Source organism: Caloenas nicobarica, chromosome 16, assembly GCF_036013445.1.
Source record: "Caloenas nicobarica isolate bCalNic1 chromosome 16, bCalNic1.hap1, whole genome shotgun sequence".
NCBI lineage: Eukaryota > Metazoa > Chordata > Aves > Columbiformes > Columbidae > Caloenas > Caloenas nicobarica.
Genome location: NC_088260.1, coordinates 9,618,386 through 9,759,902, shown reverse-complemented (window position 1 = coordinate 9,759,902; position 141,517 = coordinate 9,618,386). Strand labels below are relative to the sequence as shown.

General features: G+C 44.2%; 6 protein-coding genes across 8 annotated transcripts in view; 4 read left to right on the top strand and 2 right to left on the bottom strand.

Annotated features, from left to right (window-relative positions):
• Positions 1-16,362, top strand: part of SPECC1L (sperm antigen with calponin homology and coiled-coil domains 1 like) — a 67,732-nt gene extending 51,370 nt beyond the window's left edge. The window contains exons 14-16 of the mRNA XM_065646188.1: positions 6,677-6,793; positions 7,099-7,158; positions 9,357-16,362. Of these exons, the coding sequence (XP_065502260.1) occupies positions 6,677-6,793; positions 7,099-7,158; positions 9,357-9,446 (267 nt within the window). The 3' untranslated portion in view covers positions 9,447-16,362. The remainder of the gene's footprint in view (positions 1-6,676; positions 6,794-7,098; positions 7,159-9,356) is intronic.
• A 7,405-nt stretch (positions 16,363-23,767) lies between these two features.
• Positions 23,768-48,841, top strand: ADORA2A (adenosine A2a receptor). The gene is made up of 3 exons (XM_065646664.1): positions 23,768-23,871; positions 39,690-40,582; positions 47,824-48,841. Exons 2-3 carry the CDS (start codon positions 40,233-40,235, stop codon positions 48,782-48,784), a joined length of 1,311 nt encoding a protein of 436 aa, XP_065502736.1. The 5' UTR covers positions 23,768-23,871; positions 39,690-40,232; the 3' UTR covers positions 48,785-48,841.
• Positions 48,842-75,281: 26,440 nt separating this feature from the next.
• On the top strand, positions 75,282-91,760 carry UPB1 (beta-ureidopropionase 1). The gene is made up of 10 exons (XM_065646585.1): positions 75,282-75,382; positions 76,109-76,280; positions 77,829-77,916; positions 78,613-78,707; positions 79,124-79,285; positions 83,282-83,451; positions 86,761-86,842; positions 87,692-87,734; positions 88,764-88,918; positions 91,638-91,760. Exons 1-10 carry the CDS (start codon positions 75,282-75,284, stop codon positions 91,719-91,721), a joined length of 1,152 nt encoding a protein of 383 aa, XP_065502657.1. The 3' UTR covers positions 91,722-91,760.
• Positions 91,761-92,625: 865 nt separating this feature from the next.
• On the bottom strand, positions 92,626-100,844 carry GUCD1 (guanylyl cyclase domain containing 1). Its single transcript, XM_065646493.1, has 6 exons — positions 100,660-100,844; positions 99,439-99,523; positions 97,799-97,964; positions 96,966-97,057; positions 95,793-96,034; positions 92,626-95,319 (listed from the first exon to the last, which is right to left on the bottom strand). Exons 1-6 carry the CDS (start codon positions 100,694-100,696, stop codon positions 95,228-95,230), a joined length of 714 nt encoding a protein of 237 aa, XP_065502565.1. The 5' UTR covers positions 100,697-100,844; the 3' UTR covers positions 92,626-95,227.
• Positions 100,791-105,058, top strand: SNRPD3 (small nuclear ribonucleoprotein D3 polypeptide). 3 transcript variants are annotated; one of them, XM_065646491.1, is made up of 4 exons: positions 100,791-100,861; positions 101,956-102,105; positions 102,847-103,039; positions 103,892-105,058. In XM_065646491.1, the coding sequence occupies exons 2-4, from the start codon at positions 101,980-101,982 to the stop codon at positions 103,951-103,953; spliced, it is 381 nt and encodes a 126-aa protein (XP_065502563.1). In that variant the 5' UTR covers positions 100,791-100,861; positions 101,956-101,979; the 3' UTR covers positions 103,954-105,058. The 3 variants fall into 3 exon arrangements, with proteins under 3 accessions (XP_065502563.1, XP_065502562.1, XP_065502564.1); XM_065646490.1 differs by lacking the exon at positions 100,791-100,861 and adding an exon at positions 100,947-101,218; XM_065646492.1 differs by lacking the exon at positions 100,791-100,861 and adding an exon at positions 101,242-101,559.
• Positions 105,059-118,920: 13,862 nt separating this feature from the next.
• On the bottom strand, positions 118,921-138,657 carry LRRC75B (leucine rich repeat containing 75B). The gene is made up of 4 exons (XM_065646353.1): positions 138,400-138,657; positions 133,547-133,675; positions 130,261-130,373; positions 118,921-119,443 (listed from the first exon to the last, which is right to left on the bottom strand). The coding sequence occupies exons 1-4, from the start codon at positions 138,655-138,657 to the stop codon at positions 118,921-118,923; spliced, it is 1,023 nt and encodes a 340-aa protein (XP_065502425.1).
• Positions 138,658-141,517: the final 2,860 nt, after the last annotated feature.

The following is a 141,517-nucleotide window of genomic DNA, read 5'->3' as shown; positions in this document are numbered from 1 at the left end:
CTGTCTGTATCTCTGTAAGTGCTTCAAATGTTAATGTCTGAAGCTATTATTGTTCTTTTTCTGAGAATGACTACTCCTTTTATGGGGGTTTTTTGTGCCAAAACTGAAAAATAACATGTCTTTCATAGGGAAATAAACATTAACAGTCAATATTTAAGGGGTTTGATAGTTTATATTTGCTATTTACTGCCTTTGTGGAAGCTGGGATTAAAGAGGCAGTAGTTGGGACTGCTGCTCAGTCTATTCTGGAACTACTTTTTCATTCTCGTCTACTGCCAGAAGGTCTGATAGCATCAGCTTTAATCCATGATTTGAGAATCTGTGAGTCCTGATTCAATGGAGCGTGGATAGCAGTTATTTTGTAGTTTACCTTTCTGATTTTTTTAAATGGATACTCTTGTGTGTGTGTTGTGTCTTTAAAAGCTTTTTAATAGTAGATTTCTGCCATGGGAAGGAGCCTGCCAAGGTCTGTACACTTAACCCTCAAATCTTGTTGCAATGGTTCAATATATTATAGTACAGAATCATATTAATGCATTTCCTTTCCCAGCCCACTTAGGTCATTAACTAATACATCAGAGACACAGATGCATGTTTTTATTTTCTCCATGTTCTGTCTCATTTGTGAGCCAAACTGTGTTAGGATGTGGGAACCTTTCCTCCTTGCGCAGAGCAAGGGATGGAGAAATAGCTGCTGTGCAGAATGCTCCTCTGCTGCAACTGCGATATACATAGCTCAGGGAGATTGAAGACAGCTGTGGATATGTCCACTGAAGAGAGAGTTAAAATAACTTTCTTCATAGTTTGTAACTATAAATTAGAAACCATTGTTTTCTGTAGTGTTTTGGTGTGTGTGTTCGTGGGATTTTTTAGCTGTGGAGTTTTCGGGGTGGAGGGGGAAGATAGTTGAATTACTGGGTTATAATAGTTGATATCTGTTTCTTGCTTTTTAAAAGAAGATATTTTCACTGACTACAGAACACCCTCAGTTAATTTAGGATTATTGCAAAAAGTAGTAGGAGACAATTTCAAAATTAGCACTACACTGGTTAAGAACACTTTAAAATTGTGAATTCTAGAAAAGTTTGGGAGAGACCTTTGACTGATGTTTGCAGAGCCCTGTTAAGCAGCCCAGAATGTTTCTAGTGAGGGAGATCCCTCCGCTTCTCTGGGCAACCTATTCCAGTGCTGAATTGTTTCATGGTTAAGACTTTTCTTCTTATGTCCAGACAGAATTTCCCTGGAAGGAAATTATTGCTGTTGCATCTTGTCCTGTCACCGTGTGTCCTTGTGAGGAAATTACCTCCATCTTCTCTGTAACTGCCTTTTAGGCATTGGAAGAATCTGATTACATCTCTCCAGGAGCTGCTGTAGGCTGAAGTAAACTAAATGCATTCAAACTTTCTTCGTCTGTCAAGTTCTCTAACCATCTTGGGAACTCTGCTGGACCCTTTTTTATTCTTCAATGACTATTTTGAACTGAGGGGACCAAAGCTCTATACAGTATTCCACATATAGACTGGCAAGGGCCCAGCAGGGTGTACGAATCCCCCAGTTTGCTGGCTGCACCCTCAGGGATCACAGAATCACAGAATGTTAGGGATTGGAAGGGACCTCGAAAGATCATCTAGTCCAATCTCCCTGCCAGAGCAGGAACCCCTAGGTGAGGTTACACAGGAAGGCGTCCAGGCGGGTTTTGAATGTCTCCAGAGAAGGAGAATCCACAACCTCCCTGGGCAGCCTGTTCCAGTGTTCTGTCACCCTCACTGAGAAGAAGTTTCTTCTCACATTTAAGTGGAACCTCTTGTGTTCCAGCTTGAACCCATTACCCCTTGTCTTACTGTTGGTTGTCACCGAGAAGAGCCTGGCTCCATCCTCGTGACACCCACCCTTTATATATTTATAAACATTAATGAGGTCACCCCTCAGTCTCCTCTTCTCCAAGCTAAAGAGACCCAGCTCCCTCAGCCTTTCCTCATAAGGGAGATGCTCCACTCCCTTCATCATCTTTGTGGCCCTGCGCTGGACTCTCTCCAGCAGTTCCCTGTCCTTCTTGAACTGAGGGGCCCAGAACTGGACACAATATTCCAGATGAGGTCTCACCAGGGCAGAGTAGAGGGGAAGGAGAACCTCTCTGGACCTACTAACCACCCCCCTTCTAATACACCCCAGGATGCCATTGGCCTTCTTGGCCACAAGGGCACAGTGCTGGCTCATGGTCATCCTGCTGTCCACCAGGACCCCCAGGTCCCTTTCCCCTACATGGGATGCAGCTCCAGATACAGTTTGCCTTCTTTACTGCAAGGATACCCTTCTGATTCATGTTCAAATCCAGTGCATTTACTGGTTAACCGCTATTGTATTTCAGCCTAAGCTGATGGATCATTATGTTCCTATTACATTTCAACCTCGTTTCAGGAAGAATCTTCTTACTCTTTTTGTTCGTTTGGATTGGGTTTTTTTCCTATGTGAGCGGCAAGGGAATACTTGTTTTGTGGTAACTGCTCCTGCTCTGCACTTTGCAGCTTAATAGGAGCTTGAGTCATGCTTGAAATGCTTTTGGGTTGTGGATCCACCAGGGTGTTCCCCTGCCATTTTTTTTTTCCCCTCTTTGTCATGGCTGTAGAATGGACTATAGAATTTGGTCTGATTCTGTAAAATGTTACATTCTTATGCTCTGTCTCTAGAAAAGTCTTACAAATTTTTAACTTTTTTTTTTTTTAATTATTCCTGGGTTGTTGGGGTTTTTTGTTTTGGTTTTGGTTTTTTTAATGACAGCAGCCTGTTGATTAACTCCTTTTGTTAGAATTACCTTTTTTAAAAAAAACTCTCCCAAATACTTGAGGTGACTTCGCTCCCATCCAAAGTATGGAACATCAGTAGACAAGGACTGATAAATCTCCTCCTAGTTCACCTATCTCTAGAAAGGCCTATTCTTCATTTGACAATTTATCTGAAAGTATGTCCTTCATTTGCTTTGATACTTTGTGGTCTGAAATGGCTTGAAGAAAAATTTTGCATTAGATTCCAGCAGAATTCTCTTAATAGAGCCAATTACTTAATAAAAGCAGTAACAAAGAAGGAATAATGTCAGAGATTTTAGGCTTGTGTTCTGTTTACCGTCAATTCTTTGAGAAATAAGAGCTTAATGCAAGACTGATTTCATTATACTGACCAAGCTTTTTCAAAAAACCACAAGTAGTTAAAAGCATTTGGGAAATAAAACTGTGCTGTATTTAAATGTGCCAGTTATGTGCTCAAAGCCCTACATAAAAAATTAAATTTCCAATTTAAATGACAATCTGTCCAGTTTCTAGATTTGTTTTTTATTGTCTGACCAATATTATACTTTTGCAGTCTGAGAGGTAATAATACTTCATAATGATCAGAGCAATTGGAAACAGAAACCAGTCCCTTTTAATTGTTTCCTTCCGTTGTATTTAATTCAGCTTCTCTGAATACATTAAGATTCTTGGATGATGGGTTTGTTTTCTGTTTGTCGTCTTAATAATAAAAGCTGGACCCTGCAGGAAGATTTAGAATAATGGGATATTCCAAGTTCTTTTTCAGAACCTACCAAATTTGTAGATGAACTCTTTTAAGTGGCCTTTTTTCCCAATATTTGCATTCAAAATTCAACATTCTGTGGATGCTACTAATATGTAAAGTGAAATTTTTAGTTTATACTAATAATGTTTAAGGGAAGATTACTTTCTTTTGGCTTAGCTTAATTTACCCTTTTCAGCACAACTGTTTTTCTTGCTTACATGTTGGGGCGAGGGAATACACTTAAAAAACTATGAAAAATGTCTCTAGATTTTGGAGGCGAACACTTCTCCTGGCTTTTACCTCATGTAAAGAGTTCTGTCTTCAGCCCCAGTTGTTCTGTTGGTCTGTTTTCTAGTGCCTCCAGACTGTTTTGATACCTTGCAATTTCTTTCTTCATATATTCTGGGAACAAGTCTTCCTTCATCCACACGATCAAGCCTCAGATGTGGGTTCTGAGGATCTTATACATATCACTGCAGCATCCTATTTTCCAATTTTGATGGGTGCATTCTTGCCTGCTGTCCATCCTGACTGTTTTAAAGATCATTATTCCAGCTCATTGCTTTATAAGTATTCCATTGTTTGCTTCTCATTTCTCTGTGCTCCCTCGTTTCTAATATACACTACTGTTCTCACTCTGAAGGCTGCTTCAGCACTGAGCTCTCATCTGTGCTTCAGCGATGCTGGTGTTTAGGCTCAAACTCTTAAATTTTCAAGTAAATATTGCTGTGCTTGCTATGAAATTCGTAGGGCAATGTGGGAGAGAAAAAAGACATTTTAAGCTCTGTGAGGCAAGGTACTATCAAACTTTATTTGTACAGTGACTGGCTTTAGTGGACTCCTGGTCTATGGTAAATAGAGTATATTTTGCAATAATACAAATTCAATAGGTACTTATTGAAATTATATCCAGCATTAAGTCACTAGGTTGGACACTGATGTGTTAGAAACCATTAATCAGGTTCAGCAATGCGTCAGCATTCATCCTTACTTTAATAAAGGATGCCATATCTATCCTTAAAAATTTGCTGATGCTCTTTAGTAGCTTTAACTAATAGGATTTTTTTTTTAATAGTTTGTCTCCATGCATGCGTGTATGTCTGAGCAGACCCTTGTTTAACTGAACTGCGACAATGCCAATGTACATCTCTTCTCCTCCCTTTTCCACATCACTCAGCCATCCTGGGGAAAGGGAGAGAATATTTCAGCCAAGGTGTGAAAACCAGGACAGAGTTTTCCTCCCTCTGTAGATTGCATAACAAAGCAAAAATGATCATTCACATTCATTTTTTTAAAACTAGCTTGCTACAGATGACTGTGACAAGAAAAAGCACCTTTCTCGGTCTTTATCCATCTTCTTGATCCAGATGTGATCCGAGACATTACTGGTTACAGGGTAGAGGGAAAGAGCTTTTCAAAAAGTAACTTTGTAAACAGACACAAGTAGGAATTTATTTGCTTTAACAATCTGATACTTTTTTTCTTTAAAGCCTTGTACTGTGTGTTGCATTTGTTTGCCTAACTTAAGTAACATTGGAAAAGTTTTAACCAAGCATTAATTTAAATCCAATTTCCTGTCTCTTGAGGAGAAAGGAGGGAGAGCTTCTTTCTCTTTTTTTTTTCTTTTAAATTTTCCCACCCCTGTGGCTTGAGGAAGCTGTGCAAGGAACATGTTCCCACAGACTGGGGTCTCCAACAATGCCGTTTCCGTCTGGGAGGCTCAGACCACTGCCTGGGCACCGTGAGCCCCAGCACGTACGCTTACGTCACCCGAGCTTGAACCTGCTTTTGGTGGACTTTGTGTAAAAAGTGCTAAAGCTGAGCAGGAAACGGAGATTTCCCTCACATTCTTCTAGAAATTGCCTTTAGTGTTGTTTGGGTTTTTGTTTGTTTGTTGTGTTTTTTTTCTCCTCTGTTGGAGGGGATTGCAGTTGTTTTCTATTTGTAATCCAAATAATTCATTTGACAAGAAATATAACTGCCTTCTCAGACCGTTGGGCACAGTAACACTGATTCCTGGTGGACTTTTCTGCATTAGGAAAGACGAATTTCAGTGTCTTGTCAAAGACAGGTGACGACTATTACATTGCTGTCAGGTGAAAGTTTGACTTGTGTGATTGTGTTTCTGCAGCTCTGTGTCTGGAGGTTACAGTTCCTGCTACATTAAAATTTGAAAAACTGAGTAGGGAACTTCTATTTAAGCCCAGTTAAGTGAGTTAGATATTAAAGCATATTTGTATTTCTCTATAAAGGTCTAGAAGATAAACTGCAAGTTGTTGTTACTGGTTGTTTATTAATTAAAGTTTAAACTGACTGCTATCCACTTAGCTGCTTTACTATTGTTTGACTGCCAACAGCCAAGGATACAGTCATTTAAAAGGTCACTGAGGCATCTTGTTCATCACCCTTTTGGACTGGGCTGACTCTTTTTACAATAATCCATACAGTCTCAGGAGATGCGTTTCCCAGTGCCACTGTGTTTCCCACTGGAACTAAAAGATCAAGAGCACAAGACTGCATTTTTTTATTTCAGTTCCAATCCCAAAGACGATGATTCCCTGCCACTGTCAGTGTTAAATCTGTTGGAACCTCTTTATTTCCAACTGAAACTTATTTTTTTGTTTGTGATCTTGTTCGCATACGTTTCTGCATAGAAATGGTTTGTTTAGAAGAGTAAATATTTGTCCTCATCTGTTAGAAATTTTATCTGGATATTAATGCAGCAGAAACAGAAAAGTAAAATCTTAAATTAACAGAGATACTACCAGACAGTCTGTTTAAAGGATTTGAGGCATACGTCTCTAGCTTGTTTGCTTTTCTATCTTGGTGTGTACTGTTGTAACAGTTTTATACCTTTTAACACACATATTTTGCACTTGAGGGCAGGGGAGGAGCTTGATATTACCTGGAATTAATATACAAGATAACTTTCTTATCACTAATTTTTTTGGTTGTTCTCTGCAATAGTGGGTTTTGGTTCCTTACCACAGGACTTTAATATTAGGCTGTTTGCATTCTCTGCTGGTTTCTTCAAAGGTATTAACAAAAACATGAGTATTAGTGGATTGGTAGAACCAGTACTTATTAGATTGTTTTTAATGTTGTTTATAATTTTTTTCCCTTCAAGAATATCGACATAACAAACTTCAGCAGTAGCTGGAATGATGGCTTGGCTTTCTGCGCAGTCCTCCATACTTACCTCCCAGCACATATTCCCTATCAAGAACTAAACAGCCAGGACAAGGTACGACATTAAAAATCCCATTACTGGGACTGTGAGACTATATAGCTAATATGGGTTAATAAAGAATGATGAACAAATTGGAGTTCTAAAAAACCCAGTATTACTAGGAATCATAATTGAAACACTTCAAACTGCTTTAGATGATAACAGGACATGTTCATTCCTCTTTTAAAATTACTATGGTTAAATTACAGACTCCATCTGAAGCAAAAGTAGCAGCATTACTGTGAACTTTATTAACACCATTTTATTATGTTTGAAATAGTATTTCCTTGGATTCTAACATGTTTTTATATCTTATACAGAGAAGAAACTTCACTTTGGCTTTTCAGGCAGCCGAAAGTGTTGGCATCAAATCTACTCTGGTAAGTTTTAAATGCATCCTGAATGAATTATGTCCCATTTATAAAAATCAAATTATTCTTTTTTGTACTTTTGAAAGGTTTTAATGCTTTATACTCCAAAATAGCAGTAGATGAGCTCAGCTAGAGGTTATTGCCCCTGAATCATACTTGACTGAAAAGCAGAAACGATCCTCCTTACCTCATTGCTTTGTTTAATAAACCCACTGTTGTCAACTTAAGCTTACGTATTTTTTGCATTAAATAGTGACTGAGACACAGACCTGTACTCCAGCTGCTGCAGCAAAGGCAACAGCATGATAGCCTAGAGCAGGTAAACTCTGCAGCCGTAAAAGGAAGATTCACCAAAACTGCCTCTCAATACCATAAGAAATAATAGTAAAGGCAATGGATTTGAGAATAACTTGAGTAGTTATGTGCTAAAATCTTCAAGAATTTATTCATTCTTTCCCGTCTCTGACCTACTTACAAATTATTTGGTTTTTTGTTGGTGGTGGTTGGTTGTTGGTATTTTTTTAATTCTAGGAATACAAATCAGGATATGTAATTTCTTCTTTTGCTCAGTGTAGTATGAGTCAAGATTTTAACTCTTAAGTTTAGACTTTTAATTTGTCATCATTGTAAATAATTGAAAGTTTTTTTCCAATTGTTGTTTATAGTAAGCTTTCTTGTACAAATTTTAGCTTAAAAGAATTCATTTTCAATAGTGTAGTATTTACTAGAAAAGAAAGATTTCTGAAGGTATAGAATTGGGAGTATCCCAAGCCCTTGTGATAATAATCACAAAAATTCAGCTAAACTTGTCAGGATCAGAAATTATACTGAAGTAATACTTTTGTAACCTAAATTCTAACAAAGCTGCTATAGTTAGCAACTAATAATACAACAAAGTCAGATATTTTTTTAAAATAATGCTTTCCTTGATCCTGATAGAGCCTTTACCCCCACCAGCATTGTATTTGCTGACAATGGCAGTTGGGCTTTAGTACTTTGACTTTGTCAGTGATTTGAAACATGGAAGTTTCTTACCAAGTGCTCATGTAAGAACTAGATTGTGGAAAATAACTACAGTGATTCTTACATAATTCAGCTTTAATCTAAATGGTTGCTGCCGGTCCTTTCTTTTTGTAGTGTACTTTATTACGGATACTCTAAAAAGACAAATTGAATGGAATTAAACCTTCTAAATGCAATTTGTATCCTTGTAAGGATTTAGTATCTATTTACACACCTGCATACACAATGTGTATTATGTGTATGTTTGTGGATTTTTTTTCCTTGTCCATATTGCATAGGTAGAGGATGAAAAAGGGTGTGAAATCCAGTGTATGTAAATAGTAGTGGTAAGGTAAGGGGAAGTTATTTGTTCCCTGAATAAGAAAGTGTTTGGCTACTTTCCCATGGAGAGTTTAAAAAATTACTTTCTCTTTTTTTGAGTTCTGGAGGTTCCTGGACCCAAAGCTTACAAAATAGACCCTTGCAGTAAACAAAAGCTATTAGAAACTACATCACTATGTTTTCCTTTGTACATGTGCTGAAAAGGGTAGATTAGGCTTTGTTTACCCTGCTTATTCACAGCCAATCTGGTATAGTGTTACTATGAAATACATGAGAGCCAGTCTTTCCGTTAGACACAAACTGATTGCTTTGTCTCCTGGATGTACTCAAACTGGTAGTAAACTTGCCTCTTCCTTGCCTCTTTACACAAAAACATGTAGAAAGTAATCTGAAGTTCAGTAGTCTGCTGAAATCTAAAATGAGATTCAATTATTTATTGATGCTGACTCTTACCCTGATAGGAATTTTTAACTTGAGCTTCAGTTACTGTCTGAGCCTTGATGCTGTGACTCACAGTACTGGGGTAAATGGTGTTGACTTGCGAGGCTGGTGTAGGGGAACGTGAACACTCAAGTCTTGACTACTATACTAGTTGTACTGAGTGGGGGACAACTCAAGTATGCACAGCATTACGCTTTGCGATCTTAAGTCAACAAAATACCTACCTACAGATATGCTTTTCATAGCTGTTTACATTTGTTAAGTAATATAAAGATGTATGGAAGAAAACAGAGCATTCTTCATCAGTACTTTAAATTGTGGAAGCTTTACAGATTTACTATTCCCAGGAATTTGTAAAAACTCTACTGCATTACTCACAAGGTTATCATTCCTGATTTTGACCAATCTGTGTTCTGTGACAGGACATCAATGAAATGGTGCGAACTGAGCGTCCAGACTGGCAGAATGTCATGCTGTATGTTACAGCCATTTACAAATACTTTGAAACCTGAAACCCTAATAATTCAACAGATCCATGGGCTACCAGATGGAAATCTTGCTGAAATGCTAATCCCCATTTCACTGAAAACTGGCAACATTTGAGTCTCCTCAAACTTCAGTGACACTATCCTGGATTGCCTCAGATTGCTTCAGCTACTAAGCCTGGAAACAACAGTTTAAAAGCAAGAACTTGTTACCACAGTGCTTGGAATAACCCAAGTTATTAAGCTATTCACGTTAATTATGTAACCTAAAGAGCCTGGACTACTTACGTGCTGCCTTTCCGGCCAGACTTCCTGAAGCTTTCTTTCCTAGGAGAGTGAGATGAATGGATCCTCTAGCATGTAAGAGACTGAATGTACAGCTCAAGCTTTGAGAAGGAAAAGGATAACATGGCATCGTATTACTGAACTTTCTCTAGCGTTCTGATACCACAGAGTCTGAATATTCTACCCACAGCATATGACCCCGATACAGTAGAGTTCTTAATGGTAGTTTAGTTACTTCCTTTACAGCTATTTTCCCTTCTTTTAAATATGCACAATATTCTAGGAAAACAAGCTTTTGTTCCATAATGACAAATTGAGTGCAAAAGTGCTCTTGATACCTCGAAAACTTTGGCACAGAAGAACTCGTCATTCTAAAGCTTCGTTATAAGCCTACCTCTGTCACAGTGATGTGGCTTCCAACTTTATCTTATGGATTGTAAAGACTAGCACATACAGCTCCTGGTTTTCAGGGTATGCTATACTTCAAGGAATCTGTCCAAACTCCTTGTGCTTCCATTATAACGGAAATGAATTGATAATCAACCCTTGTACAGCTTGTTCTTCCTCCTCTTCCTCCTTTGCCTGTATAGCATGCACAGCTACCCCAGGCTTTACTCTACAGCAATACGAGCAAACGTCATGGATTTCTGTGGTAGAATTTTGGAACTGGGATAGCATTTCCTCTGCAGAGAAGATATTTTCAATAAGATGTAATAATGAAGTGGTTTGTCTGAAAATCCAGCTTTGCCATGTTTTCTGTGTGTTTTTCGTTGATCTTGCACATCCTCATCTGACTGACAGAAGGTGAGGCATTCTCTAACAAGAACTATGGAGGAACTGATGTCATGTGTATACACCCAGTAGTCTTGAACATTGCGTGGAAATTACTCACTGTCACAAGGAATTGAGAAACTTTAGTCTGCTCAACTTCTATTTTCCTAAAATGTACCTGAATTCATGTAACGGTTCTCTGGCAAAACAGTTCAAGTAAGTGCCTTAGTGATCATTGAATTGATACATCCTGGCACTTCAGGGCCTCGTGCAGAATGTTAATGGCTCAGAATAATTTCATATCCATTTGTCATAAGATGTTGTAATCTTGTTTGTCAAATCAAGGGAAGACTTCATTCTATCATTGCTTCTGCCTCTTAGTTTTCCGAATACTTAGCAGCAGTTAAGCCACAGTTGAACGTCTCTCATTAATATTAAGCAGAAGCCTACTTTAGAAGTGATTCTGTAACAACTGCTATTTATAAGCACATGCTCTTTCAACACAGTAACCCTGTTATAAAGAAAATTAATCTGCCATTCCTATAATGCTCTTATGACTGTTAAGGACAGTTTGAATGTCATAGATGTTAACCCAGTGAGTGCAACTGTGCTTGGCATCTGTGAAACTTCATCATGGTATAAAAGCACAGATTTAACTCAAAATGATTGCCAAATGCAAAAACCTGTCATCTGAAGAACATAGCCCATGTGAAGAGTAATAATTCAGTATGTCTCTAGCAGCTAACATTATCTAAAAATATACGCTTCCATTGATATGTGCCTGTGAGAATTACAAAAGTTTGCAAAATTACTACTTAATCCATGTTGAGGGCCTTTGGAGAAGTTTTCAGAGCAGTGGTGTCTTGTACATTCTTACAGTTATTTAGAACCCTAAAAGTAGCTAGATACTCTCTATTAATTGGTGCATTTAAAGAGCCAACGTAATCTAAAGACAATTGTCACAAGAGAGGCTTCAAGTGAAAAATCTTCATTAACAGATTTTAATAAAAGCCTGAAATACAATTTCCTCTCCTGCATATTTCTTAAAAAAAAAATCTTTACTTCATTTCTTCAAATAAGTTTCAGTAAGGATAGTCTTATTAGCAATAAAGGAATATCAGGCTCCGTGAAGAAGTTTTTTTTGTTATAATGATGTATCTGAGCCTTTACATGTAAGATGCTGCACAGCTGTCCCAGTGGCAGAAATGAAGCAATGGAAGATCTAAACCAAACATAATGCCCTGGTGCACTCTACAACATGTTTTTTTCTGAAGTTTCAAATAGCATTACATTTTTCAAGAGGAAGAATAGCCGTAGCCCTTCCAGACGTGGATGATACTGTTCTGTTTGGTTCCTACTCATAGTTAATCCTGAAACAGCCTGGTTTTTGTACATATGAAGTGCAAGCTTATGCTGATTTACTTTCCTTTTTAATCTAGACAATATTTCTGAATGTACTACAAAAAGGACAAATATTTTATCATCAGTTTATATTATTGCATTTTAATATGTGCCTTGCAAATGCCTGTGCTGTAGGGGTGGGATGGGTGACCAAATGGACTTGTTGAACATAGTGCTGCAGATACAGCTGTATCATCTGCTGGGTCCTCTTTCCTGGAACATTTCCATAGATCAGAGAGGTCCCTTTAGAACCAGATGTGTGTTTGGTTCGTCTAGTTGTCATCCTGTCATCAGCAATGAGCTGAATGAACAATTCTGGGGTTTTCTTTACCAAAAAAAGAAGGGATGGGAGGAAATATGCCATTTTAGTTATTCAGGAAAATTCTGTCAGAGAAGTTTTGATACAGAGTATCTAACAATAACAGAACGGAGGTGACTTCAGAATGGATTACTCTTGATTTGGTTTACAGCTGGTTTAGTTTGATCCAGTTTGATTTGGTTGTCTTGTATATTTAAATAGAAACACTAATTTAGGATCTCTGGTGTGAATGTCAGTGGCCCTCACAAAGATCTCTCATTCTCATGCCTCTGAAAAATTGTGAGTGAAATTTTCCCTTTTGAATTTGTGTTTATGGATAGATTATCCAGAATATAGTATTTAGTTACAGCATATTCTGATTTTAAAGTATTTTTTCTCTTTCGCATGAAATATATTCCTCAAATTAAATGTAGCATTTATCTTTTTTTTTTTTTTTGTCTGCAATATTGTAAAATATTTCCACTGATGATGTGTTTCTGTAAGGTCTATAATCATGCTTTAGGGTCCCTTTAATTTGCCAGAACTAAATGAACTTGGCTTTGATGTACTGGTGTTAACTCATATTAATACCACTGGCAGCAGTTGTACTCTGGTTTTCCATGCATAAGCAGAGGTTATTCTGCCCCTTGCTCTAATGATGCTCACAGTACAGTGCTTTAAACTGCTGAGGATCTGCCTTAAGAATTTTGTAGCTGTGATTAAAAATTCTCATTAGCATCTCATTTCTGTTAATGATCTCAATGTTTAATTTTTATCATTTTTTTCACTTCCCAGATTCAACACTTCAGACATTTGGATTCTGCATCTTTTGCATTGACAAAAATTACTTTTACTCAATTCTCTCTATTTCTGTACAGTTTTGGTCCAAGGTACAAATGTTGTTATAGCCTAGTTTTAAACAAGATTATTTAGGAAGCTAGAGATATGGACAGCTTGGGAGGTGTTTTTCTTACTTTGTGTTCTGCTTGGGACCGGTTTGGGAACGCTATCTGTTTTTCAGTTGAAATGTGACAATATCTTCCAAAGCTGCCCCCTTGGAGGGCTGCCATGAAGCTATGCATAGGCTGAAGTTAAGCCTTTAAAACTCTGTTCATGTGACTCATGTGGTGACTTCTTATTTGCCTCTTGCAACTAATACAATCCCAGCTTAACTGCATCGAGAGTGAGCTATTAAGGGGCAGAATTCTTCTGGGAAGGAATCCAGTTGTACACCTTGGTACTATTTTTTGCCTGTTGTAATACTCTTGCTGAGGTGGCCTAAGAAATAGGATTTTTAAATAGTGGTGTTCATGTACAGACTGATTTAACTGTATAGTTTGTCTGTGGTCCTTCCCTTGACTTGTTAAATATTTCTGTTTTATTTTCACGTTCTGCCAAGCTCTGTTTCTGCAACTCCTTTCTTTAAGCTAGCATTAGTGTATGAGTACTCAGGAACAGTAACCAGTTTGAGAAATGATTTGGTGAAAAGTGGTATTAAAGCGTGGCTGTTATCCACAAGTGCTGGACCTGGCTCCGGGCTTTCCCGAGGTCGTGTGTGCTGGTTGGTACATGCATTAGAGCTGCTCCGCTCTCCCATACGGCTCATGGTGTCCATCAGGTGTGCTTGCCCTCAAATTATCAACTCCTTAAATGAGTTAAGGGCTTGTAGACATCTCTTAATATATTTAATTGCCCCTATTTAGAAAGGTATCTCCAGTAGTATTTCTGCTTTCAAAGGACAGTGGTTGGATGGGTTCTAAATTACTGTCTGGCTTGCTGAGCATTCCCAGTCCTCCATTCCTCTGAGTTTTTTCTCTTGTATTCCCTATGGTTTCAGTATCAGCGTTGTAGTACACTTCATGATTGTCAAAGCCAAGATGTTAAGCATCTGGAATACGTAGCAAGTATGCTTTTGGTAATTAATGCTAAATAACTTAAAAAATCAAGGTTTGTACAGTTCTGATTTCTGTTAAAGTGTATTTTTTTCCGTATGTATTTGTGCTTACCACTTTTTGGGATGCAACACCCCTTGAACTGAGTTTGACAAGGCCACTATCCTAGCCCCCATAAATTAATTCATTCTGCACTAATAGGATTATTTCCTCACACTGAAACTTCAGTAAAACCTGTGAATACCAGATGACTTTCTTCCAACTGACATTTATCTTTTACTTGCAATATTCCTTACCCTTAGGCCCCTGCCTGCCACAGAGTTGCACATAAAGTGCCCATTAGTTCCAGCAGGACTTGTGGATGCAAAATGATAGGGTCGGCTTTTGGCAGAAGTTGGCAGCCCGATGTGATTTAGGTGGTTTCATTTTAATCCCCTATTGTCAGGGGGTTTCAGTTTAGCCAAAATCACTTACTCAAAGCTGAAATGTGGTGCGTTTGTTCTCCCCTGGGAAGTATGCTTCTGTTTAATAATATTTTTTATGAGATTGTATTTATGGAAACGGAAAGAAAAATGTCATGAAGCTAGTTTTGTTGCACTTTTCTAAGGCTTTTGTATTTTGCATAGAGTTCTAGAATATGAACAAGTTGTTTGGGGAAGTCAAGGCTTAAAACTTACTGTGCCCCAGCATAACAACATATTGCGTGCATTTTCATTCTAGTGATGTATGTCTTATTTTAATGGCATGTAACTAGTGTATTTATATGGTAGTTCGGAAACCCAGTGGGCATTTCCTGCTGCAGAGGAGCCGTTGGCAGTTCTGGTTCCACAGTTCATGAACTGACCAGTTTTGACAGCACACTGCATTTGCAATAATGGAGCAGTCAATTTTTGGTTCTGAACTTGATTTCAACAAATGGGGAGAAAGAGGCTTTTCTTTTGTTCCATTGTTGAAATTTCTCTGGATGCTTTTACTGGTTTCCAATTATTGCTTGTGTTCAATTAGGGTGATTACTTGGGAATCAGTTCACTAAAGAGGATACAAGTACATGTAATGTGCTCAAGTAATTCATCCCTGTGACTTACAACATTTCAGTTTGTTAGAAACTTTTGGTTTTACTTATATTATAAGGTCGATTTTACTATTTTTAAGTAGCACTTTTATGCATATCTGAAGGCTTTTTGGGGGGCAGAAATGTTATTTCTGTATGCTATCTAGTGCAAAGAAAGTATAACACTACTAAACAAAGCATAGGCTAGTTAGCCTCCAGACCGTAAGTTCACTTTAGGTCAGTAATGATCAGGAGTTGTTGGATGTGTATGAAATAAATCAGTGATCCCTTTTAATATTGGACAACTCTCCAGATCAAAGTCAGAAGGGCATTAATTGGTACCCTCCAACCCTTGGGTGAGGGTACTTTCAGTTCAGGTGTGAGGCAGAATTGACAGAACAGAATGGTGAATTTTGGACTCCATGAAAGAACAGAATTTTGTCGATGTCTCAGCAGCATATTGGATAAGGACTAACCTCGTTTGAGATGACACTGCAGCCAGTACTAATATCTCCTAAATAGCTAATTTAAAGCTCATTTTCCATGGTCTTTAAAGATGATGTAAAAAGCAGTGATTTTTACAAGCTCTTCTCATCTCTCTGGCTTTTCTGCTTTGTATTGGTTCTATACTCCCTTGGAACAGCTGTTAGACTGACTTAATATGTGTATGGGTTTAGTAATTCTTCTAGACAACAAGTATTTTTTTTTTTTTCAGAACTCTTTGAAAAGGTTTACACACACACTGACATATATAAACATCTTACATATATAGAGACATTTTACATAAATGTATATATGTACACACGCATATGTACATGTGTGTATATATATATGTACCTATGCAGGTTCTTAATGAAACTGAACATGTTTCAAGGAGTGCTTGCATCTTGAATGCTTAGTGCTGTATTAGCCTATACGTTTAAAAGGCATGGAGGAAAACCAACATTTTGTTTGCTTCTGGTTAGAGCTGAGAAATACAGGTTTGAGGAAAACTTGGAAGTATGTTCAAATTGTATTTCACCTTGTTTCTGTTTTGAAAGGCACAAGCTGTTAATCATTGGAACTTAGACGGTCAGCAAGCATATTTTAAGCTAAACCTTTTGGAGGACCAATATGCTTTTAGTTTGCAAGGACCACTAAAGATCTGGGCATTTACTTTCTCCATAATGTATTCTGTATGAGTATTTAGTATGTATGCCTTCCATTTGCCAATGTTGCCATGTTTTCTTCTTAATTATTCATGAAATAAAGCTTGCAAATAGCAAAATGTGTGTTTGTTTTCTTGAGTGAAGCTGCTACAAAAGGGAATATTGGAATGCTATTTCTGGCACTGTGGTTTTTCAGGAGTAAACGTTACAGGAAGTAGTTTGTGGAGGTTTACACGCTGTGGATGAGAAGTGCATGAGAATGATTTGCATACACATAACCTCATGATTTTTTGGAAGTCATGTCTCTTCTGGTGTACCAGCGGATACTTTATGGCATGTACCCCTAAAGAGTTTTAAATTATAAGATTGTGAATACCCTAGATAAGAGGTACATATTTAAGGCATCTGCTTAGCCTGCATTGCCCTAGTCTTGAATATGAGTAGCAGAGAAAGGAACTGCAGTGAATATGTTCCGTTTAAGCAACTTCTGTAATACATTGCAGGGTTAGAATTATGTAAATGTTACTTAACCCAACCCAAGTAAGGCAATGCGTGAATGTGTACTCACTTGCTCCCTCTCCTTCTCTAAAGGAATTGGGCTGGGGAGGGATTGGGAACAGTTCAGAGTATTTTTAAGTAAGATGCCTAAAAGTAAGATTTCCAGGTGAAAACAAAGACTAGAACACCTTAAATCTGATTTGGTCTCAATCATCCTGGATGGTAACTGTTTTCAAATGCTGTTTTAGAGCTTCAGTTTCAAGTGCTCTGGAATAAATTGGATCCAGAGGTTTGGACTGAGCTCCTATTCATTTCAAATGTTGTTCTTAACTGCACTGACTATTATAGGCATTTCAATTCTGACTATTTCTTACATAACTTTTTTTTTTAGATTTTTGTGTGTTATTTTCTGACCGTTCAGCAATCGAGAAAAGTCTGTCTCAGTAATACTATTCTGCAAGAAAATGTCTCACTTCTCCTTTCTTAAGGTGAAATATTCTCCCTGAATGTGAGTGGTTTAACAAAACTCTTCTTAGTTCTCAAAATGGTTTTATATCCTGGTTTTAAGCATTGATCTTCAGTTTTAATACTTATTTTTAAAATAAATGTTTTTAAAGTTTAGTGTAGTAAACTCATGTCAGAAAATAGATGTTTTTCTTTTCTGTAGCAAGTGCATGACAGCATTGTAGAAGTGGCTTGTACACCTGCAATTGGCAACCTGGAGGTCGAGACAGGAACAGCGAGTGGGACACAGGTCAGACCTAAGGTATGATAAACCAGTGGTACCTGCACGGTCTGTACGGCTGCAGCTTTGCTTTCCCATATCCACTGAAATCATATTCCCCAACCAAAGTTTTTTTCATGGGTCGTCTTCCAAGCTGTCACTAGAGAATTTTGTTTAAAACATGAAACTAGTTCCATAAGTGTGATTTTGGTTGAATATAATAAAATAAGTTAAATATTTGTAAAGGTCTTACTGTAATGAAAAGCAGCAGCTATATGGAATAGTAAAATAAAAAACTCAGAAGCAACAGCAATATAATGATTTGTGATTTAATACAGTGGAGTGTTATGTTGGAGTTCTGATTGTTCCGCAGTTAAATTCTGTGTAGGAACTAGGTTAGCATTACAGAACATTCAGGTAAAATTCTTATCATAAAGGTTTCACAATTGCTTTGATCAATGGAAGAGAGTTGGCTTATGTCATGTATGTTGCCAACAGCTGTGTGTAATTCCACAAAGTGCACAGACAAGAGGGACTTGTGAAGATGTAAGTTTTTCCCCACACAAAATACTTTTGAAGCAGAGACGCTAACTTATCATAAAAAGTTAACTCCCTTCTCCAGATGGGAAGTTATTAATAGCCAGTAGCCACTCTTAAGACCTTAAAAACAAAACAAAACCGAAGCTCTGAATTCTGTGTCTTTTGCATTGTTCACCCTCTCTCAGCTCCCTCACTTAGTGATTTGTCTAGTTGTTTGGTTTGGGTTTTTTTTGTTGTGTGTGTGTTTGGTTGGTTTTTTCCCAGCATTATCTTTCCTTGGGTTCAGCATTTGTGTTCTCCTGGCTTCTTAAACTGGTATGTTTTCTTTTTTGTCCTCAATATTAAAGATCGAGTGAAGTACAGATTGCTTTGAATTCCTCAAAAAGTAGTGATGGTGTTATGGAAAGCTCCAATACCTTCCATATAATTACTGCTTGATGCTGCAACCCAACACGTTGAATGGCGAAGTGAACTAATTAGTGTCACTCTTCCTGGCAGCTCAAGATTAGAAGATCCTTTATGTTTAATTATTAGATTAACTTATGTTAGAAAAGTTGCTTTGAAACTTCTCCCATGGTCGTTGTTTAGAAAAAATTTAGTCTATGAATTTAAAAAAAAATAAAAGTAGATAAGGGACTGATGCCATCAATCCTAATCCAAGTTAAGGCTTTTACTAGTCTTTGTCTGCCATTGCCCTCTGGATCACCATGGTTTAACTCAACACGTTTTGTGGACCTCAAATTCTGTATATGAAATGCTCTGTTTGAAAAATATTATGTTGATTTTTCTTACATGTTCTTTGCCCCTCAGGATTTTCAGTTCTTTGGAACCTCCTTAATCTCATCATGAGAACAGGGTTGAACACAGTAGTGCATTATCACCGTATTTTTACTTCTAGACATGTACATTGATTCTATAGTGCGAGGAAATATTTGTGCTGCTCTCCAGTGCTGTGCATGGCTCACTCCCTTGTTTATGCTTCCTTTTCTTAAACCATTTTAGGTTCTTTCCTCATGCCAGAAGCCCAAAAGTTAAGCTCTTAAAAATGAAAGAAACTTGAGAAGGAGACATAACAGTCTGGAGACAACTTCACTGAGCTGTTGACAAGATCATATTTTTCAAAAATAAATATCCCACAGAGCACCAAAATGCTAGTGTGTTGAGTTAATGCTGTGTGTCTCTGAGTCCATCAACTGCAACGAAGTCAAGTCTGCAGTACACGTAGCCAGTGCTGTCTCTTGAAAAAGAAAACCACAGAACTGGAGGGTATGATCCTGAGGGGTGCTGAGCATCAGCAGTTTAGCAGTTCAGGAGCTGTTCGGTGTTCAGTCCATCCAAAAAATCTTTCCTGAAAATGGCCGGTCTAACAATAATATAGCCAGACTATCATCCTAACAGAGAACAAACGTAAAGGGAAGACATGCTGCAGTTTTCCTCTTGCCTGGAGGTACAAATGTTATACAGGCATTGGAACAGAGTGCTAAAACGCTGACTTCATTTTATAAACCTATGAAGTTCCATCATTTTGCACCAACATTTCCAGCACACGTTATTCCTTAGCAGGGGGTGGTGGGGAGCAAGGTGGGTACCTACTTTTTGTCTCCAGTTTGTGTTGGGACAGAGCTTGGTTATACACAATGTGGATTTTGTCAAGTTAAATAAGGGTTGCCCTCTCATTGCTCCTTAGAATAAAATGAGAATAGTGTAAGTGAAGAAGAATCATCTGACTGCTGCTGGGCCTTGCAGCTCAACTCCAACAGTTCATTTATTGTATGAAGGTAACTTCTATATATTACTGTTATAGAAAATAAATAGCTGTTGCTCAGCAGCTCCCACATGATGATTCATGCTACCAGTTTTTCTGCTATTAATAGTACACAAAGAATGCTTAAATTTAGATTGAACTCCATCTCATAGCCTGTCATGCTGAATAGGATTTAGAACTGAAGCCACAGTCTGTTTGGGCAGTGCTTTTTACAGAGACTAGTCCGAATCTCGCCTTAAATTACTGAAAATCCTTTTGTTCCTCAGTCAGTGCAAACGGCAGGATTTAAACAGCGGTGTGGATATGGGTTTGCATTTCCTTGTGAGCACAGATCTTACCTTGACTTCAGCTTGTTTTCCTCCAGCGTGGGTAAAAGTTGAATTTCTATGCTGGAATTGAACAGTTAGTGAGAAGGCTTCGGTGCTTGACATAGAGAAATGTTCTTCGTTGTTAGTGATGGGCATTTCTAGAAACAATTTTGCATGTGTAAGCTTTTTTTTTTCAGTGTTGATTTTAAAATCGCTAAAATTGCTTTAGCTCAGTTGGTAAGTCTGAGAGGTGCAAATAATCTCTTATCACTGCTTTTCACCTGCCCAAAATTCAGGAGTTTGGCTTCTTCAGTTGGGAGATCATGTCCAAAATGTTATTGCGACTCTGCTCTTCAGGAATGAAAAAGCCCTTCTTGGCTGTACACAGGAGAACTGGAAAACTAAGTTTCTTTCCTTGCAGTACTGGACTTCTGTCAGCTCCCAGCCTGAGCCCGCAACCAGCTCCGGGCGTGTGGCAGAACCATCCCCACGGCTGCCGAGGCTGCTGGAAGCTGCTCTGGTTCATGTAGTCCCTTCTCAAAGCTTATCTGGCCACAGCAGTCGTAGCGATGCTGGTTTTTCCTTCATGAGTGACTAAGAAAGGAAAGGAAGTTAGCTCTCTCTTGTACTGCCTCCCCACCTATATATAATAAAAACAAAAAATATAAATGTTGATTGTACTGTCACTTCACTGTCATTGTTGGCCCCAGTAAGAGAGGGCATAAGTAGAAATATTTACAGGTAAGGACAATACACATTGAATATGTACAAGAAGAAATATGAGTTGAAGAACAGTGCAGTTCTGGTACTTGAAAATAATAGAAAACCAATTAATCTCTTAATTCAAAAGAAAGGCAACAGAGCTATTCAGATCTTACTGTAGTAATGAAAGCTATCCTATCTAACTGCTAAATAGGACATAAAACAGCAGCTGCTCATTATAAACACATTTACTTGTGCAGAAGTGAGAAATGAGCATGCAAAAGTAATAGAGGAAATGGCTCCATTGCTCTGGGAGGTATTAATACTAATTTTTAACATCTTGAAACACCGCAGAACTCTCAGCTGCAGAGAGCAAATCAGTAGGTGACAATGGGGACCTGGTACACTATCCAAAGTGGAATGGCCCATAAGGGGTTTGGTAGTGGTATCAGGATGCTTTTATGGACAAAAAGTAATTTCTAAGAAACATTAGAAGCTTGTCGGGCTGCCATTTTCAGCCAGCCCTGTGAAAGCACTCAGACATTTGCTTTGGATCTTCTGTGACTTGCTGATTTAAAAGAAAATCAACATAGTCTACATCAAATAATCTTAAAACTGATCAGCTGCAAAAATCAAAGAAGAGTTGGAACTGGGAAAAGAAACATCCAATGAAGCATTTCTGATCGACATCTCTGTCTCAGGAAACTTGTAAGATGATATGTTGAGAATGGGGCTGTTGGAAGAAACCAGCCTGACAGCTTAGTAAAGGGAGCTGACTGCAACAGCTTTGTTTTTAATGCACTCAGGAACAAAATCATATTTAGAAACTACATCCGTGCTCCTTGAAAGTATTTTGATTCCCAGCTTTCATTGATTTCAGTGGGAGAGAGTCATTTGGATGTCTTTGAGGAGCTGGGCCAAAGATGAGAGGCAACCTCTGCAATACAGGAACCACTACACTGGAAAGGAGCAATGCAGCAGATCCGGGCAGGCAGCTGATTTCCACAGCATGACACTTGCCCCTCTAGTTCACGTACACTTGCACAGCATAAGGTTTTGTGGAGTATCAACCAGGAGTGGGAAAATACTACCTCTTGTACAGGGCAAAAGTGAGACCGTTATACGAATAGTGCCCAATTCTAGTATCAGCATTTTTCTAAAAGCTCTGACAAACTTCATGTGGGCAGCCGGCATTTCTAAATTTATCAATATTGCAGCATGTTTTGATGAGGCTTCCAAATTTATCATAGTCTCCTGTTTTTGTTTTTCCTCTTGACATGGCTAGTCAATATATGTGGTCCTTAAAATCATTATGCATTATTGTGTGGTAGATGCATTATTGTGTGGTAGATTACTCCAGCCTTTTCTGTTACTCCCTGGGAAAAATGACTTGTTCTTTTCTCCCACAGGACTCTCATCGTGTTTGGAGCAGCACTCTGGTCTCCACTCCGCTCTGTAATTAACAGCTCATGGCCGAGGCAGCTGGTGTACCAGCCTGGCTTCCCATCCAGGGTAAGAGTGAAGGTGAGGACAGCACAGGTGCCAGGTGCTGCTGCCAGTGCTAATTTTTAATGCTTAGATGCTCATAGGTTTTGAGGTTGGTGCTGAAGTGGCTGGTGCCAGTTCTGCTACTTTTCCATAAAAAACTTAAAGCATCCTTCATGGTCTTGCTGCCGGCGAAGGCTGGGTAAGCCTGTTGCCTGTGAATCAAAGTAACGTGCACACACTCCTGGCACATGTGATGTGAGCAAAGCATCTCCGGGTTTGGGAAGCCTGAAAAAAACCACTTCTGTGGCATGGGACAAGTGTCCAAGCTGTGGCAGCCTCCTGCACAGAGGGACCTGGGCTGGCTGTCATAATGAATGGGTTTGGCATAGGCCAGGGTCTGCCATAGAGTCGGTGAGAAGTGTGGAGTCACACTCGTGGTTTTTCCTGTTTGTAATGTCCAGCCAATAGGAATATGTAGATAAATTACTTGCTTAGACGTAAAGTTGAAAAATAGAAATTAAAAAAAAAACCTTAGAAGATATCCACAAAGAGCAGTGGGTTCAAATTCTTGCAAGGTTCTCTCCCTGCTTCAAAATTGCTGCGAGATGAGTCACGGCTGTTCCCCAAGTCTGTTCCTGCGGAGGGACAGGCGATGGCTGGGGACAGGCACAGCCCCAAGGGGCACGGCACCGCGGGCCTGGCTCGGGGCCGGAAACGTGTGTGAGCACTGGTGCAATCCACAAAGACCTACTTGCTGGGAAATGTGAAACTTTTGTAAAATATGTAATATCTTTACTGAAAGCTCTTGGACACTTCCAGAGTACTAATGCACAGGGTTCCCTTGTGTTGGTAGTAACGACCGTTAAGCACAGAAGAAAGTGTAAGCTGCCCTCTGCCTGGGCGGCCTTTCAGTGCCCCGCACGGCACTGTGCCACTTGGTATAGCTGTAGGATTAAACTCGCCGGGTGGGTTTTCCAGCCTGGAAAGTAGATGTTTAAACCAATGCACGGAGAAAGCCCTGCTTTCCTCCCCTTTCCTTCCCCGCTGTCGTTGTATGCAGATCAGGCACAGTAAAGCCCGTTTCTGTCACTTGCAGGTCCCTCAATACCAGAGCTGGACCTGTAGATATAAGTGGCGATCCCTCCTTCGGCCGCTTTGCGAGATGCCGGTCCGGGTTGTCCTTGTTGGCGCGGAGCCCCCGCTGCCCGCTTACCGCCGGCCGGCAGGTGAAGCCGCGGGGCTGCGCGGCTGCGGGCACCGGCTCCACCGCCGCTCGCTCGGCCTTGGCGAGCTGCTCCCGCGGGGGCCCCGCCGCCTCCTTCCCGCCGGGGCCGGGGGTCTCCGCGCCGCCCCCGCCGGGCCGCCCCCGCCGCCGCTCCCGCCCCGCGCCGCCCGCGCCGCCCTGCAGGGGGAGCCGCTGCCGCCGGGCTGGCCGCGTGCTGCGGCGGAGGGCGCCGCGGGGCGGGAGCGGGAGCGCGAGCGGGGCGCGCCGGGCGGGCCGGCACCGGCACCGCCACACGCCTCCCGGGCGCGGCGGCGGAGGCGCGGCCGGAGCGGAGCGGAGCGGCGCCCCCAGGGCAGGTGGGTGATGCCGGCGTCGCCGCGGCTGGGCTCCGCGGTGAGGGGCGGCGGGTGGCCGGGGTGCAGCTCTCGGGGCGGAGCGGAGCGGGACCTCCCGGCCGGGGCGGGCTGCGGGTCTCGCCCCGCTGCCTCCTCCCGCCTGGGCGGTGCGGGCGGCCGCAGCGCCCCGCTGGTGCATCCCGAGCCCGGCGGTCGCCGGTCCGGGGAGCCGCTGTGGGCGGCTCAACTTGCCTCGCGTCCTTCGCGGTGTCCGCGGCAGCCCCGGTCCCTCTGCCGTGGCTCCCGCGAGTTTTAAAAGTGCTCGCCGGCTGCCCTTTCGGTACCGCCTAATCCCCTGCCCCAAGACGGGGGCGATTTTTCTTTGCCACCGCTTTCCCCTGTCCCGGTTTGGATGGGTTTTGTCACCCTGCGGCCGGTGCTCTTCACACCGTGCTGGTTCCCAGCTGTCAGCTCCCCAACACACCCCCACACGCTGAGATGTTTGCTCCACGGATCTTCCTTCAAACATCAAGCGCTGGACTTTGTCCCCCTGCACTCAGCCAGCCGTCTAGCCCTTCAGCCGATATTTGTGCTTCTGCTTTATCGTAAAATAGTGATTCCATAGAACACCGTACATCCTGTAAACTTCTCTGTAGTGTTTAACAAAGGAGACGGACTTCCCTACAGAGATTTCCATGCACTTTGCAATCACGCTAAGGGAAAAAGGGCAGGAACTGAATAGATAGCATTGAACCCGTGCGCAATCTTATCCCACTCCTGGCCCCCAAAAGCCCCGACCCCACCTCATCTGTGCCAAGCGACTGAAACCGATTTTTGGTGATGTCTCTTCCGCTGTGCTTGGGAGCATTCTGAGCCATGGTACCCAGCGAGTATGTTAGTGGAGCTGCTGGTCACAGAGCGACCTAGTGCCTCTGTGCTGGGGGCAGAGGGCAGATGAAGGAAAGGGGAACAGGCTGAAAGGTGCCAGTTGTCTCCAGAGCTGTTGGGAGGATGCGTGAAAGGCCTTTCAGCCCTGGCAGATGGGGCTCCAGCTCGGCCGGGGTGACCTGCCCTCCGGGAGGTGCAGACAGCCCATCCTGGACAGTGCATTAGGCTGCAGGTGTGTTGCTGCTGTGGATGTGCTGCTGGGTGGTGCCCTCACAGGGGATGCTCCCGGGTGGAATATTTTCTGCGTGATCATTTGCGTGGTCTAAGAGTCACCACAGTTGTTCTAATGCTCTTTTATGTTCTGGCGCGGTATGAGCTTGGGCTAAGTTTTGAGCGCAGAGACATTCCAGGCTTTGCTGTAGCTTCAAAGTAGTAAAAGTGGTCGAGCACCCTCTTCAAAACTGCCTCTTGCAGAGGGCCCACAGACGAGGCGGGAAGGGTTAACTTAAAGAGAACATGACTCACTTGGTAAATAGCAGTTAATAGAATTGCCATAACTACTTAAAATTATTTTCCTAAGCAGATGGTCAGCTACTAGATAACTCAGTCTTTGGATGTATTTGTTTCCAGGTTTCTTATCAGGCTCGTAAGTCTCAGACCCGTGTAACTCAAGAAGTGTAGTAATTGATAAATTCAGACTTCTATAGGAGAGAAACTAACAGAGAGAAAGTAAGTGTGGCCAGCTCCTGCTGTTAGAGAGACACCCCCCAGAGCAGATTGCCCAAGTGAAGTACGAAAAGATTAGATAAAATGAGCAATGGGGGTGTGAGAAATATTTCAATTGAATTAGATCTGTGGAAGAAATACCTTCTTTCGAATCTCAATAAAAAAGTCAATATAAATGTGATCACATATCACAAAAATACTATGAAAATGAAATCTTGTCTAATGTGGTAAATGGATTAAATTCTGAATTAACCAGGAAAGCTATGAGCCTCTGAGTTTGTAGAGAAAACACGTGGATACAAACGGCAAACATGTACGTGTGTATATAAAATAAAAGTGACCTGTTCCAGGGTGCGAAAAAAAAAAAAAAAAAGGCAAGCAGGTCTCCTTTTTAATGCTGTTCATCTGGTACATTTGTAATTTACATACGTACACAATCTGTCTCCCTTTCCATAAGTATTTTTATACATAAAAAATAGAATCAGCATCATCCTGTGCCAGGTCAGGAGATGTCAGGCCTGTAATGATGTTTTTAGCCTCTGTCCTTCTGTCAGTTGGTGCAAAAGGCACTGGAGATGTGAGCTGAAAAGCCTTCTGCCAGGTCTCCTATGTTTGCATTTCTATTTTTGCTGATATTTTAATAGGATGTTTCCATAAGGGCTGCTGGCACTATTGCATTTGCATGTAATCAACTTTTGAAAGCCATTCATATTTTTTGTTTAATCTTCAATAACGGATTTTGTGTAGAGCCATGACGTTAAGCCCTCTTAAGGACTACTGGGAATAGCTCAGTCCAGCAGGAGACTGGGAGGGACTGTTCTGAAGCTTCACTCTTCCTTTCAGTTGTGTTTCTCTGAAGGGTCTGGGCTGGCTGGCGGAGGACGTCCCCTTCGGGCTGGACCCTGGCGGCTTTTCCATCTGGTGTGGAGGGAAAACCTCCCCCTGTACCACTTCCTTTCAGCCGGGGTGACTGATGGCTGTGTGATTTCTCGTCTATACAGGATGTTTAAGGCTTCACAGATTTTCCACCAAAACACTTATTTTCACTATGCTTCAGCTCTTCGCTTTGGTTTGACATTTCCACCCACGTTTTCACATGTGAAATGGGGCAAGGCACAGTGTGGTTGAGCTCTCGCCGAGTTCTGCTCAGCTGTGAGTGAGGTGTTTTCCATCCAAAGGCTGGTATCAGCACCTCTCTTGGTGTCCTTCAAAGTTCGTCCTTGTCTTCAGCTGGAACAGATTTCAGTTCTTCTTGTTCATTCTCTCCATCTGATCTGGATGGTGAAATGTCTCTATGTCCTTCATTGTTTGCTTTCCATCTGAAAACAGAGATGGACTATTAAAGCTTTCCTTTTTGTTGGACTCTAAATTAAGAACCAAGAGATCTTGAGGTGTGTGTTAAGGAGTCAGGGAGGATTCTTACAAGTCGATGGAGAGTTACTCCCTTTCACTGCAGTCTGATATTTCGGACCAGAAAACTCGGTTGCCTCATGGATCACCTTCAGGTTTTGCCTCAGTGCAAAACATCACAAGCCTTAGCAAAGCAATTTGCACACAACAGCACCAGTTCTTTGCCTCTCTGCTCATTTTAAAAAGGCAGAGAAGGTTGTGTACTTAATGAGATGCTCATGTAGCTGGGTATTGAGGTTTAGTCTGTTAGGGGTAAAGAACCGACAGCATCCTGCCTTGGGAGGGCAAGAGGATCTGGACAGGTACATGGAAGGTGGTTTAACCTCTGAAGGCTTCAGTTTCCTCTATAGAACTGGAAGATTCTCCCCTCACAAAATTTGCATCTGTGTCAGGAATAGTTATTTGTTGTATCGCACTTCTTTTTTTTCTGAAGTAACTCTCTGTTGGACAGTAACTCTCAGAATGGACAGATGGCAAATACAACTCTCAGTTATGGAAAATATCCTCAGGAGGTACTTCGAGGTCATCTAATCCATGCTTCTGCCCAGAGGCAGGATCAGCTGTGCTTTTGCCATTCCTGACAGCTATTTCTCCATCCTAAAGACCAGCAGTGGAGACTCCTTGCTTCGCTGGCATGCAGGAAACACCCCAATGTCCAGCTGAAACTTCTGCTGTAACTCATTCCTCATCCTGGCCGCAGTGAGCAACCCACAGAGGATCAGCAGAGAGTATTTAGAAGCGCTTCAGCGAATGCACATATTTGGTAAATGTGAGTGAATAAAGATGTGATCTCTTTAACTCCTCAACCTGAGTTCTGTAAGGAGCAAATCAGACAAAACCTGGCTACCTCGTGGCTGGAGATCTGCCGTAGCGTGGGAGGGACAAGGTGGGTAGGCTGTGCTGCAGCTCCATGGGGTGATGCAGTTGCAAAGTTAGGAGCACGTTGTTGGGTAAATGCACAGCGATGAGGTTATGAAAAGAGCTGATGAACCACTAAGTGCTTAGAAGAATTCAAAGAAAAGCCAAATGCAACAAGATGGCTTCTGTAAAAATTACGTGTTCAGGTTGATCACTGCTGTTAGGCAAAAGCGTTAAGAGTGCTGCAGCATGTGTTTGAGCGCAGGCTTTGTCCCTTCCTGCGCACGGCGCCTGGGGCTTGATATGGGAGCTATAAACAGACATCTAGCGCTATGTGAGACATCCTGGTGGGGCTGGCAGAGATAGGATAGGACCTGAGGGTGGTGTGTGCCTTTCTAAAGTGACAGCAGGGGCTCAGGCGATAGCTTGAAGCACTTTAGACCTCACTAGTCACTTACACTTAAGCAACTAACTCAAACCTTATCAGTTTAGTTTATGGCTTGTTCTGGAGAAGGATGCTTTTCATCACTGGGCCTGTTGGTTGATTATTAAAACCAAAAATTACCAGGTAGCATAAAATACAGTATCTCTTATGTAAAATATATGCAAATGCCATTGTAGAAAATACACAAGAGCAGGAGTACTGGAGCCTCTTTGCCCACAAAGCAGCAGTAAAACTGGTGCCAGGAAGGCCACACTTGACATTTTATGTATGTTTTGGGGCTTTTATTGGTGGTTTTTTGCTTTTTTATTTTTTGAAGAGTGAGTGTCCATCTCTTGCCCGCTGTAATCATACAGCATTTCAGGCCCAAATAAAGTAATTTGTTACAACTACAAGTGCAGCAGGGGAAGGCAAAGTTTGAAAAGTAACGACAGCTCCAAGACAGATCGTATTTATCTTGGATGGTAAGTCAGGGGTTGCATGCAGTAGGTTTATCACTATCTGACAGGTAACAAGATAAAGCCCAGGTGCTATGCAGGGATGCGGAAAGACCTGAAACAGAAATAAAGAATACTTTACATAGCATTTTTAGGGAACATTTGCAAACAATGCATCTGAGACAATGGAGAAGTTGGCAGGGAGTGAAACTTCTTGCAGGGATGTTTAGAGCCAGGGACAGGGGGAGGGACAGGCATATAGGGGATGAAGGAATCTTCCTGTCCCTCTCTGATACAAGGAGAGGAAAGGGGGTTTTCCTGAAGCTTTGGGGACGTGACGAGTGACATGCTGGGCTCCTGTGTGTATGTTGATTAGCATTTGTGATTACACTCAAATCCAGGGTGGAAGGCACTCGGCCATTCTCAAGAGGCCTCTAGTACTTGCCGATTGGGGCTGTTTTATCTGCTGGCTGGCTGAGATACAGCGTTCTCCGTCTCCCCGTCCCCCGTGTTTATCCCAGGTGACCCTCATGGTGACAGTTGTGGCTCCTTGTTCGGCAGCTCTTCAAGGAGGGCCAGGAGAGGGATCATTTGCTGGTGGAGCCATTCAAAGCTCAGCTGAACCTGAGCCACCATCAGCTGGGGGTCACATCTGCGTATCTCTCCAGGCAGAGTCCCTCCTGCGTTTGAGTGAGTAATGCTTTTCAACAGAAGGAGCTGTAATTTGGTCTCATTCTGCTCTTTTAACGTGTCCCCTTGGGAGTGGTGAGGTTTGCACTATTTTCCCTGTTAGAAGTTTCTTTCCTCATTTAGTATTCAGACCTCAGTGTACCTCCCTTTTTTCTCCTGGTTTTGCTTCTTTGAAGCTATTTTGTTCTCCTCTCACACTATTGTATTCTCTTCTTTATTCTTGTCTCCCCTTCCCCTCCTCCTTTTTTTTTTTCTTTTCTCACTAGAGTAGTGAAAATGTTTCTGCTCTCTTTGCCTGTTCTGTAATGTTGGCTTGTTACCCACATCTCCCTTCTTGCACTGGGAGAGTCCTCTACAAACTGACCTATCATTTTGGTTATTGAGGTTTCCCAGAATAGGGTTGTCAGATCCTGGTATGAATCAGTTGTTGAGGTTAAAGAGTTAGAGGAAATAGTCTGTTAAATATCATATTCTGTGGTGATAACAGCTTTGGTTTCAGTATGGGATCCATGTAATTGGGCACAGGCTGGGATTTTCCATAGGAAACATTCTTCAGGATAAAAGATAGCGAAGAGGCATGTGGCTCTTTAATACGATCTTCAGAAGAGAGGCACGTGATTGAAATTGATTTGAATAATTACAGTTTCCACATACGTCCGATCCACAGATCAGTGCCCAGGTTCAATGGCACGATGGAAAATAACATCAGACTGACTTGGGCTGGCACCAGCACCATTACAGTTCCTGGAGCATGAGTGGGGAAGCACGTTGACTTCTTTAAAGTTTCTCAAATGTCCAGCAGCCTGGAGTTTTGGCAAAAAATGACCTGTGCTAATGGCTACCTAATCAGGGGTTCCTTAATATACCCTGATTCCAAAAAGTGCATCCCTCCCAGAAATCAGGCCTCTTTAGCTGACTTGTTAAGATCGAGGCACCTAACTTTGTCAAACACCTAAAAAACGTTAATCTTTTGGTTTATGTCGTCCTCTGCCTTGCTAAATGCTGATCCAAAGTCTGCTTGACTATCATCATTCATTTAGGGTTATAACATGGGTAGACATAGAGGATTCTGGCAGATTTGATGTAGTTATGTGATTGTTTTTCTCTGGTACAACTGTACGGTGTCAGCTCTCGCAGGATATAGAAAGGTAAGAAGCTGTATTCACGGACTGAAGACTGGAAAGAGGATTCACTGACAGTTTTTATTGTCTTTTCTACCCTGTTCCTAAAGGGAAATCTTCCTTTTCCTCCATGTAGCCACAGTACAGTCTAGCTGTATCATTCCGCAGGCAAGAGATGGACACAGTCCACTTGGGAGAAGCCACCCTAAAGGCTTGGAGATGTCCGTTCTGGGCACGTCCCTGGGATCCATCTCTGCTTGACTAACATCTTGTGTGGTTGGAGTCAAATGCCGTCGTCCCTAAGGAATTTTCCTTTGGAGTCTTTTTTGGTTTATCCTTCTTCAGCAAGGTGTGAGGATCGTGGTTGTGACGTATTTGCTAAATGATTGCAGGTTTCTTTACAGCTGGAGTTCTTTATGATCTCTTATTGTGCAGAAACCGTAGGATATCTTAAGTTCTCATAGAAATGTGGTAGAGGTGACTGTATTGTAGCAGGGTGCTCGCTGCTGCTCTCCCTGCCTTTCTGCTTCCTCTAGACAAGTACACTGACTCATAAACAACAAGTCTGGTAAAATGTCTTCTAAAGTTATTTATGAGTAGCTCCTGGTTCTTCAGTGCAATGATTTGGTGTAGAAGGAGAAAACCCGGTGAGTAGTAATGTCTTTTTCACCAGCAGTTGCATGCTCTCCACTCCAGAACATCGATGTCTCTGGCCTGAGCAGGCAGAGGAGGAAGCAGGCAGAGGTAGCAGGCTGTTACTTGTCAGCGGATGTGCTTTTACCACAGCACAAGGACTTAGGAAATGAAGGAAGGACTTTGTTAGAGTCCTCAGAGCACCAGCTAAACACTGGGAATTTGCGATCAGTAAGCAGTGACACCAGAGAGTTCTTAATAGATCAGATTATAATCAAGGGCTTGAAGAAAAAAAAATAAATGTCACTTGGAGTACCTCTAGAAAGGCTTGTATTGGCATGGCTGACTGTGATAGTGAAAATGCAAGTCACTTGGCAAGAGTGACAGAAGTATGGTGCAAGTCATAGCAAAGAGAAGAGGGAGGGACAAAGTAAGGGCATGTGGCCTCAAGGCATCAACAGAGCATCAACTCCTCCTTATCCACAGAGGGTGGCAGAGACCTAAAAATGTCTTAAATAGCTTTGAGACTGAGACAGAAACGCTAACAGGATGAGGAGGCATGACACAGAGCAAATAAGTATTAGCAAGTCAAAGTACATACCTTAAAAAATGGAAGAGGGAAAGTTGCTGGAAACAAACCAAGGAGGCATAAAATTTGTTATTGTGGCTTTTGCCTGCTTTTGGGATGGGCACACACCACCAGCATTGTCTCTCTGAATGCTTTTTCATTGGTAGCTGATGAACTGAGGTGAAATAAGTGGGATAAAACATACAGCTGCACAGCCTGGGAGTGCAAGGGGCCAGGACACACCCTGGGGCATGGGAGGAAATGGGGCTTATTGCGTTGGCTGAAAATCAGCGGGTATTGCAAGGCACAGGGAGCACGTGGTTGATCTCTGTGACCGAGCCAGCAGGGACCAGTCCATACGGAACATATGGCAGTCGGTGAGGCTGGGCTGTGCCGGGCAGAGGGTGGGGGAGCTCTGGGGGTGTTCGCACGGGCTCTGCGCCCGTGTCAGCGGGGCAGCCCCTGTGGAGCTCCGGCTGAGCGCTGCCGCTGTGGCACTGCTTGAAGTGATAAGAGAAGGGAACAGCTTGGGGAGGAAGGATGTGATGAGCTGTGTTAGCAACCCAATGGAGGCTCAACTGCTTTTTGTTCCGTGGGTGCCTGTGAGTCAAACCACTTGGGCCGTAATGGGAGCTTCATGGTGAGTCCTCAGTAATAACCCTTGCTCGGAGGGGTCAGCATGTGAGCCAGGGATGAGCTCATGTGGTGACACAGCTTTGCTTTGGCTCAGAGGCAGGTAGAATTTGCTCATCTCTGTTCAAGTTGGACGGTGCCTTCGTCAGGATAGGGAAGGACAGCTGGGGAATCATTTTGAGTTACATGGAGAGAGACGGAAAGAGTTCTATTCCGTTTGCTGCAGAAGACGGGGTGTTGGTTGACCTGGTACAACAGCACTCCCTGCACTGCAGTAGAGTCAGGTTTTGTTTCACTGGCAGAGCTTAGGCAAACACCACTTGCAACCTGCAGAAGGACAGTGCTCAGAGGAAAGGGAGCAGGGATCACAAGGCCTGGTGGAGAGCAAACCTGTAGTTAGAGAAGACAAATAGGATTTGGGAACAACAGGATGAAAATGCAGGAAAATGAACAGATGTACCAAATTCTCAGCTGCATGTCTGGAAACTTCATATAGAAATGAGAGGTGAAGTCACATCTGGAGAGAAGTCTACTCCATTATTTTAAAATATACCAGAATGGATGCATTAGCAATATGATAAATATTTTCAGAGCAAATTCCTCCCTGGCCTGTATTCCTCGGTGGGTCACCTCTTCTTGATATCCTGTTTCCTCATTGTTCTTATTTTGTTCTTCAGGGAAATGCTCCTTATGTATGAACACAGCTGGCTTTAGTAGGGCTGTGGGGAGGCAGAGTTTGCTTTTGAGTTCTTCCCTCACACAGAAAAGGAAAACCTGGCTCCTCAGAGACATTGTGCATGATATTGGCAGTATTAACTTGTTTCTGGCCAAGGTACATGGTTTTAATTATGCTTTTTTTACGTGACTGTCTTATAAAACCTTATCCAAATACTCTTATTTTTTATTTTTGGAAACGCCACTATAGGTAATCATCAATCCTGGATACAAATGGTTTGCTCAAAAATCCAACGTGTTTCTGCACCTTTTGGCAATATATTGTGATGCCTGCTGCCCAGTGAGACTTTACTGGCTGCAGGGGAACCTTTTTCCTTTTGTGTGTTTGATCTGGCTTATTTAACTGCTGGTCATTCAGCCTTACTTAGTTTTGCCCTCCCTGGCTTTTTGTGACCATTAGAATGAGAATAATTACTGTGAGGTTTTTTTTTTTCTTGCTTTTAAACATTTATAACATCCACTTAGGATAAAAGAAATGGTCAAATGCATTCTGTTCTAGTCTTCCGCTACTGCAATAAAAATTAATCCACTTCTAGCACTTGGAGGGCAGAGGCAAAGCTGAAATATTGGTTTTGGATTAGCCATTCCTATTAGCCAACCCATCTATGTTATGACCTTTGCTTGTTGTCCAGTGGGGTTTTGGTTTTGAGGGCATTTTTGGTTTGGGATTTTTGTATAGGGTATAAACAGGAAGAGAAGAGAAACACGGGACAGGTTTCAAGGGTATGGGTTTATTATGCTTTTTGTTGCTGTACTGCTGCAGCAGTATGAGTGTCTCTAGTAATCCTCTAGTCACTAAAGCCTTACACCCAGATTCATCATGCTTGTTCTTGCTGAGAGCATAGCCTCCCTTTTTGGCCTGGACTGCAGCAGAGGTGGAAACATAAAGCAGAAATGTTGTCCTTCTTCTCCATTTCTGAGCTGATGGACAAAGATCAGGAGCAATACAGATCTCCAAAGAGCCATTTCTTTTGCTTTTCACGGGTACATGGAGTGAAGGTTTTAAGTCTTGGAGGGCTGCTGCTTTCCTGTAAAAGGGATTAGACCGAGTTTAGCAAAGCTGAAGCCCTCATATTTTATTCGGTATTTCTGGAGAATTTGCAAAGCCAATCCAGAAACCTTGTTACCCCACTGTGGGGTTTACACTGGAGGAAGACTTCACTCCCGGGTGAGACAAACTCTGTGCTTCAAAAGATCCTTGGTGCTACCATGGCTTAGTGGGCAGATGATGTTATGGGTAAAGTCTGAAACGATCCTCTGGAAGGGTCAGACTGCCATGTGGAGCCCCTTGATAGAACAAGGATTTCCAGACATCACCACATTCTGCACTTGCAGGGGTGTCCACACAGGCAGGTGTGCAGGACATTGGGCGTCTGTGACTCCAGGGAAGGCTGAGGGAAAGTGCAGGTGCTGCAGGTACCTGAGAACCAAGAGCACGGTGTGCTGATAACTTTGCCTGCTTTGTTTCACTTGTATCCTTTGTTAACAAAGAGCACTCTAGAGGGAAATAGTCTATTATTAATATTTAATTTCCTCCTATTACTGTAAGCAGATGACCTAAAAGATCATTTACACAGCAGCCAATAATAAAGCAAATAGGGGAACCAGAAAAGGTATGTCTTGGTGAGATGGGTGATGCCTCCTTCCTCCTCTCTTTCCTGCCCCACCCAGCCACATCTCTTCGTGTTCAACAGGAGGCAGGAGGAGGATGCTCTGGCAGTCAGGGGCATGGGGAGCAGTCAGGGGCATGGGGAAGCCGCTCTGTGTGAGGTATTCACGAAACGTCGAACTTTAGAAAGGAAACTGTTGAGCAACTCAGAAAAGCGCTGCTGCTGCCTTTCCTATCATTCTCCCCAAAAGGACAGCTGTTTTCACTATGTTTTACAGCCTGAGTTGTTTTGCAAATTTGTGTACTGCCTGTGAGCACATTGACTCATTTATTGTGACTTAATCCTCTAAAGAAATGGGGAGAGTCAAGATTTCTTAGAGTCTTTGATTTAGAAGATAGGGAGATTGAATTGATAGGGAGTTGAAGGGATTTCAAAGAGAGGATAAAAACTGACAAGCATCTCCCCCTCCGGGCTTTGGAAAGTAGGAAACAAATAATTTAGCAGCACCAATTTTTCTGCTTACAGCCGTTTGCGAATTCAAGGGTTTCCCTAAGGGACTTAGACAATCTGTACGTGGCCAGTACCTGGGAAGGGTCATGTTGTCAAAAGGAGATGCTAGATTGTGATCTGTGGAATGAGCCTTGATGGAGCCTCCCCCCTGGCCTCGTGTGCTGCCTGCTGCCTCGCTTACCCTGAAGCAGACCAGGAGAAACCAAACCTCTCTGGAGCTGGGGGACGCTGCAACCTGTCACCTACGTGCCCAGAGACTGTCCTGGGTGCCCCGAGGGCTGCTGATCCCTGGGAGATTTTGCTGATATCTGGGAGTGACTGTCAAACTGAAGCGTCACAGACATCGTCATCCGTGTCAGCCCGGCACGCGGAGCAGATGGTGTGTCTTCTCCGTACCAGTGTGGCAGAGCACAGACGTCCAAAACTGGGAGACCTGAAGGGGCCAAGAGCAGGAAATCCAGTTATTTGAGGTGGGTGATTTGAACCAAGGAGTGGCCAAGGGCTCACCTCGATGCTTTTGGTGCTCAGGAGAGAGTAGGGGCAACACCTTAGTCCAAAGCCAACTGGAGATGCCAAACAAAAGCTTGCTTAGGCTCCAGGAGCAAATTGCTTCATGGGAACGTGCTGTTCAGATGCTTTATTGAATTTTTCAAGGAGTAGTTTTTCATTGGGGCTGAAATAGGAGAGAGAACAGAGTGTTCCAAGTCACTAAAAATGAACAGAGCAACAGCTTTACAGGTTTGTGAGTGGCAAAAAAGGTTTATTTAATAATGGGGAAAAGGCCGGAACATAGCCCAGGGTGTCAAGAAGGAATTAATCCAATTAACAAAATAAAACACAGGCTTAAGAAAAAAATACTAATTGTAACTGTCCAGCAGGTTGCGTGATACAGGTAATTTTTCTTAAGTTTCAAGAAGCTTGCAATATTGATCCCTCAAGGGCTTGAGATATTAAATATACACTTCCCCAGTGAGTAAAGCAGATTGTTAATTAATTTTGTCTTGTCATGCCTGGTTGCTGAGCCTTTGGGTCTTGCACGACATAGATGATGCTGTAATAAATTTTGTATTGCCTCTGGATATATGTCTTCTTCCCCACATGGTCTGTATTTCATTTTGTCCCTGTGCAGTAAATTTCTAGCAGTATGAGCAGAAAGACAGAACCTGTTCCTCTTTTAAAGCAAGTCGCAAATAGTTCTACAATTAAAGACTTGTTGTGGTGTTGGGTGAAAGCTCTAGCAGGCTGATGCTGCGAGAGATTTAACGAGGTAAGATGGGTGCTTTCGGGTCGCACATGGGAACCTCCCAGGTTGCGGCACGTTCTGTTGGTAGCAGGTGAGGCCTCTGATGTACTGGGGTTGTGTGGCTAATAATTGCTTTTTCTAACGTCAGTGGCTACTGCAGAAGCACTGACGCTGAAGCAGACACAAAATGTTGTTTTGTCACGGCTGGGACACCTGCTCAGCCCCAGTCATTTCTCTTCTGAGATGTGCTGGCTTTGCAGAACTTCCAGCCCATCTGAGAGCACAGAGTGGAAGGACATGTTGTCCTCTTTGGACATAACATCTCACAGATGGCTTCGGAATAAATGGCTGGTGCTTGGGTTGAAGAATCAGGCCACTGTTTGTGAGGTGAGATGGGAAACAAGGGACTAAGCAAATTCAGAGATAAAAAATTCAGATTTAACATCAGACCATGAAACAAACAGTTGAAGCAGCAGGTTAAAAGCTCTATTGTGTCGGAAAACAGTAGGTGATGTGGTCATTAAACTTCAGATTCCAGCATCATGCTTTTTCAGGATATATGCAGAACTGTAGGCAATTCCAGCTTTGTCTTTGTGCTGAAGATGAGCCATTGAAAGAGTCAGGTTAAAGAAAATGTATCTGGGATTAATATGGATTCATAATCCTACTAATGGAAGCTCTTAAATGGGGAAGACTATCCCAATAATTTCACTTTGATCCTCATCACTGAGGTATATGTGGCATGAATATGAGGTGCAAGAGCAACACAGCAGGACTTTACGTAAATCCTCCCAGCATCAGGATTAACATGACCAGTTCTCAGGCTGGCTCCTTTCCAAAAGTGGTTTCTTCGGTTCTTGAGGAGCTCGTGGGGGTGTTTATGGTGGTTTTATTTTACACAGCAGTAGTTTTGGCCCAGGTATGTCACAGAAATTTGCTAATTTTTTCTAAACTTGTCCCGACGCTGGAGTTTGGTCGTGAGCCAGACCTGCACGGAAACACGTGAAGATGTGAGGAAGCGGAGGGGTGCACGTCCCTGCTCCATTGCCGAGTGTTACCCTATTTCCGTCTCTGCTGCCATGACGCTGTGGGAAATGGGAGCTTGTACCCACTTCCGAGCCTCCAGGCACAGCCTCGTGTCCTACCTATGGCAGGGACACACTCCGTCTTTCTCGTACAGGCCTGTTTTGCCCACAGCTTCCTTTGTTTGGTTGTGGTTTGGTTTTTTTTTTTAGTCCTACTAGCTTCTTCCTGTCTTTTTTTCTCCCTTTTTTTTCTCACAGCATTGTTTATTTTTCATTTTGCTCTTTCTGTTTTCTCCACCTCCAGATTTTCTTTATTTCTATCTTCTATTCATTCTAATCCCTTTCCCTGGAAGTTCAGGCTGGGGGTGTTAGTTTTCGGTATCACTGCTTTGAAACAAACCTATTGGGATTTGTAATGGACAATCAGATGCTAGCAGAGTGAGGTAGAAGCATATCACTGACATCCCTGAAACTCAAGAAAGTAGAAGCAATCTTTAGGAGGCCAGTGGCAAAGCAGAGTTTCTGCTAAAGGAAGATAGACAATATAGAGACTTCTTGGGGTTTTTTATTCTTTACAAAAGGTTAAATGGATGATCTTTATCTTCCTCTTAATAGCTAGATTGCAAACTAATCTCTTCTGTTGATTTCTTCCGCATAAACCAAACAAAACACATAAGATTGCTGAAGGTGGAGAAAAACATAGGGTTTTGAAGCACATCCAAACCACCAAGAACCATTCACTTTCCTTTCAAATGCAGCATTAGCAATAGAGCTCTAAATCAATGAAAGGTCTAAAATTAGATTATATTCCTGAGATCAGATGTGAATCACAAGTTAATCATATTTTCTTTTATTATCACTGTCTTTACCCTTTCATTTTATCCTGAGAAATTAGGTTTCTGACTTGGAAACAGAGTCAACTGTGAAGGCATGAAACCTGCTGGGTCACCTGTGGATGTGGTCCCCAAAATCTTCTGGTTTGGAGGTTCATGTTGCATCTGAAACTAAGCTCAAATATAATAATTCAGCAGTTAGTGCTGTGTTTCTCCCCCAGCCCTCTGTTTCAAGTAGCTGTTTTCTTAATAAGAAAATCTTACTGCTAAAGCTTGTAAATAAGGTTTAAAACCCACTCTGGAAGTGACAGGGTAGGACAGCAAACGATTATCTCTTGACTGTGGAACAAAGCTCAGGGAACTTTATTCTCCAGTGCTATATTTTTAACTGAAACTGTGGTGAAATGCACCCGTATCTGAAAGCAGAGGTACGAGGCGACCTGCAAGATTAGTGTGCGAGTGAGGCACGCAAGCATGTGGGTGGTGTGTATCTGTTCATATGAAATGGCAGCTGTAGGGACTATGTTTCCTTGCAATGGCACCAACGTTAGTCCCAGACTTCATGCATGATACTGCAGGAACGTGAATGTATACCTGGGAGATGAGGTTGACATTGTGCCTGTGTGTGTGTTTCTGGGAGAGGTGTAGCTTGGTGGATGCGCTTCTAGCTGGTTGTAGTTGAAGAATGATGCTGACCTGAATCTGTGGACAATGCAGGTATAACAAATAAATGGTTCACTCATAGGATACATATTTACATGAATAAAAATGATGGTGTTGCAGGAGGGGGACCTGCAGAGACCCTTGCAGTGGATGTGCGTACTCAGCAGGAAAGTCCTCAAAGATGTCACTACCTGACATACCTCAAACTATCCTTCCTGCTGATCACGTTCCAGTATTTGTGCACTTGAAAGGAAGAGTGGGGATGGCAGTAGAGCGGTGACCACATGCGCCAGCAACATAACCCCCTTCCGAATGAAGGTTTGTGTCATCGCAGAGCAGCACGTTGGTGCAGCACACTTCTGTGGCCAAGTGCGCGAGGGTGGGCAGCACGTCGTGGCTCAAGCCTTGTGTTTGTGATCAGAGGGAGACAGGTGTATGTGGAAAGGCTCCTCCACCTTTCCTCTGTGCAGCCACAGCACTTGCCAAGGTGTAATTAGTGGGGCTCTCGTGTTTCAGGGCAGACTATTGAGCAGCTGCTGAAGTGCCAGTTCAGTTGGTAGCCTTGAAAACAAAACATCCCTTGTTTCTCATCACCGCTGTGAAATACTGCCTTCCTGAACCTTGGGTTTGGCCCTGCAGCTTTCAGGCTAGACAAAATGTGAGATTTTTTGCCAATGATGTATTCTTCTAGGTCTGTTTAATATCCGTTATCAATTTAATGTGCCACTTTAATGAGATTTTGCTTTTTCCATCTCCTCTGTAGAGCTGATTACTTAGCGTATGTGGTTGGTGTTTGTTTTTTTTTTCTTTAAAGGAAACTACAAAGTTTAGAAGTTGGATGTCTCCTTCAGCTGAGAATATTTCCCAAGTCCTAGCGGGAAAAGGTGAAAAAGAGAACTGGAGGATGTTGCTAGTAGGTATGTACATGACAGGAAGCCATGGCTAGCAGTGTGATTGTCAACAGGAAACAAGAAGTCACAGCCGATGCGACGCTGCCATACAATACACTTTCTGTGTCGTGTTACCTGCTGGACTTTGTGGTCTGGAGAGCAGTATATGTCTACGTGAGATATTCTCCTGTCCATTCGTCTGCTGGAGTATGAATTATTCTGCATCTGATTAATCCACTTGGCTGGAGTTGGCAAGCCCTGTTTTTTTTTTTCTTGACACCTGCTGCTGTAAAGATCTTGAAGAGGTATGGAGAGAAAAGGGTGCGTGTGAGCAACCTTCACCGGCTGGCAGCTGAGTGCTCTTCAGACCCCAGGCAGCTTTGAAGTGTCTTGGCTGTTCAGTGCTCTGCAGATATGAACGCTGAGCTTTTCTGGCACGTTCTCACATTGGCCTGGTCGTTCTCACCATGCTAGTACATGGGAAAGAAGACTTCCTCTCAGACATAGCTTACATCATCCTGGAACTGGTCATTGCAGTGCTGGCCATCCTGGGGAACATCCTGGTCTGCTGGGCAGTCTATTTGAACAGCAACTTGCAGAACGTCACCAACTATTTTGTGGTGTCCCTGGCTGCTGCCGACATCGCCGTGGGCGTGCTGGCAATCCCCTTTGCCATCACCATCAGCACCGGCTTCTGTGCCTTCTTCTATGGCTGCCTTTTCATTGCCTGCTTCGTCCTGGTCTTGACTCAGAGCTCCATCTTCAGCCTCCTCGCTATTGCCATTGACAGAATCATTGCGATCCGCATACCCCTCAGGTAAGCAGGGGTTGGGCTGCGGGGCGGAGGGTTGTGAGGGGTGAACATCAGTAAAAACAGCAGGTCTGGAGATCAGTCAAGCAAGGAAAAGTTAAATGAGGATCAGCACTTCTTCTCTTGTAATTTGAAAAAACCTTTTCTATGTCTTGAAAGCTGCCTTGGCTGCTGGATATTTCTGGTTGGTTCTTTTTCCAGTTTTCTCTGTCCTCGTGTGGTGTGTGCCCACGGCATCGCAATGGCGCTGCCTAGGAGCTGCCATTCTGTATTCAGACAGGGTGATCCGGTAACCTCAGTAACCTGTGCTCTGAGCTGCAGCCAATGGCACCAGAAGGATCACTGTGGGAAAGTGGAGCTTTTAGCCGTTAGGTCAAGGCAGAGGCTTGTCCCAACCCAGACCTGCAGATGGTTTTTCCGTGGTCTCTACTCCAGAGTTTAAAGGAAGAAAAGGACATTTGCACTATTAGAGCTTGAAGGCTGAATACGAGCAGCTGCTCCTTTGTGTGCAACCAGGGAGGCTGACGTGGGACAAGGGGAAGTTTCGCCACATGCGCAGGGGCTGATACTCAGTTCAGGCTTCCAGAAGCACATTGTTGTCACAGGATATACCTGACCGTGGGTGCGAGACAGCGTAGCATGTTGTGGGCTGGGTCTGAATGCTGTGTGACAATGCCTTCTGTGAGCTCCAAAGATGTAGAGGAAGCCCCGGGAGAGGCCGGTGCAGGCGAAGTGTAGGAGTCTCCTTCCTTCCCGTCTTGTCCTTAGGAGGATGCAGCATGCTCTCAGGAATGGAGAGACTTATTTCCTATCCTGAACAAGAAATGTGGCAGCAAAAATGGAACAAATTTCTGATTGTTATGCTCTCAAGTTTGGGGTTTTGGACATCCTCACTCCTGTTGAGCTTAAATCACTTGTGTTGACCTGTGCAATTTAGTTTTGTCTCTTGTGAATACTTTGGTCATCCAGTACTTACGTCGGTTAACACAAACGTCCCGTTTAAAAATAGAAAGCATTCTTTTCCCTAGAGCCATGGAGATTACCTTTCCATGTGGACCAGCGCGGCACAGTCTTTCCTGAAGCCTGGCCTCAGCAAGCTTGTGCTGCTACAACATTACCGTTAATTGTTGGTTTCCAAACCTACAGTCATACCTGTTAAAGCCTCTATTTTTGATGTAATTGTAAGGAATAACTATTCCATTGCAGAGAAAACTCTCTCGATATTTGTTACCTATAAGTTGGACTGTCTACACTTTTCAACAGTTCTACATATAGATGGTTTCAGTTTATAAACCAAAATAATGATAAATGCTACAAAGAAACATATGTAGAGTAACCCTTGGAAGTTTGCCTCTGAAATGATTTCGAGAAGGGCTAATGTCTTTAAATCATCTCTTGTGAGCTAACTCTGAAGACGTCTGCTGACGGTTTAAGCGCTCTTATTGCTAGAGGGTGAGTTGACAGGAAAAAGATTTAAAAAATCTGGATTTCTGCCCATTTTTGAGGATATCACTGTAAGTATATTGTCTTGAAAATTTAATTTCCTGGAATAGCTCAGGTAAAGAGTCTTTTAGGGAAATCAGACTTCATCAGTGCTGGGCATGGTACTGGTTTTGCTATTTTGTTTTTGAACAAACAGTGCACACCCTCTTCTGCCCCAGAAATGCTGGAGTTGATTGGATGCAGAAACCCACAGGTAGATCCATGGGTTCCTCCCCCTCCTTGTCCTCTGCTGGTTTGTCCTTTCACAGTAGAAGTGAAGAACTTGTCAGTTGTGTTTCCCCTTAAGAATTTACGGATGAATAAGCATTAGATTTATAGCCTCGGACATGCTGAGAAAGTGAAAGCTGATTAGCTGAAGAGGGAAATGTGATATGATTCAGACAGTTCATATCCATATTTTTTTCTTTTCCTAATATCTGGTTGTCTCAAAAATGTGTCAAATCATTGGAAGGAAAGTTTTGCCACTAAAGGTGCAACGTTTTCACCCCATCCTTTAATACCTGTGAAAGCCTCTTTTCTCCTCAGAGGACAAGAAAGGTAACAACAGGCATTCCTAATGTTCATTAGATGGGTGCTCTGAAAAAATAATAATAAATCAGACTTCCTTCACTGCAGTGAAACCGAAAAGGGCCAAACCTATTTTTTCTTCTTCTTTTTCATTTTGACTGTTTCATGTCTGATTTGTCCTAAGGAAGGTAACCGCATATATCAGTGGATACACATGTGGATGTGTATTCCCACACAAATAAATTATCAGTATTAAGGAGGCAGAAGAGTACAATTTCTGATACTGCTTGGTTTGGGGCACCTTGTTACATAATTAGAGTTACCTTTGGAATTATTTTTCTGTGGATAAAAGACACTCCCTCCCACAATTATACTGAGGAAAGACATCTATATGTAATATTTTAAAATAAATTAAAACTAATTTGTGAATGTCTTATGGGTTCTGCCTTTCAAATGATTAATGCATTGTGTAGAACTTGAATAAAGCACTCCCAGGGAAGTGAGTCCGAGCTGTTTTTCAGTCTAGGTGTAAAATCCGAGCTGTGCCTCTAACGTGGCAGGTACCTGAAAACCTGCACTTGCTGATATAAACCCCCTGAGAGTTCTAAACAAAACTGGCTGCGAGTCTGAGCTCCAGGATGAAGTCATGAGCCAAGAACAATTGCCACTTTCCAGGCTCTTTGGTGCCAGCAAACGCCGGGCGGGCGCAGTGCCCAGCCACGTGTTCTGTGCAGGCTTTCCTGGTAAAGATACCCCCGTGGTGAAGGACGGGGAGCTCCCGTGTGCTGCAAAGAGAGGAGGCGTTTTTCTTCCTGTAGCCAAACGGAAAAGTTTTCTCAGGTTACTGCTTGCTCTGCGTGCTGGATTCAGGTATTCACCTGTGGCACGAATACTTACGCAGGTCACACAGTGCCAACTACAGTAACCTGCTGACGTGCAGACCTTTTCCTCTGATGAAAGTTGCTTTGGAGATGACTGGCTAAGCTGCTGGGATGCTTCTCTGGGAAAGCATTGCTAAGGTGCTGCTCCCTGACTTTTGGAACGTATTTATCTCACGTAGTTGTGATTGAAACTGCAGCTCTGAGGTGGCATTGGGATGCTTTTCTGCCAGCGGCTAGAGGAGGCGGGCATGAAGAAGTGGCTTCTCAAATTCTGGGGTAGGAAGAATAGGGGAGATAAACACGAACCCTGAATAAAGGATAGGACATGGAAGGGACCTTTGTGCTGAGAACAGTCTGTTTCAGCAGTTGCTTTAATTCTCTAGGGTTGCCTTCTCAAATGCTCATATATGAGCATCTGAATCAGTGAATCAAGGATTTAATGTTATATTGTCACTTTGAGCCATACCAGATTTCTTTCTTTCCCTGCTCACCATAAACCTTTTGACTTTATGGCAAGGATTTCCTACACATGCTCATGTTTGTGTCAAATAGGTTATGGGCAGATTCACCCTAATATGAAAGAAGAATAATGCGCTTCCTCCTTTGAACAAGCATGGGCATGGCTTTGAAAGCAGTGGCCCTTGTCTATGGCTTCATGGGCCAAGGTGGAACTTGCTGTTACCAAGGTTTTAGTCTGGAAGCCAATCATGCCACGAGCAAAAGAACAGAGCCTGCCCACCGTTATTGCTTCTGCTGTTCAGAGCCCTGTGCCCACCCATGGGATCCCTCCCTGCCCTGTCTCCGTAGCACAGACAAGCACTGCTGCCTGTCAGCAGCTGGTAATAGGGGAGAAAGTTTCTCGACTGAGAGTTTTGGGAATGGGTTGTTTCGGTGTTACATGAGAAGGTCTGGGTTTGGTTTCTTGCTCTGCCACAAGATTTCCCAGATCATCCAGGACTGTCAGTGTCTCTCATGTGACAGGGATAGAATATCCTCCCTTTGTCTTACCCTCTGTCACTGCAGCTGCCCGAGGTGTGGGCTGTTGAGTGGCTGCGTTCAGTGAACAGGGTTTTGTAGGCATTTGCTAAAAAACATTGAGCACTGGTGGAATTCACATCAAAGCCTAGTGGCCTCAATGCCAGTGATGCAGTAAGGGTGGCTGAAATGTGCTCCATGCATGGCAGAGCCATCTGCCCAAGATGTGCAGTGCGGTCAACCAGAGGTGAGTTTGGAAGACAAGCACTAGGCTGGCGGGATGCTGTGACAATAAGTTAGGCCAGTTCCATATCATGCAATGTGTGGAAAGATTTTACCATCTAGATGAGGACCCTGTGGTTCTTATATCAGACATTTCTTCCACCCGGCTTCATAGTTCATGAATCAGACTGGTGAGGTACTACACTTCCTGCAGGAATTATTTGTCTTGGTGACATAAAGAGTAGAGCAAGAACCCAGAAGCATCACACCCTCAGCCAGCTTACTTTAGGCAGCACAGCTGAGTTGTACATTCACCAAGGGCAGTGTTCTGGAGTCAGTTTGCCAGTCTGATGGTTGGGAGAGCAGCAGGGCAGGTGAAAATATTTTTGGGAAAACATTCATATTTTCATGTGTTTGCAAAAGTGGGTTTTCTTCTCTAGAGGAGTCAGGTGACCCTGTCCCCACACGCAACTCCACCACGCGTGTCCCTGTGCTCTGCACTAATGTTCCTTGTGTCTGGAATTTCTTGGGTAGAAGTTGTCATTGGTGTAGCAAGTCCAGTATTTCCAGGAAGCACAAGAACTGACAATCCAGTGCTGTCTGGACACATCAGACATGCTACAAAGTCACCTGCCAACTATGCAGAACATGGGCTGCAGGTGTGACCAGCTCCTTTCAGCTGGCTATGTCCCTGCACAGGTGCCAGCAACTCGCAGTATGATAGAATCATAGAATCATAGAATGCGACGACTTATTAATCACAGTACCTGTGATGCTTCCTGGAAGTCCTGAACTTACCATGCAGAGCTGTGGGATGCCAAGAGTAGCTTTGACCTGGTGCTGTGAGCTTAGAAAGATGCACAGACAGGTGCACAAGCTCTTCAATGCCGGCCTGGTGACATCTCTAAGTGGACAAAAGGAGTAAGTCCAGGAAAGTCCATCTGGACAATAACCCTACCCCAGCCAAGTCAGCCTGTGGTGTCTCCAGTGGGTCCCAGAAATCAAGCTCTCCCAAGTGAACGGACACTTCCCAGTGGGTACCTGGCCAACATAGTGCCACATCGGATGTGACGAGATGCTGTGAGCTTTCTCTTAACCCTTGGGGATACCGAGCAAGGCGTCATGGCAATGCACTCACTGGTAGGCTGGTAATTGCCACTGCCAGCACAACACACTGCAGCTGGAAGGCAGGAGGCTGCTTGGCCTGAGCGCTGTTCCAAAGCCTTGTGAAATTTCTTGCATGGGAATCCCCAGAGGGTAAGAGGGAGGGAGAACTGGCGGAGGGGGTGTTTGCCTGGAGCAGTAATGAATGTATTTTTAGTGGAAGGGAAGGGACATCTCTAGTCGTGGGATAACAGCTGCACAATTTCAAAATTCCTCTGACAAGATGTCGCCAATTCCAAGACTACAGGGTTTTGAAGGGTTTGTTTTGTTTTTTGTTTTTCCAAGCTCCAAGTGCCTTCAGCCAGTCTCTTGCTCCCTGAGTGTACTTTTCAAAGCACAGATGCTGTTTTGCTGTGTTGATGAGGTCTGAATGTGAGCAGTTCTCTGCTACCGTCCATGCTGTGCCCTTAGCATCCCCTAAGCATTGAGTAGGATCCACTACTTGCTGGAGAAACCTTTTTATCTCTCAGAATCATCTGAATCCCTCCCACATTTCTGGAAGGAGGATTTCAGTGTATTTGGGGTACTGGGAATTGTGTGGTTAGCTCCCTCACCCAGTTCCTCTTTCCTGATTTTGAAATACAGCTGAGGAAGGGAGACTCGAGCCTGCTGGGTCTCAACTGGAGCCAGGTTTTTCCGAGGCCCATCAGGAGGGATTTAAAGCACATGCGGGATCTCCATTCTGTACTGTGCCCAGCAAAAGCAGCCTCTCTGCTTCCCTGTCTTGAACTTACACCAGGATAGGAGCATGAACCTGTGGGAGTAACTATTTCATTGAGAGATGGAAATATTTCTGTGGCTTGTTGGATTATTTTTTTTTTCATGTTTATTTGCTGAGAGAATTCTGGGGACAGAGGGAGAAGGAGCATTGGATAAACACTGGGAGCCCAGCGCTACCGTTGTCCCATCACAGACACACAGGGTCAAGTACAGTGTGGGACCCACGCTGGACAATGTGGGAATCCAGCCATCTACTTTCCATGCCGAGCATTACCAAGGGAAGGAAATTGCATTGAAATGTTAAACGGTTGCCCTGATTTACATTTTTAGAGAGGAGAACTAGTGGAGTCAGCTCAGGACTTGCAGTAACCTGTGAGGCCTTGGGAACTGGCCGATATTTCAAACAAGCCAAGGTCCCCTGGCTGCACTGTCAGATTCTTACCATGTCGTTTATTGTCTCTTCCAACAGATCTTGGAGAATTTACTACTAAGAGCACTGGCTTCAGCCAGGCATGTCAATACCTCCACCACTGAAGTCCCCTTTGGGGTGTGCAGTGCAGCCCACAGCACACCTGTAATCAGAGCACTGTCCTCAACTTAATTCTTCCTTTCTGAAAAGACCTGGGCTCAGCTTAGCTGGGCTGGTGAGGAAAACTGCTGACTTGTCTCAGTTATTTAAGGAAGGTTGGTGGTGCTTATTGAAAGCGCCATTGTGAAGCAGAATGAGGTGCTGTGCAAGGCAATGCCAGCCTGGCTTCTGCAACTCAGCAGAATTTTCCTGGAGCACACCTGAACGTGGACACGGGGCTGATGCCACTGTGCCCCTGAGTTCTTTTGTGTCATTTGGCTTATAGATCTACGGCAAGACAGACCTAGCAATTCCGTGCCACAAGGCTGCTCCTTTGCCAGAAAGGAAGAACTACCTTAGCCTTCGGCAAGAGAGCTACGGTGGTCTTCATCGCCAAGGGTCAGAGCAGTGCTGTTAATTATCCAGGAGGCCAGATCTATGTGCATGACCAAGTGGGCTGGTGGAGTGAAGGAACACAGATGAAAACTGTGTTGATTTTCCGGCTTTTCTGTCACCTCTTCACTGCCTAAAGGAAAGGAGAGGCAAATAGGTGGCATACAGTGTCACCATGGAGTCCTTGCTGTGCTGTGTGAGTTCTGCAGAAGCAGGTGCTTTTCTTGCTGTCTTCTGGGCCATTGGGAAGCTGCTTGGGTGTCAGGGGCTTGTTGACTGATACTGATGTAATTCCCGTTTCCTCTGCTTTATAGGTACAATGGCTTGGTGACTGGCTCTCGAGCTAAAGGTATCATTGCCATCTGCTGGGTATTATCTTTCATCATCGGCTTGACACCAATGCTAGGGTGGCACAAGCGCTCCCAGATTGAAGAGCTGGGTTCCAATAAGTCCTCTCCCATCAACTGCAGCAACAGTATGGTGGTATGTCTCTTTGAGGCTGTGGTCACCATGGAGTACATGGTCTACTACAACTTCTTCGCCTGTGTGCTCCTGCCACTCCTCCTCATGTTTGGTATCTATTTGAAAATCTTCATGGCAGCCCGGCGACAGCTCAAGCAGATGGAGAACAAGATGGTACACGGGGAACGTTCTCGCTCCACTTTGCAGAAGGAAGTCCATGCAGCTAAGTCTTTAGCCATCATCGTTGGGTTGTTTGCAGTCTGCTGGCTTCCACTACATATTATTAACTGCTTTACCCTTTTTTGCCCAAATTGTGCCCATGCTCCCCTCTGGCTGATGTATCTGGCTATTATCCTGTCTCATGCTAACTCAGTTGTAAATCCTCTAATTTATGCCTACCGAATCAGGGAGTTCCGATACACCTTCCGTAAAATCATCAGCCAGCACATCCTGGGCCGGAAGGAGCCGTTCAAGGCAGGAACGGCCAGCTCTAGGACTTCCACTCACGGTGGGGACGCAGAGAACGCCAGCATACGAATCAGTGAGTATGCACTAGAGGTATACACCAATGGAGAGATCCACAGGGATCCTGAAAAGCAGGACTTAACCAAATGCAAAGCTGGCTTGGAATGGCACCAGAATGGAAATGCTCTGGATGTGGAGACAAACGGGCATCTCCCACATTCCTGCAAAAATGGGATTCTCTCAGATGCTTGCATGAACAGGGAGCTTCACAGTGAAGAGCTAATCAATGCCCAGGTGTCTTACTCAGATCTGGAAAGAGCAGCCTTCGCAGCAGCTGATGTTTCCTGATGAGACTTTTGAAGTCTTCCTGGTAGAATTATTTTTTTTCCATTGGTGACCTCTGCCATGGCAGAAAGGGAGGCTGGGGGGCGGGGTGAGAGGTGTGTATTCAGATCGCTGTGGAGAAAGGGGTCCCTACCCAGGACTGTTGGGATGATCCTAAATACTAGACTGGAGAAAAGCCAAGAGACCATTGAAACGGACTAAGGAAGGATGGACACATTACTCATCAATGACCTGTCACCAAGAGCAGTGCCAAGGTCAAAGATGGCATTCCAAGTTCAGCACTGGGAGACTCTGCTGATGCAGGGCACATCATGACATTATGCTGTACTGTGTATCTGTGGTTGTATGTTGGTTTTGCTGTCTTTACCAACAGAAATAAAAGCATGGCTGGAAGTATTCACTGAATTGCAAAGAGCACCAAGGAAGGGGCCATTTAGTACTTTGGCCCTGCAACAAACGGAAGGGGGATAGCAACATCTATTGGTCAGGTAGGATGCCAGCAGCTGCTTGTACCTGATGGGAACTTTGGATACCTTCAACCATGGCATTTTATCTTTCAGTTCATGTTTTTGAAGCTTATACTGCAACAGGTTGCTCCAGTGTGTTTATTTCTTGTCTTGGTAAGATTACTTTATGTTAAGTTATAAAAGATGGGCACGAACTCACATCTGTTCCCCGAGCGCTCAATGTTCCAGTTGCGCAAGGCAAATATAACCTCATAGCTCTCCACTTTGTCTAACAAATAACGAAAACAGAGTCTGTAATATGGATTTCCCTTAGCAAAAGGGCTGTTAGCAGGACTTGTGCTGCAGATAGCAGACAAGCGGGCCAGGCTGTGCTCTGTGTCACCAGGACGCTTGTGCCCCGAGGTAGTGTGAAGAGCTGTTGGGTGTGTGAGCTCTGTAGGCTGGTAGCCACTGTCTGCTTTTTTCCCCTTGGCTCTGTGCTTCTCTTCCTAATCTCCTACAATGCAACTTCTTTCCATGGTCCCAAATGTGTGTGAGGGGAACTAATTTTCCATATGTTGGTCATTTTCGTCCTCACTCAAAAGGCTGTAGGATTTTTTTCCTTGGGGTAGGGAGGAACACACACGCGTACCTAACACTTATTTTTGGAATTCCAATGAGCTCTATTTAAACACCTTTTGTCGTGTGATTTTAGTTTTTCCTGATGTGCTTTACTGTGAAGCCTGATGTGTCCGTGTGGTGCAGAGGCCAGCAGAGCTGGGTCCGTCTGGTTAGAAGATGCTCCTACTCTGAGAAGCTGCTGGGCATCAGTAGTAGTGGAAATCAGCTTAGAAACTGCAGTAGTCTGTCTGTACAAGAGAAGAGGCAAATCTGTGCTGCAGCAAGTGTATGCATTGATGTGGTTTGTTGCAGAAGTGTTTCACAGCAGCTTGATAATCTTCTGTGTCACTTATGAAGCCTGGTAGCTCAAGGACAGCAGAATGCCACATCCACTTGAATTCTACCTAAAGAGTGTCCGGTTTTTGCTTTCCAGACAAATAATCCATGTCTAATATGACCAGCCTTCTGGAGAGACAGGCAGTAATGGTCCTACTCGAAAACCAAAGTCTGGTAATTCCAGGGATCTGAAGCTTATTCTCTAGCTGAAAGCATCAGAAACATCATCCTTCGAACCTGGCTCCTCCTTGTGTCTGTCCACTAACATTTCGGAAGTGAAATAATCTCATTTTCAGAAAGGAAGAGGGAACTGGATTTTGATATTTGAGGAAAAGCAGGTTAAGTTCGTCTGTTCTTGTTCCATGTTTATTTTAAATATTGTGAACTTTAAAATTAAAAGTCAGTTTTATTTAAGGAGAATTTTCTTTTTGCCAGTCTCCCTACATGAAGGGAGGGAGTAGTTTGTAATGCTGAACGTGTTCAAGGTTGTAACTGCTTGAGGCTAGCACAAAGCTTACTGTGGGATGGATAAAATGATGTGGTTGCCACCACAATCCTTAGCAGAAAGACAAGCAACATTGTAGAACAATAGACTTCACAGTTTAATTGAATTGCTGGTTTCTTGGCAGGTCTCTTCCCTGTAGTCTAACGTCAGAGGAGTGGATTATCACTCCAGCACCATTAACAAACACTAAGCTGTTTCCCTGGGACTGACGTCGTAGGTAGTTCCTCTGTAGGGTGACTTGGGATCTTGTTACTCTTGATCTTTCTTGATGGAATATTTCTGTAGGGTATTTGTGGGATGCCTCCTCTGACCTCCTGTAACAGTGGCAGAGGAACTCAGGAAAATGGGGGTCTGATCTCTTCAGGCCCCAGTTGGGAGCTGAAATGTTTCTAAGAATAACACAAGATTACATCCGGTATTCATGTCAATAACAATTAGGTCCACAAAGAAGCAGAGCAGGGAAGGAAGTGTGGGAAAATACCAGCATCGCTTATGTGCTGGAACACACGCAAGTGCACAAGTGTCTCCTATTGAGCTTTAGTTGCCATTGCAAAGGGACGGTTTATGCCACATTGCATCAGGCTTTCAACAGCTGATGTGGGTTGGTTACTTTCTATTGTTTCCTGAGCTTCTTCACACTCAATTATGGCAGCCTCTTGCGTGGTTGCCACAAGAATCAAGTTGATCTATGTTGATGAGACAAACAGGATTGTCCCTCTGGAAAACTTGCCTGCCCAACCAGATCGCCATGTGAGCTTACCGAGTTTCCAGATGTCTTGAAATTAGTTTTTCTCTTGCTGTTTGAGATGCCCTCGGAATGTGTCCCGTCCCTTTCAATATTAGTGATCCAGATTTGAGAGGAAAAGTGTGTGTGCAGGGGCTGGGGGATGTGTGCAGGAGGAAGCGCAGTGAGGGTAAGGAGGCAGCATGTTTTATATAGAATTGGCAGTCTGTAGTCACAGGAAGGAAGGGATGGCAATTGCACCACATGCTGTGTGCCTTCTGGCTAACATGTGTCTGAGATGGACCTTCAGAAGATGTTTCTGAAGCAGTTGTTGGGGGAAGCGTGAGCCTTTTGAACAGAATTTTGGACTTTCATTTCTTGTTTCCTAGGGATCACGATTTCAAGGCTTGCTTTAAAAAAAAAAAAAAAAAAAGAAGGTGTAGGGTCCCATCAATGAAGTGTGCTCTTTCCTGCTGCTGGCAGCACTCTCCACTCTTTAGAAAAGTATCTGTCTTCCATACTGCATAGGGCAGGGATCATTAGAAAAGTGAAGTTTAAATGATTTTTTTCCTAACTTCCCCACTCATATCCCCATTTTGCTTCGAGCTGGAGGATGTTTAGCTGATGGAATATAGCTATTCCAATAAACAAAGATGGTACCAAGACAAAGGGAAAAATGAGCTGATCATCAGGAGAGGCTGGAGAAGACTTCCTTGGGAATCCAAGGTGCAGTGGGTCCAGAGAGTAAGAGCTGGGGTAAGGAGACTAATTTCATTGAACTGGAGCATCTTACTAAAAATGTCTGAAGACCCATAGAGAGACGTGGTACTTCATTTGGTGTGAGGCTGTTCCATGAATTTTGCCATTCCCTGGAGTCTCTGAGGCTCCAGGGTTTATTGGATTTATAAGGTTTTGGAGAAAGTAAAGTTTGATCAGTGGCCAAGGCCACTCAACAAGGCACTGCTTTTTGTGTGTGCCAATAAATGCACTTACAGCTTTGTCCTGCAGAGTTTCTTTTGGATCAGTGATATTTCGAAGCTCTGTGTGAGCTTGAACTGCAGCTCTTGAACAGAGAAGTGGTTTGGTGTGGTGGGACAGCTGGGGTTACTGCAGACAGAAAGGGTTTGCCACTGACCCCAGTTGGTGCTTGGAAGCTGATTGTGCAGATGGACTTGGGAGTTACATGGAGCAGTCTGAATCTTTGATTGTTCTTTGAAAAGAGGCTCCAGGGGATGCTGGTGGATGTAGAAAAGTCTCTAAGGCGTGGGTGCAGAGTGAAGGGTTAGGATTAGGTGGGAAATCTTGGTGGTGAAGGAAGATTTGTCAGGGATTTGTTTTGGGAGGATTTCAGGGGAGCAAGAATGTGCTGGGAGGTGCTGGGGATTGCACAGATGGTGCTGGCATGAGACCAAGGTGTGACCTGCTGCGGAAGGACTCTGGAAAGGATGTCCAGCCTTACAGCTCTCCTGGGGTCACTGCGCAGGGTCAGCCCTGCCTGGTGCGTGCGGAGGGTTGGCTTCATACGGTCTATATGCGACTGAGGTTCTCGTGGATTATCTCCTATTCAGATACATTGTCCCAAATCATCAGCATGTCCAGGTGTAACAAAAGCCTTTCTGCTTCTTGAACATGAGCCCTGCCTAAAATCAAATCCGTCCGTGTTCTGAGGGCAGGATGAGCGTGCTGTAACAGTACTGCGGTGCATTAAAGCTGTAGAATACTCTCTGGTGGTGTTTGCTAAGTTTAGCTGCCTAATAGCCAGTTCTTTCCCAATTTGTTTTGGGCATCAAATTGCACTGAGTCATACCAGAGTGTTTTTTCTTTCTAGCCCTGAGCTTTTGGCCTTCATTACAGTAAAACACATCAAGAGTAACTAAAATCACACCAGTTCCTCATTTGCATGAGAGGTTACTAACCCTGACAGACTGAGAATCCCAGAACTGGGGCGATGTTGTGTGTAACTCCCTGTCTTATTTGTCTGCTGGGACTGTTCACACAAGGATGTGTTAAAATCAAGACTGGAACCTGTTGATCTGAGAACATCTGTTGCTTCCCCACCACTGTCTCAGGAGCTGGTGTTCCTGGCCCCTGCCCTGTGGAGCAGTTCTCTCTGTGGTCTGCAAACCAAGACACTATGAACACCCTGCTGCACACGCTGTCACTATACAACAATTACTCTCTTAATTTAAATGTTTTATGAATATAGTTGTTGTTTTGCCTCTGTTTGTCAGTTACCAGTGGGAGGGGAGGGACAGGGGTGGGAGAATCTGTGCATGCAAATATATTTAAAGTGCGTTGACCAAAGTTTTTTTTTGAATCTGTGAAGTTTTCATATCTGTGAAGTCATCAGACTGCTGGGCAGTGAGGAGCCGCTGGTGCTGCTGAGTCTGTCTTGGTTACATTTCTTAATAAGCATTAAAATAATAAAATATATTTGTAAAAGAGAGTGTGAGTGCCTTTGTCCCAGGAAGATCCGGCTGACTGGCCCTTTTTTGTGCAGGTGTTTTCTTATTATTTTATTAGCTTTTTCCATAGATCGATCCTTCTGGAGAGCTCTCTCCCTGGCACTGCAGGAATACTAGCACAGACTAAGGTGACAGACCTAGACGGACTAGGAGACCCCTCACATCTCTGACATCCTTGGATCTGTCATCTTGGCAGTAAGAACAAAGGTTTATAGCTGCAGGGTCCATACCTGGACCATGAAAGAACTTTGCCAGCTGTGACCGGAGCATCCCAGGCTGCTGGCTCTCCTTCCACATGGCTCTGCCGGGGTATCTCATACCTCATGTGCGAGACTGTCACAATTTCAGACGTCTGTCCTGTTCTGCCAGTGCCACTCAGGCTGAGCTAACCCCAGCCTGATGTCAGCCAAATCAGTCTGGAGAAGCAGGCAGGGAATCTAGATGCTACTGGGGTGTCTCTCCAGCCAATTCTGAGCAATGCTGACAGGATGAAGCAGGAATAATTTCCAGCTTTTTCCAGCTGGCAGCTACTAAATGAGTGCGTGAGGAGTTTAGTGAATGTCTGTACAATCCAGGAGCATTTGGAATTGGGAAGTGATGAAATCAAAGTTCACCGGATAACCATCAGCCACTGGTCATTCCCTCTTTTGATTCACTTTGCAGCTGGACTAGAGACCTGGCTGGAGGCCCCAGTCTGTGGAGAGGTGCCGGCACCCTGGTGCTGGGTGGCCAGCTGTGCCGGAGCCGTTCAACCAACTGTGTAATTGAAAAGCTTTTTGATTTTTTCGTCCTTTCACAAACACTGTGCGTTTTGTTCTGCAGCATCAAAGGCCAGGAGCTCGGAGGAACAATGGGCATCTGCTGGAGCCCAAGGGGAACAATGGTCTTACCTGGCCCTGGGAAGAAAGCGAGTACTTGAAAGAACAGAGAGCTCCCCGTTTAACAACACAATTTGCCTGATCTGGAAATCTCTGCTGAGAGATCCACACCTTGGCTTACTCCACAGCAAAAGCCCTGCACAGTCTGCTTTCTCTGGGTGACTAAGAGCTGTCTGAGGATAACGTAGCTCAACAGTGTAATATTTGCTGCAGCACTGGGGAACTGATGGCATTTCTGAATGGTGGAGTAGGATGGGGCCATGGAGGATGGTGTTTTCCCTACTAATGGGTAGATAATGTTTTTGGCTAAAAGGCTTTTCACTGTATTTAAAGCAGCAGGATCTTCCTTGTCACTTCTGCTCCCAAACAGGAAGCCTTTGCTGCTAAGAACAGTGCATACAAGTGCCTGCTGAGCTCTTGGCCATCATGTGTTTCAAGAAAGAGTTAAAAGCTCGAAGCACCTATGCTGAGGCGCTGTGGACCTCACCATTTACTTTCACAGGAAAGATTCCCACTGTCCTGCATTTCACTGAAGTGACCAAGTGAGGAGTGAGATTCCCTGTGTGTTCATTCAGGGAAAGTAGGGAGACTTCCGCCAGCTCAGAGTGATCCTGGGAGGAATCTACCTCAAGTTAGATGATATAACTCACTGCAGGTTGGAGTCTTGCTGAGTAGTAAGTGGAGTTGTAATCCTCCCTAGCTTCCCAACCTCCTTATCAGTGCTGTTTTGAGAAGAAAGGAGGCCACTTCTGAATATTGGAGATGTTTCCTCAGAAACGGCGCTGTGGATGTGACCGTTGGAGGGGTTTTGGCTGTAAGATGCACCACTCATAAGCACTATCAGTTCTCTGCTGTGTGACTGCAGTAGTCACTGCCGAGATCCTGCAGTGTGATGGGATAGTACTACCCAGAGCTCAGAAAATCAGAAATTCATTTTGAGTATTGGAGTCCATGCAACATGTCAGAGAAAAATTATCTAAGCCAAGTCTGAGATCAGCATGGTGATTTTTCAGCAAGTGAAAGGAGAGGACTGGGAAAAGAGCTTTCAATCTGCAGGTTAGGAATGAACTGTGTAAAGATGAGGTAGGTTATTTGGAGTACAGACCCATACTGTGTGGTCTGAGCCTGTTGTACTGAACTCCAAACCTGGGACTGTGGTTTTTGGGAGTGTCCACCTGAAATCCAGAGAGGTGACTGCAACTTCTACAGAGCCCAGGGCAGTCTTTAAACTGCTAGCTTGGAGACTGACAGCACTGAGGCTGCAATTGCTCAGGCTTTGTTTGCCAAGGATTTACTCAGAGCCCTAGGCAGCTCAGATTTTTTCCTTACCTAAGGCAAGGAGATTAGATAACAGCTGATAACAACAGTGAAGAAAATCCATGTGCACAGGGTATCTTGCTGCCTCAGCTGTTGATGAGGTCATGGGGATGTCTTTTGGGCTGGTATTAGTCCAGGATATTACTTCTAAATGGGAGTGAAGCATATCCCAGTTGGATACTTCATGTTGCTGGAGAACTTGCAGCTGCATCATTTGGACATTTGGCATCACCTGGACTGTGAAAACTTGTGCCTGTGCTTTGGGGTTCCCAGGGATGTATGACTCTTGTGCAGTGTGGTGATTGTATCCAGGAGGAAAAAAAAAAAAAGTCCTAATAAAGAGCGAATTGAGTAGCCTGGATCACTTCTATGAAGAATGCAAAACAAGCCTGGGCCATCTCAGGGTAAACTGCACTCACGGTGCCTCTTGAACCCATGTCCTGTTATTGTTGGTGTGGAACATGAGGGTTTGGGCCAATGAAAATAAGGAAGGCGGCTTGACAGACGCAGATTTTATCTTCTGAGATTCGTCATGACCTTTCTCGTATATAATAAATAAAGTTGACTCAGGAATTGGCAAATGCCCTATAACATGCAGTCCTGGTGTTGGGACTCGGCAGAATGTTCTGCTTAGCAATGTGCTCTGTTAGCTTTGTTTGCCAAGTTCCTATTTTGGAGGTGTGCTGAAGGGCTGAACAGTGGCAGATGCTGAAGCCTTCTGCAGGGCAGGTGCACGGGACCTGGCATCTCTGACAGTGCTGATCCAGGCTGGAAGAAGGTCGTTTTCAATCCGTGCTGATACAACCTTTTACTGCTAGGCCATAAAAAGAAAAAAAAAGTCTTGCAAAGTAAGAGTGTGGCTTGCAGTTCTGTGAATCCTGGGGCAAGGAGGACTCCCATCCTTTCACATTACTGTATAACCTGTCAAACATTTAAGTTGGCATTGAACAGTCTTATTTCCTGTATTGATGTCTTTTCTGCAGCCCTGCCATGCATGCTGGATCCTGCAATATTAAACAATTCCATCATCTAGAGGATGTGGCCGGTTTTGCAGGTGACAGAACTGATGGCTCTGAGACTTGCCTGCTGCCGTGTGAATCCCTGCCATACCGTCTCCTCTGTTAACCATGATGGTGAGCAACCACGGTTGGGTTTTCCGAGCTAGGCGTGGCGGTAGGGGCTGGGGCTGTGCTATACAGAGCTCCTTTGCAGACAACTGGGATTCATGTGCTGCTAAATTGAAGCTGTTCTGTGATGATAACACATCAGTTTATGAAGTTATTCTGCAGAGCCAAAAGGTGTGGTGGAGAAGAGGGCCAATGTTTGCATTCCCAGTCCCAGAGAGGCCACAGGGAAGTGCTGGGGCTAATTCACAAAGATTATGACTAATTCAAAAATATTATGGCTAATTCAAAGGCAGAGTCTCAAGAGGAGAGCCCCCAGCACCGGCACCGAAGTGCTGGGCTACATGAGCACTCAGCACCTTAAAGAAGAGGACAACTGGCTGCTCGTTTCTGAGGTTCCTGCCATTTGGGAGCAGTCCAGTATTCCAAGTGTTCCCTGCTTTCTTTATATTCATGCCAAAAGTACTAACAGAATAGGGTGGAGACAAAATATCTCAGACCCTCCTCAAGACCATCCTCTAATTCCAGGAGGATCAAAATGCTAAAGGTTGCATTAGGAAAACAGAAATAGTCTTTTCTCCCACCATTGGTAACTCAATGCCACAGCTAAAGCTGTGAGTCAGCTGCTTGTTCTACAGCTGCGTCCTTTCTGAATAAATGAGAAATAGCATTTTGATTTCCTTCCAGAGGAAATATACAGTAATATCCCTAACTTGCACTGAGGCCTTCCAGCCTGCAGAACTAACCCATCTAACATCCAACTGCAACTAAAACTCAAGATTCCCTGTTCCTTATGGACTGAGTTAATGCTTGGGAATCAAGGCCCTTTATACCTTTCTTTCTCTGAGCACTTGCTTCCCAGACAAATTCCCTCCCACCCTAAGTTCTACATTTGCAGATGATCCCTCCTTTCCTGCTGTATGCCAGGCCCAGGAAGCACGCGAAGTTTATCGGAGATGCAGGGGCTGTCTGTCCCTTTCTGTGGTTCAGCACTACCTGGACTTTCAAAAGAACTGTAGCAACAACATTCCTGTAGATTTTCACTGTGTGGCTGGAGCGGAGATGTGCTCTCTGTGTGTTAACAGCAGTCTCCAATTCCTTTGCAGGGGGATCTTTCCATCAGCATTTGATTTGGAAGCGCCGTGTGGGAGATACGATCCTCCCAAGGAGAGTTTAATGCTTTCTACCCATCAAAAGCATGAGGCTGCATCCTGGGGTCAGGATGTCAGTGACATGGACGACACCAAACACTGAAGCCTTCACGTCAATCAGGTCTCGGCAGGGGCTGTGCTCTGTCTGCTGCACAGACACGTTCGCTCTCTCTGGAGGGAGGCCCTTGTGCACGTAGCCATGAATTTGGTGTTTTTCAGGTGGCTGTGTTCTCTCTACGCCAGATGAATCCCAGTGCTGTAAAACACGTGTCCCTGTTCTGCTTCCTAAAGAGATGCATCTGCTGATGTCAGCTTCCAGGTAAGACACACAGGAACCTGCTCTCCCTCAGCATCTGTGGCCTTTGGCTTCCGTTGGTTGTCAGGCATCCTAAGGAAACTAGAAGTGACCTAAGGCTATTTTTTTGCTAATCCTTGGTCAGTGTTGCAGATGGAGATGTAGTGGCAGTTTTCCAGCAGGTGAGACCCTCCAGGCCAACCAGCCAGACAAGAAAAATAAACACAGGAAACAGCATCCATGAAATAAGATAACAGAGACAGGAGAGGCTGGGAGAGGTTTCTGCTGCATGTGTGTTGGGGGAAGCACGGGGCCTGGAGCTCTCTCTAACAGGAGCAAGCAGATGTCAAGTGTTAACACAAAGGGAAAGTTTTACTGCCTTGACAGAGAGGAAAGGAGGAAAAAGGAGGTTTCTGCTTTGGCCAGACAGAGCAGCAGTTGCTTTCCAGGGTACAGGATCTGTGGAATGAAGATTTCAGTTCTAGATATGGAGTGAGATAGTGCTTTGCTTAGGGCAGAGACTGATTATTATAGCTCTGCTCTGCCTGGTTGTTACTCTTGTGTTTATGTCTCAAAAGCTGTTCTGAACTGTTCCGTATTGGTGGAAACCCTGCTCTGTCTTACCTGTGAAACCCATTCCTTGAACTCCTCCTCTTGTCCTTCTTGTCCTCCTATGTGTCCCATCCCCCCAGACCCTGTGGGTTTATCAGAGCCTCCGCATCGCTCAGAGTTTAGTCCTGAAGGTATGGCTGGGTGGTGTTGTGGCAAGGCATTTGTTAGCTCCATCCCTGTGCTCAGCAAGATGGAGAAGCCACCTGTGGTGCCCAAAATAGCCTCTGCCTGGGCAATCCAATCCAAATGGTGTTGTCGGTGCTGGGGTATTCCCATGCCTCATAAAGAGGCTTTTGTTGGGAGGATCTAAGCTGAGCTCCAGGCCTTGCCAGCTGTGGAGAGGAGCAGATGGATCTGCAGTACAAAAATAGACCAAAGCAGACTTGTTCTGCCTCTTTTCTTCACCAGCAAAATAGTACAGCCCCAGAGGTGCCTGGTCAGCTGAAGCAGAGCAGAGAACTGGGTGCTTTGCAGCTGCCAGTCTGCCTGGAGCCCATAAGCTGTTGCCAGAGACAGGAATTTCTCTCTCTTCAGTCCCATTTGCCTTACAGCTGCCGTGTGGACAATCTTGTTTGCTCACAGCTGTTGGCAGCATGTTACATCCCATTTCCCTGGGGCAAAACAAGCAGGAGAATGGGGCATTTCTGTGAGACACCATGTTCCTAAACTCTGCTATACCTTACCTCGAGAAGCAGAGGTACTAGTCTGTGCTGTGTCCTCTGGGTGAGATCTCTGTACGGCACCTCAGGAAACATGCTGAGGACACGCACCACGCTGTCGTGGGCACAGCTTCAACTAGGCAATTGGTACATTTTTGCAGCTATCAAGACCTCTGTGTATTGCCTGAGGAAATCTCACCTTTTCCCAACCCCAGCTATAGGGGGAACATTTTGGTGTGCCATGATCTTTCTTGTTGCTCCAGGTGCCTTCGTGGCTTGTTAGAATGCCATAAATTCATACCAAAGCTTTGAGGCTAAAACACCCTCCAAAGACACCTGAGGTTCATTGTCCTTGGTCTCTCACGTAGATGAAAATGGGATGTCCCCTGCTGATACCTCCTGGTTCAGTTGTTAATCCCAGCACTTTCCATCTAGGCTTAGAAACGTTTCAACTCTAAAATACAATGATTTTAGCACATGAAAGGAATGCGAGGCTATGTCAGTACTCAGAAAGGAGCAGGCAGGATGTGGTCCCTCTGCATTGTGCCTGCAGAGCACTGCTGGCCCATCAGTCCTGAGACATGTGTTTGCATAAAACTCCCTTCTCCCTTGGCATTCCCACTCCATTCCCTCTTGCTAACTGAATAAGGATCACATAGATGTTTCCTGACTGGCCTTTCGTAAGGCACTAATTTGATACACTCAGGGCATCTTCCTGTAATGAATGTTCCTGAGGTAATTGAAGGTGAATTTGCTTGGGTGGGTGGGGGAACGAAGCAGGACTGCTGGCAGAGATAATGGGAGGAATAGAAGAAAATCCTTTTGTCCCCATAAATCCTGAGTTTACTGTGTCTGTCTGCACTCCCTGTCTCCCCAGCTTCTGCCCATGCTGTGTTTTGAAGGTGGCTGCACTCTTCCTTTCCTCCTCACTTTTTTGGAGTATTTTTCCCGTTTAATCTTGTGCATCTGTTCTGCTGCTTTTTCATTTTTGCTTTTTGTTTCTTTGCTGTTTTCCTCCCTTCTGCCCTGTATTCTCCTGCTTCCTGAAAAGCTGCGTGATGTGATGTGTGAGGGAGCGGCGCTGGGGGTGGCCACATCTCTCCGCACTGGCATCCCAAGGTATACGAGCTGATTCCCTGCTATTTGGGGGAGCCATATAGGAGCAAGATGGAAAGTGACAGCAAAGAATAGCACCGTTGGGAGAAAGCAAGTCAGAGACTGAGAAGCTGGGTGAAGAGGTGGTGTGCAGGCAGGCAGAGCCCTTCTGATAAGAAATTTCCAGGAGGCTGCAGGTGACAGCTGTGGAGATGACAGCTCTTCTTTCTTACCTTTACCTAAGAATCACATCCTAAAAGGTCTGCTCAACCACCAGTTTTAAAGCACTTGTTGGTCCTTGCTGACAGGTATGGGCCTTAATAAGGCATGGGGACCCCAGCAGCCCCAGCACCCCTGTGGTGCCGTTTTCCCCCATGTCCCTGTCCTCTCCGTGTTCCCTTCCAGCTGCTCGCTGGTGCAGCTGTGCCCATCCCACCAGCACATGCCAGTCTCAATAGATCCTTGATCCCAAAAGTCACCCTGGCTCTCTGAGTGCTCAGAAGATGGCTCCGTCCTAGATTTCCAGGTAACAAGTTAATTCCTCAGCACCTGCACTTTTCCTACACATATGCAGGTCGTTTTAGCCAAGGAAGCAGACAGCGCTGTTGTTAAAGCGGAGGGAAGGCCTCAGAACCGCTTCTTCTGTGATAGTTTCTCACAGGGAATATTTGCCTTGATCCCAGACCTCTGCGCTCCCATTTGGTGCTGGGAGTCAGGAAACAGTGGCAGCACTGAGCCTTTCCACCTATTTACAGCATTTCCTTCTGCTTGCTGGGGAGGCAGAAAAGCGCTGACTAAAGGGCTTAGGTTTTTTCTGAGCAAGAAATTGGATTTGCAGAGTGGAGGCAATTGCTGTTCTTCTAACTTGAGAAGCACAAGGTGGGGAAAAGGTAACTTCTGGACACTGGGGCTTAGGTTTTTCCTCACAGATGTGGAAACCCTGGGCTGTCAGAACTGCAGACACCAAACCACCAGTGATGTGCCAGTAAGCAGACTAGGAAGCATCTGCCTTGCATTTCAAGAGCATAAACTTGACATTTCACCCCTGACTGTTTCTTTCTTTAGCTCCTTGACGTTTGGTATTTACAGAAATGTTTCAGCCACTAACTTGATGGGATTCGGCTCACAAAATGGCCATCTCATCTCTAGTGACTTCACAAGAGGTCTCTGTGTGTCACAGGGCAGGCCAGTGTTGCACCCACTTGTACCGTTGGAGGCTGTCACGGTGCAGAGGTGGGAGGGGATTCGTGCGGATTTCCAGCAGCATAGCAGGAAAGCTGGGACCAAAACTGGTGGCTCCAGCAGTCCAGACGTCGCTTCCATCTCCACATCCCTGGTTAAACTCTAGATACAAACCTGAATCTGCACTAAATGTGTCTTTTGATCGCTGTGTTTTGTGCCTGATGCGCGTGGTGCAGGCTGTTAGCAGCCAGGCTGTACGGCCTGGGTAAACGACCTCCAAAACACAGCCCTGGACTTGGGCATCTAACTTGGTATAATAATTCAACAGCATTTGTATCGCAAGTATAACATGTGTATATTTGTACCTCTCTTTCTTCTGATGACCACTGAGGGTGATTTTGACTTTTATTTTTGGTTGTTAAACTCTGACGTGGTGCTTGAGCTGGAGGACAGGGAGCAAGGAGAGCTCCCTCTGCTGACTGTGGGCTTCCAGGTTCCCAACTACCTCAGTCCCCATTCAGATTAAATGTTTTGCCAGAGTGGAGATGACATTGGAAGCTGTTCAGCCTGTAGATGACCCTGTAAAGGACCCATATCAAATACAATTATTGCTGTTAATATGCAAGGTGCAGTGTGTCTTACAGCACCCTGTGAGTAGCTCTGCTGGCTTCTTTGGCACTGAGGTCGCAGCCAGTGTGTGAATGTGAATTCAGGTCTGGACCCAGTGTAATATACAATTGAGAAGGGATGGACGTTGCAGTTTTGATACTCAGCAGAGGATGAGGGACACTCACGCAAGAGGTCTACCCCAATTAGGTAACACCTGTGCTGTGTCATCCTGTGGGAGGGCAAAGGAAGTAAAATCCTGCTCAATTTGGGGGAGAAAGCTCAGGTCTGTAAAGCAGCTTGTTCTGTTGACTTTTCCAATCATTTATTTCAGGCAGGTTTCCCCACTCTTAAACGAGACAATGATGGAGACTCAACTGTCTTCACCAGGACACTTTTCCCCAAGGTGACAGTACTTGACTCAGCATCAAGACTAAAGCCCTTAGGGAGCTGCTAAGAAGTCAGGTGGGAATGGAGTAACCACAAAGGATTTTTAAAAGCAATTAAGGAACATAAGAGCAAAAGTGCCTCTAAATTACTCTGAATGTTGGCCCTATTAAGGTTATTAGCCCAGGTCCTTATTTGTTCTGGTGTAGCCTGAAAACATTCTGACTGGTTGAATGGGGCAGTGCCTTGCCAGGGTGCTTGCAGCAAGCTGGATGGAAACTCTTCTCTTTGCCTCAGACAGCTCAGTGTGGCCCCTCACCTCAGGTTTGAGGCCTCCTTTTCCTTTTGGAGAGTCTTCCCCTTTGCTTGCTTGCTTTCTGTATTTTTCCCCCAGCTCTCTCTCTATGCAGACCACATTTTGGAATTGTGCTCAGGAAGACATTCCTGTGTTTCTCAGCTGTAACATAATCAGTCCTTTGTTATGGTATTTCAGTTAGGTGCTCCTGAAGGGTAAGCAGCTCTGGTCAGGAGCAACAAGACTTTCTCGCTCTGACTGTTCACTGGCCTGGCAACTCATAAAAGTGCTATTTTTCTTCACCTCGGTTAAACTGCTAACATGTCGCAGCACGCACAAGATGTGGAAGCTCAATAAACCCAAAGGGCTCATTGTTAAACAAGGTAAGTCATCCTGAAAGGCCGGGCATTAGATGGTTTTCAATGCTGCTCTCTGTTGTTTGTCAAGGATCAGACAGTGAGGTGATGTGGCAGAACAGTCCATAGCATGAATGGAAAACACTGTGTTCCAGTTCTCTGTAAAGGCCCAAGAATAGCCGCCTCGGTGCTTCCTGCGTCTGGCTGATGCTGAACCATCAAAGAGACATTTCCGTGGGTTAAATTGAGCTCTCTGCTTCTTAAATATTTCTTTTGCTGTTAAGTTTGGCCCTTGCTTTGCTAGCAGCTGTGCACAGCGAAAAAGCCAAAGAAGAATACAGTATAAAAAAATTAGACACAGAAATAAGACAAAGGAGTAACAGAAGCAACAAGCACCAATTTGATCATGTGTCTGAGTTCATCCAGACCATATGGAAGCTGTGAATTTTAAGCAGGCAGCTGAGAGACAAAATGGTCATCATTTTAGAAGTTTTGTTTGAGTGTATGAAAGTAAATGAGAACATACTTACAGGTCAAGCATACATGGGTGAGGGAAACTGAATCACTGGTGAATCTGAGGCAGCAGGAAAGAATGAGATGAGGAGGTCTAAACTGAGGTTATTCCTAGGACATGAATATTTTGTCTAATGCATAAGGAGATGGAAAGGTGAAGAAAGACCACAGGCACACTAATTATTTGCAAATTGCTCTATGTCATCTTTCTGTCTGCTCAATTTCAGCCATCGTTTGGAGCAGGCAGCATCATGTGCACGTGCTACATCCATCCATCTTCACGATAGCTGGGTGAAATTGCACAATCGTTATGAATACAATTTGCAGGCAATTCTTATTGCTGCCCCCAGCCTCTGTCTAGTAATCTGTAGCTCCAGGGTCTGGGTGCTAACATTTTGGAACTGTGGTCAGTCAGAGGGTATTTTTATACTGCTGCTTCTCTCACCTTTTTATTTCATCATGCTGCTAAATCACTGTGTTGCAAGTAAGCATTCTTCTAGGACTGGTAATTCAAGATCTTGTGATTCAACTAGAGAATGAGTCTTTGTACCTGTAAGCAGTGAGGAATCCTTCCACTAAGATTTTACTTCTAGCTGTGGGGAGAACTTCTGCACTGAAAACTACAGCTTTGTGTACACAAAGCTTCCCAGGTAGTTTGGTAGAGGGCTCTAAAGAGACTTTGCTTACAGTGGAAAATTGCACTATGTTAAAAGGAAGCTCGTAATAGTTAACATGAAATTAAGCACATCACATGAACAGAGAAGCATGGACTAGCAGATATGATAGTGCATAATACTTTTTCTATGGTTTAGGTGTATGTCTGTTAATTTTCACCTACCACTACTCACCTCACTGGGGAAAATGTACAACCCTTGTATCACAGGACCATAGAAAAACTGTAGCTGGAAGGGATGCAGAGATGAACACTGTCTTCCTGAGATACTTATGAATTTTGGTGCTGCTTGAAGAAGCCATATGGACCCTACTCTCATATCTTCATCTCTGCTTGAAGTGCCTGACAATGCCCTGCTGAGTCAGGGTGAGGAGGATGGATGGGCAGGTGAGTGTATATGTGCTCTTCACTGATTTTTCTGATTAATGCAGGAGGAGAAGGCTGTACGACAGGGACTTCACAGGGCACAGCTTGGCTTGATGGAGGCTTTTAAAATTTATTTTATTGTATTCAATTCCTGGAACTGAACTGAGCATCAACATGTTTGTGAGTGACATGCTTGTGACTGCTTCCTGTTGTGGAACAAAAGATGTAAAAGGTGAGTAAGCAGGTAGTAAAACACAGATATGAAGCCTTTACAGGCTTCTTTTTGCTCTGGAGACTGTATCAAGTAGCATGTGTGTTGGGGGAAGATGTGCTATAGCATTGCCTTTTGCCAAGTAGTGCCTTTTTTTCTGCTACCACTGATGAAGGAAAAAAAATAAATGCTCCTTTATTGTCACCAAGTACCATGAACAGCTTATCTGATCAGTTAGAGATTTGATGTGGTAAGGAGGCTCTGGGCTAGCGGTTTATGGGACAATGTGCTACCCCAGCTCTTTATCGCTGCGTGCCCTAGTTATCCATCACACCCCCCTGCCACATGCGCTCATTCCCTGCTCTCCTCTCTCTTACATCTGGGGCTGGACTGTGTCTTGCAGATGATCTGTTAAGGGAGCATGTGTTACGTTTCCCTCCAATTCACGTGACTCTGGGGATGTTTGTTTCCTCACCAGTTATTTATGAGATCCTGTGAAAATGTAGGGTGTAAGTGGAAATCTCCAAGCATGCAAACGAAGGGGTCTATGTGTTGTTTCCTAAAACATTTCATTCTGGGGTGTAAAAAGGAGAAGAGTCCTTGGCTCAGGGTCTTTCTCACCCAGAGTTGCTTCCTGGAGAGAAGCAAGAGCTAGTGCTGTATTGTTGCCAGTGATTTTTGTTAACTACTCCCCTAGGAGATCCTGCATATCTTTGATGCAGGCTCATTTGTTTGTGTATTGGCTGTCTCCATCCCCATCAGTGGTGTTTTTTCTCTCTCCCTCTTTTTCCAGTGGATCTCCCAATATCTTCTACCCATACCAGCTTTAAATGGCATATTTTGAATACTCTTTGCTGACACCAGCTGCCTTAGTTGTAGTTGCAGGGGTTGGGAAGGCTCCTCAAGCAAAGAATGTTTAGTCCTTGGGGTCATGGAAACCGGCCAGGAATTTCTGCTCTCCCATCCCCAGGGGCATGAGGAGCCTGCAGAGGAAAAACAAAGGTGACCAGTTCCTCAGTTTAAATGTCATTGACCTGAATTGGAGATATTTTCCAAGACTTTTTAAGATCAAGAGAGCAGTTTTTGAAATATGACTGGTATCTTTATGGAGGAGAAGAAGCGATCGTTTCAAATTAGAGTGTCCTGTAATACAATATATGTAACTGTCATTTGAAAAAAGAAAGCATCAGGCACTGCCCCTTTCAGGCCTTCAGAGCTTTTTTTTTTTTCAACCACTTGATACATGTTTGTGGCTTATTCAGTAAGAGAGCTGGATATTAAACGGCCAGGTATCATTTCTTGCATGTATGAACACAGAATATCAAGGTAGGCTGCAAAGTTAGCTATATGCCGTATGATCACCAAGGACAGCGGTGTTACTCAGAAGGAGAAAGGAGGTGACAGCGGGACTAAAGCTGTCTCTTTTCTGTAAGACTGATATTTTAACAGCTCTCATGGGAGGAAGGACATGTTCAACCTAATAGGATAATGGAATAATATGTTGAACATATTGGCTTTGACACAGACCAGCTGGTGGCTGTAGACACAAATAACCTAAGGAAAACAAATTTGAAACATTTCAGGAAATGGCCATATGCATGCAGTGCAGTGGGGGGGTAGGAGGGTGCCTTCTGTGTAAAAGAAAAAAAGATAAAATCCCCTCTCTTTGGCTGTGGGAGGAGAGTCTCACTCATTCCTGGAAAGGACTACATTCCATCCTTAATGATAGCTGGGACTGTAAATTTAGTACTGTCATCTCCTCTGGACCCACAGAGCTCTGCACTGAGAGGCTGGACCAAAGGTCCTGTATGGAGTCTATTTGGTAAATGGAAAAATCCCCCAAACCAAACAAAAAACCCTCCTACAGTTACTGTTAGAAATTTCCTCAGAAATTATTGGTACAGTAACTATTGCTCACCAAGAAGATTATTATCTCCACCAGTAGGTCCTCCACAGTCTCTTCCTTCTTTCTGCCACATTTGTCTTTCTAGTCCATCTTGTATTTTCATCTCTGTCCAACTAGTTTATATTCCAGTCTCTATAGACTGCTGTCCAGCAATGAAATGGTTAACACAGACTTTTTATTTCTGTCTTTTTTTTTCATTCATAAAGCTGGTCTTTGAATATGGGAGCCCAGTGTGATGCTTGGATGGAAGGTAATTACTCTTCTCAGAGCTTTGATTTCAGGCTCTCTGCAGACTTCAGCAGACACTATTTCAGCCATTCACATGTGAATTATTTTCTTTGAAATTGTGAAAGGTAGAAGTGTACTTTTCTTTCGAAACTAAAGTTCAGGTCCTGAACCGAAGCACATCAGACCAGCCACAGCCAGCCGATGGATAACCATATAGGTAATGTGAATCCTTCAGTGTGTCTCTCAGGTCAAGAGTTATGTATTGTGTCTTCAGTCAACACTCAGTTCTGTTCTGTGCTTACAGCCCAACTGGCCAGATTTCAGTATGTTGTGTGACAGCCATCACAGATGACTCCAGGTTCACTCTGCTGTGGCTACGAACTACAAGACAGGAAAGATGGTATCAGTGACGTAAACTGCTAATGAGCCTTTGAAAGATGACAAAGATGCCTATGATCTTAAAGAGGCAAATCAATCCTCCCCTTCTCCCCCTGATCACTGTGGATCTGCTCTTGCCCTGGCGCACAAGCTTGCTCTCTCCTGAAAGTCTTTAGCTCGTGCCATTACAAGTCAGCAGCATTCGTATGTGCTCAAGGATAGTGGGATGTGTTACTCTCCTCAAAAACACAGCTTCCTCCTTCCTCATTTGCCAGCAGCATGTCAGCAGCAAGTATCACTTTCTTTCACAAGAATGGCTCTGGTAAAAGGTACACTAATGAGAGTTACACTCCATTGACGAGTTATTTCTGGCACAGACCGAGCTGGAAGGAAGTCAGCATTACACACGCTCTTAGGCCTGGGAAGGTCTGAGAACCCTTTAAATACTTGGCTCAGACATGGCTCTTTTTCTTTTATCTAGGAGATTTTTGCTTTCCTGTTGAGTTAATTAAACTTCTGTTTTGTCTTCCTCATGCCCTTTTGCCAGCATCTAGTCTCTTCATGAAGACACTAGTTCAATAACCATCATTTACGGTGTCAAGCTTAGGTTACTCCTGTTTGTTTGCCAAGTGCAGCTGTAACCGTCTGCCCAATTTCACATGTTGCTGTGAGCCAGAGATATTGTCCTTCACTACACAAATGTGCCGTTGAGGCCGCACAGTGTCCCTTCCATGAGCTGCCCTTAAAAGATGGCCTGCTTTGTCATCTTCCCGCTTTTCTAAAAAACCCCTCTCGTTTACAGTGGATAATTGATTCGGATTGCAGTGGAGTCTGCAGTTCAAGTGAAATATTACTTCTGGTTAGCACCTTGTATGGATATTCTCACTTTGGAATAAAAGTGTGTTAATCAGAAATAAATTCTAAAGCAGATCAAATTATTTTGAAGCAGAAGTTTCCAGGCTACGTGTCAATGGAAGTCCCTGTGTATAAAACCCCTGAATGTGTGAAATCTTGAGAGGCAGGGTTCCTGAGTGTCTGAAGGTACACATCAACTCCTTGGACAAGCTCAACTGAAAGGCTGAAGCCCCTCTTCCCACCTCTTAGCACAAAACTACTCTCACATCATGTTGCAGCAGAGTGATCCCACAGATACTCCCTTTTTTCTTCCCTTCCCTGCCACTGCAGCCCTCGTTACTTCTGGTCTGTGGGAGCCATGAGTTGAACAGCCACGGTGAGAGAATAACAGGGAAGCATTTTTATATGTTCTGTCTTCGGGGGCACTCCGTGCAATCTGTACTGGAAGTCCTCTTTTGACAGTGCCGGCAGTAGAGATCTAACAGGTTTTCCATAATAATCCTGGTCGTAGGAAGGGTCTCATCCTTTGGGAGGGACAGGCCTTATTGTCATGTCTTGGTCCACAGCTTAATACCTTCCCAGAAATGCAAGATGTTGACTGTTAGTGGATGCTGTTCTTCCTTTTGCGCTGCCAAGTGTGAAAGTAAAGGTTAGTGTAGCCCCTTCATTTCCTGCTGTGTGCAGGCTTTGACCTGTCTGAAGAATATTCAGTGCCTATCCTAAAGGTTACCCATGAGGCACGCAGTTCAGGGGGGAGGCTGAAGAAACAAACCTCTTCCACCTCCTCGTTGACTTGCTTTGAATAACATCAAGCCCAAACCCATCAATTGAGAGCCAGAGTGGTGCATTGAATCATTCAATACTACTTTGTCACTGGCCAAGCTCTTAGCCATAGCTGTCTCACCTAGAAAATAATGGGGTTTGAGCCATCTAATAATCTCACCTGAAACAGGTTTTTACACGAAATAATTTTTCAGCAATTTTTAAAAAACTTTATTTCTTAAGAGAAATGTAAGGCTCCTGTATTTTGCTTTTAACTTGGACACCTTTGAAGTAGCTTTTTAGGATTACTTTACACTCAAATCCTTTGTGAAGGGCTAAATGACTGAAAATTGTCCTTTTCAGAATTTCAAACAAGTTCCCATTACTTTCTATATGCTATCCCTATCAACCCTATCAAGTGCTTTTTCAAAGTTTATAGAATTCTCAATAGAGCCTCCACTCAGATGGGAGCTCCTTGAGGATTTTCAAGTTAGCCATGTGATAAATTCAAGACCATCTTTCTCAAAACCAGATTATTCAATCCTAAAATAGATGTCTGCTAATTCCATTCTCTAACCATATTCTTGCCAGGAATCTGGCAGTATAGAAACATCATGTTCCAGACTCTGCCTCATCTCTCCAGCTCTAACACTTCGAAATATCTAATTTCTACAATGATTGAAACGAAAGATATTATACTACAAGGGGAGGAATATCTTCCTCTTCCCAGATTCTACCTAAAATTCATTCATTTTGGTATAGACTACTACCCGCTTTGATGAAGGATTAGAACACTCTATTTATAGTAGGTGCTTAAAGACCGGGCTTCCTGAACCCGTGGAAAACAAATGCGCCAGATTTTATTCTTTTGTTCTTTTAATAAACTGTCCGTGAGATTCTTCCCCTCCCCTCCTTTCCTGCTGGTTTACTTGCATTCTTATATGTTCAGTGTTTTTCTCTTCTGTCTTTGTTCCAGTTTATCAGCAATTTACACACACTTGTTTCCCAGACTCCATGATTTCAACAGCAAAAATAACACTGACCTTCTGAGCCCATGAGCAATCTTCTTGGTGGTAATTTAGCAGAAAGTTACAGTAATGAACAAGAATGCTGCTGTTAAATGTTAGATCATTAAATGTGTTTTATGAGTGTTTATTCTTTAATGCACTTCCTGTGCACCAGGGTGATAGCCATATTCCAGGGAAGAACGAAGTTTTTAATCGACAAAAGTGGTCAATTTGTGAATCTCTTCTGGTTTAAAGATACATTTTCAGGTGTGATTTAGTCAAAGTAAGCAAGGAGGATGTTTCTAGATAGAAAGACAATAGCGCTAACAACAGAAAGACCTTTCCAAAGGTAGGTTAACCCTTTGAAAACTGTAAGCTGGGCTTTTCCTGACGGAGGGAGGTGAAGAGAGAGGGAAAGGCAACTGAAAACTTACATTTTACTCCTCAGACCTGGGGCTGCTTGGGGACTGCTTTGGTCCCAGGCATGCCTAGGAGCAGACAAAACGTACTGTCAACAATAAACTTCCTCAGTTTTCAGCCACTTCCCCTCACCCAGCCTTCAAAACGGCAGGAAGCCAAGAGCAGATGACACAAAGCCAACTGTATGAGGTTTATCATTTGGTTCTCCTGCTGTATAGGTGATTGTACCTGTGGCTTTGGCAGAGTCCATGGGAAAGGCAGGGAATCTAAACGCAGACCAGAATTTTCCATCCGTATCAAAATCCTCCACTTCGTTTACATACAGACCTGTTTCTAAAGTGATAAGAATACTTGTAAAGATTTAAGTAGAATTAGGAAAAGAGCTCTTTGTCTGTAACCAGTGTAAAGGAGAAAAAAAAATCCCCAAATCCCACTAAAGTTAAGTGTTATTAGCAAGAGGTTGTGGTACAAAGAGTGACTTCAAGACAGAGAATGTTGGTTTTCCTTTATCACAGCACCCTTAAAGCTCCTTTGTCTCGATGTATAAACCAAAGCAGGACAGAAAGGAAGCTTACCATCTTCCTTCTCTTAGCTGTGCATTAAGTAGCATGAAGTCAGTGTTTTGTCTTTCCCCTATATTTTAGAGCTGTCTCCTCTCTTACAGCTTTTATTATGCTGATTACCCTTCACTGCCTGTTTCTTACACTTGAGATGTTGTGAATCAGGTATGTTCCAATATAATCTTTTTATATCTCCATACGAAGCAAGGGAATCTGTATTTGAGGTGATGTAATGTAAAGATCTATTTCAGTGATCTATTTTGCAGTACATTTCGGTACTTTATTTTGTGGAAACTGGAAAAGGACAGTGAAGAAGGTCATTTTAAAGGCTGTTGCAGCATCGAGAAAGCAAGCTTAGAGCATCAATATCATGTGGCTTTGCAGGACATGTCTGGATCCACGTCCACCTAAATCCCTTGATAGGTGTTAATAACCAGCAGCGTGACCCTGTGGGTGATCTGATAGTTATTGCATTAGGGACAAGAGTGATCCATTTATTTAGTTGCTCTGGGGAACACTGTGTGACCCATTTCAAGGAATGACAGGAGAAGAGTGTCTGGAAATACGATTTGCATGACAGCAGCAGAGTTTGTAAGAAGCTGGGGGTTTAAGAGGGAGTTCCTAACTTAGGAAGGAAAGACAGAAATGCTGCCTACAGTCCTGCCTGCTGGCTCTGATACGTGATGCTGTTCAGCCTTCGCTCCTATCTTGGGTCACAGTGGAAAGACTTTGTTTGTTTGTTTAAATCTTTTCTTGGGGCTTTCCCAATTTTAGCCTGAACTCTAGATATTTGGCTCTTAAGTTCATTCTCCAGGGTGCTTCTGAGCAATGCCAGGGTGCTATTGCAGGGTTTTACAGGAACTCTTGGGAACAGTCTTGCAGCACAGAGTGTGTGGACCAGTATTATCAAACCTCAATTTTAGCTCTGAGATAGTATCTGTGCAACAGAGAAGCACACAAGAACTGCTTTTGTACAGACATTCTGTGCGGTCTTGACTTCTGTGTCCAATATTCTGGACCACCCTGATTGAGGGCAATAGAGATGAAAAGCATGCACACCTCAGAACTGTTTTGTAGGAACTTTCTCTTGTTTTAAAGATCTTTGGTTCAATGAAATACTTATTTTCCTCTAAACCAGTTATTACAGCCTGGGTTCATACCAAAAGGTTTAGCTATTTCCCAAAATAATTACTTGGTCCAGGTAATGCAGAACTGGGAGGAAGTTTAAATACAGAGGTTTGAAAAAGTCAAAACCAGAGCTGGGATCTGGATTCAAGCATCATGCTTAACAGATATTTGCAGTGACCGAGGTGGAACATTCAGACTTAAATCCAAGCTCTCTAATATGCTTTGTCTGGGATATGGAAGGCATCTTCCTTTATTAGGTTACTTTCCTGCTCAACATTAATATTTCATGCTTTGAAGGTTTATTGTGTTGGCTAGAGTTATACCTTTATATACGCGTAGTTCCTATGGAATAGCCTGACCTCCTTTCATCGTTATTAGTAATTCTAGGCTTGTCATTTCCTGTTCACACAGTCTGGACCTCACTGTGTTGTTGCAGGATGGCTGATACGGTGCACAGGAAATGTACTGTTTTTTCAGGTCTGGACTGTTCATGAGTATTCTTTTCAGGGGCTTCAGTTTTATTGCCATGAAGTCCATTTCCTACATATAGTACAATTTACTAAATTACAAACAAACAAGGCACCAATAGAGAAGTCAGTGAAAGTTCACACTAAGAATAGAAGCTTGAAGAGAAAAGTTCAGTTATGTGACCTTCTTCAGGAGCTGGATACAAAATAGACCTGCTGTTTTTCCCTTTAATTTGCAGCCCAGGCAGAAAAGAACTTGAACAGTTCCCAGAGAAATCCAGGCCCTTCTGTTTGTTTCTATGAATCCTCCAGAAATGCTTTATCTGTTAGTCGACATCCTGAGTATACTGATATGAAAATGAACTTACTCGGTCTCCTGATTTCCCCCCTGTACTGTCAGCTGATTTTTACATTGATCTCCCATTCTGCAATGTTTAAAGATCTGCCAGCCACGAAAGAAACAAAATGTTACTGATACATACCTTTAAAATTGGCCACTAAAGCAAATTAGGATGATCAGATGAAAAATACCATGTAAGTATCAGTCACTGCTTATTATTGCCCTTCAGAAATATGTTTGGGAAAGAAAAATGATTCCTAAGAACAGGATTTAGGCCCTTGGTCATGAGCAGGGCTGTGTACAGGGCTGTGTACAGAATACTCACACCACGTGATAGCTATCCAGACTTTCAAAAGTTCCTTCCAAATGACAGGGGATTTTTTCTTCTCTTTCGTATTTACCATTTTTTGCTTTATAACATACTATCATCCCTACTTTTAGCTTGTCTTGAAAATTCCCCCAAAGACTGAAGGATTTTCCCAACTGCTGTCCAAAGGAGCTGGTCAGCTCTTGAGGAATGTGTCTGCCCTGGTGCACTTGCCACACAGAGCATCGCTGCTACTTTTGGGGCTTAAAAGGGTGGATTAGAGCGAAAGAATTAGGTATCTCAAAATACCTTGATGAAACCAGACTATCCCTGGACTCCTTCTGTTTAAAGTTAAATATTAGACACTCTATTCCCAATATTCTTTTTATTTTTAGCCTAAAAGGCTTAATATTTAACTCAAAATGCCTAACAACTGCAAATGCTAAGTGCTGAACGGCATTACATCCTCCAGAAGATACATAAAGCAGTCCTGAAAATTGATGTGATATATCTAGGCATGTGTAGCCATCCCTGGACTTTGTGTTTCCTTTGAATGAGAAAACCAGTTATCACATTGTGAATTTCAGTGGTGTTTTGAAGCAGAAGGCACAGCCAAGAGTTCGGTGGGAACAACTGGTTTAAACAGGGAGTCCACTTGGTACCTGCAGAAGGAAATATCCTTTATTTAGATGCAATTTTTTTTTTCTTTTTTTTTTTTTTAAACCCAGATCCAGGTCTTAATTTGTTCAATCCTTTGCCTGGCATGGATTTTGGATTTGGGATGAAGTTCCAATTATCTCGGCCCTCAAATGCACGTTAAAGACAAGGTTATTTTTTATTACTCGGTCCTGTTCAGAGCAATGAAAACGGACACACACATATCTGTGAAAAACATTGCCATTTTATAACTTCCATTTCTAAGCCTTCTTGTTGAATGGTATCATTATAAAAAGCTCCTAAAGATGTTCTCCTTTCAGACGAGCTATTTCTGAGGCTGAGGGTTTGGTTCGGAAGTGGCAAGTACCCGGGAATGGCCACATCCCTGCCCCTTTCACCCCTGGGGACACCTCGGGGTCAGCCACCAGCGCACAGGGCGCCCGGCCCAAGCAGCCCTGCGTCAAGTCAAGGGGACCGGAGCCCCGTGTCCCGGCCGCCATGGCGGGGACCCTTCCCGGCCGCGGGGGTGTCCGCGCCCGCCAAAACCCCGCTGAGGGGAAAGGGGCGTGGCCTGGCGGGGGCCGCCACGGGAGTGAAGTTCGCGGAGGTGCGCGCGTGCCCAACGGCCCGCGCGCTTCGCTTCGTCCCGTCCCGTCCCGGGCGGCGCCATGGCGGGCGGCCTGGAGTCGCTGGAGTCGTGCTTGGAGCGGCACGTCCCGCCCGAGGACCTCGCCGAGGTGAAGCGGATCCTCTACGGGGGCGAGGCAAGGTGCGCTGCCAGGGGCGGCTCGCCTCCCTCACCCCGCGCGGGGTGTCGCCTCCCGTCTTGTCCCATCTCCCTCCTCCCCCTCGGTCTCCGCGGGGACAGCCAGCCCGGGAGTGAGGGGGAAGGAGCCGGTTTGAGGGTGGGTGTTGCAGGACATGGGGCTGGGCTGAAAGGAAAAAGAAGGGTAGGTCCTGTGGTACTTGTGGTGCTGTGGTGAGATAACTGGGGTTGTTTGGAGGTAATCCAGGTTTGGGAAGCAAGGCGGTAGGGAGGTTGTATGAGAAGGTGGCTGACTGGAATGAAAGACCTGAGGAATCTTTCTGAGTTGGGGCTGGGGAGGTTGTGGCTTTGGGGTGAAGGAGCTGGGAAAGTGGGGATCTAACATGAGGAAAAATACTTTGGAGTGAAAGTGTTTATAATCTGGGGGTGGCAGACGAAAGTTTGTACATGTGTGCTTCTTGGTTTCTGTAGCAAGCTAATAGTGTCTGGAAATCACAATTATAGAGGAGGACATTGGGAATTTGCAGCTGTGGAGGAGAGCAGTGAGATTTGCACTTGGCCTGGCTACTGTCTGACCGTTCCCTCGTCTGATGGTTGCCCACGGGGACATGTGAGCTTGGGCGTCTCTGCAGGGGTAGACGGTATTTGTGATCCTTTTGATCCGCTGCATTCAGAGCGATAAAGAAGAACATCTCATCTTTAAATATCTTTGTTTCCTGTTAAATCCAGAAAACTTAATTTGCCAGCAGCTGCTTTGTCAGCAGCTCAGGAAAGAGATTTTGAGCTACAGGGCTATGGATTTGAAGCTGCTCCAGAGCAATTGAGAAGGCCACGTATTGTTCGAGTAGGACTGATACAAAATAAAATTCCACTTCCCACGGACACAGCTGTGGCAGTCCAGGTATACAAGGTGGGATCGGGGCCGTTTGTATGTAACTCATCTTCTACTGGATTGAGAAATAACATGCTTCAGTTGTTGATATTAGAAACTCCATCATGAAATGTCTGCTGATTGTCTGGCAATATACAACCCATCACTATCATAATACAGCATGCTGTAAGACATTTGAATGACACATTTAGTTTTGTTGTTTGTCAGAATTATCTCTTGTATTGTATTTACCTAGTGTATTTACCTAGTCCAACCTGTTTGCAGTTTTTTCAAAGCTAAATATTTCGTCACTGATTTTGTACATGAAAAGCCTTTACCTCTAAAAGGAAACAGAAAATCATTTACCCGAAATCAAAAGAGATGGCAGCCCATGGAAACCACAGGTGCAGTTCTTGTTTTAATTGAGAAATGTCCCAATATTGGAAAATCCATTAGAGTAAACACAGATTAGTAAAACTGTGTTTATTATTCTTTGTACAGCAGTAAACCAAATCATATTAAAAAGGGAGTATCTCCTAGTGAGTTGGACTCTAAAGCACTGAGGTGACCTACATAGAAATAGCCTCCTAAAAGTAGCTTTTAAAAAGTGAAAGGAAATACCACATTTATAAAATCTCCTGGAATAGTAGTTTTGTACAGTGACAGAACAGAACAATTCTGAGGTAATTTGTTTTGGAAAGGTTACCTGTCACAAATGCAAGTAATTAATTCAGTAAATGGATCAAGTCTGTGGATGCTTTGTAGCATCTGTTAAAAAGACTACCAGTTATATTAGTGATTTTGCTTTATAAATAACTAGTTAACTATTTCTGTAAATCAATGTACAGTTGTTTTGTAGGTCACTGTTGACTTTTCTTGCCTCTTTTTTTTTTGACACCTGAAAGTATTAATGCAAAGTGCTATACCTATGCTTATCCTTAAGTAGAATACTCCAGAAAAAGTACTTTGAAACAATGTTTTTTGACTAGTTAATAAATATTTTGATGGTTTTTTCTTGGTAATAATCTACTTAGCTCTTTGGACAGCGGGATCTAGGAAATAGTTTGGAGTTAATAACTTCTAGAGAGTGTCCAAGATCCACATGTGTGAGCAGGATTCAGAGATAACCAAGGAAATGGGCTATCCTTACCTCATATTTTAAGATTCTGAGTACTTGACTTTGAATTCACATTTACTTAAAATTGTTCTGTAGGTTGTTTACAATGAGCAGCAAAATTATAATTTTTGCTGATTCTGTTAAGATTTTTAGCTATTTGCAAGTCAGTTAGCAATGAGTTGCCATATATTTAAGTGTTGTAACCATGGAGTTAGAATTCCATTGGATTGTTTTCTCTATTTTCAGCATGTTAATGCTTTTAAAAAAAAATCTATATCTAACTCTTTCTGTTATCAGTGCTCAGGAATGATAACTTCTTGAGTTATTCCCCCTGGAAGCAATGAGACTAAGTATAGAACAAGATAATTCAGTGTGAACAAAGCTTGTAAAATCAGGCTATTAATGTACAAGTGAGTTAGAACACACGGCTTTTTTTATAATGTGACACTTCTCATAATCAGGTGGCTGCACTACACAGACGAATTGCGGAGATTGTGGAAGTAGCTGCAATATGTGGAGTCAACATAGTTTGTTTCCAGGAGGCTTGGAGTGAGTATTTTCTGTGATTCCTTCTAGGTTGTCAGAGGTCAAGTTCCTTCTATTTTAACATGTATCCTCTACTAGAAATATGTCTTGCAAGTAAACAGCAAGATAGAACATTTGACTTTACTGATTTGCTTTCTAAAGGAAAAAACAAATAGTCTTAGTAGAGCTGTATGGATAATGTATGTGAAGTCTGTTATATTGAAGATTGGCATATGCTGCAACAATGATATTTGTTAGGTGTGCTGCTTCTTCCTGTCATCCTTTGTAATCCTTTCCTCATTTATTTTTCTTCTAAAACTTCGGGGTTTTTCTAGACAGATATTTGAACTACAAAAAATCTAATTTTAATGAAAATTGAGTCTTTGAGGCTTAATAGAGGTAAAACCCAAAATGAACGCCTGAGTTCTGAAAACCGGTTATTCACAGGAAGTGTACACTAGTGACTGGGGTGTATTTTGTATTTTCACCTCTGGTAAGACTTCTCTAAGTGCATTCTTTCTCTTCTACTTTGTTCTGTGTGGGCCCAAAACTCCTTGCCCTTGCTAAAAATACTTTTAAATAGCTTTTGCCTTTTAACAAGGAAAGCAGTTGAATCATTCTTAAATGTTTAATATTTTATCTGTATTCATGCAAACAGTGTGTATTTCTTGAGTGACATTAACATTCCTGTAAATTTTGTCCTGCATTGGTGTTTTCCAGCCATGCCCTTTGCTTTTTGTACAAGAGAGAAGCTTCCTTGGACTGAATTTGCTGAGTCAGCAGAGGATGGGCCAACAACAAAATTCTGTCAAGAGGTAAAAAAACCCCAAACAAAACAGCAACAAAAACCCAACAAACAAAAGGCAAAAAAACCCCGCATCCAGCCTCCAACCCCAGCTCATAACTGCAACTGATTAGCATGGGTTTCTTCTTTATATACTGTTCTTGTACCACTGAGAAAACTGAAATAATTAAAAATAAATTTTCACCTTGCTTGACAAATACTATGTGAGTGAGTGAAGTAGAAATGGACAACAACTGTGGTCAATATTTATTTTTTAAACTACTTTACAATTATAGACTGACTCATACCATGGAAGGCATATGAAACTGCCTGTTTAACTATTCCTGAATTAGATGAAAACTTTCTTTAGTCCTTCTTTATGAACAAAAGTTGAAAATCATTACTGTGGGCTTGTCTATAATAGAAGAATTGTGTTCATTTGTACAGCTGGCAAAGAAATACAATATGGTGGTGATATCTCCAATCCTGGAGCGAGATGAAATACACGGGGGAACTCTGTGGAATGCTGCAGTGGTCATTTCTAATTCTGGAGCTGTCCTTGGCAAAAGTAGGAAAAATCACATTCCAAGAATTGGGGATTTCAATGAGGTAAGATGCAGTATTGTGATTATCAAGCTAGTGTCACCTTGCAGCTCTTACTTGTGTCTGCCTGTGTTCTGTTAAGAGTTGTATTTTTGGAAAATGTAATGTGTTTCTAGAAAATGTTGTTCACTAAGTGTCAAATTAGTTTTTCTCAGGTGAAATTACAGTAAGTTAATACGAATAGAGATTGATGATTCTTAAAGGACAAATAAAATTGAATCTTTGTCATATACTCTTCCTTGGTCTAATGGAAATTACAAAAGTATCGAGGATCTTTAAACGAAGTTCTTTAAGTCACAGCTTTGTTATGTCAGTTGTCCACGATTGGCCTAGATAGTTTTTGCATGCGTGCACGTTGAAGTTATTTTAATTTGGAGGGCAATGGTTTCATGGTTCAAGTGTGAGCATTATTTATGGTCTTGATCTCTGTTTCTCTGTAAGGTTGTCTTGGAAATGACAGTTCTTTTGCTTAGGTTTCTTTGAGCAGGATCCCTTAATTCATTATGCTTCTGACTGAATAAATAGCTGGTTTGCAGCATCTTCTGTTTGCTAATCACATTACTTCCACTGAAGCTCCCAGCAGTTTTTAGGCCATCCTCCAGAATCAGCTTCAGAAACTGGACTGATAGTAAAGGCAACATCAGAAGAAAACTGGTAGATCTCGAATATGTTTATCCATCCACAGAATTATCACAAGTAGAAAGATCAGGATTAAAAATTAACCAAAGTCTAAAAATACATTATCTTACCTAACTAAATCCCTCCTTGTCAGCTAAAGTGAGTAATTAACAGATGCATTTTTTCTAAGCACTGGGGCTGCTATATACCTGCAAATGCTTTTGTTCCCTGTCCTAATGCTCTGGTCACTAAACTGAGGCTTCAGAATCCAAACTGCTTTTTTATTAATTTTAGAAGGTTGGTTGGTTGGTTTGTTTGTTTTCTATTGAAACTTCGTGTTGAAAGACCTCTGGAAGTTTTGACCTCGGCTCCCAGACCTGAGCAGACTGGTTTGTGTTTCTTCAGAGGAGGCTGTTAATAGGTTTTTACACAATGGATTTCTGGCACAGGCCTGCCAGTCACCAGTTTTGACTTCTATCTTTAACAATTATTTTGACATATAATATTATTTTATTGGATCTGTATTTTAGCTAGCAAAAAAGTAACTAACAAACCCATATAAAATATTAAGCATTAATAAAAACGAACTTGGGTTACTTTCCACAGTCTTGATTTGTTCCTTGTGTAATCGAACAAAAAATAAATTCCTGTTGCTTGTGCTAAAATATGATGTCTTTCAGTTTTCCAGATAGTGTTTTGTACAGCATCAGTAGATTCCAAGAAACTTTTTTTGCAGCTATGAAACTGTAATGAAAGACATCTAAAAAAAGAAAATCTTTTTAGTTTTCTGTGTAAAGTATAAATAGAGTTTCATTAAGAGTTTTGCATAGTTCCCGAAAGGAGTTAGTTCTTATAACCCTAAATGCCAGAATTACCACAAAACAATCTGTTTATATCTTCCAGGTATACTATAATGATTGGACATTTCTTGTTGTATCTGCCTCATTAAAGAAGCAAGTAGTGCTTACACAAAACAGCGCTGTCTTTTTAGCTAGTTTTTTTAGCAAAGCACTAAGTCCATTCTTGTGAGCTGGGCAATTCTGATGGAGGAATGCGACTACAGGGAAGGATTATGATTGTCTCTGTTACTTTAATGTTGTTTTCTTTATCAACAAAGTAAACCTCTGAGGAATCATTGAATTTGAAATTATTTTTTGTGGATTCTTTCTGTAGAGCAGAATAGAGAAAGGAGCCTTGTTAAAATCAGATTTGTTGAATTGGTGAGAACTAAATGGAAAGGGGAAAGAGATTGGTCTGTAACCTATTCAGCCTTGTGTGAGAGGGCCTATAAATAAACAAAAATCAATCCTTCTTGAGACATCACATTTTGTTGCTGCGGAGATGATTGTGACCTCTGGTGAGGAATAAAGAAATAAGAACTGATGAATTCCCTGAAGCAACAGCATTCTTGTTTTTTTCCTCCTATTGTAATGAAACTGAGAATAGAATAAAAAATGGAAATATATTCAATCAGCAGGATTGTTTTGAAAAAGGATTGTGTGAGTGCCCACCACGTGGTGTGCTCTCTGCAGACATGAAAGGAGATAAAATCAGTGCCCAAGGGACTGCAATTTCATGACAACTGATAATGAATAAGAAACATGAGATGTCACATTTGCTGGGCATAGTGAACCTCTAGTTCTCTTGATTTCAGAAGAAGATCCCCCTGTATCTATCGTGCCATTCTCCTACACTGACGTGAGGCCCTAGTTTGTTCTGCAGCTGTAACTGTGCTTGCTTTGTGGTTCTGCTTCCTTCCAGATCAATGGCACTGGACAGATAGTTTCAATAAAAAAGGAGTTGCTTCACAACACACCTTTCTTACATGATAAGAAACATGCCCGGTTGGGTCAGGCTGGTGGATTAATGTACCTTGCTTTTCTGTCTCTGAGAGCATCACAAAAAGGTTCTGTTGGGAATAAGTCTGGCATCTGCAACTTTGGTACTCCCTTGGTATCCGCAGTCGTTGTATTAGGGATGTTGGGTGGCATGTTCCTGTCTGTTTTGTTTCTTATCTGTGGTTCTTTTATCAATGACTTTGTATAATCCTTTCTGAACATGGTGATAATACCTGCTTTCACAAAAAAGCAGATTTCAGAAGTGCACTGCCTGTTGCATGAAAAAGTTACTCTGCTTGAAAACAGGTACAGATGATTTCAGTGTGTACCTGCTACTGCTGCTGGTTTGGGATATCTATGTTCATCTGTGCACTTTTGTGATTTTATAAATCCAATTCCTAGTATCACCCTCAGCCTTCTGTCTGCAGATTGAAGAGCCTTTTTAGTTTCTCTTCACAAGGGTGCTCCTCCATCCCCTTCATAATTTCAGTTGCCTTTGCTTATTCCATCTCTAGTATATCCTGAGATGCAGACACTAGAGTTGCCCAGAGTACTCGAGCCATGGACACACAGAATTCGTATAAACCAGCAAAAGGATGTTTTCTGTAACATTTCAGTACCCTTCCTGTTGATGTCTGAGATTTTCTTGGGTTTTTGACTACCACTAAGCGCCAAGCAGGCAACTGTCAGTGACTCCACACGTATGCTTTTCTTGTATCTGGGAAGAACCATTTCTGCACGTTTTCTTTACAGTATCTCTGTAAATGTTTGTCTTTTGATAGTGGTTAACAATGCCCTATCCTTCTCTTTGCTGGTGTCTTTTACAGGAACCAGTGCATTTCTAATTGTTTAGAAATGTTCGATATGATAAAAGTTCAGAGCATATGGTAAATGAGGTCTTCTAAGCTAACAGCTGGCTCCAGTTTCTTTAAGAAGTGTTTTCTAGATTTATTCTGTGATTTTCATGGTGGTACTTTCAAGACTTCTGTTTGTTTAGAGCAATAAGCATATAGGAAATATAAATAACCAGTCGTAGCTCTACACTGATATTTCTGTATAGCATTCATAAAACCAGTGCATGTCCTTATGTTATAGGTGAATGTAAAGGAATTCCATGTTCTTTAAACAGTGTTCATAATCTCTTTAATCTGAATCAAAGGATCATGATGACTTAAGAAAATTTGCTTATGTAGTGAAAGTACTGAGAGAGTTGCTTAAAGTTTGGCAATTTGTGGGTCTCTGTTAAGCTTCTGTTGAAATTTCTAACATTAATAGAAGTGTTTATGTCAAAGTCAGACAGGGCTTAGGTGCACTATGAGCAAAGGGAAACAGGAAGAGGCTTGATTTTGATCTCAGTAGCCTAGGAGAGTCTCTTTTTGCTGTATACCCATTACAGTGCACCTGTGTACTAAATGGAAGATGGTGTCCTTGCTCATGGTCTAATGACTTGAAGCTGGTAATCAGAATTGGGAAGTGTCAAAGCAACGTTGGAGGTATTTCTTGTTGCTTTTTTAAGAAGTCTGCATTTGTGGTTTTTTGTTTGTAGTCTACTTACTATATGGAAGGAAATACAGGACACCCAGTGTTTCAGACGCAGTTTGGAGCAGTTGCTGTGAATATCTGCTATGGGCGCCATCACCCTCTGAACTGGCTCATGTTTAGTATGAATGGAGCAGAGATCATCTTTAACCCTTCTGCCACTATTGGAACTCTCAGGTAACATACAAACTGATTGAGGCCGTTGCATGCTTTCTGGGTTAGCTGAACCTCTGAGCTCATCCCTGGGGCTTTGAAGGCACTGTGCTGAGGTCTTGGAACCAGAGGTATCACCTCCTTGGTTTGCTTTCGCGAAGGAATCTACATTATTCTCCATCTGGAGTTTTGGTCTACCAGTCTGCTCATAGTCACTAATTCACGGCATCTAGCTGGTGTTCTGAAAACTAATGAGAGTTTATTTAGATTATCTATGTAATATCTTTCCTTTATGATAGGCCCTAGTAATTTACATTCAGGCTTAGTTTGACAGCTTTCATCATCCACCTTGGAGCCACTAAGTGTGGTGTCAAATTACAGTTTTCAGACCCAAGCTGAGAAACCCTTTTCTCAGATTTTTTTTTTTAATTGTTGGCAATTTTGTGATTATCAGGCATCTTGAACCAGACCAAACCAGTATAAGCTGTTTCCCTTGAGATTAGTCTTCTGCAAATTGACATTAATTGCACACTACTGACTTGATTTCCTAGAAGAAAAAAGAAAACCATCTCAGGGAGCTAAGAAAATACACTTCTTAGCTAGCCCAAAATGATAAATTTGTGGATTAGATCTTGAATATTCTTTGCCTCTACAGTATCAGTATCAGTCACATTTCAATATAATAACCTTTGAACATGCCGTGCTTCCAAAAGATTGTCTGACACAGGCTGTGTATTGCTCGGGATACTATGATGTGATACAAAATAACTGCATTTCTTTGGGGCTGGTGGCAGTAGGGGTTTCTTTAGGTAGAAGCCTTGTAGAAATGGTTTCAGTGGTTCTTTAATTCTTCTTGACAAAATTGCCATGCTGTCCTTTCATTCTCATGGTATTCTGTTCTTTGCTGTACTACTCAATACTTCCAAATTCCAAATTAGAGTATTTGTAAATTGGGGTGTGGGATTCCAGAATGTGTCTACACATCGGCTTAACACATGATAGAACAACTGTGCTTTTTCTTTTTATTTTTTTAAAGTAATTTAGTATTGCATAATGTTTACATACATATGACTGAGGAAGTGATGGTAGTTTATGCTTAATTATAAATATTAATACTTTAAACCCTTTCAGCCTAAGTGGTTAGCTTTGTGCGGTGCAGGGAGGAAAGTCTGGCTTTGCAGAGTTCTTTGGAGCAAAACCGTTTCCTTTGTGAGTTAAAAAATACATATTTTGGGCTTGCTGAGCTGTCTTTGAGTTTTCAGCTCCGAAGATATGTTTTAGGAAGCTAAGAGGAGCATATTTCATTGTCACTGGTGGTATTGTAATATAATATCCAGTAGCAAACAAATGAAAGAAGACATACTGATCTCTTATAATACTAAAAATTCTTTCTCATTTCTTTCTCCCTTCAGCTGGGCTTGTGTGCATGGGCTAATTGCGGAATACTTTCATTTTTTTTTTTTTTTGTTTAAACCTACAGGAAAATAATTTTCCAGTATCTGTTTTGTAAACAGTGTGCTAGCTGGGTATACAAGATAATAGAAGAGTTAGAAATGTAAAAGGAATATATTTTTCAGCATTTTCCATTTCTTCAGGATTTACCCAGTCCCCTCACTTTACCTGTTTAGTGTGAATTCGGAGTGTTTCTGTCTCTGTAATAATTTTTCTTGCTGACAAGCTAGAAAATTCTGAGGACATTCATAATAGGGTAGAAATGGTGAAAAACAGATTAGAGGCATAAAATTTTCATACCCACAGCCAGTTCATATGCAGAGAACCACGTATTTACAAACCTGGAGAGCAGAACTGTAGGTTACATGCAGTATTCTGTGATTGAAACTGCCCTTAGTAGTTTTTGGTATAAAAGATAATTTACATTGAGTAATGTTGAAAAATATCCTTTGAAAAAAGTTGAATGAATACATAATGCTTTTGAGGCATTTATGCCACTACTAGAATAATATTTGCAATGTTTGTCCACTTATAGCCCATTAGCAGGAGAGCAAACAGAAATTACCCTGTCGTCATACAGCACTTCATTGGTACTCCGGATGCTTCAGGCTCTCCTAATTATTGGCTTTCACTTGATTGTTTTTAAGCATATAATTTTTATTGCTGGAAGAGGACTCTTGAGGCCCATGCAAAAACTGTCTCTGGGGTTGCTTCTTGGCTATAGCCTGTTGGGTTTTTTTTCTTTTCTGTCTCTCTCTTCTGTGAAATTATAATTTGCTGGCACTTTTCAATCAAATCCCTTTTTCTTAGAAGAACTGGCTGCCAGACGCAAAGCAATTGAGAAACGAGGCAATAAACCAAGTCCTTTCAATCAGTCCAGTGACCATCTCTTCAGATTCTTGAGTCTGACTGGGAGATTAACGAGTCAAATGCTTGCAACCTTGTCTTGGTACTCAGAATCTGGCAGGTATATGCTGTCACAAGAGTGTATAGATTGTATCACCTTTGTTTTGGAGCTCTGAGCACTTCCAGACCTCTTATTAACTAGCCTGATCCCTGTGTTTCATACTATTTAATAGAAAGAAGACTATTTCAGTTTTAAACATCAGTCAGAATTGAAATCACTTTTGGAAAAGAGGTAGAAGCTTGTAAAAGAAAAGGCATTTTTAATTCCTTATTTCTCCGTTCTCGTTTTCATGTAAATTGAGTGACTGGTTTAATAGGTAATTACTGAGAAGTTATTGGGATGCTTTTGTTAAACATGCTTGCTTTTTCATCAAACTGCCATGGGAAAATGACTTACTGGAAAGTGCTATAAAAGCTCTGGTTGAAATAACAGAAGTAGGAAATTTTGGTGGAAATGGATTTTTCTTTTCCTTTTCTGTTTTTATTATTCCGATAATTTTTTCTTTTCATTCACTGCCACAAAAGGCTCTTCTGGACCATTTTGGGAAAAAAGGAGGCAACTTGTATGAATCTCTTACAGCTTTGCTGCAGAATAATGTTTGGTAAATTGAAAATTAATGGAATGTGAAAGCACATGTGTAAATCCTTTGTGTGATTCAGAGAGTAAAGCATTTTACATTTTAATTGTTTTGAAAATCTTGAGATGTGTTAATTTTTTTCTTTTTCTTTTTTCCTATGACAAAGCCATATTTACCAGGTTATCAGATAGAATTGTTTATACCTATATTTGAGTAGAAAATAATTACAGTGCTTGGCTGTATCTGTGGGGGAATTTTGATTGTAAGAGCAAGATCAGTTCTAGCAGCTAACTTTGGCTTCTTTGACAGAAAACGTACAGTGCAAGGCAGTTATAATCTAACTTTAGCTCTGAAGTAGCCAAGTAGTGAATACCTGCTGCCTCTTTGTGTATTGCAGCGAGTCACTGTGGCCAATTGAAGCAAGAAATGCTGCCATTGCTAATCACTGCTTTACGTGTCCCATCAACAGGGTAGGAACGGTATGTATTTTCACTTTATTATTTCATTTCATAATTTAGATATTGTAACATGAGTTAATTCAAGGTAATGAGCTGAATAGCACTAAAATGCATAGATTCCTCTACTATATCATTACTATAGTAGTGTTTATAATATGATTTGAAGATGGACAGTGATTAAAGAGGTTGAGAGCTGCCTTGTTGCTGGCAGCCTACCTTTCGGTTGCAGCTGCTTCCTGCTCTTGAATTGCTCCCTTTGTAATAGGCACCCACCCTTTTGTTAATTCTCCCAGTTTCTATGGTGTAATCAGTATTCTTTTCACCAAAATGGCTGAAAATGAAATCTGTCCTCGAGTCAGTGGTACACAACTGGTTGCTGTTGTACAGATACTACCTCTTTCTGGACACTGTAATTCTGTGATGAAAATTAATATTGCACACAATAGGTGGTTCTTGCCTTTAGATTAGTCCAGATACGCTACATGTGTGTTCTTTTATAAGGTTCCCCGCAAACATCCAGACTTGTTCTTGCCTTTTTGTGAATACATTTGCCTTCTTTTGTGATCTGCAAAGATGCGTTTGGTTAAACGTCTCCTCTTTTGCCCGTTCTTTAGACTTGTGAAACTGATATGAGACGTGTTCCCCAAAGTTTATGAACAACAAGCAGTGATACAAAAAGACTTTGTTTTCTAGCCTATCCATCATGGAAACTAGACCACTCTGATGACTTCCTTTAGACATTGCTGATGTATGCCAGAAAAAATCTCAAGAGATTTGTATAAACTTCCATTCTAAATATGGTAGACTAGCAAGGATTTCTTGAATGAAATGGAATGATACTGCCACCTACAGATTCCTTTTATTTCACAGGAATACTACAAAAATGCCTTCAGTTCTGGAGATGGTAGAAAAGGTATGTTCAGAAATCACCATCAGTGGTTGCTAATAATTGTTAACTAGGAAGTCTGGAGAAACGATAGCTCTCCTGCAAATGTCTGTCTCATGGCAGCTATTTGAGCTAGTGACTGCCTTACTTAAGCCTACTGTTTTCTAAGCTGGAGGGAAGCAGCACTTTCTATTAAAGGTGGTGGTGGCACGATATGTGGTCACTAGAAGTTCATAGGTAAGGTTTCTGTGTACTTCCAGAGGACTAAGATTTGTAGTTTTAATATTATTCACAGTAATAGCCCTAGCCCGAATCTTCAGCCAAGCTGGTTTTCCCTGTTTCACAGATTGGGTGGAAATTAGAGAGGAGAATGCTCAAAGAAGAGCATGAGATTTGCTTGTATGTACTTACATGTTGAAACACTACAGTTTGTCCTGTGACAACCATGACTGCTTCTGGAGTGGGTGGGCCTGAGCCTTTTTTTAGCTAGTTTTGGAGCTAAGTGTTTGTAGCAGCTGCATCAAAAAGGTCAGTGGTATCCACTGCTTAGTAGTAAAACAGATGTGGCTGATTTTTGGCACAAGTCTGAATTGTGCAATATAAAGTAACATTTTTTCCATGCCTCAAATCCCAGTGTTTTCACCTCTGACCTTGTATTGAAAACTGAATGGATGCATCTCTGTCAACTGGTTTGGAAATGTATAAGTTGACAATTAGAATTCATTTAAATACGAAATAAAAAACAATGAAAGCAAAGCCTTTAGTTCAGAGACTTTATAATGGGAAAGCGTATTTATGCATTATTTAAAAGGCAATGCAGTGAGCTTTTTCCTGTTAATTCGATATATGTGAAGGCTGTACTGTGCATGAAGGTAACTACAGGTCAAAGCTGCAGTTACCTCGGGATCATGCTGTGACTCTTCAGGATGATACCTTGCTTAAAGCACAGTGAGCGAGCAACCACAAGAAATTGAGCCAGGTTTTATGGAACACTGCCTTTTAAGTTGTATACTTGTTTGCAGATGGCATTACATGCTTTTTAAAAATTTCTTTAAGCACACCATGACTTGGGCCATTTTTATGGCTCAAGTTATGTAGCTGCACCAGATGGCAGCAGGACCCCAGGACTCTCTCGCACCCAGGATGGACTTCTGGTGGTAGAGATGGATCTAAATCTTTGCAGGCAAGTCAGCGACAAATGGAATTTTAAGGTAAGCCTGCTTATAAAGAAACAAACTTTCAGAACAATCATACAGTCTTACAATAGTTAAAAAGCAGCCTTTGGTTTGGTGTTTCGTTTTCTTGTTTGTTTGGGGTTTTTTTGGTGTTTGTTTTTTGTTTGGTTGGTTTTTATTGTATTTTATTTATTTTATTTGTTGTTTTTGGTTTTTTGTGGTTTGGTTTGGTTTTGTTCTTTTAACAGTCCAAATCTTAAATTGTTGAACTAATTTAACAGGATGTTCTGAAGGCCAAAGGCATAAATGGATTGATAAAAAGAACAGTCAAAATCGTGGAAACTAGACCAGTAGCTTTTAGTTTAAAACCATAGCCTTTGGTCTTGAAGCGCGGATTGCCAGGAGCTCTGAGGGCTGCTGGGGGAACTGTGTGTGGTTTCCTTATGCAAGGTACACAGGTATTTGCCACTGAGCTGAGGTGGGCCTTTGATCTGACAGAGTATGGTACTTCTTTATATTCTTATAGGTCTTACTTGTCAGTTTTGGTGAAAGTTAGTTAAAACCGAAAACCACGAGAATCTTTAAGCTTCTGAGAACTTTCTGTGTGCAAACTTCGTGCAGCGTTAACTCCCTGAATTTGTGGACGTGTTGGAGCCACAGAGAAAAAACTGTGTATGTTCATCTCCGAAGCATCCTAACACACTTTTGAATTTGTCTAAATCATATTAAGATGACTGCAAGCCTCTCCACATGGCTTTATCAAACTTATTTATTCCTATTTTTTTGCATTTTGAGATAAAGCTAATTTTGATCATCTGTCCTGAGGGTGTAATTTGATGTAATTTGTCCAGCAGCAGCACTGGTTTAGGAAATTGCCACCTCAGCACTGCAGTTTGTTAACCCTTCAGTTGCACCAGTACAAACAGTATGGGGTGCTATGTTGTATGCTGGTTTAGTAGAGTGACCAGATTTTTTTTTTTAAACAAACCACAGTCTAATTTCTTCTTTTAATCTGAACAAGTTTACAGCAGGCCCCACAAATATTCTGTTGGAACAACAAAGAAGGCAAGCAAAAGGAGATACCAGTGATAATCTAGTATTTAAAATAAGTAACTATTTGCAAAAAGTGTCAATTTTTGCACATAATGTGTCTGCAAGCAGACATTTATTTTATAGAGCTGGTTTATTTGAAACCAACTTGTGCTTTACAACATAGTGCAATGTATAATGTATTTCAGTTTGTAAAAATAAAAATTCTCTGTGGATTTGAAATGCTGAACAAACTTTTAAATTAAATTATAGTAATTTCTTAGCTAGAGCTGAATTTCTTTGGTAATGCCGGGAATCCATATGTAGGGACTAAAAGTAATTTCAGGTTGTCTTTTGGACAGAATTGCATTTGTTATTTTACAGATGCGTGTGGAAGGTATATGGTGGTTGACATAGTGGAATTAAATTGTGCTGAGGTATTCCCAGGTTTTTTTAAATCAGGCAGGCATTTAGTTTTGCTTTGCCACGGGAATCTGAAGCCCTTATTGCAGAGTAGAGATTTAGTGTGTCAGGAAGCACATGGAGCATTGCTTATAACAGCTTAGTAGGCGTATCTGAACAAAAGGAGTTGTATTGATTAGGAAAAACAAACAGTAAAAGCAAAGCACTGACCTTTAGCTGCTTTGTATAGAATTGCTTATTTTTTGTTGTCTTCAAGTCTTGCGCTTTCAGCACCTTAGTTTTATGTTGATGGTGTGGATTGCTATTCTTGGTCTTTTGACACATAAGACACAGCTGTGGCTTTTGTTTATGTGACAGGGGATATCTATTTCCTTTTCCTCTCATTTGTGGCCAAGACAGAGGTAGTTCTTGATAGGGAAATGAGGAAATATGAAGTCATCATTTATTCACTGCAGAAAACCCTTGATAGCAAGTAGCAACCTATTTGACCTGCTCTGGTATCTGCACTTTTTATTCAATGATGCCTGAAAGGGACATTAAGTAGAACGTCTTTGCTAAACTTACAGCAGCAAAATAGTTAAACTAATTGTCCTCATTACAGTCTGGCAAGAAGGAAGTAGTTTGCCCCTCTCAGAGCCCATGTTGTAGACTCTGCACTTCGGAAGAGGACAGTGGACTATGTAAAGTGCTGTATTTCAGCCTCCTAGCTTACTGTATCACCCAAAGCAATGATAATATTTCATATTATTAATGGTTAAAATAAGAGTAACCCAAATACTGTCAGTGGCACAAATGCAAACCTATTGCTGGCAGCAGGGTTCATCAGTTGCCAAGGATATAATATGAAGACATAATTACAGATAAACTCCTTTGCCTTCATTGACATCACTTACTTAAAAGAGAATATTGATGTGTAAGAAAGTAAGTCTACCTTTTATGTTCGAGCTATCTGGGATAACCAAAATAGCCTTAAGTAACTAGTCAGCAGATGAGACTGTCAATGAAGGACAGCTGCAAAGCAGGAAGGTGTTCATTTTAAAGTTTTACTTTTTAGAGTGGAAATGCACTTCTACTCTTCTTTGAGTAGAAGTATAGTTTTAAGCAGCACAATGCGATTTCTTCTATGAAAGTATTTTAGTTTGTGCTAAGGCACGAGAGGTCTGGCATTTTTGAGTGAATTATGATTTTACTGTTTGGGGCAATTAAATATGTAATCATAAAAAAATGGTGGATATAATTATTTTCTACTGAAGTACTTTTATAGCTCACCAAAAGAACTGAAGCTTTGATTTTTCTTTTCCAGATGACTGGTAGATATGAAATGTATGCAGAGAAGCTCACTGAAGCAGTCCAGCCTTATTTTATACCCAATATAATCAGAGAGTAAAAGCAAGTACCTAATTACAATCAAATGTTACATAACAAATTAAAGATACTGTTGGATTATAGCTTTACTGTGGATTACAAGATGTTACTTTAATGTTGTCTTTCTGATTTCCTGTAAGCAACTTTTAAATAATAGGATTCAAAACTGTCAAGTAAAATAATTGAAAAATGGTGACTTTTTATTTTTTGTCCTTTACACTAATGAGTCCAAACTTTCGTTCCCTACTAGAAATATATCCAGTAGGAATACGTTGATATAAAATGATTATGAAATTTATTCAATACTGTATACTGTGATATAGCTTGATGGAGATGATGAGTTCAGATGACGTAAAGATTTCTACATAAGCTTTGCATTGTGTGTCTACTTCTGATTTCCAGCTCAGTGCTGTGTTGTGAGGCAAAAACAGAAACACTAGCTAAAGCATAGGCAAGGCTGGTGCAGGTGCATACGTTTCACCCTGAACAAAAAGCCACAGAGATGCTATTAGGGCTCAGGATGCGTAATGAAAACTGCTTCCCTGGAGCGGCACTCCAGTAGGATGCTCAGTGGTTGCAGAGTGCACAAACCAGCTGTTGAATATGGATAACAAACAGTACGTTTGCTATTCTCAGCTACTAGTGTATATTGAAATTTTGTTTTGTGTGATTCAGGTGATGCAGTAGGTGTTCAGGAAGTGCAGAATGAATACAATTTACAGCCTAACAGCTATGAATTCATAGATGAAATAAATATTGAACTTTTTTTTTTCCAAATTACAATTTCAGCTGTGCCATTTCCAGTTAAGTATATAACACGCCCTCTGAAGATTTTCCAACGTTTTTCATAATAAGCTAGTTAATAAATACACTTGCTACATTGTTACAGGGTTATCTGTGACTTTAAACCTTTATTGAGAATGGCTTAATTACAAATAAAAATATATTTATGTATAAAATCCCTGCATGTAAAATACCCCTTCCTTTGCTATTGACATCATGAAGGAAACAAAGTGACAAAACATTTTCAGAGTGAGTACTTTGATAGACAGTCTTGTAATGGGAAACAGAGTTTCAGAAAATGCAGATGTTGTGAATGCTTGTGCAGTGTGAGCTTTTGATCTGAACTTGTGTCATATAATATTCAGTCTTTTCACTTGGCTTTTGCTTCTTCCTTGTGTTTTCATCTTTCACAGCTATCTTCCATTTGGTGGCTGTAAGAGATCCTGTTGCAATGGCGGAGCTTTGCTTTTGTCTGTATTAGCTTAAACAGCTTTGCTTCTTTATCTTTTGGTTTTTCAGTATTTAAACCCTGCGTACCAAACACATAACAGTCAATACTGTTACACCTGTCTGCGCACTTCAGACCACTTAGCATGCCCTTAAGCTCATGTTTTATTTATAAGCTCCAGATTCGCATTTGGATAACTGAAACAGCAAGAGGCCAAATGTCCATTACAAGCCTTTTGTAAGAATTGTTTTTATTTAGCTAACCAAGTCTGCTCTAAAATAAATCCTGTGGCAGTTTAATGGTATTGAATGAACTACCCACCTGAAAATGCATGGGTTAAGGAAGAACTCTATCAACCTGTAGTTTACATACCGGTTAATTAGTAACACAGCTAATACAATCTCTCTAAATCAAACATGATGAATTTGGACTTGGACATAAAAATGCCCCAAATTCTGGGATTCTGCTGGTGGCACTAATGTACTGGTTCTACTGCTCACAAATCACATCATTTTTTACTCATTTTGCAAGTATAAGTGCCAGAATGTATCCCAGCTTCGCCAATGATAAGCAAAATTTGATAACTCTGAAAATTTCTTGTCACATACTTTTTGTTTTGAACTTTTTAAAGGCTACTGCATTTTAAATGTCTGGTACTATTTTTAGCCTTTGTACAAAGGAGCACTCTTGATTCTACTAAGGATACTTACTGAACACTTTCCAGATGCTTTTCAGTAAGTCAACAACTGATAAAATGTTTTCTCTTAGGAAAAAAAAAAAAACTATGTTGAAAGTAGATTCCTATTTATTATTTCCACCACTAAATAGCAATGTCCTTTCACTGTTATTCCATGCAGTTCCAGAACTTGAACAGTTCTTTTCCTAAAACCAATCCAAAGGTGTGGGATCTCTGTCTTTAAGTGCAAAGTAAAATTTTGTTAGCTTCACATCAGTATTAACATTGGTTTTTCTTCCCACTTGAACATAGGCAGGACTGGAGATCAAGACTTTTAGGAAATTGTGATGGATGAATCTGAAATAGGTGGCTATTTCTTACACTTGTACAGTGCTCCTTCACAAAGTAACTAAACCCAAGTAATACATGAAAGGATTATGAATGGGCTGCTAACAGTTTCACTTGATAATGTCCAAATACAGCAACTCCAACTTAATCCAATACAGCTGTAGTATAAGAGCTAGAAAATAGGAGTTCTTGCCTTTTTACTTGTAGCAAAGAGATGCCTGTATTACCTCTTTATTGATTTCAGCTCTTAGCTCACGGAACTAATACCCATAGCAAAATTTGGCTCAAATTATGATTCAGCATTTCAGTTACAATCCAGTATATGCTGTCAGACACTTACAATTTACACACAAAATGTACGCCGTTAGTGTGGATGATCATTTTCTGTATTTGCTTACTAAGTTTAAAGTTTCTGTTTAGAAGGGATTCTGCAGAAACTGGCACATGTGGATGGCGTTATGTTCAGAAGTCTTTGTGAAGAGCAATAAAGACTTCTAGGTACAAATAAAATATCTTCACTTAAACTTTTGGGCCAGTACAGAGCTCCAAGCAGTCATTCTAGAGGATTTAGCCAAAAGAGATTAAGTTTGTAATAACTACGATTCAAAATTTAATGCAGCGGCAAAAATGCTACAGCTGTGTAAGGTGAATTTGGTAGGTGGGAAGCTCCCTTGAATAAATGTGTTTCATTCCTACAATGCAGACAATACTGATGAGCCAGCAAAGCATTTTTTGTTATTTAAAAGTGGTTTACATTAATATTTTTTCCTTCCATAATACCCTGCTGAATGTCAAATCCCTAGATTTAGGGTGAAGATAAGCCCCTGATGCTTTGACAGAGAAACAGGTATTTCCCATTTATTTTTTCCTGGTTTTGTTTACCTACACCTATGCATATATTACCAAGTGTTAAAGTTCATCAATTTGGTGCTTCTTTCTCATGTGTTTAATTTGAAAGTAAGCTCAAAGTGAACAGGTGCTGGGCCTGTACTTTAAAACTGCTGTCAAATGTGCAATCTTGAAAATAAGGAAGAAAAAAAAAAACCAAACACACAAGAATTGAGACATACATTGCAAAATCAGATACATCATCAGGACAAAAAAAAAAAAAAGACAGCATTGCAATATAGTCCTATCAATGTCTATAAAGCCTCCCTTGTTTAAGATCCCACTGCAATTCAGGAGCAAGGTCTCTGCAGGGGGAGTCCTGAGACAAGCAGCCAGCTGCCACACAGGCTGCACAGGAAAGGACCAGAAGCATCAGGTGTGGATGTCAGCTGTCTGTGTAGATGAACAGAATGTCTTCATCTGTGCCATAACTTGTCCTGGCTTCCTCAAAGTTACTGATGCTGGTGCAGCATGTTCCTGTTAAGGAGGAACAAAATGTTACTAAAAGTTCAGAAGAATTTGCCTGTGGAAGCAAATTCTATAGCAGCCTCTACAAAGAAAAGTAACTAGCATACAGACTAGACCTATCAGCTTAGGTTACAGCTTTACTCAGGTAGATCTTTTTACCTCAAAGGCAGTGCTCACTAAAGTAATGTTGTAAATAAGCACTACACTGGCCATCCTGTTGTATTCTGAACAACCGTTCATCTCTCACTAACCCGTCTGAAAGCCAAACAAGTTTGCTAGAAGGTATATCTCAATGCCTCAAGTAAATCACAGCACAAAATGCAGCACTGATTTAACTAATGTAGCAAAACTGCTTCTGACAAAATGGTTATTGATGCTTGAAATATATGCAGACCATTAGGGGAAGTCCAGCTGTGGCTCTGTATTACACACGTTAGTAATGCGGTGGCTGAGAATCCACCCAAAAAGAACAGACTACTCACGGTCAGCATAGGCAGGGTTGTTGTAGTAAATACTCCCTGAGGCTTTGTTGTAGCCACATAACACAATGAAATGGCCCTGGTAGTCAGGATTCCTGCAAAAGCACTTCTGTCCAATGGGGAGAAAGCAGCAGTATTTGACAGGACTTGAGCAAAGATCACACAGTAGCAGGACTGCATTCACTAGCACGATGGCTATATGACCTTGGGACAGGTGGTTTTGGATGTCCTGAACAGTTACTGTGCTGCGGAAAAAAAATCAGACATGCTTGTTAACAAGTTTAGGGAAGAAACAGGTATACAATGAAGTATGTGACAATGGACAGTACTTAGGATGTGCAGCTTTTTGCTGTTAAACCCTGCAAGCTTTGCTACAGACAAAGCCTGACAAAACTTGCGTCATTCAAGGCCTTTTGATCTCATTGCCGCTACTGCAGTGCAGAGCAACAGCTCTGGATTCTACAGCGATATAAATGTAATCTCAGAATGTATCAGATGCCCCAGAGAAGAGTATTAAAGGAGCTGGCAACTCCTTCAGTAACTTGAGAGACTTGGTTGTGGGAAAATCCTAAGTGTTCTCTCCTGCTCTCAAAAAAGCTTATCTCTGAAGCGCCACATCTTTATTGACTGAGTGGTTACAGACTGTATAATCACTAACCAAATTAAGACATGCCCAAATTTGCCTCTGTCACACAGGAATATGTTTCTCCCAATGGCAATTTTAGACTACCTGATGCTCTGAGGCTTTATTTCTATAGTATATCCTATAGAGAATGAGTACTAACCAAAGAACCTATAATCTCATCTGTTAAAAGTTGTCCTTCACTGAGGCAGACTCTGAATTCCATATGCATTAAAAACATCCCTTAGACACATTCCAAATGTCTGGGCTGTGTGCACTATCTGACTGAACTCACGTGCTTTTAATCTTTTTCAGTGTCGCTTCTCCTCCTTGATGCCCCAGCCTCAGAACTGCCCACGTAGATACGCCCTCTGTCCCTGCCTTGATCAAGGCCACAATCTTAAGATGGCTGAAGCAAGATGGACTGACTGTCCCATCTGTCCTGTCACAGCTCAGGGCCTGATTTCAGTCTCTTTCACCAGTTTAGCTTGGTGACTCCAAGAAAAGCATGGAGCACACAGAATCTCCAAAGAGAAAGGCAACAATAAGCTTACCACTTCTCCACCAGCACCTTGCAGGCTTTGGCTTGTGCAAAGAGCTGATTCACTCGATTCTCCTCTGTGTCAAAGTGTTTTCTGTAAAATGACTGTGGAGATAATAGAAGTTAAGAACTGGAATGATGTTTACCTCAGGTAATCCACCACTTACAAACCCTGCTAGCAAGGGCCTGCATAAGTTGGAGATCTGGCTATGGGAGAAGAGATCTCTCCCGTAGTTCACTGGTAAGGTGAAGGTAAGGTAAGGATAAGGATTCTTGCTCTGAATTATAAGTTTAGTTTCACTCCTGGTCGGTTATTGTAATTTCCATCCAGTGGCTATTCAGCTGCCGACATGAAAGAAGCCCGTCTGGTTTGTACTGGGCAGGAGCTTGCATTAGGAACAGCATGGCCGCTATAGGCCCTCACTGGCCTCTTGCTGGCATTCATGAAGAGGCCAGGCTCTCAGTGGACATGGAGGCTGAGTTCCCCTCTCACCTCTAGAGGTGGTTCTTCCAGGTCAGGGCTGAGGCACGGTGGTGGGGAAAGTGTGGAAGCTAGCACTGCTGCTGCCCAGGCTGTACCTGTTCTGTAGATAAATACAGGGCTTCAGTCTCCAAGGCTGCCCAAGAGGCTGGAACCTTTCATAAGCACTACATGACAACTTTTTAAAAAAACGCACGTTATGGAATCAAAGATGTAAAGTATCATATCTAGCCTCGCCTTTGGAACTGATTTGTACCAGTTTTGGCAACAGGCAAACCTTGTCAGTAACATGGCAGAGCTTTTATAGCATGACACACAGGGCTTTTAAAACTGTCTGCTGTCTCCCAGTAGATAAGAATACTAACCTGGTTTTTGTAGCCCTTGTCCACTCCAAGCGTCTGGGTGCAAAATTTATGCTTAACGCCAAAATGCCGCATTAGATAGGCCAGGTCAATAGTCCAGATACTCTTTGTTAACTGGAGTTCCTGGATGGCTTTCTGAAATTCATCATTGTCCAAATGATTCAGGTACCTGTGGTATTAGAAAAGGCAGTAAAAGGGAAGCACAGATCTTAGGAGAAGCAGAATGTGTGCTGTAGCCCAAGCCTTCATATCACAGGACGTAAAAACTGAAACAATGGGCTTGGCTAAGAAATAACAACAACAACAACAAAAACCCCCAAACAACAAACAAACAGCCCATAAAGGAGCCACAAATTTAAGGGAATAGAAGGGAGTAGGGAATATTTAACTGGATTTATTGCTGACTTTTAAAAAAATTTGAAATGTATGGGTTTCTTGTTTGTTTCATAGTGCTAGAAGTGTACAGGTGCTGTACAACAGGCAAGCTATACTGAGCAAGTATAGAACTCTGTCCTGAGGGGCTTACAGTCTAAATGTACAAGCATATTAGAGCAAAAGTGTTAAAGACTAAAACTTGCTTCACAAAATAGATGGATTTCAAAAGGAGGAACTATAAAGGAAGTCAGTAAATATTCAAAGGAATTTTGTCTTAGGCTCTGACGGCACAAAAGGCAACAAAGGGGAGATGACGTCAGGAGGAAGCTTGGGACAGGTTGCAAAGGGGTGGGGAGAGGTAGTTACAGAGTTCTGGAAGTCAGAAAACAAATGGAAGTAAATGAAAAAAAAAAGGACTGAATTGAGGATGCAGGGCAAACAAGGTCAGATCAGTGGGGTGAGAAGATTAATCTTGGAAGCTGAGTTTTGGGAAGACTGGAGTGGCAAAGAGGTAAAGGGAATAAAGAGGCAGAGGTTACAGTAGTCAAGATGGGAAATTACCAGCACACGGACTAACGTCTTGGCAGAAGGGATGGAGAGAAATGAAAATCTTCTGCTTCATATCTACTAAGTGGACATCTAAATAGGTATTTCTCCTGCACCTAAGCTCATGTTCCTCTGTGGAAGGAAAGAGGAGTTCAGCAGGACAGCTACTAGTTTGAAAAAAAGAAAAACCAAAACAAAATCAAAAAAACCCCAAAGGGCAATACAGTGCATTGTTTGAAGTTGAAACTACTCCTGGAACAAAAACACTCATCCCACAGCCTTGGGCTCAGCAGGACAGAGGTAGCACATACTCATGCACTGGGATACACCTGCCCGTCACTTGGAAACACAGAAAGGAATTAGGTGAATTGCGGTGCCAAGTATCAGTTCTGAATTACAGCAACAGGAAAGGGAGATAACTTTTTATTAGCTTATCATGCCAACCTGCAAAGTTCTTAGAGCCGATCAGATATTTTGCATCTGGCAAAAGAGTCAATTACTCAAGAGTCTGAAGTTCATCTTGGTTTGTATTTTCCCTTGCTCCTGCTGGAGAGCTGTGCGAGGCCCAAGCAGCAGTAATTCTCCAAGGGTACCTGAGAATACGTGATCTCTTAAGACTAAATTAAACTCGCAGCTGCCTCAACACACCTCCCTGGATGCTGCTTCCTGTGACCCCTCTCCCATGGGATTTCCCACCTGTTCAAACCAAAAGAGTCACTTACTGAAGCACCATCCTGGAGCAGGCCAGCCCACAGTCCCAGTGGTACAACTGCTGAATGACTGGCACCTTCAGCTGGACGCAGTCGGCTGCAGTGAGTACGACACAAAAGACGTCAATCCATACAGGAATGCTTTTTCCATATGTCAGCATTAAAAGTCAGCTCGTCCTCAGCACTATTGTGGCAGAAACAGGAACTTTTTTTTTTGCTTTATATGACTGGCAGGTATTTTTTCTCTCTTAGGGGAACATAGGTTTGGTATTTCTGTACAGTTAAGTGTTCAATTTAATCTCACGCTACTTTATTGATCCATACCTGGATCGCTCTGCTGTATGGTTCACCCCCTTGTTCTTAGGAAGTTTCATTTTATCCTTTTTGTGGGGTGATATACCTGTAACTTTGAAGCTGTGTCCCCTCATAAATAATAGTAGGTAAGGCACAGGTATTCATCCTTTCTCATGTCTGAATGTACTTCTGTGTCACGAAAGGTGTTAAACCAAACTGTGAGAAAACAGACAATCAAGATCTACAGGCGCTAATCCCTTACAAGAACCACAGATTTGAGGCTTTTCTACAGAAGTCTTTTTCTGCAGGAACTGTAATTTACATAATTTCAGGTTAACAAAACTCCAATGTATCCTAAAGAAAAAAAAAAAAACAATTCCCAAATTCTCCTCAAACCAGGATCTGTAAGTATTTTGTCATCATTTTTATTGGCATATTTTGATTCTGTCCCCTTTTTGTTTATACTCAAGGCCTCTGTCAAGTCCCAAGATTAATTCACGAAGTGCATGTTTTCTATGGGAAGACTTCAAAGGGTAATAACTTTAATTTTCTTGAATGTCCAGCTTCTAGACGTCCTGTTTCCCAACACACCCACACTTCAGTGACGACTGTCAGCTGTCCCAAGACACACGCCACTCTGTGCTGTGGCTGTAAATAACACCGAAACCACCTCCCGGGGCTGCCAGCTGCTCGGCACAACGCACGTACAGAGGGAGCCAGTAACTCCACATCGCTGCTGCTGGCGAAACCGGCAGTTCCGCGGCCCCGGGAGGGCGGAGGGGCCGCCAGGGCCTCCCAAGCGGCTGGCAGAGCCGCCCGCTCCCCGCCGCGGGCAGGGCCGTGCCCAGCGCTCCCCGCCCCGGCCCGACCCCGGCCCCGAGCGCGGCTCCGCCCGCACAGCGACGGCTGCGGGAGGCGGCCGGGCCGGGGCGCACTGACCTGGCGACGGCTCCGCGGGTTCCCGGGGGCTCTTCATGTTGGCGCCGGGACCTGCCGCCCGCTCACTGCCGGCCCCGCCGAGCCGGCGGCGCGGCCCAGGGCCCCGGCATGCCTCGGCGCGGCGCTGGCTCCTCCCGGGGGCGGGGGCGGAGGCTGCGGGGGGCCGGGCCCCGGGGCGTCTGCCCCGCGCCGTCGCTGCGGTGTGGGTGGCGGCGGTCGGGTGTGGCGGCGGTCAGGGGCATGACACGGCGGCGGGGGGGATGAGGGAGCGAGGGCCGGAGCGCGACCTGAGGCGGGCGGGGAAGCGCCGGTAGCCAGCCCTGCCCCAGGAGCGGGGCACGGCCGGCGGAACGGGGGCTGTCCCCGGGCGGCGGGGCAGGGCTGCGGCGGAACCGTGGTAACGCGGCCCGGCGGCCCCGGGCACCCTGGTGGCGAGGGAAGGGAAGGGGCCGTGCTGCCCCCTCCGCCGCCTTCCGGTTCCGGCGCGCGGTGCACGGCGGGACGTTGCGGGAGGCCATTAGCGGGGAGCGCGGGCACAGGCTGAGGCGGTTGCCGGGCGGTGAGTGGCGGCGGAGCCGGTTCCGAGCGGGGTTTCCGGCCGCCCTGGGTGCCCCCGGGAGCGACAGGCGCCTCCCGTGGCTCCCCAGGCGCCGTGGGGAGGCATCCGAGCTGCGCCGCATCCCCTGGGGCCTGTGGGCTGGTTCGGGCGCCCGGGCCTGAGGGGGCGAAGCCGCAGTGGGGCGGCCGCGGGGCTCCGCTCGCCTCCCGGTGCTGGGCCTCCCCGCCGGGCCGGGACCCTCCGCTGGGGCACGGCTGAGCACGGGGCTCTTCCAGTGAAGGAGGGTCGTGCGGGGTGCTCGCCAGGGCTGCGGCGTGTGCTGTGGGCTGGGCTCACTCGAGGTAGGGCCTGTTGCGGGGTGCCGTGGTCTGCGAGGGTGGTTGTGCCACCCGCAGGGCTGGCCGAGCTCGGGGCTGCTCGGGCTGGCTGCGCTGTTGTGGCATGCACCTGGATGCACCTGAGGCCGTTTCTCTTGGAGATGCACTGGGCTACCCAAGTAGTCTGTTATCTGGAATTTACAAGTGAATTTCTTAGGTCAGAAAAGACTTACCTTTGCTGATATTTTAAGGCTTTTCTTCCCATGGGCATCCTTCTAGAAAAGTTTTATTAAAGCATATGGTGTGTTTGGGCAAGAAAAAAAATCAGCACTTTGCAGTGGGAAAAATCGTAGGTTTTATAGATAAAATCTAAGTGCAAAGAAACTTGTAGACTACTTTCTTTGTGTTTTCTTGTCTCAGGTGTAGAGCCACAGCACTGCGAACATGTCAATTGGTGTACCGATTAAAGTCCTGCACGAGGCTGAAGGCCATATTGTGACATGTGAGACCAATACAGGAGAAGTTTACCGAGGCAAACTTATTGAAGCTGAAGACAACATGAATTGTCAGGTATACCTTCTTCAGAAAGATGGCAGGAAGCTTATCTGATCTGTGCCTGGAAAGGCTGATGGCTTATTGGCAGCATGATTAAAAGACCGTTGCTTATAGTCTTAGGATAAAGAAAGCTGTACTGCTGCATGTCTTCACTGTAGTGAAATGGATTCAGCGTTACTAAGTGTTGCAAAGAGGCCAGAGCTTGTTCTTTCAGGTTTTAGAGTTGGATTGGGCATTCCTGTTGATAATATCGGGATTCTTAAGATTCTTTTCTGTGAAAAACATTTCACTGGAGTTTTTTATTTGAAGCCTTGGAGTGTAAGAATAAACAAACCTTAATTTAAGAAATTGAAGCTTTTTTAATGCACATTGCTGTAGGTATCACAAGTGGGCTCAATTTTGATTGATTTTAGGCAAATCATTATTGAAATGAAAATGCTTCCTTAATAGTGCTAGAATAGCTTTATTAAAACCAATTTAATATGCAAAAACAAAACTAACAAATCTAATAAAACTAATTTGCAAACTGGGGAGAAAACGAAAGTCCTGGGCCGGCTGGAATAGTAGCAGGTTTAGGAGTATGTTTAAAATGTCCCGGGTGCCTTGTGTCATAGCTCCAGTTGAGAAAGCGGTATGCTTGGAGAGCCTGTGGCTTTGGCACTTGAATTCTGGCTGTATATTCTGCAGGCAAGAGAAGCAGGAATACAGAACTGTGTTAGAGACACCTCTAAGCATTGACCGATCTTTACTTTCCAGATGTCCAACATAACGGTGACATACAGAGATGGCCGAGTGGCACAGCTTGAACAGGTGTACATCAGAGGTAGCAAGATACGGTTTCTCATTTTGCCAGATATGTTGAAGAATGCCCCTATGTTAAAGAGCATGAAGAATAAAAACCAGGGTTCCGGAGCTGGGCGAGGAAAAGCAGCTATTCTCAAAGCTCAAGGTATGTTTATGGTCTCCCTGCCCCATTTTGCTGTAGAAGAACTGGAAAACTTTAATCTCTGTCACTGAGGAAACAACTTGTTAGAAACTGAAAGGTTACTGGTTCGTACATTGGTTTTCTGTATATTTCGTCTTACAGTGGGAGTTGAGACCGCCCACTTACCTGAATGTGTAACGCTGATGTTACAATAATTTAGATATAGCGAGTAGTCTGTTAAATGGAGGCTTTATATAAAGCTTAGTCTTCTCTTTTCCAGTGGCTGTGGCTGCTAGCTGTTTGGAATACTTAGGGAAGGATTCGGGTGTTCTTGTTAAGCTTTTGTAGAAAAACAAATTCAGATATTAAGGTGGTGCTTAAACTACTGGGAAGCTGTAATTATTAGCCATTCTGTTATTCACTCTCATTAGTACCTTCCTCAAGGGAACAGCCTAGTTATGACAAGATTGATTAATAATCATAGGCCGTGAAGTCTGTTGTTAACTTCAGCAAATGCAGTAAGGTTATGTGGGGGAGTAACATCTGCTGAAACGTACTGAGTTCTGTAGCAAAACCTTGGAAGACTGCGGGGTTTTAAATCTCTTGGGTTACGAATTTGTGTGTTAGATTAGAGGGAACACAGTGCATGAATATTCCACTGTGCCTATTCTAAGTGACAAGACTGTATAACTGTTAGTTCTGGTTCTTCTCACAGAAAAAAAATTCCTGTTGCATCACTCTCTGAATTTTGTAGGAGAGCCATCTCCTGCTTCTAAGCAAGAGACTCGAGTGTTATTTATGTTTTGGTTGTCAGCTGTTGAGATAAATATGCGGTTATGTCAAATTCACATAATCTGTGATGTTTTCTTTCTTCAGTGGCTGCAAGAGGAAGAGGCCGTGGTATGGGCCGTGGCAATATCTTCCAGAAGCGAAGATAATCTTGGTCTTGACCGACATGCTTTTTTTACTAGGAGGTATTAACTTGACTACATGTGCATTGGTATCAGTTTTGTTTAATAAATGTTTCTGACAAAAACTTGTCTGCTCTTCTGTGACAGGACTCCTCTTGGGCAAATACGTTGTAGGTTGTTTTCAAACTTAAAGTTGCTTTGTCTGGAAAACAGTGGACTTTATATCTAGATTTGACTACTTTGTATTTGTGTGATGCATTGAATTTTAAAGATCGTGTTTTCTTTTTCTTGGTTGGTCCTGTCGTTCATTCTCTATAGAATTGGAAGGCATTCTTGATGAAGAATTTTTAAATAGTATGTTTTAAAGTCATACTAGCAGCTGAGTTTATGGAACATACAGCCAAACAGAGGCAGCTTCCTGAGAAGCAAAGCACTATGTTCTCTTGCTTCATGTGGACCTACAATAGATAGAGGTCCATCTTCAGAGCTGCACGTTGAGCTTGTGTTATTGCATTTCTTCTTTTTCTCTTTGGATACAGGGAGAATTTTTCATTAGAACACACAACTTTGATAGTCTGAGTCTATATTTGCAGTGAAGAATTCTGTTCTAACTCTCTTAGTAGTGCACTTGTTTGTTGTTTTGTTGTTTTTTTTTTTTCCTCTGCCTGGGAAAAGAAGACAATATAGGCATTTGAAATGTTTTGTGAATTTGAAAAGTAGTGCGGTTGTGTGGTGATAGTCATATGAATGGTTATCCATTAAATACAACGCAGTACAAATGCAAATCTTTTGAACAAAACTTAGGATCAGCTTTAGCTTTTGGTCATATAGATCATCAGCTGATCTGCAGGAAGCCGAAAGTAGTTGTTACTTTATTTTGCTAGAAGTATAGAGTGGCTGACTTACTGACTTAAAGGGTTGAAATGTTTAAATAGAACACTTCTGTACCTAATCACATACTTGCATACGATCTATTATCAGTCTGTATGTGTGCGAAATCTCTAATCTTGCTTTTCTGCTCTGATGCTGTGAAGACTCTCCCTCATGTGCAGACATGAAAGTTGAACTAATGTATTAATTTGTTGAATTGTCTGTAAATAAAGCTGTGTTTGGTCTCTCATCACTAGAAAAACCCTGCTACATATTCTTCTGGATAGGAATGATCGTAAATATTTATATTAGCAACATCCCAAAAATGTGTTTAGGATGTGCTTGTGCTTAATTATAAGAACATCTTAGTGTCTTATGCCTAGACTGAGGAACCTATCCAAAAGACAAAGCAGTTTTCACAAAACCCTGCTTCAAAACATGGCATTCGAGTCATGTTCATATATCAGTAATGCTTTCCTGAAGACAATATTTTTCCACTTAAAAGGAGCAATTTGGGGCTTTAGTAATGGCATTAAACACTTGTGGAAATGTAATTCTTCAAATCGACAGTCACTTGGATGAGAATTGTGACTGATAACCAGTTGATCAGGCCGTTTCCCTCTGAGAGTATCGTCTTAAGATGTGGGCAAGTAAAAGTGCACTGGTCTACATGCAGGCTACAACCTTTCTAATCACTAGAATAACAGCTGGTTTTAGTGTTTGGAACTCCTTAATAATCAGTTTGGCTCTTGTTCTTACTGAGAGAAGATATCTTTTCACAGAATTTCTTTCCCATGCTCAAGCAAAAGCATCTGAATTTCACAAGACTTTTGAGAAAGACCATCTTAAAATCAACATGAAGCTGAAGTCCATTTTGAGTCTATACTGGATGCCCACTGAGACTGACTTTTTTTTCAATACACAAAGGAGAAAAGAATTCTATCCTGTTGCTGTACCATGAGCTTCATGGCAAGAATTGAACTGTCTGCTTGAGGCAGTCACGTTCTAACACTTCAGACCTCTAGAAATGGGTTGGTAGGTAAGACTAGATATTTCTGTTGACAGCTTTGCTGGTTGTGGTACATGAGATGCCCACTTCCCTAGTAGGCAGCATTATGTCTGTTTGAAACACATTTTTGCAGCCTGTTAACTTGTTTTTATTGCTTTCAATACGTCAGGTTTGTGATTGTTGCTAATCGTGTTGGAATTTTTGTACAGTGGAGTTACACGACCATCAACAGGCAGAAAAGGAATGGCACGATACGTTATTTCTGTATGATTCGAGGCAAGTATCTGCTGCAAGATTTTATAGGATGCTTCTTCAGCAGTTAGAACCGCCTTTCCAAAGCAAACACCTGACACCTGATAGTTTGTTGTTTGGTTTGGGTGTTTTGTTTTTTGGGGGTGTGTGTGTTTGTGGTTTTGGTGTGGGGTTTGTTGGTTTTGTTGTTTTTTGTTTTTTTTTTTTTTTGGTACTTCCCAGCCCTCAGAACTTTGCTTCCATTTCCTGTAAAGCCTCCAAAAAGAACTATTAATATGTGGAAAAGGAAGTAAGCCGCAGATGGGAGACTTGACTAAAAGTATTTTTGGGGAGATATTTGACATTTTCACAAGGCTGCAAATCTGTCTCGTTGGCTTGGTGTCTCACTGTTTCCTTCTGACTGCTGAATAGCATGTAGCCTTTTCTGAAGGTTAGATGCTACTTTCTTTTGCAGAGGGCAAGGAGAAATGGCACTCATTTTGACGACAGGCAGCTACCGGAATGGCAAAGGTTTTGAAACTCCAAGGGGAACCCTGAAGAGTAGAACAGTGAAATGTTATTTAAGCAAATTCAAGCTGCCTGGCAGTAACTGGTTTGGGGATTGTTTCCACTAATGATGACTTGCTTACCTTTTCGATTGCTTGCTAAAGTTCCTGTTCTTCCTATGCAATGCCACTATGCTCTCCACTGAGCTCTTCTCTCTTCCATGAAACAGTTGATATGGCATTTGGCAGCACTGGGAGCAGAGGGACAATGATGAATTTCAGAAACGAGAACCCTCCCCAGTAGATTCGACTGATAGAACAAACTCTGCAGTATATCTGCTTTAAGAAGATTCTACCCCTTCTGATCTTTCTTGCTCTCTATATTTGTGATTGTCCACTGAGCACACAGCAATGAAACTTAACTTTTTTTTTAACAACCAGTGTTGCCTTAGCTTTTAAGCTTTATTTAAAATATGTAGCCTCTCTAGTCCACACCAGCTTTGAAGAAGATACTGGATTTTTCATAAAATAAGAGCTTTGTGCTATGAATTCAGGTTGAAGCTGAGTCTAGGATGAACTATTTACCCTCTTCAGAAAGACATCGTGAATTAACGTTGAAAAATTAGAAGTTTCACATTGGCAGGAATTTAAGCCCCAGCCACGACAAACACATTACTTAGTAATTTCAGACTAGATTAACTGATTTGTTAGTTTGTTAAAGGCTGCTTTGAAGGTACTATGTGCGGTGTGTGTATTATCCTTACTTGCAGTGTGATAAATCCAAATTTCTTTCTAACAAAAAACGTCTCATCCACTAGATGGCTCTGTCGGTAAGAGAATGAAGTACAATAAACCAGAACCCTCTGGAAGGAAAAAATGCAAGAAATGTGACTTCTGTTATAAAATCCATAAACTTGGTGCTATTACAAACTCTAGCATGAAAATACTTGGCTTATTTTCTTTCCTCTTCAGCATTCCCAGAGTGCTGGCTTCATACACACCCAGTTTATTGCAACCGTTGTGCTTGGTGCTGTGCGTCTCCCTGACACTTGGCTAATTGGGTGTGTGCACTTAGGTAGGTGTGCAGGTTCCTCTAGTTCAGCAACTTAAGGTATCTCTTTATCTGCAGTGGAGGATACAATGGATAGATACAGCTGTCTGGTTTTACCATCTGCCTTTATTTGACACCTTTTTTGCCACAGATTGCAGCATTTCTTTTCATTTTTGCCATTGCTCTGTGTGGGGGCTTGTAAACCTCTTCCTATTCAGTGGGTTCAGGGCTCACTGCAGCGTCCCGCTTTTGACAGAGAGAAATAAGCTGCGGGCCTGAAGCTTTGAGATGAACTCGCCCCTTTGATATCACCAGTGTAGATGCCTTTGAAGTACTCATGTGGGACAGAGAAGCTACACTGCAGCCATGTGAAATGATGTGTGGAAAAGTGCAGGTCACCCAGTCTTCCTAAGTCAAAACCAAGGTTGTGCAGTGCTACAAAACCAGAGGGGAGACCCTGATAACAGCAGAGAAGAGTTTAATGGGTGGAAAAGGCATCACCTGAAAAAATTGTGCAGAACTGTAAGACTTTTCCTCACATACATGTGCAGTTCTGCTCTCCAGGTGTGTCTAACTTCTACTTCATCCTAAAGCTGTACTTTTCTTTAGTTCATTTTCCAAGGCTACTCTGCAGAACATCAGTCTGCGAGGTATTGTGTTATGACAGAGAGGCTGGGAAGGGATGCTGTGTAGATGAAATAAGTGGCAAGCTATGTTGTCTTGTCTGTGAGTGTAACTACGTGCCACATAGTAAAAGCCCTGTTCTCCTGGGTAACAGAACTTGGTTTGTACCAGTTCTCAAAATTGTGGGAGAAGCAGCAACCTCTTAATCTCTGCTAGTGAAAGGCAGAGGTGATGTAGGCCCTAGATTTCCTGTGCCCTCCAGAAAACCTCTTCTAGAAGGGCAGAATGGAGTGGAAAACATGAATTTCTGGTGCTGGTGGTCAGGATAACTGCCCAGTCTTTATCTTTTTGCTACTTAAGCTTCACAATGAGCTTTCATTTAAAGTGGAGATGTCCTGTTTCCTCTTGCCGGTAAAATGTGAGCAAGGATGGAAGGCTGACATCTCAGTGGAGTAATGATTTGCTAAAGTAGCAAAGGGTGGAATTCTGAGGTCTACAAGAAAGTGTCAATCATTTGGTTGCTTAGTTCTCAACCATGAGTCAAAATGGAAGAAGGGTTCTCCCAGGGTTTTTTGATGTTTCCATCCTGAGAGAGGTAAAAATTTAGATCTGGACTTACACCTTATTACAGCTAAGCTGATTTCAGACAATAAGACCTGGTCTTCCTCCTCTCGCATTAGATGAAGCTAACTTTGTGGGACCCTCCTGCCTTCAGTGTTTCTTTGGGAGGAAATATGGACACACCACATTTAAAGCATGGTCCAGAATAGCATTAAAACAAATGCTGCTAAGGGCAATGTGCTGCAGATTACTTTGCAAGTAAGATGATGCTGTTCTCCTCATTTGCTCAGGGACAGATCATGCCTGTGGGCAGAAGAGCTCCCATATGACTATGGCATGCTGGTCCTGAAGTAGCCAAAGCAGCGCTTGTCTGCAGGGACTTTCCCAGGTCAAGTTGCACTTTAAGTGCTTTGAGTGTCCTGTTGTTTCCTGGTCCTGTAATAATAGTTCTTGATAGTGTCAAGAGTACTTTGGAGATAATTAATAGGGAAGTGCCTCCCTCCTCTGTTCCTTAAAGACTAGAGTGTGGGATTATTTAACTCAGTGTGGAGGCTGATATTAGTGTCCAGTATTGGCACTAGGTTCAGGGTGGTTTTACTTCCCCTAATTCAGACGTTTAATGAGAAGTATTTTGGGTTTCTGTGTGAATTGGTTGTTCTTAGTAGACAGGCTATTATTTCTGGCGCAGGACCAGTCATTGCATAAGCAAGTATTGTGCAGCCCTCTGCTGCTCAGCAAAGGCTATTAGAATCTATGAAAAGTGGAGATCTTCCAGCATCATTAATTCAGAGGAGAATGTTGAAGGCTGGCAAAGAAACAGATTGTATCCAGAAGATGCGTAGTTATGCTGGGAGAAATGAAAAGAATGGCAGAAAACCACTATTATTGTTCTTTTGTTTAGTGAACTGCTTGCTTGCAGCAAACATTTAATTTGGTCTTCATTTTCCCTTGCCTGGGGACTTAAAATCTGTTGTCTGGTTGGGGACTTGCCCTGTTTGCAGCTCCGTGGAGAGATGCTAGTACATCTACTCCTGAGCAAACCACTGCTTGTGGTGAGGCAAAACTCCTCACATTTTGTCCCACAGTGCCTAAAATATTAACAAGGAGCGGGACAGAGCACTCAGCAGGAATATCAACAGCACTGGGCTGGTGATGCAAAGGGATGGCAATGGGAATGCCTGGATTTGCAGGGAGATGAGATGCTGAGACACCGCAGCTGCCACCAGGGCTGCTGCATCGGGGAGCCCGGTTCGGCACAGCCCAACCCAGTTCAGCACAGCCTAGCCCATTTGGGCCCAACCTGGCCCATCCTGGACCGCTGCGCAGGGTCCCGCAGAACGCTGTCGCTCTCCCCAGCGGCAGCAACTGTGGGGACGAGCACAGCCCACCAGCCTTCTATCTTCCTGCCCACCTGGCTTGGGGGAGCTCACCAGAGACTTTGGGGTTGTTTCATTTTTGTTTGTTTGGTTGTGGTTTGGTTTTTTTTTCTTTTGTTGTTTTTTGTGGTGTTGGTTTTGTTTGGTTTGGGGTTTTTTGTGGGTTTTGTGTGTTGTATTGTGTTTGGTGGTTTTTTTTTCCCCCACAACTTTGTTTCCTGGACGGGCACAGACATTTAAGAGGTTTTCCACTTCTAGGGGGATAGTCTATTTTCATACAACCCAGCTCTTTGCTAATTCCTCACCTGCTCTTAGCAGCTGGAGGAATCTCACACTGGGCACCATATGCTTCGCAGTAATTTTAAAAGCTGGTATCAGGTAATTTAAAATTTAAAAGCAGGATCATACCGAGACCCCCTTGGCGTGATGCTGGGGTCAACCCAGCAAGAGACTCTGAATCTGGAGAACAGGTTATAGTCTCTTCCTCTGTTCTGGAGGTTTACAGGTAAGTTCCTTGAAAAGACAGTCACACTTCTTTCGTTTTAAGGGTATGCAGAAGATAAATCACCAGTGAAATGATTTTGGATACTGTGATAAGAGCATCTTGCAAATTACTCTGTTCAGGTGCAACAGAAGATGATGATTAGAGGATTAGGCTTATTTATAATCTCTGTTTCAGGAGTCTTGGTTCTGTTTTCAGGGTAGAAGCCTCTCCACCCCATTTGGCAGAAAAGAACAGACCTCCGCAATACAAATGTGCGTTATCTCCATATTCCAATTGTGAATATGCTGAGTGCAATTTACACCTATAAATAAGAAAAAAGATATTTGCTCTCTAGAAGTAAGAGCTGTCAAGGTTGTTGTGTTGGGGCTTTTTCAGGAGAGGGGATGAGGTTTTTTTGGTGGGTTGGCAGTGTTTAGCCCTCATTAGAGATACAAGTCAGGCCACAACTGTTACAAGCCAACAGCCTCTTCAGAGGTTTTGGAATAGTGTAGCTGATGGCCATGAGCAGACATGCTGTGGAGCTGAGAATGTGATAATGCATAGACACATGTGATGGCATTTTATGTTGCTTATTGATATCTTTACAGTCCTCTAAAAATCTCAAGTAGACTGCAGGGTGAATAGGTTTTTTTTCCCCCGACAATATCCAGCTGAGAAACAGAACTGAAATGTGGAGATTTCCATTCTTCTATAACAAAAAAGGTGTTGCTGTTTGTTGCTTCGCAATCAAATGAGCTCCTTTCTGCACATCTCATACATCTCTAGAACAGTAAGCCCTTTTTTGCAAAGCTCAGTTGTTAGGCAATGTCGTTCCTCTTTGAAGAACACTGCATGAAAGTGCACATCAGAGACATCTTCAGAACCAGACAGGAGTGCGTCATTTTGCCTGCAGTCTTGTTCACCTCTTGCTTTTGAGGACAGCTTGGATACAGCAGTAGGGAGTGCTGTGGTTTGGGAAAAGGAGTGAATGCACACAGAGGAAATGTTGCTTTGTCCTTTTCTCTGTATTTGTTAGGATGTGCTGCGTTTGTTTTGTCTTTTCACTACAACTTTTTTTTTTTTTTTCCAGTTAATGAGCCAAATTTGACATGGAGAAAGTGGATGAAGCTCTAGGGAACTCATTAGAGGTTTTTCATGTCAGAATTTGACTTCAAAAACATGAAGTCTAATCCTAAACCTAGGCTGAGATTTATACCATGGGACATGCTGAAGCCTCTGGCTAGAGACTATTGGGAGGGTCCAAGTAGCAGCCCTCACTTTCCCTCTGCAGAATTCCATCTGAGCCTTAGTGTGCTATCTCTTTTTGGAACATGATCCTAACCCTGTCCTTAGGCTGAAACTAACACTGTAGGACACACCGATTCTCCAGTGTAAGGGTTACACTGGGGATAATTCTAGTAGCAGCCCCAGCTTTACTTTAGCACTCTGATCCCCAATCCTACCTTACATTTTGGCTGTTTCTCTTTGAACCCCAACCTCAGTGCCAGCTCCTGTTGTTTTACCTGGTGGGGGGTCTCCTCAAACCAGCCACTCTCTCACTCCGCCTCCTCAACAGGGCAGGGAAAGAGAATCAGAGAAAATCAGACCAGGAGATCACTTACCAATTCCTGTCACAGGCAAAACAGACTTGACTTGGGGAGAATTAATTTATTGCCAGCTAAAATAGGTTTGAATATTGAGAAGCAAAGACAAATTAAAACAACACCTTCCTGCCCCTACCTTTTCCCCAGGCTCAGCTCCTTCGTCCCCGACTCCTCTGCCTCCCCTCCACGGCGCAGGGTGATGGGGAATGGCGGGCTGCGGTCAGTCCATAACTGGTTGTCTCTGCTGCTCCTTCCTCCTCGTGCTCTTCCCCTGCTCCAGCGTCGGACCCTCCCCTGGGTCGCTGATCCTCCAGGGCATGTCCCCCTGCTCCACCACGGTCACCCACAGGCTGCAGGGGACTCTGGTGCCTGGAGCACATCTTCCTCCTCTTCTTCCTCCTCCTTCTTTTCCTCCTCTTGCCTTGGTGTTGCAGGGCTGTCCCTCATGTTTATTCCTCACCCCTCACTGCTGTGTGGCGTTTTGCCTTTCTTTTTTTTTTTTTTTTTTTAAAATACATCTTCCCACAGGTGCCACCAGCTTTGCAGCTGGAACTGGCCACACCTGGCAGGTGCAGCCTCCACCTGCAGCCCCCTTGGGCACCCCGTGCAGCTCAGGATGGATGTACCTCAGAGAATGTCACGGTGGGGGCACCCTGCTGTCCCTCCTTTAGGGGACAACAGACCGCCCAGCGCCGGAGCACCTGTCCCAGAATGGCAAAATGTCTTCTCTTCTCTGGAACAGCGCAGGTCAGTGGGTAGGGATTGTGTTTTTCTGACCGGGCTTAAATTTCTGCAGGCAGGAGCCAGGCATTGGTTTCTTTCCTCCTGCTTCAAAGAAGATCCTCCTGCATGTTACCACAAGGGAGTCCCTATTTCAGTCTTCCGGAAACAAAGTCTGGAAGGTCAGTGAGTGCCAACAATTTAGAGGCAATGCAGTGAGGTAGCGATATTGCTGAGGGGCAGAAACAGCACAGGCGTCAGCAATGCAAAAGGTGACAGGCGACACTGCCGCCCTTTCTGCTCCTGACATTTCAGTTCAGAAGGTGACAAAATGGCCGATCAGTCCTGTTGTCCTGGTGCTTTTAGCAGCGGGGAGGCAGGAGGTTTGGGGGCTGCCAGTGACAGGTTTGCCCAGGCACAGAGCAGTCCTCTGCAAACTACTTTTAATTTCATACTGGAGCTGATGGAGGGGCCAGGCCAGGGCTGAGACCCCGGCGAGGGGACCTTGCAGCTGGAGACTCTGGGCTGTCGTCTCTCTGGTTGCGTGTCAAAGCTTCTGGTGTCCTCCATTTCGCGCTCTTTCAATGACGGTTTCTGAAAAACTAAAACCCTGTAAAACTGTTGGTAAAATGAGCAGTTTTGTTCTGACTTACTCGGTCATTCAGTTGCAGCAGAGTTCAGACAAAGGTGCACACGTCAAACTGTTGGCTCTGCAAACCAAAAGATTTCAGGGGATCAAGAACAAAGCTCCGCTCAGAAGTCTGACATGGAGACCCAAAGGCAGCTGTTGCTGCTAGTCTGGGAAAGTGCCTTTTTCCAGTTTTCTGTGCCATGTTTGTGCTTGATGAGACCCTGTGTGTTTCAGGGGACTTACACAGGTTGAATAAGGCCTATGTAGTTGTTCGATAGCTTTCCAAATGCTTCCCGTCATTGTATCCAACCTGGGGCAGATTGCCTCAAAAATGGACTGGCAAGAATGCACCTCCTAGAGGTGGAGGAACTGGCTGATCAGTAAGCAGCAAAGGATCTATCCTCCACCCTTGTAACATGCCTGGCATGCAAGATGAATAAACCTGGTGCTGTAGAAAGAAACATCAATGTTTTTGTGGTTCACTTTTGAGGCCAGTTTGGATGCAGCAGACTGAGTGCTGGTATTTGAGAGAAGGAGTAAATGTATGTGGGAGAAAAGCTGACTTTCCTCTTTGCTCTCTTCCTGGGCAAGAGTTACTATGTGGTTATTGTGTTTCGCGGCTATTCTGGCTTTGAATCAGCATCACTGAACTGGAATACTATCAAGTCAGAGAGGAACAGAAGAGATTCATAATCGAGTACTTAAGTGTCTCAAAGTAGATCAAGATGCGGTCATGGCTTCCTGGAGCGCCGGCCTCAGCTGAGAGTGTTCCGGTCTATTTTGTTTTTTGAACTACCTCTTGGCAGCCTTAAACCAGCTATGGCATCTATTCCAAGAGCACTTGTTTGATGCCAGTAAACTGCAAAACAGATTCTCTCGTCCATTGATAATGGTCCCCAACTGCTCGGAGCTGGGGTGGCCAGGCTTTCTGCCAGCTGCCCTTGAAGGTTGCTACACCTGCTGCGCTGTCAAGATAGTGTAGTGATAAGAGTTTGTATTGAGATACACCATTGCCTCTTCTGAGCTGTGAAACAAAGGTGATCTGGTGGTAGACAGCGTGATCTCTAAAGGCAAATGTTTAATCCTCTCGTTTGCTTTCTTAAGATGAAACAATTTATATTTTGGCATCTTTGTCAGCAGCTGTCCACTAAGGAGCCTGTTAGTCTGCCCTAAACCGTGCAAAGTCTTTTATCTTCCAAGTGCTTATGATGAGGAATGAATTATAAGTTGAAAAAAGAGCCTTGGCAGTGCAGAAGAGAAGGGCCTTGACAGGTTTTGAAGTGTGTGAAGTAAAAATAGATCAGACAAGCCTGTGCTTCGAGGTGATTTTTGCATCCTTACCTCAACAAAATGATTACTAATTATTTAGACAGAGTCACAAGAATGAGGGATGCTTGTGGTGGCCTCTGTGCTAAGCAAGTTGCTACCTGGAGTGTGCTAAGATGGTTATCCTGGGGTTTGTGGTCAAAGGCTGGAGTTTTTGAAAGATGTGCTTAAATGTCTTGCTTTGAGTTCTACTGTGAAACTGATCACCTGCTGGGAGGTCAGGGGTGGGGAAGGGGCTGTGATACTGCCCTGTGCAGCTGCAGCTTCCTCCCTGCTATGATATAGGTCCTATTGCAGACTGACCATCTGCATCCTGCATGGGGAGGGAGGGAGGCTGGGAACCCCCAAATGACGGGGACAGCCTGGTGTGTGAGTCTTGATACTGAGGGGTGTGTGTGTGCTGCTTTAGGCAGCTGAGGTTGCAGCCCTGCACCAGCAAGTACTGTGCTGAGGAGAGTATTCAGTATGTCAGGGATCCATCTCTGCTGCTGCATTATCCAGCAGAGACAGGCTCACTGCAGGGCAGGCATTCCCTGATTTAGGAGCATAACTAAGCTGGTCCCTTTGGGTATCAGTGAGGAGACCTGAATTGGCAGCTTATCCCTTTAATCCCCTTTGAGAGCCCTGAGCTTTCTCATTCAGTGCAAGGAAAGGCTCATCTGGGTTGTGTCATCCTCTCTGGTTTTTGAATTCAGCTTTTTGTGAAAATCGTTTCTTCTGGGGCTGCCAGGCCTGCTCCTTGAGTGTGCATCTGATCTGTAGGGGGGCACTGGGGCACTTTACAGCTCTGGAGCTGGATGCACAGCAGTGTGTGTCCGCAGAGTCCTTCGCTCGTCAGCACAGTCAGGAGCTGGCGGGGCACAGCTGGGTGTGCTGTGATAGTTTCTCCGCAGCTAAGCCGCAGTCCGTCGGAGTTCATCCAAGAAGCAGTGGCAGTTTCCTAGGCCAGGACCTCATAATTTGCATTTGCGTGTATTTATTCACAGCCAGTTCTCCACGAGGAGGATTCTATGGCAAAGCAGGCAAGTCCGTATGAAGGAGTAAACACGGATCCCACAGCTGCTCAGCTGAATCAGTCTGTTTCATGCCTTATCTCCAGCTCCTGGAGCTGCCAACTGGCAGCCAGGCGTCGCCAGTGATTAGCGCAGAATTCCCTTGCAAGGGGCTGAATGTCTCATCTCCATCCTGCTGATCAGCACAGCTCAGACTGAAATCACGACTTTCAGCAGGGCTGGAAACAGGCTGCACAGATCCTCCCTGGGGCTGGGCCAGGGGCTGCAGGGAAGAGCTGCATCAGTGGTGGGCTGCACGACGGGGGTCTGGCCTCATTTCAGGGGGGTGCTGCTGTTATGGAAAAGCTGTGAAGACGTCTTGGTGCAGAACCTTACAGAGACAGTGCTCAGTGCCAAAGACCAAATGCTCAGCAACCTTGCTCCCTCTTTCTAGATATGCCACTGACTCACCATGTGGCTCCAAGCCTTCATTTAAACACTTCGTGCCCGAGTTTTCTTCTTGGCACAGAGTGCTGCTCTGCTTAGACTCTAAGAGTTTAAGCAGATCTTGCTGACATTTGAAATGCTTTTCATTTTTGCTGAAAAGTATTTTGGAAGGAGCAGAAGAAAAAATGTAATACTATCTCTTCCACAGCAGAGAAGGCAACAGGTACCACAGTGAGAATGGAAAAATGAGTTGTGAGAAGAAAGGCAGGTGGTGAGCTGTAGAAGCAGCGCAGCCCATCCCACAGTAATGGGAATGGCCACTTGAGCAGCTGTTCTGCCTTTTGCAAAACAGTCTCATGCTTCCTGAGTATAGTCTTTGCCATGGAAATTATTCCACTTCTCCAGATTCACTAGCAGGGCTAAAAAGTGGGTTTGGGTGACAACTGTGCAGGTGAGCACATGCCCCCTTCCCACCTGGGGTTGTGCTGGGGTCTGGCTACATTCGTGTGCCCTGTTCCCCATCCTCCTGGCCAAATATCATATTCTGGCTATTTCAGGGCCTTTTCTACCGCCACTGGGATGGGGCAGCTAGCACCCGGCCCTAGCTATATTTGATTTACCTTGTTGTATCTTCTCTTTTTGGTCAGCAGGACAGAATCTTTACAACACTTGTGTTTGCAAGTTAACAACATGAAGGTTATGAGGTCCTGCTCCAGTGGCCGGAGTGTGAACAGGACTGGGTCCAGCGTTTGCAGTGTCAGGTTGTAACACTCAGCACTCTAAACCCAGCTTTTTTTCCTCAGGGGACCGGATCTATTTGGGCTTTTGGTGGTTGATCAGAGACACCGGTACCTTCCAACGCCCTCACACTCTTGGTCCAAAGAGAATAACTCACTTGATAAATACCACTGATTCGCTTCTTGCAACGTATTGTAAAATCATCAAGGAGCGTGAAAGACGTATCCATTTGATGTGGATTTGTGTGGCTTAGTGTATGAGAGTTGCTTACATGTCTTGACCTCCAGAGACAATCAGCAGAGGAAGGCAAACTTACCTTTGTTAATTCAGGAGGGCGAGGATTGATTATTTTTTTCAATATGCCTGATTTCTTTGACTTTTAACTCTTTCAAAAACATATCCGCTCTCTGAATTCCAGTGGGAACAGATAATGGAGAGGACTTGACTTATCAGCTAAAGTCTGATCAGCTTATTTGTATCAGCACTTTGCAAGATGAAGGGCAGCAACCTACCATGAATGAACATCCACGTTTCACTCTCTTTAGAGGAATGAACCACTCCCACCAATGTGAACCGTACCTGCTGATTCTCTCCCACACTGTGCAGGCACCACATGAGGGCTCCTGGTCCATGTTCTTGCAGTATGTGGGCTGCTGGCTTGATTTGTGAACAACCCAGACACTCAGACTCTATAGTGTTTCATGCTCATGTCCAAGAGAACTGTTTATTATGTTTACATAGAGCATGATCAATGTGGAAAACACTAGAAATATTGCATCAGTGGTTTGGCTTTTGGACAGCACTGGAAATGGTGATGCAGCTGCTCACGTCATGTCTGTATTACGAGGTATGCAATATGCCATGAGGAGCCAAAGCTTTGCGCTTTAGTTTGGGAGGTGCCCACCTCTGGCACATTCACTGCTTGCTCCTCTAGTGCCACAGTTAACGCGCTTAGCTGTCTGCTTTTCCTCAATTTCACTTGGAACTTGTAATTTTATTACAAAAGCACAGGTTTTTGAAACCAATCCTGCTAATACACAAGACTGTTCCTGCTCCCTCTCTTCCCCCCTCCTCCCATCCCATCCCAACTCATCCCATCCCCCATGCTCCCACCAACACATACCTCCTTCCCCTCCCTCTCACCCCGGTCACACAGCAAATATCCTGATGCTGCAGTTCCAAGCCATGTGTCCGCCCCAGCCTATGCAATCCAATGGTCTCTGACCAAGTCCCTTTGTTCAAATGTTAATACAAAACACACAATAGGAAGAAAACAAAACAAAAGGAGCCAGACACAAGAGGGAGACACACTGCTGGGCTCCAGCCCTGGCCTCTGAGCCCTTCAACTAAGCTCCACTACAGCTAGGCTCTTGGGGTATCTCCTTTCACACTCAAGGCTGCAGGTCCCAAAGTTTCCAAGGTGCATAGGAAAAGGAAGAAAGGAAGTAAACTACAAGACCTGTTTCTGTTTTATGTTCCCCACATCCCTTTCCCTCAACCCAATGGCTGCTGGAGGATATTCTTGACTCCGACAGGTCTTTTCCCGTCTTCCAGTGAGACCCTGCCTGGGGACCAGGTTCACTGTAAGTCACTGGTTCCTCTCTGGAACGTGGGCGATGGGTTGGCAGTGAGGGGAGGGAGCGGAGCACGTCGTGGGGGGACAACAGGCTTTTGTCTCACAGCAAGTGGAGGGGGGGGAGATGTCAGGGAAGGTGAGAGAAAAGAGCCAAAGGAAGCCGGTTAAGCTGGCCCTCTGCTTGATGTTTGCACTCAAGAATTCTCCTTGGGGCAGCTTCAGTGTGCCAGTGCCGGCCTGTTCTCCAGTCACCTCTCGCAGCCCTGCTGAGAGAAAGCACGTGGTGGGGTGCTTCCTGCTGCTTCATCCTCTGGCTGGCTGCCCTCGTGCCCGCCGGAGATCTCCGAGTCGCAGTCGAGCGCCTCATAGATGGTAGGCAGCGTGGTCTGCTGGCTGAGGCGCTTGCGCAGGCCCACGAGCAATGGCTGTGGCATGGAGGAGACATCCACGTTGTTGCCAAGGTCAACCCAGGCCAGGCAAGGGAACTTGTTCATGTCCTTCATGGTGTCAGTCAGCTCCTTCATGGTCGCCCTCGTCAGTCGGTTGCCATTGAGGGAAAGATGAGTGAGCTTGGGTAGTGCCCAGAGGAAGGGCAGCAGCAGGCGCACCATATCATCATTCAGCTCAGTGAAGCTCAGGTCCACAGAGGTGAGGTGGTCCCCGTTGTTCTGCAGGTAGTAGGCCATGCGGTGGACATCCCGCATGGTCAGGGGGATCCCTGACAAATCCATGGAGTCCTGGCTCACCTTCTTCTGCAGGCTGGTCTTCAGGCTAATGATGGAAAGGGGTAGAGAGAGACATCATTAAAGGGACCCCTCTCATGCATCTCTCACCCAAGACCACTTGGGACAGGGGAGAACTCATGAAGAACATGGGCTAGAATGTTAAGCAAAGGGTTAATGGAGCTTGTTTGGGAAACAAGCACAAGGTCTGCACCATGCCTCTGGGCTTTTATGCTCAGCACTTTGCCAGAACTGGCTAAACATAGGATGCTAGAGTGTCTTCCACTAGCACATTTCAAAGGGTTTGTCCGTATGTGCGTGTACAGATGCTCATGCACAGAAAGCAAAACAACCAAGACAAGCAAACTTTCCAAGTACGCTGTATGGGGGCTGTTTCTGTGCTACCCGTCCAGGTGAATGCCAAGATCTGTTACAGACTGTGCTGCAGGATTGCTGCAGAGGAGAACAGTGTTAAAAGGCTGAAAAATGGATATTTTATCAGTAAAACAATCTATAAGCAAACTGGGCTCCCTGAGTGGATTTACTGTATGTCCCTTTAAAAGCCCTCCCAAGCAGCAATTAGTCAGTAAGCAGCACCAGTTGCTGCCTATTTGGGTCTCTGTGGTCAGCCGATCATCTGGGATCTGCTGCAGCTGTGATGTGGTGTGGAGGGCATAAGAGTGCTAAAAGAAATCTAGAGAGGTGGTTTCAGCCATTTCTTTTGCTGTCTGTCTGGCAAGTGGAGTGAAGAGGAGAAGGAGGTAGGCAAGCTGTACAGCAGGCAGAGCTGTGCTGTGGGGCGTGCAAAGGGAATGGGATGTGGAGTTTTATAATGGACTGTGTCTTTGTGAGAGTGATGTGAAAAGTGGGAGCTGTGGGGCTATAGGAGCTGGTGGGGATATGCTGCAAGATTGAGTAGGAATGTGTGCTGGGGTGACACAGGAGAACCTAGTCCTTTAGTGTAAATTATACTAGTCTTGCTGTTCTTTCAGACACATTTAGCTTTAAGGATATGGGACCCCTTGTAGGACCCCCACTAGTGTCATTAATTGTGTGCTTAGTGAGTCTGTAAGTGCCTTGCAGAGTCTGGGAGGAGCAGGGTGGGTTAAGAATTAACCACCAGTTTGAAGGTTCCCCACTCTTCCTATCTGGCTCTCTGTAGTGTCCTGCGTACCTGTGGCACAGCCAGTCCCTGAGAGCAATGTGTACATGGGGATATGCAGTTTCCTCGGAGGAGGCTACAGCACCGCAGGAGCTCCCGTGGCAGGTGAGAATGTCCCTACAAGCCTTAGTGTTGCCAGGCCCTTCTGTAGTTGTGGAGAGGATGCGATGCTGCCTGTACAACTTTGCTTTGCATATGCACTTCATGGCATCCTGGAAACTTCAGGTCTTAATAATCCCCTATGAGTATGTGATAACACAAGTGAATAAATGTGCATTGGTGCAGGCAACAACCCTTCATGGACACATTCAACACTGGCAAGCCTGCAGCTGTGCTTCCTTGTAGGAGCGTGAGGTGGAAAGACCTCATGGCCAGTCAGTTCTCAAGCCCACAAATTCCTCCTCCGGGTTTAGTGGCACTTTGTTCAGGCTGCTTCTGTGTGTCCTTGTGCTTCCCATGGGAATTCACTGTGCAAGGCTGAGGCTGTGTCTGCAAGCATGCATTTGAGCTAATGAGCTCTCATGCTAGAGAGGTAATAACAGGATGGAATAACTCATATTCAGACCTAAAGCTTTAAAAGAGCCTTATGTATTACTTACTAAATGTATACACTTTAGACAACCCAGAGTGCTCCTCAGTGGATCATGAGAGGGTCAAGGGGATCAGTGCTTGTCTGTACTGTCAAACAGCGGAGACTGATGTACTGGTGAATTATAATTGGTTAGAAAGCACACAAATGAGTTTTCCAAAGGGCCTTCACCTAAAGACGATAGATGATATCTCTCCAATATCAGGGACCCAGAGACAGGATTGTGGAGAACTACTCGACCACGCTGCTTGTAGCAGCGGTGCAGTTCTCTTAGCTGCTGCAATAGCAGTAGGAGTTGTGAACTGTGCATGCTGCAGTCTGGGTGGCACTGGGCTGGCCTCCCTTTTCCTGCCAGTCCAAGGGACGCTTGATATTAGCCTGGGCTGCCTGGGGGCTGTTTAAATTCAACTCTCCTGGAAAAACTATGTGGGGTTTTTTGTATAGTTTGTCACCAGTCACTGGCAGTGCTGTAGCACAAACTACTACAAAAGGGGGTTCAACTTGTATAAAATCTATCAGAGACTGGCCTCAAAGCTGGAAGAGTCTCAGGTCTCCCCTGGCACAACGTTATCCCTTTAGCTGTGCTAGATGTTTTGTCTGGCTGTTTGATATGGAGTACTCGTTCTAGCAAAACCAAGCATCAAATGGCACAGTGGAGGTGTGTGTTCATATGGGGCAGATGAAGCAGGGAAAAATGAATCTTGAGTGTAAACCTGACTGCATAGGGGAAATAGGCCCCTAAATCCAGTAGGAGCTGGTACAAGAGATGAGACTAAAGCCTTCTCTGGCCTCTATAGGTTTAGAGTAAGACTTTGTTGGGGGTATGGGGGAATATGGGATAAACAAGCATAGAAGCAAACCTGTAATTATTTCAGTGCCTGATTTGTGCAAACACAGCCTGTGGCTCCTGGAAATTCTCTTCCCTGACCTTCCTATTGTAAAGCTACAAGGAACAAGCCTTAGTGCTCCCAGTTTGATATGGGGATGGGGACCACTGGAGGGCACGTCTGAGCCGGCACCGCTCCCTCTGCCGGGCCTCAGCATTCAGGTGCCCTTTTTCCTGCTGCGTCTGCAACAGCAGCTTTCTTAACAGGGTGCAAGTCTGAATGGCTCTTGGGGTCCCCTTTTGAGGGACTTGGCTCTGAGAGCAAGCAGTGATTAGTGAGGGCGAACGTCAGAAGGACAAAGGCAATGTGCTTGTCTGTCTCTGCCTGTTAAGCCTCTCCTCCTGTTGACTGCTATGCAGGGACCGCAGTAATAAGTCATGGATCGTGCTCTGACCAGAGCTGGTACCTTTTGTTGCTCTCCCCAGCAACAAGCCAATACCCCAAGGAGGCTTTAATCAAGCAGACAAATTATCTCCCTGTAATCGATTGTCCAGACTGGACTGCTCCTGGCTGAATGTGCTTAAACTCTCCTGCCCTGTGCCAGAGCATTCCCTCCCTCCTTCACTGGCTTGTTTTTCTTTCCTTTCCTGTGTTTTTGCTGCTTCCTTTTGTCCTCATTGCTGTACCTGCCAGGGTGAGTCTGAGCCTCGTCTCAGCGCTGTGGGCTGCTCCTGTGTTTAAATTGTTCGCTTGCCTATAAAAATGCATCTTGCAGAGCTGTGTCTGTGGAAGCCTCACCCTGGTGGACACAGCCCCTAATGCTGCAGCCGGGCCCCTGGCTCTCTGGTGAGTTCTGAAGCGTGAGACCTGACACTTCACGCGCACTTTGAACCCTGGCAGCTCTCATCCTCGCCTCCTTGGTGTTCCTGTGCAGCTGAATACCATCTCTGGGGCAGGGCACTGAATAGCTGGCCACTTATTCTCCTCTGTTGCTTTAGAGGTAAATATATCTGCTGTCAGAAAAGGGATGGGGAGACATGGGTGGATGCTTTACTCTGAATTATCTGACACTGGGGCTCTGCTAAGTTCTGTTTCTCTTGGGGCAGGGAGGGCATGATACACAGGACCCCAGGCTCCCAGACACTTGTGTGGCAGCTGAGAAAATGCTAGGTTTATTTCCAGGGAAGTGGGTCATCTATTATCCCCTAATTTCTGCAAGTAAAATAGGCTTAATGATTGCTTCAGCTGCAGAAGCTTTTTTTTTTTTTTTTTTCCTTTGTGTGAGACAAAACAGCTACTTAGCGGCGTGGCTCTTGATGCACATGGGACTTGTGGGCAGAGGACTGCAAAGCACTGGAGGCTGGATTAACCTAATGCTACTGCAACTGGTGCTGTGTGCAGATTTATAATTGTGGGGATTTGCATCTAACAAGGATCTGGACCCTGGATGCAGAGAAGCAGACTGTGTTTGTATTATTTGCAGTAAGCTTAGAGAGGAAACACATCCCCACTCCCTCAGATATGAGAGAAAAGGCTGCAAATAAGAAATTTTGTGAAACTTTGAGCATGAAGCAAGGGAAATCAACAGCCTGTTCCCCACTGCCTGCCTGGAGCTAGATGCAGCATCCAGCGAGGGACAGTGCCCGCCCGCCCTCCTGTTTATAAGAGATCAGCATCCTGCTTGCAACTTTTGTCCAACCCTGCTGAGGGGTGAGAGCTCTTCTAGGTTATTTCTCCTTGTTTCCCCTCACATGAAGCAAGTTTTTTTCCTTGCGTTGTGCCCAACTGCCTCCTTGGGGTCTGGCCTTTCTCCCACTGACCTGCAGGCAGCCTTCCTTCCAGCCTCACTGCCTGTTATCCCTTTCCTAGGTGCCAGCTCTACTCTTTAGTGGGCATTAGCCAGCAGATCCCAGGCTGCACCATGAGCCCGGCCACGTGTGATCTACCCAGGATCAGACCAGACAGCGTAGGGGGTCTGAGGGACCTGAGGGAGAAAACTCTCCATCTCTCAGTCAGAAATGTGGGCTGGGAAAAGGATGAAACCATCTTGTGCCTCCTTTGGATTTTTTCTGGGATAAAAGTCTTCCTCTCCCCACATTAGGCTCAGTTGCTGTTCAGTCACTGGGAACTCAGCTAACATAGGCAAATTCAGGGCTGTCTTGAGATAAAACAATTAGGACACCTGAAATTAATTGCTAGTTGTTTTGTCTCCAGGACCTGTCCCAAGGGACCTAACCCTTAGGCTCTCTTCCAGGTCCTTTTTCGAGTCCATGAAGCTGAGGGCTCAGAACATTTTTTAATTAGCACTGGATCCCTTCAATTTCTTGCTCATCAGCTAAATCCTTTGGTGGCTGCATGGAAGGGGTGTAGTGGCTCCTGACTGTTGCTCTGGTGGGACTTCAGCAGCCACAGCAGTGCTTGGCCTCTTGCTAGCTTTATGGGGTTTGGAGGAGCTTGTTCAGCCCAAGAATGTTCAGGTTCCTGGAGTCCCAGCTTCATTTCCATGTCTCCATGCTATGGAGAGAGGCTGGGAGGAGACTGTTAGAGTCAGGATTTTGGTAATGAGGGATGCCCTCTACTCCTTGCCTGTCTCTCTGGGGAATTACCAGCTTTCTCACTTTCCTCCTCTTAGTTTTACATTTAATTTGCCTCCAACTGTAAAATTTTCTTGATGCCAGAGACTCCCATCACTGTGCATCCCCTCCTTCATTAACAGGAACTGCTAGTAGTGGCTAATTAACCATGAGTCAGGTATCTCTTGGCTGCTTTTCCTTGCATAGAACCTAGTGACAGGCACGTCTGGATGGCTTCTCTGCTTTGAGCAGTGATTTAGGGGATGGACCCTGGGCTTTTTAATTACCTATTTAGCATAATCTGCTTGCTTTGCTTCTCTGTGGCACAGGGTTCTGCTGTGCAGGGCTGGCTTTAGCTGCATCTAGCGAGACATCAAAAAGGAAAGAGAAGCCTTAAAAGCACTGACCTAGACTAACCAAAACCGAGCTGTTCTGAGGCTGGGCCCAGCAGCTCTGTGACGATGGAGGCAGCGCACAAACAGGCCACTTCCAGGAGAAGTCCCTTAGTCACATCTCTGTCCCTGTACCCAAGCTCTTTTGATCAACTGTGGGGAGATCCCTCACTGTGGAGAGAAGGGAGTGCAAAGGTGGCCTTTCTGCTCCTGCCCTCCCTCTGTAGCTGGGGTGGGACATAGATATCTGTAGGTGTTGATGCAGCTGAGCACCTCTCCTCCTCCTGGCCCTGCAGTCATCTTCACTCTGTCCTTGAAGGCGTGTTCAAGAGACCTGTGAACACTTGGCCTTCCTACTGCTGATTTGATCTGTCCAAGACCTCTGGTTGTTTCCCCTCATTAATTAGGTCTGTCCTAGCAAAGCAAGGAATAGTGCTGCCTCCTCACTGTGAATGTCCTGTATCAGCCAATGTCCTTGTTAGACTTTCAACTAAGAGCCATGAAGGCACAAGGTCTCTGCTGATTCTTTTTGAACTATCATCTGCCACCCAGCCTCCATTATTTCACTCATTGTCTGTCTCTCTGTCAAAGTGTTCTGCTTCTCCTGCCTGCCAGCCTTGTATGTTTTCTTCTGATCTGTGACAGGGCAGTGTCAAGCGGCTGGATGACCCTTTCTACCACCTCCAACGGCCTTTGCAAATGTACCTGCCTCTCAACGCTGCCGGGAACCCTGATCACGGGTAGTGTTTGGGACTCTGCATTCTAAGATGGAGGGGACAGTTCTGGCCTCTCTCCACAACATATTCACCAGCTCACGTCTGTCCAACTGACATCTCTGTGAGCAGCAGCTTCTTGAAAACATTGTGTTGGAGCAGTTCCTGTACTCCCATATGACTATTACCATGTGGTTTTAGTTAACTGACTGGTATTCTCTAACTTGGCTTCCTGTCTCTAAAGCAGGAATGATGGTGTCTATTTACCCTGTTGCATAAGGGTGATGTGAAGCTGTAGTTAATATTCACCTCATGCCATGTGAAGGCTAGGATCTAATCTGCCAGAGCTGTCATCCGCAGCCCTGAGTGATGTTTTCAAGAAAAAAGAAAAAATCCAGACCTTTAGAGCTGTTTCCTTGCAGTCTTCTAGACACAAGTGCTTTTACTGCATTTTAAAAGTGCATCTAATACCGCAGTGTCTGAACAATGCACATCAATAACTGAGAAATGGAGCCGTGAGCCCGGAAGGGATGCTCTGTTCTCCCCCCAGCTTTGGCTTAGCTAAGATGAAATTCACCCAGATGAGCAAAGTAAAAATCTGGTGAGGTTTGTGCAAAGGAAAGCCCAGATACATGCAGTTTGGAAGTTATTGACTCCCTACACACAACTGCCTTTGCGCTTCTGGAACCAGTCACTGTGTGAAAAATCTGGATATTTTTTTTTTTTTTCTGTGCCAGGGACACCTTGATTGTAAAAATCATTCTCTGTTTACTGCTTGCATGTTTTGTAGATTCGGGTTTGATCCTTTCAAGAAAGGAAGTAGTTACACTGAAGTAGCCAGCTCTGGGGATGGTGTGAGTGGAAGATACATAAGGTTCCCTGACACGGCTTTGCCAAGACAGCTCAGTTGTAATCCACAGCTTCTCGCTTGCAATACTGCTCTCCAGATGAAGGCTGTCTTCACCTGGTACCCTTCTCCCTCTCCACTCTGAATTGCAGTCCAGTGTGTCTGGCCCTCAGACAGTAATACACCCTCCGGGTCCAGCCCTGTGCTGGGGGCACATGGTGGCACTTGCACTACCGCATGCAGTTTTCCTTAATTCAGCATTGCGGGAGGCCTCAAGACTTGTGAAAACAACAGTAATGTCCAAAAAATCTGCCCCTGTCAAAATTTCACAGAAGTGGTGTCAATAGCCTAAAAAGCCTATGTCTGCATAGAGGAGCATTTCTTAATTCAGCATTCTTTACACTATAAATGTCTATTTAATGAGAAAGCAAAGCTGGATTTATACAACACTCTAGGGTATATTCTTCTCATTAAGTGTGAGTGATCTATACGAGTGTAGAATAAGGCTCAAACTGAATTCCCATTAGGATATAAGGGATGCAAAATTGTGAAGTAACGCTGGTCCCTGCTGTGCAAATGTTATCCTTCAGCTTATGAATTTTTAATTGTAAAGCCCCCAAGAGCTCACCTTCCCTGTTTGGTTAGGCAGCCAACCTGAGCAGGGTCAGCTGCAAGTGGGATGCAGGCTGCTGGCTGGAAGCTGCAGACCTGAGACAGGATTTTGCAGGGAGGGAGAATTGAACCCCTTGTTTTCAGTGTAGCAAACTTGACTGAGGATCACATGGGCAGCTGGAACAGTGTCTTTGGGTGACTGTGCAGCTGGGACACTGCTAACCCTTCATCGTACAAGGCAGACAGCCACTGTCAGGAACCTACAGGCGGGGATGCGGAGGGCAAGCTGCCTCCCAGAATCACCTTTGATGGTTTAATCAAGCAGAGGAACCAGACACAGCCTGGGCTGGATCCTTCCTACTCTCTTCAGCTGCTGGTGCATCGGGTCCATTGTGCTGCAATGAACTTTCTCCTTCCACATTTCTGTATGGACGCTGCTTCTGGCCTTTGTATCAAAAAGAAATTGATCTTATCCATTCTTTATCAGTTCACGGGTGGCTCAGCTTTGTACTTGCTGGATGTTTTGGGTCTCATTGAGAGTAAAAGGGGACGTTAACTACAGTTAGTTTGTTTCCGACTCACTGGTTTGCTATTTGGTGATGGGGAGGAACACCTGATGTGATTCGGCTCCAATATTGCAGGTCCTTTCCATCTCCCATACCACATCTCCATAACAGCCCAAACATAATTAAAACCTGGCAGATGCTCTAAGCTCTCTGTATGGCTGGGCTTGTTAATTATCTCCTGGACCCATTTGACATGCTGCCAGAAAGTGGAAATCGCATTTCAGAAGAGAAGAAGGGGGTCCTGCATCAGCTCTGTGAAGGCCGGAAGCCAAATCCCAGGAGACCACAAAAGCAAGAGGAGAATTCAGTTCCTGAATGTGATCTGCACACACTGATTCCTCCCTGCTGACCCAAATCCCCACTAGATTTTACAAATGCCTTCTAAGTATTGCTGCTACACCCATGCTTTTTACAGGACCTCGATGGCAGGAAGGGTACAAGCTGAGAACATAGGTTTAGAGACAGAGATTATAGTAATACACTCCCACTAGTAGAAAGAGGGAATCAGAGAATCCAGATCAGGTGAAAACAGCCTGGCTGGACAAAATTAGGCCCTGGTATCTCCAAATGAAGCAGCTATTTCTTGCCTTCCTGCTGCTGGCAACATCCATTTTCTTGCAGCAGCCTCAGATGCCAACTCTGCAGGCGCCTTTTGCTGCAAACTGCAAATCAGTTCTTCTCCAGTCTTAAAAGGGGAAGCTCTGCTGTTTAATATTTAATCAAAATTATTTTTGCCTTATGTAACACCTTGCAGCCGGACCTGGCTGCCAGGGAGGGCTGCCCGTTCTAGACCTGTATTTCCCCCCACTGCACATTGCCTTGTTGCTCTCTCCCTGCTTGTGCTCACAGATGCTTTGTACTTGGCCAATACTTTGGGCCTGAGCCCTCTGAGTGGGATTTGGGCTCATGGGGCCCAGAGCTCTTGCTCTGGCCACAGACATCTCTGTGTTGTTAGTAAGGGGTGAGTCTGCAGCAGGCAGTCCTCTGCTCTCCCCAGGCTGTGCCATCAGAGGCAACACCTCCAGTTTGACTCTCCAGTCTGGAGTTCAACTGGGGAAGAGGTTCGTTCTGCTTGCAAACAGGAGCGTGGAAGCAGAGGGCTGAGGTAGCATCAGGGAGGGATTTTCCCTTTGGAAAACCAGAATGAAGCTGAATTTTGGCACAAGGGATCTTGGAAAGGAATGGAGACAGCCACCCTGTATAGAGCTCTCTCTGTCTCCAGCACTTCTTATCTTTATGCCTTCTTATCTTGGGAGGCGATGAGGATGAGGTCAGACCTGCTCTCTACATCCTGCATCCCCAGCGCTCTGTAGGATCCCATAGGGAAATTGTCTTCTGAGTGGGTCTGGAAAAGGATTTGCTCAGCTCTGACCTCTCAATCTTGTTCTGTGGTTCCCAATTGCAAACCAGCACAGTCCTGCCCTGTGGGTGTTGGGGTGAGTGCATTGAAACCCACGGAGCACTCAGACTTGGTGGCAAAGTGGTGCTACAGGGATGAGAGGCAGATGGCCTGGAAATCATGGTATTAGGGATTTTACTCCTTCAGATGCACTGGGGATCTGGCTCTGAGTCAGAACGAAAGGTATGATGGAAATGTCAATTCTCCTGGGGGACTTTAAGCTGCTGGCACATGCATCAAAGACTCTGAAAGTCTTGGGAAAGCCCAAGGCCATTCTGAGAGCGCTGCTGATTTTGCATTTCTTTTTACCCAATCCTGCATTTATTCTTGTGAAGCTGACATGAGCTCTTTTCTTAGACACTTCTATGTCTTGTCTTCAGCAGTGATCTGCGTCACAGGAACAGGCTTTGCTCGAGGAAAATGAGGAGAGAAGGGGTGGATTTAAAAGAAGCAGGGATTGCTCTTTATCTGGTTAGAAAAGCCAGCAAGTGTCAATGAGAGAACAAGTGTGGGTGTCTGAATGTGTTTGTAGTAGTGGAAAGCACCTGCCATCTGGTTGCTGTCAGTGGCCAATGTGCTTTGAGTTGGGTTCCCTGTGTGCGAGGCTCTGCACCATCTCAGGTCCCTCTCCTGGTCCTGGCAGAGAAGTGGGAGGTAAGTATGGACGGTCACCTCTCTGCCAGCCACCCCACAGTGGTTCCTACTGAATTAGGTGATCAGCTTGTGGTAGTGTCTTGTAATGGGAGACCTTCGCCACAGGCAAGAAAGTTTTACTGGGATAAACAAGGACAAAGTGGGATGCGGAGCTGGGAGGTGGCTCAGCTCGGCACATGGGTGCCAGGTTGGCTCTGCTCCCGGGGCCAAACACCCTGCAAGCCCTGCTGGGAGGGTTGTCTGTGCTGTGTGATCAGTGGGATTGATGTCAATGCACTTGGGAGAGGTGAGAACTGTGAGACTACCTGAAGAGGAGTAAATAGCAAAGCAGATCAGGGAGAGGTGTGTTGGCACTGACTCTGCACTGTTTGGCTGAGGTTTTCTAAGAGACGCTCCCATGCAGGTTTTTGGCCCTGCCTTTTCTCTGAGAAGGGCAGTAGGAGCAGACTGGGATGGTGCTTGGCTGCAGCACAGTTTCTCCCAACAGATCCCCCTCTGTGCCCATCCACACTGTCCCCAACAGGCCGCTTACCACATTTGGGACTTCCTGCGGGGCATGCCATGCCGGTGCCATTTCGAGTGAGGGGTTAGGTGGTAAATCAGCTGCCTGCAGATCCTGTCTGAGGACTTCCAGGGGTCGTATTCCTGAAAGCAAAGGGACAGCTCAGCCTTTCTGTGCACCACAGCAGAACAGGAAGCAAAGGGGAAGGACAGAGGAAGGTGGGAAAGGATGGGAGGTGGTAGTGGAGCAGGGGAGTGTATATAGAGGAGGAGATGAAAAGAAGAGGACAAGAGGATGAAAGAGGAATGGTAAAAAGGCCCGAGATGCCTCTGTGCCACATGCCATCTCGTCCTGGGCTGGAGGAGGAGCAGGAAGCAGGAGCTCTGCGCTGACAGGAGGACCCCAGCCCAGCCAGCATGTTCCTGCCTGGAGCCAGGCTACAATTTCACACCCTACCAGGAGCAAGTGGAGCTCAGAAGAGGGGGTAGTTTTCTAGAGCTGTGGCAGGGGGCCCTGCTCTAGGCCAGGCAATGCTCAGGAAGGCAGGGGTGGCTGACAATACAAGAAAGGCTTTGTGCAAGGACCTCCTATGCCATTTTCTACAGAAGATCTCTGTTTTCAAAAAAGCCCAGTGAAGGGACAGCATGGGTGTCTTGGCTCCTCACTGCTATATCCTTAGCAGCACCTGTCCCCAGCTGGGCAGACAAGCTGCCAATTCACTGTGTTACAGGACTATGCTAAATTTGTATCAGTTACCTTGCGGCCATGCTTCTCAAACCGTAACTGCATACTGACTTTGGGCTGACTATCTGTCCTCCTGCTGCGGAAAGTTCAGCAGTCAGCATCCTTGCCCCATCCCTGAGGTGCTTCTTGCTGGGAGAGATGTGCCTGGGACATCCCTGCTCCTCCTGCAGCAGCACTTCAACTCAGATTCCTCCTGTGCTCCAGCTGGGAGATGCCGGTACAGGGAACCAGAGAGTTCCCCATACTCCATCTCACTTCCTTGCAGCCCTTTCTGCTCCTGGAGGTCTGAATTTGGGAGCTTCCCAACGCCAGCAGTTCCCTCTAGCCTCAGCAGTAACTCATCAGGAGAAGAATGCACCAAGGTGGGTGCTGCTTTCCTGGGCGTATTTTTGCACACATTTTCTATCTCTCTGACTTTGAACAGCACCTTTCTTCTCTTGGTGAAGCAGAATGGCACATGGCAGCTGCTGAAGGCTGGGATGTCCGCTTTCTCTATCAGATTTTTCAAATGCTGATAGATACCTGCATTCCCATTCCCCAGCCTTCCAGCTGTGATGCAACATACGCATTTAGGGATTTGATAGGTAAACACATAGTAAAGCTGCTGGGGAATATGCTAATTGATTCTTTCTTGCATGCGCTTAAAGTGCTGTATTGTGGGCCAACAGCTGCACTGTGACTTTCCTAAGCAGTGACTGAATCAGCTGAACTCCCCAGGGATGCGCTGCCAGTGTGTGGCCGTTCTGCTGTGCCAAGCGGAGAGGGATCCCAGCCTCAGTGCTCAGCTGAGCGCCCCTTGATCCCTGTCACAGCTCCCCTAGGAATCCCACAGAGACTGGCTTGTGCGCTTCGGTTAGGTGCCTTGTTCTCTGCTACTACTGTGCTGGCAAGGCTGCAACTGGCACCCTGCTGTCACCTACGACAGCAAACCTTTCCAAACGGGTGCACGTGCACACCAGGCTGCAGCACAGAAGCTGGCACAATGCTCTGCAAGCATTTGTTGGCTCACAACTGAGAACTACCCTCCTGTTTCTTCCCATGTCCTCACTGATTTAATTTCCACTGACAGACTGGGAATTGCACTCCGCCTGCTTGCCTGTAATGCAGTTAACACCCGCCAGATGCTCAGCCAGGGTCAGAGAGGGGACGTGCTCTGCCAATGTTAGTGCTGGGAAGGGTGCTGTGTCTCTCCAATCTCTTAATTAAACTCCTGCTGGCTTTGAGGGGTAGCTCAGGTGCTCAACTTGTTCCTTAGGAATGGGGAAAAACTCTTATCTATGTAATGGTACATGTGTCAGTGCAGATAAGCATGTGCATCTATAAGACATGAAAACAGAGGTGAGATGTATATGCACATATATAGAAATTGTAGTGTGTTATCTGCTAGGGACCTGGGTACTGAAGTAGGGTAATGTCCCCTCATGCTGCCTCTCCTGACGGGCACTGCACAGCATGAGGCTGGAGATGCTCTGGTAGAACAGCTGGAGATGAGGTCAGCTGGAGTAAGGTTAAGAGGTACTACTGCCACAGCCCATCCTCTTCTTTTTTAGATGCTTATAATATTTGCACAAAAATTACACTTGGAAAGAAGATTTTTCAGGCTGCACTGCATCCCAATCCTGATGGTTAAAGTTTGGCTAAATGTAGTTTGCCTATTGAGACCTGACCGGTTAATTGTTATCAGAGAGCCTCAGGAGATGGCAGAACAAGGTTAGAAATGCCACTAATGTACACCAGGCATTCAGTGTATTCCCTAGGGTGCTGCTGTTTGCTTTGAGCTGTGTGTACTTAATATCTCTCTTTGAATAAAGAAATTCACTCTGTTGCTCTCCTTCTAAAGCAAACATGACACTTGCCAAGCCTGATGAGTAAATAGATGTATTGCAAATCCAAGCATTTGTGGTGGCAAAGGGTAACAGAAGTAGATGCTGGTGTTGTAGTGGGACTGTGGTATCTGTGATGATCATCTGCACTCAGCCTTGCCTTTCTTTCTCTCTGTTCTCCTCTCTCTCTGAAAGAAAGTGCTGGAGCAGTGCAGGGATACTGTGCGTGTAACACATTTACTTCTTGAACCCTGAGGTGCAATATATTCCTACAGCCCTATATCTGGGAGGTTATAGGGGATATGTAATGCTGGGTTAGGGTAGTTATATACAGCAAAGGGTCTGGGAAGAGAGAGGTTCTTGTTCTCCTTCTTGCCTGGGCAGAGGTGCAAAGATCTCTGTTCCCCTCTGCAGCCCCACGAGCTAGCTGCTTTGAACCTCTGAGGCACACCAGTTAGTATGGCACCACCATCCTCCCAACATATTACCTGTACCTTGTCATCAAGTTTGCAAAAAGTAAATTCCTGACTTCTGTGTGCATAAATGCCCCTTCCTTCAGTTGCATTCATGTTATGAGGTAGTTTTAACTGATTTCTGCAGAAATATGCACAACAGTCTGTATGGTAGGACATGCACTGGCTGGTTCTGAAGGACTGCAGAGCGCTGCCCAGCACCAGTCACCCCGTTAGGGCTCTATTTGCCTCAGTGCTATGTTGCAAAATGTTCATTGAGCTGAGAGAAGGGTTCACCTTTTTGGGACACTGCAAATCTCTAGCGAGGCTCATCAGCAAGTCGTGGGAGATGGGATCCACCAAGTTGAGGAAAGTCGCATTTTTGTAGAGCACTTCATTGAGGAATGTTCCTTCCAGTCCCAGGTCCTACAAGAAAAACATGGTCAGTTAGATATGTGGCCTCCCTTGGAGACATAACCATGATGTGTTTTGAAACCAGAAAGTTGCTCAATACAGGAAACTATCCAACAAAGGTGAAGCAGCTGCTTCTGACCCAGCATTACTGTGATGGGGGACGTGGACAGGCAAAGAGCTGAATGAGATGCAGTGTGAAGTTGAACTAGTCAGCCTAGGGACTGACTGCCTTGTTTCCACCTACCACAGGAAGGTGAGAGCAGTATCATTTCCAGGCTGGCTGGAGCCCAGAGAGAATTAGTTCCAGAAAAACTCAAGTTTTGTCAGCCTCTATGTGTGAATCTGCTGAAAGAGCTGAGCAGGAAGGCTGCCTCTAAACCTGTTTCTCCAACCTCAGCTTTTCTAGAAGAATCAAACTTTTCCCAGGTATTTAGATACTGCCATACACCCTGGTGGTGACTGTCTGAGCAAAAGTCCTGACCATCAGTATGAGTTTAGCTATGCTTTGAAATTTTCAGTAAGTGCTAAGCACTGGCAGTATTGTCTTTAAGGGTGTAATGGTACATTTATAGATAGCTCTACTCAACGGTCATGGGAAATTCTCTTCCCTTCTTCCAGAGTGTGAGCTAGAGGAACATCTGTGGTCCATGCAACTTATCTGAATGGACCAGGATATGGGGCACCTTTGGACGTGCTGGAAGAAACCTCAGCATCCTTGGAAAACAAGAGCCTCCCCAGAGGCCAGATGGGTGATACTTCAAAGGACTAAGCTGTTTCTTGCTAAGAGAACAGCGAAGATCTAACATATGACACAGTTATTACAATCAGGAGGTACCACAGAGCTGGGGGGGTGGTCAGAAAGGGTATCTGGGAAAGAGATCTCATACTCCCATGAAAATACTCTGAGGGCAGAAAAAAATACCCCAGGAGTAGAAATGTAGAACAAAAAGGCTCCCTAATAGGGATAGTGCTGGGTTTGATTCAGTTGACAAGGAGGGCTCAGCTGAGGGAGGAAACAAGTCCTATGCCCATTCTGTATGCTGCTGCCAGGAGAAATGAATAAGCAAATGGGTGCCCCATATGTTCGCGCTGCTCCACTGAATGTGTGCTTCAGGCACCACCCAGTGAAAGATGCACTGAGAGCTAGAGGAAAAAAAAAAAGATAAAAAAAGCTGGGTGTACACAGATACATCACCAGCAGGGATGAAGCCGTAGCTGGCAGAGGTGTGGGATCTTAACCCCAAGCAGCAATGAAAGCCAGTGCTGTATCTGCTCTCTCCTGCCCTGTATATGCTTGGATTGAGCAGAAAGCACCAAAGAGACCCTGGCTATGCATCTGGTTGAGAAAGGGAGAATAAATCAAATGCTTCACAGCCCCATCACTGTGTATACACAGATGATGCCCATAAGCAACTAAGGAACCCAAGCAGCGGACCAGTCCTGAAGGACAGACAGCCCCAGCCACAGCTGGATGTGAGCCAGGAGTGTACCAAGGCATCATGCCAATGTCTCCCTTAACTATAAGGCTTCAGGGAAATGGAGCCTCCTACGCCAAGTATAATAGGCACAGAAAGCTGCTGAGAGGATGGCATGGCTGGGCATGCAGCACTGGATGTCAGAGCAGTAATTAAACTTCCCCAGTTGGAGCTATACTATTAGCATGAATCTGCATTCCCATTCTAAATCCTGCCCGCGAGGGTTTTATAAGTAATATAGCTGTAAATATTCACTTCACGTTGATAGTCCATAAATTCTTAGCCCAGGGGCATTTTCTACTTCATCTTACTTGTTTCTTTTTCTCTCATTTCTTGGAAAATTTTGTACCACCTAAAGGTTGGCTGCAGACAGAAGAATATTTTAAGTCTTGCCAGTTCAGTTGGCTTAGTGCTGTTAGCTTAAAAGTGACATTTGGGCACTGTCTCAGCACAGGGAAATCAGATCGTACCAGACTTTCGGCTGGTGTAAGTCTAATGTCTCCCCAGTTTCAGCTGGACAATGCCCCCTTATACCAGCAGGAAAGCTGGGCTATCTTTTGCAGGTGTGTATTTCTGAGACTGGTGAGACAATGTGCAATGGAGCTGCCCGAGTGTTCCTGTACAATGAGTGTACACCTGTGGTTGGCAGTTGTTCTCTGCGCAGTCTTCTAAAATGTTAGGATCTTGCATATCTGCTGCTGGCTAGCTTGCTTGCTTTACTTTATTACATCCTCTCGACATCCTAGGAGCAGTCCACAGGCCTTTGAGGTCTGCAGACCACAGGTCAAAAACCACTGGCAGATACAACTGCATCCTGAGGGGTAAATGTGCAAGGCTGGACAAGCTCTGTGTCTGTGCGGAGCAGCAGGCTGCCTTGCAGCAGGAGGCACACATCAAGAGCCCATGTCCTCTGACCTGGCTGGGCACGTCTGCTCATTTGGGAGGCTGCAATTCCGGTTCCACCGTTGCTCTGCCTTCTCTGGGGCGTTTGCAGCCTGGCCCAAGGCACAGTGGTGAGGCATGGTGTTAAATATCCTCACTGTCCACTAAAGTGAACAAGGTATCTCTCTTTTTGCAGGTAACAAACAGACCATCACCGGGGACACATTAATCTGTGACTCCTTTGAGCGTGTTACTGCCAAGGTAAGCCAGTCTGCGTAAGGACGGACATGCTGGGGACCAAGCTACAGGCTGAATTTAGTTGAGGAGAGAAATTTGTAAATGAGAAAAAAGGCTGATCGTAACACTCTTTGAAGCTGCCATTAGACATGAGGACTGGTTCCGATTACATGACCCCAGCCTGGCTGACACTTGTGTTTAGTCATTGGAGGATGCGGTATGCAGTATGCATTAGCGTTATAGCCTTCTGTCTCTGAAATCTTTGAGCACCCAATGAACTGGATGCTTTGGGGTGATGTTAGGTGGATTCCCACCTTACTTGGTGGAGAAAGGCTGTGTTGTGACTGCAAGATGCATGCTCCGCTGCTCTGTCATGAGCAGATGAACAGAGGGTCACTGTTTTGACATGGACAGGCAGAAAAGGGGACCAGGAACAGAGGGAACTGGAAAGGCAGTGGACAAAATACGAGTGTTTGCGGTAATTCTCAGCACAGATGTGGGGAAGCTGTGTGTTTAACTGATTCTGAAAGGAGCTGGCAGGCTGCATCCAAAGGAGGGCTTAGAAATGACCCTCTATTCCAGATGTCCCTGTGGCTTAGTGTTCAAACCCTGGCTGTTCACAGATGGACTTTCTGGAGACCTCCAAGGTCTGGGGGTGGATTTCAGCATGTTAGTCTCAAGGAGAGGTGCTGAACACTATAGAAAACGACATTCTGTAGTTCCAGCCTCTGGCATACCCCACAAAAGTCTGTTCACGTTATGTCGCCATGTTCATGAAGTGAGTGGTTGCCTTTATTTCATCTCGAGCTTTTTGTAATAGTGCCTTTCCAAAATTGTCTTTGAAATCTTATTCAACCCTTGTCTGCCATACTGGTGCACACATACAGGCTTTCTGCTGAGGATTTGTCTGTCTACACACATGACAAAAGTATTTGTGGTGCTGGTAACACTCCTTATATGAATGCTAAGGCAATGAACAGGAAAAGTAGGGATGTAATTTTAGGTTCTGTTAATTCATACTCATGAGAGTATAAGCTGCTGGTAGCCCAGGGCATTGACCAGCACTGTCGGATGTGCTGTAAAACCCAGGATCTTCTGAGCAGAGACAGCACGTTGCGGTTGGTAGTATGGCTGTACAGGCATCCCAGCAAGCCATCCCTGCTCAACATACTCACACCCAAAGGTTACTTGCTGCTATGGTGAGAAACTCTATGTGTTCCCAAGATGAAGTAGGTCATTATCTAATGAAGCAATGTGATAAGCTAAGAACTGATGGTGTTTTTATGTCCAAATCAGAGGAAGGATTTGTCCCCTATGCTACTGATTGCAGAGTTGCCTGCAGTTTAGGAGAGCTGAGTTTGCCTGGAAAGTGATGGTAGCACTGAGTGATGGACGAGATGGCTCTGTTCCAGCGGCAGGGCTCTGTCCTCAGCATCAGTTTGGCACCACGCTGTCTGCACACTGGCTTTTCTGTTCCTGAATGGCGGCAGACAGAAACAAGCTCCCACTGATACACTGACCCTTTTACCTCTTCTCTCAGCCTAGGCTGTTCCAGAGGTCCTCTCTGAAACCATTTAGAGTGCTCTCAAAAGGCAGAGCTTGGCCAGCCTGGCTGGGCAGGTATATTGAGATGCGGCGGCAGAGGGATGGCAGCGGCTTTTCTCTGGGGGGCATTAATCCTGAGCACAGCCAGGGGATGGCATGAAGGGGTGCGGATGCGGACAGCTGAGGCTGAAGACACCCCTTCTGCGTGCAGCACAGCCCTGCTCCCAGCTCCCTCCCGGCCCCCAGGCAGCCCGGCCAGGTGCCCCTCGCCCGGACGGGGACACGGGGAGGTGACAGGGAGCCAGGGCGGGTGTCGCCTCCCGCAGCCGCTCCTGGCTGCCACTGCGGGGTCCGGGCGAGGCGGCTCCCGCACCGCCGGGGCACGGAGCAGCCGAAGGCAGCACAAAGAGCCCGCCCCGCCAAGGCGGGCTGCAGACCCACACCGCCGAGGAGAGGGGCTGTAAACCCCGGCTCCCTGCCCCGCACGCCGGCCGGAGGGCTGCAGCCCTCGGCCCCGCCCGCGCCGCGCACAGCCCTTTGTTGCCCGCGCTGCCCCGGAGGTGGCGGCCCCGGGGCCGCCTCGCCCGCAGCATTTACCTTCCTAAGCAGCCTGAGGATGTGCACGGCGTGCTCCCGCTTGTGCTCCCGGATGGTGGCCTGGATCTCCCGCAGCCACCCCACCCGCCGCACGTAGGGCGCCGGCGAGGCTTTCCGCAGCACCCCGGGCAGCTTCTGCGGGTGGAGGAGCAGGGAGGAGAGGTGGAAGTCGCCCCGGCCGCCCTCCAGCTTGCCGGCACAGGGCTCCTCGGTGCTCTCCTCCTCCAGGCTGCTCTGCCGGCTCAGCCGGGACCCCATGGCCGCGACGCCGCCGCGCTCCGGACCGGGCGAGCACCGGGCGCTGGGCCGTAGGAGGTGCCGAGGGAGGCGGAGGGTCTGGGCCGCCCCGCCCGGCCGGCTCCGCCCCGGCTCCCCGTGCTCCTCGGCTGCTGGCTCCCGGAGGAGCAACGCCCCAGGGGTATTTTATTTGCTCTGGTCCCTGCTCCAGCACCCGCCTCCCCAGCGACTGGGCAGCCCCCGCTGCCTCTTCTGCCGGAGGCGCCTCCTCCTCCCGGGTTTGTTCTGCCGGGAGATGCTTGGTGGAGAAGACAAAGAGAGAAGCGGATGCTGCCGGGACCGCTCCTCGCATCTAGGCGTTTTGGGGAGCTTTTTTCCCTGGGCAAACTCTTTCAACACTGTAAAAGGTTGTCAAGATTAACAGTGGTTCAAAAGACGCCATCTGGCAGGGACTGTTTCTGTGGGCTGTGTTTCCTAGCGGTCTGCTGTTGGACCCAGAGGAGGTGTTTTTATGAATCTAGAAAGTGGCAGAAATTTTGCCCACCACCCGTTGTCTGCAACTGATAGTACGATGCTGGCACCGTTCCTTACCTGCTGTGGGTTGAAGTGTTTTCCTCGTATGCATCCCTCCCCACCCCAGCATTGCGCAGCAAGTTTAGCACATGCTTTTCCTTAGGCAAAATCACTGCCTTCCAACAGAATGGTATAAAACAAAGCCTGGATCCCATCTCCAACCACTGAGATTTTGCAGGCAGCTGAGTTATGCTCCCTGCATAACTAGTGGCTCAGGCTGACCTTCCACTTTCTGGAGCAGTGGGCTCACTTCTGTTCAGGACTATCTCCACACTAAGTCCAGGTGCCCATGATGGATGGCAAGTTCTGCACACAGAGCAGGAGTGTCTGGTAGCTGTAATGTGAGGGCACACAGCTATGGGAACAGCCTGGGGTTCCCACTACCTCGTGCATCCATTAGACAAGTGTAATCTGATGCATACACAGAAAAATCTGATCTTGTGGCCCTTGGGTCCTCACTTTGGGGGAAAGAGAATGGCTGCGGCTCCTTGCTGTACAGAGCCAGCGAGGTCCATTTTCCTTCCCGGCATTCCTCAGAGCTCTGAATGGGGGTGGAGATGTGGGTGCTCTGCATTATTACAGCCTCTTTCAAATACTTGATGGGTGACCTGAGTCTGGCTTGAAAAGACAGGGACAAAATGGGGCTGAACTCTAAAGCAGCCTGGCCAATGCCTCAGTTTTGTCACACTGTTTATGCAGGTCTCTAACCACGATAGGCCAAATTCTGATGGCCCTTCTCAGATTTTTGTTGAATGTTTGATCAGACAAAAGCCCTGACTGTCCATCTTCCTGTTATTCTTCTCCCTGCTCTAGCTAAGCACCTGCAAGAGAGAAATTAGCATCGACAGACCCCGAGATATTGCTGAGCCTGACTCAGGCTAATCTCATTTGGAGAGAGTAGATGCTGAGTAAGGACTTTAGGATCTGGTTGGAGAGCTTTGAGAGGGGCTGGGTCAAGAGAAAATCACTTATATGGGGTGCAGCGTTATGGCTGCAGGAGTGTCACTGGGAGCAAAAGGAAGGACAAAAGCTACCCGTCTGGAGCGGTGGGTAAAGGTGTCAATGGAGGGTTGTACGGTGGCCTTTCCCTGCCGTCTGGTAACCGGACATGCTGTCTTAGATCTGTGCTTCTGCCTGCTCTGTTCTGTGAGCACTGCTGAAAGGAGAAGCAGCAATAGCTGCTTGGGTTTGTAACCAAAAGATCAATTTAATAGCAGAAGGGCTTTGTATGGCTGAATTGTCTCACGCCTTATCTCCGAGAGTCAGGAGCAGGAAACATATTCTGCAGTTTACATTTAGGTGGGGATGAGACCATGTGCGTTGTTCTGAGGTGGTGGGAGAACCAAGGCAAGCAAGTGGCTCAGGGGATGGCACTGTTACCAGGATACCTTTTCCTCTGTGTGTGACTTGAAAATATCCCGCCACAGAGCAAATCCTCTTAACAAACAAAGAGTTGCAAGAGCAGTTCAGCTGGCTCTCATCTATGTGCTTTAAAACTGGAAGCACTACAATAGCATGAATAATAGGAGCTAATGAGAAATACGCCAATGCTCCGCTTGGTTTTACTGAAGGAGAAGGGCTGGCTGGCAGCTCTTTGTAGACTAAGAGATAATCCTGCCCTATCTGTGTGCACTTTTGAAGGGTGCATGACAGCGAGTGGGTGTATTTCTATAGCTAAGATGGTCAACAAGGTTTGCTGCATACACGGGGTGGAGACAGGAGTTTGCTTGGGAAGAGCAGACTCTGTCGGACACTGCATCCTCTGGTCCTATACAGCCCTGGGAGAGACTGAGCCAGGAGGTAAGGATGCAAGACCTGCGGGATATCAGTTTATAGGAGTGTCCTCATCATCCCTTTCCTCTTTGCTGTGGTGGCAAGAGTATCTGACGACTCTGCAGGGAGACAGATCAGCTCACGAGCTTGTCAGGTAGAACAGAATGAGGACTGTCACAGCAACCACAAGCTGTGGTTTTGAAGCTTGGAAAGATGATTCCTCCACCCCATCCCAGTGGACATATTAGCACCTCTCAGAAGGATATAAACATGCTGCTAACCTGAACACAGGTGTACATGGTTCTGCCAACTGCAACTAGCTGGGTGCAGCATGTCAGAGTTAGAGTTTTCTCAAAAATCTCTCTTAAGACGAGAACTGGGAAAAATAGAAAGCAAACAGTGCTGTGGCTGTGAAGGCTGTGGCTTCTTCCCTCACACAACTTGAGGGCTGCCTTGAGTTTGCGCTGTATAACACGCCCCTGCCCTGTTTGGGCAGTGCTCAGCGCCATAGCTCTCCCATTGGACACTGCAGAGC

Coding starts and splice junctions, on each gene's coding strand:
- ADORA2A (XM_065646664.1), top strand. CDS start 40,233: ATGCTAGTACATGGGAAAGAAGACTTCCTCTCAGACATAGCTTACATC. Junction 40,583..47,823: donor GCGATCCGCATACCCCTCAG/GTAAGCAGGGGT, acceptor TCTGCTTTATAG/GTACAATGGCTTGGTGACTG.
- UPB1 (XM_065646585.1), top strand. CDS start 75,282: ATGGCGGGCGGCCTGGAGTCGCTGGAGTCGTGCTTGGAGCGGCACGTC. Junction 75,383..76,108: donor CTCTACGGGGGCGAGGCAAG/GTGCGCTGCCAG, acceptor TGTTAAATCCAG/AAAACTTAATTTGCCAGCAG. Junction 78,708..79,123: donor CAACAAAATTCTGTCAAGAG/GTAAAAAAACCC, acceptor TCATTTGTACAG/CTGGCAAAGAAATACAATAT.
- GUCD1 (XM_065646493.1), bottom strand. CDS start 100,696: ATGAAGAGCCCCCGGGAACCCGCGGAGCCGTCGCCAG. Junction 99,524..100,659: donor ACCCGCGGAGCCGTCGCCAG/GTCAGTGCGCCC, acceptor TACTCACTGCAG/CCGACTGCGTCCAGCTGAAG. Junction 97,058..97,798: donor ACAAGGGCTACAAAAACCAG/GTTAGTATTCTT, acceptor TTATCTCCACAG/TCATTTTACAGAAAACACTT.
- SNRPD3 (XM_065646491.1), top strand. CDS start 101,980: ATGTCAATTGGTGTACCGATTAAAGTCCTGCACGAGGCTGAAGGCCAT. Junction 102,106..102,846: donor AAGACAACATGAATTGTCAG/GTATACCTTCTT, acceptor TTTACTTTCCAG/ATGTCCAACATAACGGTGAC. Junction 103,040..103,891: donor AGCTATTCTCAAAGCTCAAG/GTATGTTTATGG, acceptor TTCTTTCTTCAG/TGGCTGCAAGAGGAAGAGGC.
- LRRC75B (XM_065646353.1), bottom strand. CDS start 138,657: ATGGGGTCCCGGCTGAGCCGGCAGAGCAGCCTGGAGGAGGAGAGCACC. Junction 133,676..138,399: donor TCCTCAGGCTGCTTAGGAAG/GTAAATGCTGCG, acceptor TTTTTCTTGTAG/GACCTGGGACTGGAAGGAAC. Junction 130,374..133,546: donor ATTTGCAGTGTCCCAAAAAG/GTGAACCCTTCT, acceptor CTTTGCTTTCAG/GAATACGACCCCTGGAAGTC.